This window comes from Nelumbo lutea, chromosome 6 (assembly GCF_056320005.1).
Source record: "Nelumbo lutea isolate HS-2025 chromosome 6, American lotus-T2T, whole genome shotgun sequence".
NCBI lineage: Eukaryota > Viridiplantae > Streptophyta > Magnoliopsida > Proteales > Nelumbonaceae > Nelumbo > Nelumbo lutea.
In genome coordinates, this window is record NC_142689.1 from 54,799,622 (window position 1) to 54,914,764 (window position 115,143).

Consider the following 115,143-nt stretch of genomic DNA (forward strand, 5'->3'; position numbering starts at 1 on the left):
CAAGGGGAAACCTAAGGTTGTTCAACAAGTATGAAGAAACCCATAACTAGAAAATTATATTATTTGAATGGAAAGATTATTGACCATGAAATTTTACTTGATTATGAAACTTTATTTTTATTTTATTATCCCGGTCAAACCCAAGCACCATTACCCAAGTTGCCTATGTACCCTTCGTGGGGGATCAGACCAAGTATAGTTTGGGTTATTTACAATTTTAAATACAAAGCAATAGAAAATGAATGCAAAATCAAAGGAATAAAACTTACGGTATGCCACTAAAGTAGAAAGGTTCCACTATCAATAAAATTCTACATTGTAAACTGGAGAAGAACACATTGATCAATAGGATGTCTTGACATTTTATGATAATTGCATAATGTACTTGATCTAGACCCTTGAGGAAGCACATTTGGAACTGGTTTTGGCTGAAGTGGAATTACATATCCTTCGTGTACCGGTCGAGGAAGTAACTGAGAGGGAGTAGCATGACACTTTGTGTACCAGTCGGATTGTAGTTTCTTGATAAAAAATTATGCTCAATTATCTTTCCAAAAGCGATTATGCCTTTTGAAATTCTTAAAATTTTGATACTTCATGAATGTATCTCCTCCAAAGAGATACTTCATCTCCTCCAAAGGGATGATACTTCATGAAATTTTGAATACTCTAAGTTCCTTAGAAACAAGTTGATCATCTCCTCCAAAGGGATGAGAGTCTTCAATGGAGTAGTAGTAGATTTCATCGATGTACATATTTAGCAAAAGATTCCTCTAATGCTTTCCACATGGCTTCTAATGTCCCTCTTGTTGGGTCCAGAACTATGCTATACTCAAACCTATATAGAAAAGTTGTGACCACTTGGTTCCAACTTCCAAGTCTTCTTCTTATCTACTTCGAGTTATGTAAACCATGCTAGTGCTTTATCCTCCAAACTCTATTGGAAAAGTTGAACAATAACATTCTCATATGCTTCAAGTTGAAACATCTCTCACAGTGTGTGCTCAAGTGCACCTTAGGACAACTTATTCCATTATACTTCTCAAAGTCTATAATTTTGACCCCCTTTTGGCAGCTCCACCCTTGGGTATATGCATAGCTTGTTAAAATCTTGCATAAGAGAGGTCTAAATGTGCCTTATCTCCTCTGAAAGGGGTATAATTCATCAGGGAAATTAAATATCTACGACAATTAAGTGAAAAATCATTTGAAGTGTGGCATAACTATCAATCAACCCAATTTGAACAAATTCAATTTTATCCCTCATTTGAAGATTGCCATAAGCACTCAAATTGATAAATCTTCACCTTCACTACCTTAAATTGAGCAACCATTTACTTTGTGAAACACCCTTTTGATTGATCTAAATTGGCGAAAACCTCCTTCCAACTAGTATTTATTGATGTGAATCTTTGATTAGTAGTTTTGTGTTTCTAATCTTCATGTCATAGAGTGGAGAAATATATACCAACTCTTCAGAAGCACTATCAAGAAAATCTATGTTAACACTTTAAGAAGTATAAAAAATGCACCAATGGCCCTAATCTTTGTCTAATTAAACCATTAACTAGAGGTTGTTGATATCATCAAATAGAATCAAAAGAGAGTTATTCTCATTATATTTGTTTTCTTACTACTAATTTCATATTGTAATTTATCTCCATATTTCATGTTAATTCAATGTAGTAATGGAAAAGAATAGTGTAATTGGGTAACTCATGAATTAGCCCAATAAAACTTATACAGGATCATTACAGTCACGTGTGTTAGCCTGCATATCATGCAGTATTGGTCGATACATCCAATATTCAAAGGCGTATTGAGGGCGTATCAAACAACACACTATAAAAATTAGAGGGTGATATGATTTGAACCTAAGACACCATTGCCCAACAATTAAACGTGTCATTAACCACTAAGCTAACACTCATTTAACAATAATAAATTAAATACATTAACTTGTATTCAATTTAATGTCCACAATCAATTCAAATAAATAACATATATTATATCCAACCACATTTATATCAAATAATTTATGAAATCCACATTTATATTTTATAAATTAATAAAACAAATAATCTATGAAATCCACATTTATATCAAAATATGATATTTAATTTCAAGAAATTTATACAAAATAATTGTAAAGTTGTATGATATCTATGCATCTTACTATAATAATTATAATGTATTTCTTAATATATATTTTCTATGTATTTATACACTATATATAGTTATTTTAACATTAAATTTAATGTCCGATACAATACCTAATACAAATACTTTAATCCTAGTATAATACTATTCTTTTTCATCATTCTTAATATTTGTATCATACTTTATTTCCTTTTATGTATTATAAAAAAATTCTTTTATATAAAAAAGAAATATTCTTAAGGTACATAGATCATGTATTGGAACGTGTTTGGAGGGATTTTTATTGTCCTCGGATTAGGTGGGGTTCATTCAATTTACTCCACACTAGTCATAAATGTAAGTGACGTGAATACGACAACAACTAAAAAAGAGTATAGATCGCCTGCAACAAAACATGTTCCAGCCCTCTACTAACAATATATCACGCCACACATCTCATACATGGTGAGTCCCAGTTTCGCGGTGAGATGTGCATCATTAGATCTATTATGTGTTTGGAATTGTGAGCATTTATTCACTAAACATTTGCAGTTGATTTGTTTGCAAAACCGAAAAAAACAATAATGAAGCCATTTATTTACACTTAGGCGCCACTAGATGCCATTAGGCACAACATTAGCAAAACAGTGAACAAATTGCCTACCTATTAGAGAAGCACTAAAATTAAGCTTCCCCCATCAGTAGGCGCACACATAAATCAAGGCCTACTTTTTCGAATCTCTATACGTATGGATCCACATAATGGGGGAAATACTGAAGTGGTGCCTACGTGGTAGCGTTTATTCAATAAACGCTCACGGTTCCAAACACATGCCTACTTGGGAGAGGGTTGGAACTTGTTCTGTTGGCAGAAGATCATATATAGGTCCCATTTGGCACATATTTTTGCATGGGTTGTCAGCTTTTTAGAAGCCTGACAACTCGTGTTTTCTTATTTTCCTGTTTGGTTGGGAAAAGATCTAGTCGCCGAAAGCTACAACCCCGAAAAGATGTGGAAATCCTAATTTGGTCTTTAAGCTGCTAAGATCTTAATGCAGAAGCTTAACTTGGCTTTTGACTATTAGATCTACTATAAGATCTTCTAAAAAAAGACTTGCCAAATGACCTCTAAAATAGCCACCAATGCACGGATACAAGTGCTGTGAACGAGACATCGAAGAGGATTCTATGAAGAGGAAATCCTAGAGGTGTAAAGTAGCCCGTGTTGGGCCATGCCGCCCTCCCCAGTGAAAATTTTGGGGGTCAGCCTAGCACGACCCACGGCCCAGGCTCGTAAGGGCCCGTGCTGTGCCATGGGCCGAATTGGCACGTGGGTTGAGCCTTGGGCCAAGTTGGGCCGTGCATCAGGCCAAAGCTATTTATTTAAAAAATTGACAAAAAACTTAAAATTTTAATTTTATATGAATTTTATGTAAACGATTGCTTATATATATAATAATTAAATAAATTAGTATAATAAAATTAAAAAAATATATATTTTATTAATATATTATATACTATATATTATTATAATTTATATAATATTATATAAATATATAAATAATATATATGGACCATGCTGCGGGCCATGGGTGACACAACCCACTTGGTCATGCCGTGCTGATTCAGCCCATGGACCTAAAACCCTAGGCCCAGCATAGTATGGACCATTGTGCCGGGCCATGGCATGCGGGCTGTCGTGTCGTATCGTGCCGTGCCTTGCTGGGCCTCTAAAATCCGGATTCGGCTGCAAGTTTTGTGAGGTGGGTGTGAAGAAGAATTGTGAGTAGGGATTTTCCATCGCAGAGGACGATACGAGATGGTGCGCAGCCATCAGGGCAGCGAGGTGTCGGGCTTACGGCGTTATTTAGGGAAAAAATAGGGGTAATAAATTAAAATTTTCGTTCTTCAGCCCCACAATTAAGAAAACAAACAGTGATTAATTCGCGATGACGTCTGCTAGTTTCTCTGTTTCTCTGGTGCTTCTCTAGCAGTGGAGAACAACGACGATGACGTCTAATTCTCCTTCGTTGGTTCGTCTTAATATAGGTAAATAACTTTGAATCTCTTTCTAATTTCGTGTTTTAAATTTCTTTGTATCTGTTCTTCTTGGTTTTCTTGTTCTTTTGGAAGCAAGATTAATCGGTATTGCAGTTAATTGTTGAGATGCCAACCCTAATTTGCAGTTCATCCAGAAGAAAAAGAATGAAATTATAATATTTTGTTGTTCTTATTTGGATTCTTTACTGAAGAATGTGTCAGTCTACTAAATCTTTGAAATTGTCTGAATTACTTGCGTCTTTAGTTCCCGTTTTGCTTTCATTACATTCGCGAGTAAAATGTAAGCTATTTTCATGGTTATGTTGTTGCTTGTTTTTTTTCGCCTTCTTTTTATCCTTTTAGTTGAGGTTGTTTTAAATGATTTCTTTATTTTAATATGGAGAATTCGTTCAACTTATAAATATTATCTGGTTACTAGGAGGGAAAAAATTTTGTACAACGATTGACACATTGACCCAAAGGGAGCCTGATTCCATGCTTGCGGCGATGTTCAGTGGCCGTCATACATTGTGTCAAGAAAAGGTACTTCCCTGCTATCGTTGTAGAACTTATATTTTATGATTCTGCTTTACCATCTCTGCTATTTAACCATGCCATCACGACTTTAACATTGAATTAAGGTGCCTTGACTTATGGACATAAAAGTAGCAATGTCAATAAAGCTACTTGGTGCTGGTGCAATGATGAAGTGTAAATGCCTCATTGATTAGGGCTTATTCTACGTTGTTCCATTAGGCTCAGTTTTGAAAGAGTATAAATACAAATATGTACAGTACAAAAACATACAAAATGCAAGGTTTTGCACTCTACATGTTTGTATTTGTATTCCTTCCGAACTGAGCCTTAGTAAAAACCCCATCCTCTAATCCCTGGAAAAATTTTCAAGGTCATTTTAATTACTAGAATCCTATAATCGCAAGTCAAACCCTAGGCAGATCTCAGTGAAGAAGACGGAGAGCTTTGTTCAAGTGACAAAATGGAGAAGAGTATTTCAGCTGGAGAAGAGGAAGATCCTTATGGAGGAGATAACAAACAAAGGGAAGAATAGTCTGAAAATAAGGGAAGACTGACGAGCAACGATCCTCATGGACTCAGAAGTGGTGGACTGGTTTAAAGGCTTCGTAGATGGTCTACTATTTGCAGAAAGAATACAAGATGGGGAAATGAAACGAGAAACAATGGGAAGAGATTAACAGTAGAAAATAGAAGGAATAGAAATGGAGGATTTATTTTATTAACAGAGTTCTATGGCAAAGGGAGGAAACAGATAGTATGCCTACCGGAGGGACAAGCTAAACAGGGGTGGATGACAGTCGCAGGTGCACTTGATGAGTTCAACCAGAAAAAAAGGGAGCTCCTAAATACTGAAGAGCAAACTTTGAGGGAAGAACAAAATTCGGTGGAGGTAAGTGAGAGCTTAATTGGGAAAACAAGCCAGTTAAAACAAAATAACAAGACTACTCTCATAACAGTATTTTCAACAGATAACAGTTTGAAAATATTATGGGGTGGAAGGAACGTGGACTGGGATAAGAGGAAGGTCGTGAAAGTAAAAACAGAGGTTGAGGATTGGAAAGAAGTATCACAAATCTTGATGGAGACACTTCAGCCAAAAGAGAAAATTACCCTTATCCCCTTTGAAAAGAGTAAAGCAATTCTTGACATGGCCGAACATCAGATTGAGAGTAGAATCCTAGAAACCAAACTTGGCCAGATTGTAGTGGAAAACTGGTCGCCCTCTTGTAATGAATTGAACATCTCTCAGAAGACCACAATTATCAAGATTCAGGGGTTACCTTTTAACCTTTGTCAAGATCACATCTTCCACAAAATAGCAGTGGTTTGTGGTGGTGAATTGGAAGGGTTTTGCGTGCAAAATCTTCAGGTGGCAAAACTCAAAGTGGCAGGAGTAAGATCCCGAAAAATACCAAGAAGTATGGACATCTTTGCTGTTGACTGTTGGAGAACGGTGTAGTTGGTGTCGGAAGTCGAAGCAAATCTCTGGAATAATTTAGAGGAAGAAGAAGATGCTGGCGTGGAATTTTGGAGGCCATGTGGTAAGAGCTAGGTGGACCGCTCGAAGGTCAAGTTGACCAGGAAATTATGGAAGTTGAAAAGTCGGGTAATAGTCTAAAGGACTCTTTTCCATTTAAGGGAGATTTTTCGAAAAAATTTGAATGGGATCCAACGACCCAAAGAAAGTCCTACTCTGAGGTGCTGCGATCGAGAAGCGGGCTATCTTGTGCCCATCTCACAAAGGAAAATGGGAAGTTTGAGCCAGAGCTACATAACCTGGCCCAAATGTTTAAACCGGTTCATAATATTAAAGTTGGGTCACGTGACCCTTTAAAACTCACGCACGAAGGTCCTATGCGCCTATGGGGGATGATAATTGTGGTCTATCATCGTCCCCATCGACCTCCCCTTTGACCTATCAGGCCCTATGCGCCTATGTGCCTACGGGAACGGCAAATAGAGTCATCCCCCCTCTCTTTCTTAGGCTGCAGGCGCCTTCTTTGCGCAAGGAAAGATTCTTCAATGGAGGACGACCTCCCCTTTGACCTATCAGGCCCTATGCGCCTATGTGCCTACGGGAACGGCAAACAGAGTCATCCCCCCTCTCTTTCTTAGGCTGCAGGCGCCTTCTTTGCGCAAGGAAAGATTCTTCAATGGAGGACGACTGCTGAAGAGAATTCCATGACGCTTGAAAAGCCAAGCCCTCGATACAGTAGGGGCTCGCAAGGGGATTCTGAAGATGACAGACTGGGAGGATTTGAGAGATTTGGAAGAGGAAGAAGTGGATCAGCCGTCGAGCATAGGCAGCCCCCGACTCAACAAAGGTCTGTAATTTTATAGATCTCTAGGTCTTTGGAACTGAACTCCTCTTTAATGAAGAATCTAGTACGGAAGTTTTGGAACTATAGGATTCAGGGGATGGTGACTCTTCTGTAGAGAGTGGGAGGCCTCCAGATGATTCTTAGAGAGAGGAGAAAGTAGAAACAAATCAGGAACAAAAGTAGGGTAGCGGGTTTGAGATGGATTTGCACTGCAAACCAAACGTGGAACCACTTGAGGAACAACTCCCCCCAGTTGCATAGGTGGCTACTGAACTTGAACTCGAACCATTATGGAGTGGTCAATGGAAACCAGACTCAAGATCAGGGAGTTTCTTCCCCCCTTTCCCTTACCCTAATTCTTTCTCCCTCCCCATTTTACATTCAAAATTCAACCGATATTGCTCTTTGTAGTAATCCTCAGCCTTTGGTTTTTGCGGTTCCAGCTATTGAAACTTCATAGGTGGCGGATAATGACCCTTGTGAGGCAGGAGAAGAAGACGGGAGAGGAGATAAAGACAGGGAGGAGGAAGTAATCCTAAAAGTGAATCAAGAGAAGGTGTCAGAGAAGGAAGAAGGGGAAAATGGAACAATTGTAGGCACAGAAGAAGAGGGGAAGGAACTTAGTGTGTTAGATGAGAAAAAAGATGAATGCAGAGAACCACCCAAACTAAAAGGCAGGAACAAAAAGAAGCTAGAGGAAAGTTCACCAAAGGGAAGGTCTGTCTTAGAAAGGAGATAGGAGATGACAAAAAAAAGAAAAAGGAGAATGAATGAGGTAGAAAAGCTAATCTATGGAGTATCCTATGAGAAATCTGTAAACAGGAAGAGGGGGTAAAAAAGAGGAGACTAGGACTTGGAAACATGGAGGGGTCTAGACAAAAAGTGGAATGAAGATTCTTTGTTGGAATGTAAGAGGGTTAAGGAGTCCAAAGAAAAGGAGAATCATTAGGAATGTGATAAGAACGGAGAGATCAGTAGTAGTCATGCTCCAGGAAAAAAAACTTTCGGATTTGGACGAAAGATGGACAAGAAGTATCTGGAGTAGTAGGGGTCTAAATTGGTTCTTTGCCCCATCTTGGGGTGCCTCGGGTGGTATCCTTACAATTTGGAAGAACAAGGAAGTCGATTGTCAGGAGGAATTGATAAGACAATACTTAGTATCAATAAAAGCCAAGAGGATGAGTGATGGAAGGATTTGGGTGTTGACTAATGTGTATGGCCCAAACTCATATAGAGAGAGGGATACATTCTGGGGGGAGTTAGTCGCAATTAGGGGCCTTTGGGATGGCCCATGGTGTTTGGGAGAGGATTTCAATGTGATATGAGTCCCTAGAATTGAGAGAACCTACCTTATTGCAAGGCTCTTTCACTTGGTCAAATCTTCAGGAAGGTCAAGTGTGTTCAAAACTGGATAGGTTCCTTTTCTCCATTGATTGGAAGGAGTCGTGGGGAAACTTAACACTTAAAGCCCTTCCTAGAGTAACCTCGGACCACTGCCCCCTAAGCCTCTACCAAGAAAACCTTATTGGAGGCCCCACACCCTTTACATTTGAGGATATGTGGCTGGAAGTTCCAAACTTTATGCAAAAGGTAAAAGATTGGTGGTCAGAAGGTGGAATAAGGGTTAGAGAGAAAGTGGTGAGATTCTCCAAGAAGTTGAAAAGATTGAAGGAAACGATCAAGGAATGGAACAAAGAGGAATTTGGAAAGCTTGAGGTCATAAAGGAGGAATTAGCTAGGTAAATAGAGGATTTAGACCAAAAGGAAGGCCGTAAAGAATGCGGGCCGGAGGATAGAGTTGAAAGATGGAACTTAACAGTGCAACTAGAGGAGATCCTAAGGAAGGAAGAAATTTCTTGGAGACAAAAACCAAGGTGTAATGGCTTCTAGAGGGGGATGGAAACACCAGATTTTTCCACTCCCTAGCAAATGGGAGAAGAAGGAAAAACCAAATATCCAGTATAAAGGTGGAGGGAAGAGTAGTAAACTCAAAGGAGGAAATTGAAAGGTGCTTTGTGGATCATTTCAAGTCAATCCTTGGATCCTTTGTTGAAAGCAATTTGGAATTGGGAGATTTACAATGGGATAGAGTGCCAGAAACCGAAGCTGCCCTCTTAGAAAGAGCCTCCAGTGTAGATGAGGTCCTTGAAGCAATTTTCTCGATGGATAGATCGAAAGCTCTGGGGCTGGATGGTTTTTCAATGGCTTTCTATCAAGATTGTTGGGAAATCTTGAAGGATGATTTAATGGATGTCTTTGTTGAATTCTATCAAAAGGGAAATTCTCTTCAGGAGCAAATGCAACCTTTATTGCTCTAGTGCCAAAAAGTAAGAGGCCAAAACCCCCAAGGATTACAGACCGATAAGTCTTGTGGGTAGCATGTACAAGATCATTGCTAAAGTTCTGGCTGGTCGGTTGAAGACAGTCTTGCCCTTTGTTATTTCTTAGAACCAAGGAGCTTTTGTAGAAGGGAGACAAATAGTGGATCAAATCTTAGTGGCAAATGAATGTGTGGCAGCTAAGAAAAAACAAGGTGGCAAAGGTTTGATTTGTAAATTGGACCAAAACAACTTATGATATGGTGGATTGGTCCTTCTTGTTGAATCTCATGGAAAAGATGGGTTTAGGTGAAAGATGGAGACTGTGGATCAAAGGATGTATTAGCTCGACACATTTCTTTATCCTCTTAAATGGGGTAGCAAAGGACTTCTTCCCTGCTAAAAGAGGATTGAGACAGGGTGATCCCTTATCCCCATTTTTATTTACTTTGGTGGCAGAGGTTCCGAGTAGACAAATCATCAAGGCTGACTAAGTAAATTAGTTTAAAGGCTGGAGGATTGGTAGTTCAGAAGTGGTGGTGTCTCACTTGCAATTTGCAGATGATACAGTCATTTTCTGTGAGAGTTGTGATGAATCCAGTTTGAGGAATCTGAAAAATTTGGTGGACAGTTTCAATGAGCCTCCAAACTAAAAGTGAACTGGGAAAAAGCTGTGTAGTTGGAATAAACATAGGGGAGGGGGACATCCAAGCTATGGCAAATTTGCTAGGCTGTGAAGTGAAAAGCTGGCCTCTAGAATACCTAGATATGCCCTTGGGAGGAAACCCGGAAGCTGAAAGCTTTTGGAAGCCAATTTTAGAGAGATTCACAAACAAGTTGGCAATGTGGAAGAGAAATTATATTTCCTTGGGGGGAACAATCACCTTGATAAAATCCACCCTAGCAAACCTGCCCACCTATTTCCTCTCCACCTTTAAGATCCCGTTGAAAGTAGCAAGGAAGTTGGAGAAGATAATGAGGGATTTTTTGTGGGAACTTGGTGATGAAAATAGAGATCATTTAGTGAAGTGGGAGCAAGTCTGTAAACCTAAGGTGCAAGGTGGCCTAGGTATTGGGAATATCTTACAAAAAAATAAGGCCCTCCTAGGGAAATGGCTGGGGAGATTCCCTTGTGAAGAAGATAGGCTGTGGCACAAGGTCATTAAAAGCATTCATGGTGAAGCAGAAAATGGATGGGATGCAAAACTAGCTTCCAATGCAGCTCCGAATTCCCCCTGTAAGGCATCTTTGAGGTACTACTAACCTTTCTTCAATTTATCCGTTTTGATGTTGGGTGTGGCAATAAAGTTTTATTCTGGGAAGACCTTTGGGTTGGGGATTTGCCTTTTAAGGTTAAATTCCCGGACCTCTACTCTTTATCAAACCTTAAAAACAAACTTGTTGCTAGGGTTGGCATACTTTCAGACTTGGGTATCTCTTGGGACTTTGGCTTTAGAAGGGGGCTAAGGGAAAATAAATGTGAGTCTTTATTGCTTTTGTTCTCAACCCTTGAGAAGGTCTATTTAGATCAAACTACAACTGACAGTAGAGTTTGGTCCCCAACTCCTGATGGTTTATTTTCTTATGCTTCTTTCTTCGGTTTGTTCACTCACTTTGATCCTTTGGGGGTGAACTTTCCAGTGAGAGAAATCTGGTGTAAACCGATCATTCCTAAAGTACAAGCCTTCTGTTGGGAAGTGTTCCTAAGGAAGGTAAACACTTGTAATGTGCTACAGAAAAGAAGGCCAAACAAATGCCTCTCTCCTCACGTGTGTGTCCTTTGTAAGGATTGTGGTGAAACCCTACTCCACTTACTCTTGCTCTTTTGTTTCTTGTATTTGGGAAATTGTTTGTTCTCTCTTTGGATGCAGATGGGCTCCCTCACAGGATGTGGTAAGTTTATTCAGCCTTTCCTTTCTGAGGCAACAGAAGAAAAGAGGAAAGTGCTTATAGAAGTCACCAAGAGCTGCTGTGGTATGGACTATATGGGAGTAAAGAAACCAAAGAACCTTCTCTGAAAAAAGTAAATCAAAGGAGGAAGTCATTGAAACCATAAAAATCGGAACTGCACATTGGGTGATGACCATGGAACTATTCAAAAACTTCTCCACGAATGAGATTCTAAGAAGCTGGACTGAAGTAGCACAAACAGATGTACCCAAAGAAGTTGTGAGAGCGGAGTGGAAGCCACCTGCACTGAACAAACTAAAACTAAACTTTGATGGGAGTTCCTTTGGTAACCCGGGAAGGGCAGGTATAGGGGGTGTGATTAAAATCATCTAGGTGAAGTTGTGGCACTCTTCTCAGGACCAATAGGTATTGGTGACTCAATACAGGCTGAACCTCTGGCTCTACTTCAAGGTTTAAAGATGGCTGAGCAGATTGGTACAACAGATTTAGAAATAGAAGGAGACTCACTACTGGTCATTTCTTAGGCTAAAAACATCACATCAGCAACTCGGAAGCTCAAATTTATATACAAAGAAATTGACATAATTGCAAGGAGGTTCAACTCTCAGTTTGGGTGGGCCAAAAGGACCGCAAATGGGTTGGCGGACACCCTAGAAAACAGGGGGCAAATAGATCTACCTTGTACTGGGCAGAACTGTAACTATTTTGTATGTGTTTGCAGATTGGATTAATGCATTTTGCAAACTATAACTATTGTAATTCAATATTCTGTTATCAATAAAAGTCTTTTAGCTGATTAAAAAAAATAATCGCAAGTCGAAATATTGGAACATTAAAAGCTGACAAAATAGAGTATCTAATAAATGTTGACTATTTAGAGATAGGCATTGAATGTATCTGCTTAAGTGTTAACGTCTATGATACCCAGATATGGCTAAACATATCTTGACAAGGTGTCTGACATGGAACTTACATTGACTATTGAAATGTTGGATATGGTGTAATACTAACATAGTGTCTGAGGTCAAATAACTTGAACAAAGTGAAAGGAAGATCACTTAAACACAACAAATAGAACTTGAGCTTGTCTTTCCAACTCCTATGTGGTCTTCTCATAGCATCTCCTGAACACAATAAACGATCCCAAATTTTTTGAGTTATAACTTCCAAACATTTTTTTTGAAGGAAAGCAAAAAGCTGGCAGGAGTATGGTACTGAGGAAGGCAAGAGGTACGTGGTTGAATGCAAGAGAAATGCCAAGGGATTCTACGTAGCATTGATTGAATTTTTTGGTAGGGGAAGGAAGCAATTAGTTTGTTTCTCAGAAGGAAGACAGAACTATGGCTGGGGGAAATTAATAAAATGCTCAATGAGTTCTGGTCATATAGAGTAACAGATGAAAAAGAAATCTCAAGGGAGGGGAAGATTGGTGTGGTAGGTGCTTCTGAAGCTGAAGTTAGAGTATTGGTGATTGGTCTGAGAATGGTTAAATATCTTCAGCTTAATTCTGTTCTCATCGAGGGGGATTCTGGGAATGTTATTAGTTGAGCCTCCCACTCAGATAAGGGCCCTTGGAGGCTAGGTCACTTTCTCAATGATATTTTTTTGATAAATAAAGTAAATCATTGTATTAATTTAAATTAATAAGTGAAAGCTGATACCAGCAGACTTGGAGAGGTGCGAGCTGCGTTTTCAAAGTGGGGAGAGAGAGAAGGGATTCTTTGTGAAACAGGGGAGAGCGGAGGTTGTGGGAGAGAGAGAGAGACCAGAGGGGGAAGGGGAGGTCTGAGAACATCAACGACAAGTACTGTATAGGAGGAGGTGGATCGGGGAGCGTTTTCAAAGTGGCATTGTCACGTTCTGGCCCCTCTCTCTTTCTCTCATTTGGACTTGGCAAACCGAACTTTGGCTTGCTAATGTCTCCAGAAATGGCTGAAACGGCTCGGTTCGTCTGTTTTGCTGCTCCACTTATACCGATCATTGCTGATGCTGATATGGGTGGTGGCAATGCTTTCAATGTTTAGAGGACTATCCAGGACTTATTTGCAGTGGGTGCTATTGGTTGTTTTCTTGAGGATCAAGCATGTCCAAAGAAGTGTGGCAAAGTAGTGAAGATCAATGTTTAGCGGGTGCTACTAGAGCAGGTTTTCTGAATGATGCCGGTGTTGAGATGAAGGGGACAAGGGTAATATTGGGTTTTAAAAAAAATTATAGGTCACATGGGGTCACATGTGCACAGATCGTGACAGAGCACTAATGGATGCTAACGGTAGGGGTAGAGCTAGTCAATTGTCAGAAACAGTACGGGTAGTGTTAGACAATAGTCAAACAGTAAGGGTACAGTTAGTCAATTTTGCAAATAGTAGGAGTAGTTTAAGGAAATTGCCCTTCTATAAATTCCTATTCCAATCTATCGTAAGCTTTCTACATATCAATTTTATAAGCCATGATGCCCTATCTGACCTTCTTTTTCCTCAATAGTGTGGGACATCTAATGAGCCAAAAGAATGTTATCGTTAACTTGTCTATTTGGCACAAAGGCACTTTGGAATGGGGATGTGACATTATCCCGAAGATGTTTGATCCTGTTTACTAGAATTTTGCTATTAGCTTGTAAATAACATTACAAAGGCTAATGGGTCTAAAATTGTTTACTGTTTCTGGGTTTTTGATCTTAGGCTAATAGGGTAACATTAGACTAACATTTTTCATTCATGTCTTTTTATTACAATTTACATGAATAATCCAAAGTATCTATGTCAAGAAAGTGTATTCTTATGTATTAAGGATTTTTGCAATATGCTTATCTTGGTACAAGATACTTAAATAGTTCCTGGTTGGAGGATTATCAAGAGGGTTTTGATAATTCGGATAGACTAGCACATATTTTGCTTCCCTTTATTGGGTGATGAATATTAAGTCACTAGTGGAGACACTGAAACAAATATGTGGGTGCTTGTTAGAGAACAGGTTTATTGAACTTGAGCCATTAATAAATAGCTACATGGAATCTTTTGTCAATAACTGATTCAATCATCACAGTTGTGTAGATGATCTTTAGACCTAAGGCATCATAGATACCTTGTGCATGGGCCTCCATAGTTTGATAGTGGATATAAGCATACACATGCCGGCTATGGTGGCTTGTACATGGAGGAATGTGAATGCACAAAATGGAATGTCACTCTCAATTAGGAGAGGGAATGTCCTATGCAACTAAGAATCATGTGACTCGACAAGTTCTTGGCAAAGGCAATATGATTTATGGAAAGAGTTCCAAGTTTCACCTTATGAGTCATCATCAATACAGTGAGACATATGATTGGGCCAGTAGGGTTTGACAAATTTACCATGACTGTTTGCTCTTTCAGGACATTGTGTGATAGAAGAATCCTATTGCATGCTAATTGTAGATAAAAAGGTTCAATCTGCCAAATTCAAACTTTTAGGGTGGTCATGACATACTGCCAAGTGTCACTCATGACCTATGGAGTTCCATTGGGATGCTAAAGGAGTTTGACATCATTTTCCACTGCCTAATAGTGTTGAACCTAAGAGGTCACACACATTAAGGGGCAAAATCTGGAAGTATGAGGGAAGGGTGTATTCATTGAGATGGATCTTAGTGGAGGGACCTTATTGCAATTATAGGAAACTTATGGGATAAGATTGAGCTCTATAAAAGGAGTGCATGGGGCGTCGTCCCTAGGGTTTTTTGAGAGTGTTTTCCCTGCTAAACTAAACCCCAATCATAGATAAGATTGCTAGCACATTCTTGGAGCCACCCCTTACTCTCCCTTTTCATCTTTCTCTCTTGGATCAAACTCTAGAAAAGATTTAGGAGCTTTGATTTGCTGCTGCTTTGTGTGCACTATCTTGGAGGCCAAACAATTGTGAGGCTGCAGAAAAAGTACCAAGGCAATTCTTTGCACACCTTTCATGGAAATCAATCTACATAGACTCATGGAGGTATGCAGTTTTTATTTATTTTTAATTAGGGTTTTATACACCACGATGGATGTGATCTTGGTTTAACCAAGATTCTTTAAAATTTAAATTTCCGCTGCTAAATAATTAAAGATGGCTGTGGTTGGTCACTTGGTTGGTACAAAGTATTCTCCAATAGGTTAAAGAAAACATTTAGATGTGTGATTTGGGTCTCACCCTAACAGTTGAAAGAAACTACTAACTGCCCAAGTTCACCATTGGCCAAGAATAGTTTAGTCAACATACTGAATATGTTTATCTCCATTATTTTTGTAATCAACATAATCCTAAAATGCAGGTCAAGGGCTATTCACAAAAAAAAAAAACACCAAATAACACATGCAATTGTTCATGAAACGATTCTTTTATTCAAAATAAAAGCAGTTTACATATCCTATTGGATCCTGAGAGCATACATTGTCTAACAGTCTCCCCATTTTAATGCTACTGTCCCATACATATTCGGGGCAGGACAATCATTTAAATGTATCCTATTTCAGTAAACATACATCTGGCTGCCGGAGGAAGAGATTGATTCTTTTCTCTCCTACCTTCTTTCTCTTCTTCTCTCTATCTTTTCTTTCTTTTTCATAGACTGAATAGTGAATACCATTTACAAGATGCAGTACTAGGTTGGTTTCAGATGCAATAGTTAAGAAGAGGGAGGGAGGGAGGCAAGTAGTGCTGTTGCCACTAAGAGAAAGAAAGAGGATGGCTCCTTAATGCACAAACTCCAAGTGTTGCAGAGAAAACAAGCTTCATTCAAACTTTATTTATTTAATACCTTTATAGAGACAGACTACATACAAGAATTCCTATCCCCACTACTATCTCATAAAATGACAAATAAAATAAAAAAATCAGAAAATATCTTCTAGCAAAAATTTGGAGGAAATTGCATTACCTAATACTGCCATCTTAAACATTGTACACTGTCATGGCAATTATATAATTATAAATTGAATAGCCTTTACAGAACAATGATAAGTTTGATAGGTTTAACATATTCTCTTGCATAACTAATTTATCTATTATGTTAATTCATTCGCCAAAGTTTATGCTTTTGCATTTTATATATTTGTTTAGCATGGTATATTCTCTTCTTTTAGGTATTTGAATCAACCTTTATTCTTTGATTATACTGAATTCTTGCAGGGGTTTGTCTTTGTTGATAGGGATGGGAAACATTTTCGGCATATACTAAACTGGTTGAGGGATGGTGTTGTTCCCACACTTGAAGACTCACAATATCCAGAGCTTCTCCGAGAAGCAGAATACTATCAGCTACTTGTAAACCCTAACTCCTTGTAGTTTGATAGAACAGATTTATTCTTCACTGTATAATTTTGGGTAATTTGTTAGAGTTCATTTATTGCTAACTAAATATTGCTTATTATTTTTTGCTTCTTGAAGAATCTGGATAGTCTAGAACAAGCTTACTTCCAGTTTTGAGACGTTGCTAGAAATTTTCTTTTGCAGTTGTTCTTCAGCATGTGAAAGTAAAGACCTAGTTTTTTTTTGAAGATGTTAAATCCTCTGCATCTAAAAACTGTACAAGAATGTCTTGAAGTATTAATTGAATATACTAGCAACATAAGAAATTTGTCTCAAGTTACAGGACTAGAGTAGAAGTAGTAGGAAATTATTTAAGTGCCAATAATTTGACAGTGGATATGGCGTTAAAAACAATGTAATGACGATACAGGATTCATGTTAGCCGACTCCATATAGTTGGAATAAGGCTTGGATGATGATGGTGAAGACTAGAAACTTAAGAAATTACTTCTGAAGAGTTAAGTCTATATTGGTTAATATTCTTGCAATGGCAAAAATCAATTGAAATCTGAACAATCACTCGCAGTTCTTGCAACAAAAGTTATTTATGCATAAGAGAGAAACTAATTTTGTTTAACAAAAAAGTATGTCCTAGCATTGCTTTGCTTGATCTTTTATATATTTGTTTAGACACTATGACTTCATTATCCTAATTCAGGAAAAAACTTGAATTTTAAAAACTCACCTAAAAAGAATCTTAAATAACTTTCTAATGTGAAATTCCATTATAGATTGACAGCCTATTTGTGCTTTGGTTGTAGTACTCCCGAAGTCCATTTTATTTGTCTAATAGTAGGCTGGTTAGGTAAGTGAATGGAAGCCTTCTGTAATGGCAATTTATTTCATGTTCTGTTTATTTTATGTCAAAGAGGAATTCCACTAAACACAAATCTGACAAAAATGAGTTAAACTGGTTTAATGTATTTATGTATTGTCATCTCTATTCAGAAATGTTTTGCATGCATAATTTCAGGGGTTAGTTGATGGGATCAATGCAGTCTTGAATAGGAGGAAGGATGATGATGACTTGAAAACTGAATTGACACGTACAGATATAATCAAATGCATACAGTCTAAGAGAGTCAGATTCCGAGGGGTGAATCTTTCAGGACTTGATCTTTCAAAGTTGGTATGATTTCACATCCCAGCTGTTTTGACATTTTTCAGTTACATGTCAAAATAATTAACCTGTTACTACTAAAATTTTGTTGCTAGTGCATGTATTTTCTGTAGCCATTAGCCAGTATGGAAAATATGCTATGCTATCTACCTATCTTGCAAAATTTGGGGTTATCTTCACACAACCCATACTTTTGTAGGATGGCAAACTGGATTGCAAGTGTTGCCTAGATTTGAGTGCATCTTCTTTACTTCTGTTTAAGATCATTGAAAATGATTTGTTCCCTTTTTCTTAGTAAATTACTATCATGATTTTTTGAAATCTTTATCTGAATGTTATCTACCAAGTTGATTTATTGTTTTATTATGAGAAAAAGCAGCGGAAAAGGAATGTAAAACTAAACTTCTGTGTTAATTGTTTTCTTCACATTTTCATCATGTTTGGTCTGCATGGCTTTTATCTACCAGACTTGTCGTAAAAAAAAATACATCCTGCTTTAATGCATGCTGTTTTGGAATTTGCAGGATCTGTCATTTGTTGATTTCAGCTATGCATGCCTTAAAAATACCTTCTTTTCTCGTGCAAACCTTCAATGTGCAAAATTCCGGGTATTACTCTTTGATCAGTTCAGTGTATTTTCTAGTGCACTTTATTAGTCCCTCATTTGAATGATCTTAAATCCCCATGATTTTATTGGTCGTAAAAATGAAAATATATTAATATAGAAAGAAGAGTACAATAAGGTGATAAGAAATCACCCAACAAGAAAAAAGAAATATCATCTCTAACCAATGTAAAACAAATCCAACATCCATCTCCACACCAAGACAAACCCCACATAAGTTTTCAAAGATATTTGTTTTCTATTTCATTTGAGGTTGAGCTAACTATAATAATACAAATGCTTGGGCAAAGGTTCATGTTTCAAGACTCAGACCAGACCGGACGGTTGGACTGTTCAACCTGGTAATCAGAAGGCAATTCAGTTTTTTAAAGCCCCGATTTTCTTTTTTTTTTGAAAAACTGGAAGAACCAGTCAAAACCTGGTGGAACTGTTTCAATGACCTGCCCGGGTCACTAAAGGCACATATATTTTAAAATGCAAATGGAAAGACTTGAACTTGAGATCTCACAGTTACATGTGTTAGCATCAAACCACTAAGTGATCATATATTTTGTGCTTATTTATTTATTTTGATCTGTAATCAGTGGAATTTCATTTCATTATACAGAAGAAAAGTAGTACAGATAAAGATCAATTTTAGACATATGAGAAGCAAAGCTTTTCAAAAGTTACAAGATTATCCCAACTCTGCCTAGAAAAGTTGATCCCTATGTACCCCTTGTTTTTTCAAAGTATCAGCCATCCCATTTGATGTTCTCTTGACCCACTTGAAGCTTGCATCGAGATCCTTCGCTAAGCTCTTTATTTATTTTGACCCACTTGACACCTGGATTGCTGTCATTCATCCAGAAAATTACTAATTTTGAATAATCTCCCATTTCCAAGTTCTTAAACCCCCCTTGTTTTGCTAGTTTCAGACCTTGAAGTGAGGCTGTTATTTCTGCTCTTGCCGAGTCCCCTATTCCTAATGGTCCTGAAAATAGGGTTATCACTGTGAAGAGTCCCAATGATGTGTTATATTACTGTAGTCCTTGTTGTATTATATCTCTTATTTTCTTCTTTAGCTCCATAAGGGCTTTTCGGTAAATACTCGTATTTCACCCCTGACTTCTGTGTTCGCTTGTATGAATTGCTCGTGTGACATGGTATCAGAATAGGTTGCTCTATAGAGTGTGTGTGCAACATGTTCACTTACTAACTTCTCAAAGTTTAGTGGTTTCTGGATTCATCGACTGAAGCTAGGGTTGTTTTGATCAACCCTAACTCTGGGTTACTCTGTTCTGTTATTTCAGCAAGAGAAGACCTAATAGAACTCTCTGGAAAGGCAGCTGTTTGAAGTGAAATTTTACTGGCTGTGTCACCCAGACCAAGTTTACGTATTCAGAAAGTTTCATTGAGATTGGACAAGTATTGGAGTTCTGATCTCCTCTCTAGGGCGGCAGTTTCTGAAAACCTGCACACACCAGGTTGGTGAATCACCTCTTTGTTTATTCAGCTGTCTTCTCTTCTTCTTGGACCTTAGATTTGATATCGCCCTAGGGTATTCCTACTCCTCAACTGCTTTGTTGAAGTTCTAAATCAGTTCTGGGGTGTTTTTAATCCTCTCTTCAATTTGACAGTCCTGGAACACTACTGATTTGGAGTGTCAGCACTAGGAACTATCAAGTTGGATCTGTTCTGGTACTTTCTTGGAGGATTTCAATTCCTCTATAGGGTGAAACATTTCTGTGGATTGTACAACTGAAGTTGGGTGATTATACATATCCTCTGGCCCAGTTTTTCTGCTGTTTCTCTGTAGTGCTTGCTTCGGCCTTGCTGTCAAGGGTTTTTCTTCTGAGAAATTCCCTTGTTTGGATGCTAGGATATTGATTTCAGCATTTACATTGTTTCTGGATCAAGTGTAGTGATTAACAAACTTGGCAATTAAATATCAGTGCTGTTATTTGTCTCTCTGGACTATATTTTTGGATTGAAATGGCTAAAAAAGTGGAAATTATTCCGATGAAGTTTGATGGAACCAATTGGGGAAGAGGGGGAGAGCAATCAAGAAGTTGAGTCTATTGGGGTCATAGGGGCAAAGGAAGTAAGAGAAGAGGAAGAGGTGAGAAGGGACAGAGGGAGGAAAGGGGATAATGGTTTAGTGGAGAAAAAGGAATAGGAGAGAGGAGAAGGGAATGAGGGAGGGGGAAGTTAGGGAATAGGAAACAAGAGTGGAGATGATGTAAGAACATATAATAGGAAAAGATACAGAACTTTTCCCTTAGAAGAAAACAGAGAGAGGGGATTGAAATTGGACTTGGGGGAGGAAAGTGAGGATGATCCGTTGATAGATGAGATGCATAAGGTGGAGATTACTTGTGACATTTGTTGAGTTTTGGGCTGATATAACATGTTTTTTATTTACATAGCATAGTTAGGGAGTTATTGGGTCTTAGGCCCATTAGTTTATGTTTTAAGTTAAGAGTGTTTTTTAAGTTCTTACAAGTAGCCGACTTACTAAGGGCATACTTGTCTTTGTACTCTCTTTTATTTATGAGTATATAATCTAATGAAAGGGGCGGCCAGACCTAATTCTGAACTTCTCCCATTCCCTTCTATCTCTCTTCTCTCTCTTTCTTAGCTAAAACCTTTTCTTCTCTTTCTTTTCTTCTTTCTTTTACAGTTTTTGTATCAAAACAGGTTGTCCAAATCTTTCTACTTGGTATCATAGCAAGTTAAAAGATTTCTTGAGCTGCTCCACCATGCAGCTCTAGATTGGTTGACTGCATGATAAGGTAAAGGGTTGATCGAAGACTTCAGGTAAGCCTAGTTTTTGGATTTTTTGGTGGAATTGCAAACCTTTGTAGCTGGTCTTGGGTTTTACACCAAAATTAGGAAGAACTAGAGAAAGGAGGAGAGTCCTGTTTTAGTAGGACTTTCACTTTTCACCTAGGAAGTGGCACTCTAGTTTTCTAGGGTTCCTTGAGGTTTTTTGAAGGGGGCGGTTCAAGTCCCAACCTTTTTGGAGGTCCTTGGAGGGAGCAACAACCTTTTCTCTTTATTTTCCTACTCCCACGGAAAAAGGAATCTTTAGAGGGAGGGGCTTTTAAGATTCCAAGAGGGTGCTTAAGGTTTCTAAAGAAGATAAATACCTTATTTTTCATCTCAAATTGATTTCCTAATCTATTCAGAGAGTTGAAAACAAATTTACAAGAGAAATGGGATTCTGGGGAGGAGGTGTTGGAGACCTTTTCGGGGCCAGAACCATCACTACAGTCAAGTTGGATGGTACAAACTACTTAGAATGGTCACAATCTGCTAAGATGGCCCTTGGTGCTTGTGGGATTGGGATATGTCACCAGTGAGGAAAAGAAACCTGAAACTAACCATTCCCGATGTGTACAGGAGAACTACATGGTGATGACCCGGCTGTGTAATTCCATGTTGCCCCGTATAAGTAAGAACTTTTTATGGGCTAACACAACTAAGGAGATTTGGGATGGAGTAGCAGAAACCTATTCATAGGATGAAAATGTTGCTAGAGCCTATCAGTTGAGAAACTAGGTAATTGTTACTAGGCAGGGAGATAAGTTTGTTGCTATTTATTTTTTAGCCCTCAAAACCTTATGGCAGGAGATAGATCATTTGGAGATTGTGGTTTGGGAAAGTAGCAAAGATGTAGCAACTCAAAGCTGGTAGAAAGGAATATGGTTTTTGAGTTTTTAGTTGGACTTAACCTTGAATATGATATTGCACGACAAAATATTCTTTCCCGAGACAACTTAACTCTCTCTCAAGCATATGCCTTTGTGTCTGGAGAGAGAGTAGGAGGAATGTGATGATAAGGAACCTAGACCTTAAGCAATCAACTATGGTTAGCACTTAGCACAATGAAGCCTAAGCCGAGTGGGGACAAGGGTGGAAATGAACCGAGGAAGGAGGACAAAAGGGATTTGATCTGTGACTATTGTAAGAAACCCAAACATACTAGAGATACTTGTTGGAAGCTTTACCCACACCTTGTATCGAGTCGGCTTAGAAATAAGAAGGGAAATGTGAATATGGCTGTGACTAGTGATTTATCAGGGCCACCTACTATAGCTTCTCTAGAGTTTGTTGCAACAGCTGTAGTGAGGGCCGAATTGGAGAGATATGGGCAGTTCCTAAATCAGAAGGATATAGCTAGTTCCAACTCATTATCAGGTGGACAACAAGGTGTAGGTGGATCAGTAGGTAGTCATTCTACTTCATTTGCACACACAGGTAGTTCACATGCCACTACAAATTATGTATCCACTATAGGTAAAGGGGGACCTCCCTGGATTATAGACTCAGGAGCCTCAGAACGTATGGCCAACATTTCCACCATTTTCACCTCATATCACCTTTGCTCTGGCAGAGGTAAAGTTTCCACAATTGATGGATCACATGTTCCCATTACTGGGAAAGGGTCTGTCAGGATAACTGATACCATTACCCTACCTTTTGTCCTTCATGTTCCTAGACTAAGCACTAATCTTTTATCCGTTAGTAGCTTGACAAAGAGTTTGAACTATTCTGTGATTTTTTCCCCTGGTCATTGTGTTTTGTAGGATTTGGAATCAAAGAGGACGATTGGGGGTTGTGAGGTGAATGGAATCTATCTTCTTGATGCACTTTTCAGTCATCAGAGTCATCATGCCAGCAGGAGTATTAAGTCAAAGTCAGTGGGTCAGATATGCTTTGGCATAATCGGTTAGGACATTTTTCTTTTGCTTTTTTGCATTTTTTGTTTCCCAAATTGTTTGAGTCTGTCAATTTGTCCAGTTTGGAGTGTGAGGGCTGTTAATTTGGAAAGCATTGTAGACAATCCTTTAAAGCAAGTGATAAAAGATGTTCTTTTGTTTTTGATATTGTTCATACTGATGTGTGGGGGCCATACCATGTTTCCTCTATGGGTAGCTATTGATATTTTCTTTTGTTTGTGGATGATTATTCTCGGTACTTTTGGATATATTTGATGAGATCCCGTGATGAGGTGCCATCTTTGGTTCAACAACTCCATCAGATGGTGTTGACATAGTTTGGGGTAAGAGTGAAAGTATTTAGATCAGACAATGCCAGGGAATACTTTGAAAAAAACCTGTCATCATACCTATTGGAGCATGGGGTTATCCATCAGAATAGTTGTACATACACTCTACAACAGAATGGTGTAGCAGAAAGGAAGGACAGACATATTGTGGAAGTAGCAAGAAGCATGATGTTGAGCTCTATAGTTCCAGTTTGTTTTTGGGGTGATGCAGTTCTTACAACAGTGTTCTTGATTAATCGGGTGCCTTCTCGTGTTCTTAGATATAGCACTTTGTTCAGCCTTCTTTTTCTTGAGGGAGAGAGATTCCATATTCCTCTAAGGGTGTTTGGATGTGTATGCTTTGTCCATGTTCTTGGTTGTCACTACTCAAAGCTAGATCCTAAGGCGAAGAAGTGTGTCTTCCTTGAGTATGTAGTAAATCAGAAGGGGTATTGCTGTTATGATTCATTCTCCAGGAGTTGGTATGTTACTATGGGTGTCACATTTTTTGAGTCCACACCTTTTTTCTCGAGGGGTTCTTCTCAGGGGGAGTGTTTTGGAGAAGGAAGTGAGCAATCTATACCACTTCCTGTTTTAGCTCCTTTGTCTACTCCAGTGTCTGACCTACCTATCTTACCCACTTTGCCACCTCTATTGCGTCCCGTTTCTTAGTGTTTTAACGACAACGCCTACGACAACACATGGAGGTTGATTCCATAGTAAAGGATGTTGGAAGATATCAGAGGTTAATGTGGCGGTTGCTATACATATGTATGACACGACCAGACATCTCTTATATAGTGAGTGTGGTGACTCAATACATCCATGCCCCACGAGTTTAGCATTAGGAGGCTATTGACGGGATGCTTTCCTATTTGAAGGGACACCCAGGTAGAGGCATATTGTTTGCTAACCATGGACAATTGAAGTTAGAGGCTTACACAGATGCTGATTGGGCAGGGTGGCCAGATGATAGGAGATCTACATCAGGAGTTTGTACTCTTGTTGGAGGTAATTTAGTTTCATGGAAGAGTAAGAAACAGACAGTTATGGCAAGGTCAAGTGTAGAAGTTGAATACAAAGCCATGACACATGGTGTTTCAGAAGCTGAATACAAAGCCATGACACATGGTGTTTCAGAGCTCCTCTAGATTTGTTCCTTGTTAGGGGAGATTGGAGTTGAGGCCGAAGAACCTATGATGCTATATTGTGACAATCAGGCAGCAATTAACATTGCCCACAACCTAGTTCAGCATGATAGGACGAAGCATATAGAAGTGGATAGATACTTAATAAGGGAAAAGGTGACATTTGAAGAAGTTTGCTTGCCATATGTTGTATTTGACTTGCAGCTTGAAAATGTTATTACAAAAGGAGTTGCAAGGAACAATTATCAAAAAAAAAAGGAGTTGCAAGGAACAAGTTGGAGCATGATCTATGCTAGTTGGGAATGTGTGACGTTTATTCCTAGCTTTAGGGGGAGTGTTAAGTTTTGGGCTGATATAACATGCTTTTTGTTTACATAGCATAGTTAGGGAGTTATTGGGCATTAGGCCCATTAGTTTATGTTTTAAGTTAAGAATGTTTTTTAAGTTCTCATAAGTAGCCAACTTACTAAGGGCATACTTGTCTTTGTACTCTCTTTTATTTATGAGTATATAATCTAATGAAAGGGGCAGCCAGACCTAATTCTGAACTTCTCCCATTCTCTTCTATCTCTTTTTTATCTCTTTCTTAGCTGAAACCTTTTCTTCTCTTTCTTTTCTTCTTTCTTTTACAGTTTTTATATCAAAACGGGTTGTCCAAATTCTAGTTGTGAATAATGAAGTGGAAGTGAGCAAAATTCTGGGTCTATTTTTCCTAGGAGCGGAGGAGTTTGTGAAGGAAGCTTTCAAGTCTGTGGAGGAAAGGAATGGGGAGAACGAAATTAAAATTGATACAGTGGTTGATGGCAAGTCAAGTAACTTCTCAAATCAAGGGTTGGAAAAGTTAGACGGAGGCAGTGAAAATAACAAGGAAAAGGGAGAGGTTTTGGAGGGGGAATTTGTTTCAGATAGGGGCAGGATTCTGAGGGGAAGATGGCAGAAGTCACTTGGACATTAAATACGGTGAGGAGATTCAAAACTTAGAAGATTAAGAGAAGTCAACAGTAGGTACTAGTGATAGAAACCAAACAGGCTCAATAGTCACATCTCAGGAAGTTCCTTTTCAGCTAGGCCCAACCCAGGAACAGCCTGCGAGACCACCCGTTTGATTTGTCTATATTAGGAGGCCACATGATGATCGTTAGAAAGGAGAGAGAGGGTCTTGTGTGTGATGATTGTAATCAGGCCAATACTATAAGGCCTATAGAGTTTGTTTTGTGTAGAGAGATATTTTCCCAGTTTTCTTCCTTCTTTATCTTGTTCAGGAGGTAGAGCTGCCTCGAAGTAGCAGGTCCGGTCCATCAAACCTGAGTCACAACCCATTAAGATTGAAAGAATGGTTCAAGAATTGTTGGAGAAACAACAGATCAAACCCAGTCATTACTCCTCACCCGTACTCTTGGTCAAAAAGAAAGATGGATCATGGCATTTCTGCATTGACTACCATGCACTCAATAATGTAACAGTCAAGGACCGATTTCCCATCCCTCTCATTGAAGAACTGTCGGATGAATTACAGCAGGCCGTTTACTTGTCTAAATTGGACTTTAGAGCCGGGTATCACCAAATCCGAGTACACCTAGATGACATTCACATTACCATCTTTTGTACCCATGATGGGCACTACGAGTTTCTAGTGATGCCCTTTGGGATAACCAATTCTCTGTCCACTTTCTAGAGCCTTATGAATACTATATTTCGGCCCTACCTACGGAAGTTTGTGTTGGTATTCTTCGATGATATCTTGGTTTACAGCCCTACCTGGGCCTCCCATTTGATCCACCTGAGAAGCACTCTAACAGTGCTAAGACAGCACCAGTTGTTTGCAAAGCAGTTTAAATGTGACTTCGGGAAGCGGAGGATCCACTACCTTGGTCATATTATAGAAGAGGGACAAGTGTATACAGACCCAGAGAAGGTCATAGCAGTGATATCTTGGTTTACAGCCCCACCTGGGCCTCCCATTTGATCCCCACCCGAGAAGTACTCTAGTAGTGTTAAGACAGCACCAGTTGTTTGCAAAACTGTCTAAATGTGACTTCGGGAAGCGGAGGATCCACTACCTTGGTCATATTATAGAAGGGGGACAAGTGTATAGAGACTCAGAAAAGGTCATAGCAATGAAGGAATGGACCAGGCCCACCACTGTATGCAGTTTGAGAGGCTTCTTGGGCCTGACCGGGTATTATCATACTCATAAAAGGATATTCTCACTTGGCCACTCCCCTTACCAGCTTATTGAAGAAAGACTCCTTCAAAATGGAACCCAGAAGCTAAAATGGCCTTTAAGTCCCTCAAAAATGCTGTTTCCACCCCACCCACATTGATCTTACCAGATTTATCCAAGGAGTTTGTTGTCGAGTGTGATGCCTCTGGGAGGGGAATAGGTGCGCTGTACACATGCAAGGAGGCCAGCCTGTAGCCTTCTACAGTAAGGTTCTATCACCGCAAGCCCAGTTGAAGTCCACCTATGAGAAGATATTAATGGCTGCTGTGCTCTCAGTGCAAAAATGGCACCCTTATTTATTGGGCTTCAAATTCACCATCCGCACTGATCAACGAAGTTTGAAGTTTCTGTGTGATCAGCGAGTATTGACTTTGGAACAGCAGAAATGGGCTTCCAAGCTCCTAGGCTATGACTTCACCATAGAATACAAGCCTGGTCCATCCAATGCGGTGGCTGATGCTCTATCAAGGAAGGAGGAGCTAACCCAAATAGCCATCTCAAGGCCCATGTACCCCTTGCTGGAACAGATTCAGTTGGAGGCCCAACAAGACCCTGATTTGAACCGGATCCGGACCCTCTACCAACAAAATCCCACCAATGTACCCGGGTATACCCTATCAGGTAGCACCCTCTTGTACAAGGGCCGAGTGGTCATTTCCTCAAACTTGGCCCATATTCAGTCCCTCCTGCAGCTATTCCATGACTAATGTGGGAGGCCATTCTGGTGTGCTCAAAACATATAAAGGCTTGCAGCCCATTATTACTAGAAGGGCATGAAGAAGGATGTTCAGGGGTATGTAGCTAGATGTACAGTTTGCCAACAACAAAAATACTCCACGCAAGCTCTAGCAGGGCTCCTACAACCTCTACCAATCCCAAAGCAGGTGTGGGATGATGTGATCATCAATTTTATAATGGGCTTGCCTAAATCCTTGGGAAAGTCAGTAACTTTGGTGGTTGTGGACAGGCTTAGCAAATATGCTCACTTCATAGGCCTGGCCCACTCATACACAACAGCCCAGGTGGCCCATGCTTATGTCCAACAAATGACTAAATTGCATGGTACTCTGGTCTCTATTGTAAATGACCATAACCCAGCCTTCGTGAGCAGGTTCTGTGAAGGGTATTTCAAGGCTCAAGGGGTCAACATCTACCATTCAACCAGCTACTACCCACAAACCGATGGACAGACTGAGGTGGTCAATCAGTGTCTTGAAACATATCTCCGGTGCTATGTGAACGAGAAGCCTACCCAGTTGATGAAATGGTTAGCCTGGGCTGAATATTGGTACAACACATCCTATCATGTAGCAGCTGGAACCACACCTTTCTAGTTCTATATGGGCGGGAACCCCCATCTCTTCGACCTTATGAGAAGGGCTCCACTCCAGTAGTAGAGGTAGAAGCACAACTGTTGGAACAAGATGATACCTGCAAACTCTCAAACTGCACCTCTAGGAAGCCTAACAGAAGATGAAAACATATTATAACAGGCATCACCGAGAGGTTGTTTACTAGGTAGGAGATTGGGTGTTCTTGAAATTGCAGCCTTACCGATAGACTACCATTGCCAAAAGAACTTGGAAGAAGCTGTCTCCTAGATACCATGGCCAGTGATTTAAAAGGCGCGCCTAGGCGCACAGGCGAGGCACATTTTAGGGTATGCACCTTGCCTAGGTCCTAGGCGCAGCCCTTTCAAAAGGCGTATGCCTGGTGCGCCTTGCACCTCAGCCTAGGCGTGTGTACCTTTCGAAAATTTGGCACTTTTTTGCTTTTTTTTTTTTAACATAACGGATGGGCTGGGGGCGGACCCCCATGCCACGCCCCTCGAGGCAAGCCCAAACAAGTCCATGTCAGGTCTTAAGTTCTTAGTTTTCACACAAAAAATAATGATTTTATAGTTTTATTTGCTTTTCAAGAAGACATTTTATTAGGATGAATGAATGAACAGCATTACTAAACAAGCCCAACTCCCAATTTGGTAATGTTGTTCATTCATTCATCCTAATAAAGTGTCTTCTTAAAAAGCAAATAAAACTATAAAATCATTATTTTTTGTGTAAAATCTAAGAATTTAAGACCTAAAGTGGACTTGTTTGGGCTTGCCTCGAGGGGTGTGGCACAAAACCGGCTCGTAGAATCAGGAATGTAATATGTTTTACATTACATTAGCTATGTGAAGTACTACAATTGAGTGAAAAAGGAAATTAGAGGTTTTACATGCTTGAAAATGTTTTATATGTTTGATTTTATTTTTAAATTCTCATTTTAATATGCTTTACATCTTATGTTTATGTATTTTAATTTTAGATAATAGGTTTTTTAAAATTTTAGTTTATATTTTTTTTATTAATATTATGTTTAATATTTTTTTTATTTTTTTTGAAAATTTTGGCATTTTTTTTGAAATATTGACAATTTTTTTATTTGTTAGCATTTTTTTTTTAAATTTTTGCGCCTTGCGCCTTAGGCGCAAATTGAAGGGGACTCCAAGGTGGTGGTAGGTTGGTTAAAGATCCAAACTCAATGATTTGATGTTATAGAAGTGAAATGAAGAAGTTTCAGTGCTTAACACAACAGATGAGTCTAAGTATACAGTGTGTGGGGAGAGAGGCTAATGCTTTGGTTGATTCATTAGCTAAGCAAGGGGTGATTAGGGATTCTTTGTATTGGGCACAATTGTAATTCTGTACTATCTCTGGTCTAACGGTGAGGCTGCATCTTATGCCTCCTTGTGGGGTGCTTGTAATGATGCCTATCTTTATGATTTTCAATGAATTTTAGTGATCTTTTACTTGTCAAAAAAGTACGGATTTCGTCTATTATTTCACGATTGGGGTACAAATATTTTGTATTGTTTATTGATGATTGTACCAAGTACACTTGGATATACTTTCTCAAACACAAGTCAGAAGTGTTTCCAACCTTTCGATTGTTTCATGCCATGGTTTGAGTTCGGTTTCAATCAAGTGTACGGATCTTACGTTCCGACTTAAGGGGAGAATACAGTGGTGGAGAATTTCTAGTTTATTTGAAACATCATGGACATCATGGCATATAAGTTCAATGGAGCTATCTAGATACTCAGCAAAATGGTGTGGTGGAACAGAAGAATGACCACGTTCTCAATGTTGTGAGGACTCTTTTGCATGAGTCACATGCGCCTCCCTCATTTTGGGTAGTGACTGCTAGTACAACTGTGTGTTTAATTAATTGTATTTCTTCATCAATTCTTGTTAACATGTCTAGTCATCAAAAAATGTTTGGTTTGCCTCTAGGTCATTCTCATCTTCATGTTTTTAGATGTCTTGTTTTGTACATCTTCCCTCTTGTGAATGTTCTAAGCTTTCAGCTCAATCTATTTTGGGTTCCTTTGTAGGATATAGTCCTAACCACAAGGGATTTGTTTATTATGATCCCTTTGCACGTCATATTTGTATTTCTTGGAATGTAGTTTTTCTTGAGAATCTCTTTCTTTTCAGGACTAGCCAAGTTATCTGCACCTTTTGTTTTTTTTTTGTGTGACTTTGATTCACAAATGCTTTATCTTCAAATACTATGAAGGATCTTCTTATCTTCTCTCGCAAGCGAGTTCGTTGTCCACTACCTGCGCTTACAACCCCCTTTTCTCACAGTCTAGATCCTTCGTTCGTCTCAAACAACCCTATAAGTGACACTCCTGTTTCAGATCCCTCTATTGTGTCTTTTGTTCCTTTGCGTTGTTCTACCTGTTTCTCTAGACCGCTTGATTACTATGGTTTTTCTTTAGACCATTGCTCCTTTTCTGCTATTTTGTCTTCTATAGATATTACTTGCTCTTACTACCAGGCCATTAGCAGTCCTCAGTGAAGAGATGCCATGGCTACAGAGGTTAAATCTTTGCATGAGAACGCCACTTGGGACCTCATTCTAGCTCCTTCAGATGGCTCTATTATTGGAAGCAAGTGGATCTATTCCATCAAGTTGAAATATGATGGCTCTCTAGATTGGAGTATGGCATTAATTATGAGGAGGCATTTGCTTCAATGGCCAAGATGACTCTAGTTCGTGTTCTTTTAGTCCTCTTTGCAGCACACTCTTGGACCATTTCTCAATTGGATGTGAAAAATGTTTTTCAAAAATGTTTTTCTACATGGGCATTTAAAGATGACAATATATATGAAACATTGGGTTATTGTAGTGATCCTTCCCTTGTCTGTTGCTTGAAGAAATCTCTCTGTGGGTTGAAGCAAGCTCCTCGGGCATGGTTTGAAATATTAAGGGATGTTGTGAATGGTACTTATACTCGGAGTGCTTTTGATTACTCTCTCTTTGTTCGGAAAAGGGCCCTGGGATTACAATTCTCTTTTAGAAATGATATAGAAGAAATTCAGGGCCTCAAGACTCTTCTTCACAGTTACTTTTACATGAAGGATTTGGGTCTTCTTACCTATTTCTTAGGACTTGAAGTCCAAAGGAGTCACTGGGGATATTTAATTTGTCAACAGAAATATGTCTATGATCTTGTCAAGTTGGCCATACCTTACTGATGATAAATAGGTTGATACTCCCTTAGAGATGATTGTTAAATTGTCCAAGTTAGAAGGTTCTTTACTTATTGATGCCTCCATCCATCGACTACTTGTGGGGTCTCATCTATCTCATTATGACTCATCCTAACATTTTAGATGCGGTTTAGGTTGTAAATCAGTTTGCCTCTACTCCTCGTTAACCCCATTTGACTACTGTACATCGGATTATTCACTATGTTTGGGGCACCTTTTCAGAGACTATTCTTCTCTTTATCCTATCCTATCCAATTGAGGGCCTATGCTGATCTAGATTGGGTAGGCTTCCCCGACACACACTTTTATACTATTGGGTGGTGTGTCTTCATGGATGATTCTCTACTCTCATCCCTCTATATGTAAACAATACTAGTGTTATAAAGGTTGATTCTAACACTGTAATTCATGAAAGAACGAAGCACATTGAGGTGGATTGCCACTTTATCTAAGACTCATTCCTTGCTAGCTCTATTTCTCTCCCTCATGTTGCCTCTGATATGCAAGTTGCTGGCATCTTCACAAAGGCCATGATGAGATCCAAACATTTATTCCTTGTGAGCAAACTGGTGCTAATGCCTTCGCATCAGTTTGAGGGGGAGTTTGAAGAGTCCCAATGATGTATCATATTGTTGTAGTCCTTGTTGTATTATCCATCTCTTATTTTCTTTTTTAGCCCTGTAAGGGCTTTTCTATAAACACTCATATTTCATATATATCGTAGTTGTCGAGGCGATGCCTAGGTGGGCACCTAGGTGACAAGGCGCCCTTGGAGGCTCGCCTCACCCAATCGCCAAACAGTTTTGTATATCGTCTTATAAAATATTTTTATATTATTATTTTTTTGAGATTATAATTATAAAACAAACATTATTAAACAAATATATTTATTTTTTGTGTTTATAAACTAATTTCTTTTCATTATTTTCTTATTTGTTAGGGTTTAATCAACACAAACATTGCTAACTACTTTATTGAACCCTCAAAGACTTCAAAATTTGAACCAATAAGTTAGGGAAGAACTTGGAATTTTGTCATATTAACACATTTCTTCTTCCACATATTCTTCTTTCAATTATTTTCTTCTTCTTCTTTCACTTTTGCTTTTCTTCTTTTCCTATAACAAAAATAGGGGTTCAGCCTCTATATTTTTTTTGAATTTTCTTTTCCTTCTTTTCTTCTCATAAATATGTTGATTTTCTAGACTTAAACATTAGGTTTGTAATTTTCCGATGAAAATTATGGGATTAGTTATTAAGGAAAGATGGTTATGGAACCTAGGGAACTACCGTAGAATATATGGCTTTTACTTAAAAAATCCATCACCTCAGCGGTTAGGCTGAAGGGATAGGATATCCATCACATGGACGCCCAAAGATTGTGGAATAAAGGGGCCAATTTCAAAAATTTTTTCTCTCCCTTCAACTGAGAATCAAATTCCCTATTTAGAAAATCATATTTTCAATGATCACTCTTGAACCATAAACTGAACCAGATCTGAACCAAAAGGAGTAGGGAGGGATTATACCTGATACGGAGAAACAATATCTCCCAATGGAGGTATTCACACCCAAGGAAGGATCCAAAATCTGCTTCCACTGAAGATGATGCAATGCAGGATGGAGCAGAATCAGCAGTGTTCTTCCAAAAGAACTTGACCCTTCGCAAGAATCAACTGGATGGCTTGTGAATACAGATCCAACCAATCTTTTCTCCAAAAGATTGGTATCAAGATCGAATTTTGATTACTCTTGTAGAGAGGAGGAGATCGAACTGCTGGAGGCGGCAGCTGCAGGAAGGAGGCGGCAAGAGAGTATTTGCAGGGAGTAGAATTCTCTTTTCTTGTGATTTCAGCTCTGAAGACAGGAGTTGTGTATTGCATGTCTAAAGGCTGCCGCCCCCTCCTCCTTTTATAATCTTAAAGGGATCAGCTCCTAATTCCATTAGGAGTTGCTAATCTAAATCATATTTGGATAAGAAGTCCCTTTAAGTAATAAGGGATAATCCTTATCTTATTTGCAGATTAGATCAGCCATCTCCTAATCTAATTAGGAGGCTTCCAGATCTAAATCTTATTTAGATCTTGGACTCTCTAAGTGGATAGGGTATGGGCCCAATCCTATCAGTTGATCCATCTCAGAATTCGCCCCTTTAAGTGACTAATCAAATCAGCCCAGTTCGAAATGGGCTTAAGGCCCATTTAAGGTTATGTATTCACTTAGCCTTCCAGACTGTTGCCCAGTTGGGCTTCCTTGTATGGCGTGGGACCCAAACATTGATCTACACATTAGCCACATGGGTTCGGCCCAACCTTTGTTACAAGGCCTGGCCGAATACACTGTTATGGACAGTGCACCCTTTGAAAACCCATCTCATGGGCTCTATGGGCCCAACACTTACCCTAAGTGGCCCCTGGGCCAAGCCACCTTGTAACACCCAGGGACTGTGGGCAGATGCAAGATTAACCCATCAGGTATTATCCTCAATGGTCTTACACTTAACCTCTCAGCCCATAATGATCATACACTGCCCGACAAGAGAGGACCTCTCCCTCGGCTGCACGGAACAGTGTTATGCTTATATGGATCCCGGGAATTAAAACCTTTTGCAAATCATTTCGAAACCATAATATATGTACTTTCATATCTCATATAAAATATATTTTGCAAAACAAATCTCAACGATTGAAATCCGCTGCCGGCAGTCTTGGTTTCCATCAGTGAGAGTGCATCCCCGATCATTACCTTTGTCCGACAAAGGGGCTGATCCTGTCACTATGATCACCCACTCAGATGAATTCTCAGATTGTCCCAACATACCCAGGTTTTGATCCCCGCTAAGGATCTCACTGATTGGTATATCAAAGACAATCTAATCCGACACCTAGTGCAGTATCATAATCGAGTCTAGGGGTCGGGTGTAACTTTCCAGTTTTGCCCATCAATCTCCAAGGTCCAGGGCAATACTAGAAATCTGGTCAAGTTCAAAGATTCAATTAATCCTACACTATATGTGCCTAAGGTCTCGCCCTGGCAGCTGAGACAGGCCACCCCAACCGACTTGGTGGAACCACAATGTCAGCCTTGTCAGGATAGGTCTCCCCAGACCGACCCACTAGCTGTGAACATTCTAAACTAACACGAGTCTCATTAAGTGTCCAGTTTAAGGGTATTACACAGAAACATACCAAGGGAACATGAATCAAATATGCACTTTTATTCATTTACAATAAACTCATAAAAGTGCATCATTCTGATTGAAGCTAAGGGCATACAAAACTGTCTAACATAGGTGCCCCCCTGCTGCTTAGCCTCGCCTTGGGGTGGGTTCAATTGATTTAGTTTTCACCTGACTTCTGTGTTCTCTTTTACGAACTTCTTGTGTGACAATTACTTTCCCTCCATCATCCCTGAACACTCCTATTCCTTAAAGAGCTTCCCTCAAAATTTAACTTTAGTCTTTTAGGCTGAGGAGGCTTCCAGTCCAAAACTACTTTGTCTTTCACCAGTGGCTGGATTTGCTACTCCATACCAGGCTCTAAGAACATAATCTACTGCCACCAGTATGAATGCTTCCAAAAGTTTTACCTAGTTTGCTGTTTTGATCTTTATGCTTTCAATAAGGTTATCTATGCTCCATGCCTTTACTTTGAAGAGTCTGCCATTTCTTTCGTCCCATAATGTCCAAATTGTTGTTGCCCTTGCTGTTTCCCGTAGCAATCTTCCTCTCTTTTTTCTCTTGCCTGAAAAAGGTTGGGCTGAATGGAGTTGTAAAGTCCTGTGGAGGGTTCCACCTGCAGCCAAAGAGTGAAGATATGCATGACCAAACATATTTTGTGCTTATTCATGTATCTTTAATATCTATATTGATTAAATATGTATATACTTTTATTAAAATACAAGTAATGAGACTTGAACCCTGGCCATTTATGCCAAAATTCAACGGCTTAACCATCTAGCCGTCACTAACATTTAGTTTATAGATGAAAAAATCTATTATGTTTTTTTTGCAACTTGCTGTCAAACTGTTTGACCCATGACCCGACAAGCATTCTGGTTTTGTGTCCGGTCTGAATCTTAAAACATTGGTAAAGAGTATTCACACCTAGTTCATTATTTTTAAGTGTTCTTTTTATGTGTCTCACATCAATGAACTATGTTGGAACCTCTGGTTTCATATTGCAGGATGTGGAGGCTGAGGGTGCCAATTTTCACAATGCAATTCTGCACGAGTAAGATGCTTAATAGAATTTTTATAATTCTTAGATGTCTTAGGTTTAGTTTCTCATTTCTGCGACTATCATAGAGAAGGATATTTCTGGACTTTTGGTTATTGCTATATTATAGAAGAATACTATCTTTATATTTGAATTTTTGATATGAATGCTTCACCATGGTCACCATTGATTGAAAAAATCCATGGTTCTTACAGGATTTATGTGTTGTTTCATTGACAAAAATATGTTGCTTTTAATATATAACCTTTACATCTAGCATTGCCGTGCCTTTTAAGTTCATATTGCATGGATTGTCTTAATGCTTTGTCTTTCCTAGGGAAGATGTGAATTTACTGTTGCAAATCTTCGTGGTGCTTTATTAGCTGGTGCTGGTCTTCGGAGTGCAAATCTACAAGGTACTCTCTTATTATCTTTTCTTGATATTACTGAATAATGTATTGATTACTCTTGCTGACCATAAAATACTTTTGATAATACTTTCTTCAGTTTATAATATTATATTCATCACTCTTTCTTTTTGAGTTGATTACAAATATTTCTTTCTTTTAAGGAAAGATTAAAGGCATGGTGGGTGTTAGAATTGTTAGAAGTAGTTAATAGGGGCAGTATTGTCTTTTTCATGTTATTCTTTCTCTCTTATATCTGCTGTAACTTTCCTAAGGGTATTGTAGTCATTTCAGCCTTAGTAGAATGCTAATACAACTTAGGTCGACAGTAAGGAGAACTGAACAGATTTCTCCTTTCTAGTCTTCCCTCTTTTCTTCTCTTTCCCTTCCCTTTCTCTTCCTATCTTCTTCTCTTTCTTTCTTTTATCATTTTCTTCATCTTTTCTTACTTTATTAAAGTTGGATCATGATAGCAGAGCCTTGAGGTCGACTATACTGTTCGCGACACTGTTGACGTCTCAACTTTTTGTGCCCTAGGAATAAAGAATATTCTCTATTCTTCGTTGGAAAGGAAAAGGACTTAAGAGGACTGGTCGCCCACTTTGAAAAGAGGCTTTAATGCCTCAAGTTGCAGTGTCGTTTGAGTTGGTGGTGTTTTTCTAAAAGCCCTCTATTTGACAGTTCGAAGAGGGCAGCTTTGTGATGTTTCGAGTTGTGAGGTAGGTGCTCCTCAATGTGTGGTGATTTTGTAGTGGTTTGTGTTGTGGTGACACCTTGTAGTAAGTATGCAATCTTTTCCAAGTGTTTCTAAAGTAGAGGGATGATGATTCTCGGTGTTTCTCCTAAAGAAAAAGTGTGTTGCTGTAGTTGCATACCAGTTGTTTGACAGTTGTGTAGGTGACAAATCAATGATCTCCGCTCACCCATGGCTTCATCAAATGGTACAATGAATGGGTACAAGAGAATTCCCAAATTAAGACATCACTTTGGAATAGTATGTAGAATCACATTAGTGTAAACCTTATGTTTCTAGACACGGCCAAGGAGATTTGGGACCATGCCAAGCAATTGTACTTTGGACAAGACAATGTCACAAGAATTTACCAGTTGTACCAAGACTATTTTTCTCTTCAACAAAGGGATAAAAGTGTTGAAGAATACTATGCTTTTCTAAAAAGTTAACCCCTATCCACATATTTGAAGACTCAACAAGAACAACGGGAATCTAGACGTAGCAAGATTTTTATCTGGGTTGAGGTCTGAATTTGAACCAGTGCGGGCCCAAATCTTAGGGAGTAGTGATCTTCCATCCTTGTCTGAGGTTTTCTCTCACACAAGGAGAGCCTCAAATCCACATAGTGATCATCCCCCACCTTTAGAGAGATCAGCCATGGTGGTTTCCAGAGGAGGTTTTACTAGTAGACATATGCGTGGTAGAGGTGGAGGAAATGTGAGGGGTTTTGGCCATAGGCCCAGAGGTGCACGAGGAGGTGGTAGAGAGTTTGGTGGTGCAAGGGGTGGTGGTGGTCGTAGTGGTAGTGGCCGTAGTTCAGCCCGTTAGTGCTCACATTGTGGACGAGAAGGTCGCATAGGCAACTTTTGTTATGATCTTTATGGCCCTCTAACTTCCTGAGCTAACCAAGCAATGGTGGGAGGTGATTTTGGGAGTCTTAATGTGATCAGAGATGCTCCTACTTCCAATGTTGGTAAGGATAAGGACACAATCTCTATCTCACGTGAGGAGTATGAAAAGCTTCGCCAGTCTACCTCTTCTAGTTTTGCCACTGCTACACTTGTGAAGTCAGATACTGCTTGTCTTGCTTCTAGTTCTTCACCTTCTTCACCTTGGGTAATTGATTCTAGAGCTTCAGACCACATGACTGGCACCTCAGATATGTTTCTATCCTTGTGACCACTTTCTACCTCTCAAACCGTTAACATAGCTGATGGTTCTTTTTCTGCTATTACTAGTACCGGTAATGTGTCTCTTGGTTTTGACCTTAGTTTATGCTTGTTTTTTTATGTACCTAAGTTTCCCTTTAGTCTCTTGTCTATAATTAAGCTTACTCAAACCCGTCATTGTTCAACAACATTTTATCCTTCATATTGTGTCTTTTAGGATCTCAAGATGGGGAAGACGATTGGTGGTGGTCGTGAAGTTGGAGGACTGTTCTACTTGGATGACCACGCTCTTTAGAAGGCTCTTCATTCCTCTCTTACACCACATTAGTGGCATTATCGTCCTTCTCTGCGTGTTTTGAAAAAGCTAGTCCCAACTTTGGTGTCTGTAACTCAACTAGATTGTGAGTCATGTCAGTTGAGTAAACATCATAGAGTGTCGTTTGTTCCTAGGGATGATAAGAGAGTCCTAAGTCCTTTTGCTTCAGTCCACTCGGACATTTGGGGTCCTAGTCGTGTGTCATCTTATTATGGATTCAGATATTTTGTAACGTTTATTGATGACTATTCAAGAATGACATGGATTTACTTAATGAAGGATCATTTAGAACTGTTCTCTATTTTTCTATCTTTTCATACCGAGATAAGGAATCCATTTGGTGTATGCATTGAAGTGTTTCATTCAGATAATGCCAAGGAATACTTTCATAATAATTTTTAGTCTTATTTTGACTCTCATGGTATATTATACATCAATCCTCATGTTTACACACTCCTCAGCAAAATGGTGTGGCTGAGAGAAAAAATTGCCTTGTGATTGAAACTGCTCGGCCCTTGTTGATTCAAATGTTAGTTCCTAAAATCTATTGGAGTGATGCAGTTCTCACCTCTTGTTTTCTTATAAACTGTATGCCTTTTCTGGTCCTAGATGGCGAGTCACCTTTCTCTATCTTGTTTCCTTCCACCTTGCCTTTCTCTCTTCGTCCTCGTGTGTTTGGTGTGTGTTTTGGTCACAAATTGGGTTTAGGCCATGATAAACTTGACTCCAGAGCTATTAGAGATTTTGTTGTTATGATCCTGTTTTACAATGCTATGATCCTGTTTTACAAAAAGATTTTGTTGCTCCGGATGTCGCCTTGTTTGAGAGTTTACCCAATTTCTTTGGATATGAACCTTCTCCTATTCCTCTTCCCTTTGAATTTTGTGATGTCTTTATTCCCTTGCCTACTATGGAGGAGCCTGTTCGACTATCTATTCATAGAGTGTACTCTAGATGTGATAGAAAACCAGAATGTTGCCAATAGTTGATCTAGCTCCAGCTTCTGACATGCCACCAGAGTCTTTGCCGTTGATAGATTCACCATCCTCGGATCATGATCTTCCTATTACCCTTTGAAAAGGTAAGCGTACTTGCACAGATCACCCCCTTTCTTGTTATGTCTCCTTTGCTCACTTGTCTCCTTCACATCAACGTTTCATTTCCCTTCTATCCTCTGTGTTAGAGTCAATTAGAGAAGGGCATTTTGGTCTTTTCCCTTTATGTATTGTGTTGGCTGTATGTCTCCTCATATGCAGGGGCATTTCAGTCTTTTGTATTTTATATTTCAAATGCTAAGTATATGGTCGACTAGGTTAGACGAATAGTCTAATTAGTTCGACACTTTCTCTTCTTTCTCTCTCTTCTCTGTTCAGTTGAAAACTTACATGGTATCAGAGCGCCATTATTATAAGTCGATTGCAACTTCCTTTCTTCTTCTTCTTTATTTCCTATCTTTTTCTTGGCGTGAGAAATCTGGGTTAGAGAAGAAACCCAAGTCTTTGTGACAACATCTAGAGGTTCATGACAATAGGGTTTCTACGGCAATACCTAAGGTTTCACAGCAGTAGGGGTTCTGCTGCAGTTTTTTATGGTGTGAGAAATCTGGGTTTGAGGACTGTGAAGTAACCTAGTTTTCTGGTTCTAGTGACAGTAGGCAATTACAGCAGTTCAAGTGAACAAGAAATCCATGTTTTTTGTTTGTGTGGACCGCTGTCACTATACGTGATAGCTGTGGTGGTCGAGTAGGTATAGTGGTTGTGGTCTGACCCTCGAATAAGCAGTTTCAAGAGGGATTCTTTGTGTTTTTAAATCTGCCTGTGCGCAGATCAGTGGTGTTCAAAGTGGCCGAATGCATGCTAGGGCAAGCTAGTGGTGATTTTAAGTGTGTTGGTGTGGAAGTTGAAGGACAGTAATGCAGTAGCTGAATTTTTTTTGTGTGTGACGGGCAGAACCAACTTTGTAGTGTGATATGGCGTTGGTGGGTGATTCGAGTGCTGGCCAGAAATCGAGTGTGATGATATCCTCTGATTTTTTAAGTGTCCAAATGACATCCATCAAACTCAATGATGAAAACTATGTTCCATGGGCCAAGTCGGTGGAAGTGTTTCTGAAGGCTAAGAAGAAAGTGAAACATGTACAAGAGGAGAAACCGAGTGCTGAATCCCCGGGTTTTAGTGATTGGGAGCAAGAGGATGCTCAGATCATGGCATGGCTGTGGAATAGTATGGAGCCTAAAATAAGTGTTAACTTCATGTTTTTAGATACAATGAGGGATATATGGGAACATGCCAAGAAACTCTATTCGGAACAAGACAACACTACAAGGGTTTATCAACTTTATCAAGAATACTTCAGTTTGCAATAGGGAGTTCAGTCTCTTGAAGAATATTATGCTAGCATGAAAAATCTTTGGAATGAACTTAATGTCTATCATCCCTTAACCTCGAATGTTAAAATTCAGCAACAACAAAAGGAACAACTTGATGTTACGCGGTTCTTGGTGGGACTAAAAGCATAGTATGAATCAGTCAGGGCACGGATATTGAGAGGATCTACTCTCCTGACTCTCGAAGAAGTGTTTGTTCGTCTCTGTAGGGTATCTCTTAGCCCCTCAGAGAGTAACATAACTTCCAAAAGATCAACACTGGTTAGTACTCGAGGTGGTTCTTATGGGCAAAGAGGAGGTGGCTATACAGTTAAGGGGGGCCATGGTAATCCTATGGGTGGTCGTACCAGTGGAGGAGGTCGTGATTCAGGGGGAGGCCATGGCAGAGGAAGGGGGAACACAACAAAGAAGTGCACACACTGTGGAAGAGAAGGACAATTAATTTTTGTTATGATTTACATGGCCCACCATCCACATGGGCTAATCATGCAGCTGTTGGTGGTAGTGAAGTTAGTTATACTCAACCAGTTGATCCAGTATATTCTACAGTCACAACTACTTCTGGGAGGGAGATGATGAGTATTCCCAGAGAGGAGTATGAGAGATTTCTTCAGACCACTGCACACTAGAACACTGCCATCCTTGCTCATTCAGGTATAGCTTGCCTAGCATCCAAACCTTCACCTTGGATAATTGACTCTAGAGCCTCCGATCACATGACTGGGACTCCAGATGTGTTTTCCTCCCTTTCTCCAACCTCTATATCAAATAATGTTACCCTTGCTAATGGATCCACTTCCCCCATCTATGGTGTTGGTAATGTTACCACTGCATCTCTATCTTTGTCTTTTGTCGTATATGTTCCCAAGTTTCCTTTTAATCTTATGTCTGTTAGTAAACTAACCAAATCTCTCAATTGTTCTATCACACTTTACCCTTCCTCTTGTGTTTTTTAGGATCTAACGACGAGGAAGAAGATTGCTGGAGGGCATGAAACTGGCGGATTGTATTATCTTGACGGTGGAGAATCTACAATTGTGCTTCAAACTTCCTTGAATCCTCTTCAGTGGCATTGTAGACTCGGCCATCCATCTCTTAAAGCTCCCAAGCTTCTTGTTCCATCATTGAGTAGTCTGTCATCTTTGCAGTGTGAGTTGTGTCAGTATGGGAAACACCACCGGGTTTCCTTCAGTCCTAGAGTTGATAGTGGTATGTTGAGTCATTCTTTTGGATGTTTGGGGTTTAATTAGAATTGAGTCATACAATGGTTATAGATATTTTATAATTTTTGTTGATGATTGTTTCAGAATGACATGGCTTTATTTAATGAAAGAAAGAAGTGAATTATTTTCCATTTTCCAAAAATTTCTTGCTGAAGTGCGTACACAATTTGGTGTTTCACTTAAAATTCTTCATTTTGACAATAGTAGAGAGTATTTTCTCTCTTCCTTTCAGCAATACCCGGTCCCATTGCAGGAGCGTCCTGAACGACCACCAATTCATCAAGTGTATACTCATCGACAGAGGCCAGCACCTCCACCACCTTCTACTTCGGCGGCAGATCTAGCCTCTTCCACAACTGACTTGGCTTCTGATCTTGACCTTCCTATTTAATTGTGGAAAGGTAAACGTAGTTGCACACTTCATCCCATATCCAATTATGTTTCTGTATCTCAACTTTTTGCTTCCCATCGCCATTTATTACTTTGTTGTCCTTTGTATCCATTCCTAAGGATATTTAGGAGACTCTTACATCGTCAAGGTGGTGAAAAGCTATGGAAGAGGAATTGTCTTCTCTTCATCACAATCAGACATGGGAACTTACCACTCTTCCTCCAGGTAAGCATGTTGTTGGTTGTAAATGGGTGTATGCTGTTAAGTATCTATCAGATGGAAGAGTGGAACGCCTGAAAACCCATTTAGTTGCAAAAGGGTATTCTCAACTTTATGGTGTAGACTATGTTGAAACCTTTTCTCCAGTTGCAAAGATTGGCTCCATACGTGTGTTAATTTCCTTACCTGTCATGCATGATTGGCCTCTATTTTAGCTTGATAATAAAAATGCCTTTCTTCATGGAGATCTTCTCTAGAGGAGGTGTACATGGAGCAACCACCAGAGTTTGTTGCTCAGGGGGAGGATGGTAAGGTGTGTAAGCTCAAGAAAGCAAATTATGGGCTTAAACAGTCTCCTTGTGCTTGGTTTGGAAAATTTAGTGAGATGGTGAAGGAGTTTGGAAGGAGACAATGCCAAGTTGATCATTCATTATTTAGCTATGATACTCTATGGCCGGGAAGATCTTGCTGGTAGTTTATGTTGGATGACATAGTCATAACTGGCAGTGATAAAGTTGGGATTGACAGATTGAAGACCTTCCTACAAGATCAGTTTCAGACAAAAGATCTTGGGAAGTTGAAGTATTTCCTGTGTATAGAAGTTGCTAGATCAAAGCAAGGCATAACCTCTGTCATCGGAAATATGTACTTGATCTGTTGGAAGAAATAGGGTTACTAGGTGCTAAGCCAATTGAAACCACCATGGAGCTGAATGTGAAGTTGGGAAGTGACACCGGTGAATTGTTTGATAATTCTGGAAGGTATATATTTCAGTCGAGAAGTCTCTAGCATCGTTTTCATCTTGTTATATATTTCTATCGAGTCTACTTCTTTATTAAGTCATTGTAATGATGTATGAGATTTATGCATAAGTGTCTAGGCCATCCAAAAGTATAATTGTTATTTAGTACTGGTGTAGGGAAGGAGGTGTGAAGGCAGTCTAAGCTTTGGAGACAATAAGTAGGATGCAAAGGTTAGACAAAATCTGGGATACTTCGAAAAAGGGTCCTTTTCTGTGTAAGGACTCTATCTATTTATAAGCAAAAGTGAGACCGCTTTTGGGCATAAGCGTGAATCAGGAATTCTAGGATATTCTTTGCACGGTTATGGGTTTGAATGCTAGGGTTAGTGAGATGTTGACCAGTGTTTTAAAAGGCATGAGAGGTGTACGCTTGGAGGCATGCCTCCATGCGAGGCACCCCCAAAACGCCTTGAGGCGTATGCTAGAGGTTCTGACACCTTTGAGGCGTATGCCTCATACGTTTTTTTTCATGAGGCGTGCTAGAGGCATACGCCTCATGCGCCTCGTGCACACCTCATGTAAAAAGATAGAAAAAAAAACAATGAAAGAAAAAAGGGAAAAAAAGGAAAGGAAAGGGAAGGGGAAGAAAAAGAAAGAAAGGGAAGAAAAAAAAAGAGAAAAAGAAAGAAAGAGAAGAAAAAAAAAGAGAAAAAGAAAGAAAAGAGAAGATAAGGAGAAAGATTTTTATTAAAAATAAAGAAAAATGAGATTTTTCTTCCTCTTTGTCCTCCTCATCCCCGCTCCTCTTAAGGAGGCTTACACCTCCTTGTGTTCGGGAGGCTTACACTTCTTATGTTCGGAACTACACCTCACGCCTCTAGGTAGTGGAATGCCTCGCGTCACACCTCCACATTTTAAAACATTGATGGTGACACATGTCGGGCTGCGATGCATGGAATTTGCTCTGATTCCTATGCTCGCATGTGCCCACTTCATGTCACTTTATGGAGGAAACGTACTCTGATTATATTTAGTTACTTATCAGTTGCTGTTTCCCTAAGTTTCACTTTTAACATTAGGTCTTTGCAGATGTTGTTATGTTCCTGGCGGTCTTACTGGGTGAGCCTTGGTGTTTCAGGGTCTGCGGAGCTTGTGATTCTTGCTGCAATTGCCGGTCCACAGCATTACTTTGCTATTATATAAGTCTATTCCTTTACAATTGGTTTAATAAAGAATAAGGTTTCTTCTTTTATGTATATTGATACTTCCTGCAGATCTTGTTATGGAAGTATCATACTTTACCATTTCCCAGTTTGTCCAAGCATGCCACTTCTCCTGAGGTCATACAAAATGATGTATGGACACCACTGTCATTTATGCATAAGTGTCGGTCATCTGAAAGTAAATTGTTATTTAGTACTGGTTTAATAAAGGATAAGATTTCTTCTTTTTTGTGTACTGATACTTCTTGCAGTTCTTGTGATGGAAGTATCATACTTTACCATTTCTTAGTTAGTCTAAGCATGCTACCTCTCCTCCTGAGATAATACCCAATGATGTATCAATGCCACTGTCATTTCTACATTGCGTTATGCAGCAATATTGGGCTGAATGGGCCTTAATTTATTTCTTGTTTATTCCTTTTTTATTTTATATTAATGAGCCTCCTCTTTATGGGCCTCTTATCATCCTTTTTTATCTGGTTTAAGTTGCCGCCCCCTATGGGTACTCTTGTAATTCTACCATGATTTCTCATCTCCTTCTCTACTTATTCTGATTTCTCTTTCTATATTTCTCTTTTCCTTGATCATTTCTGTTTATTCTACTGTTGTTTTGTTCTTGGTATGAGAATGGTACTACCTTTTTTCTCCTTTCCCTATATTCCCATACTCAATGTGTATGGAGAACTGAGTTGGTAATTGATTGAAGATACATGCAGCCTAGTTAGTAGAGGATTTCTTGAGAAAATAGGCATTCAGATTGGTGCCCAAGATTATTGTTGGACATTTTACCCAAAGCCCTAGCCAACTGGAGAAAACAAGTTGAAGGTCTTATAGTTGGTTCCAAGCTAGCGTTTAGGGTTTAAGGGAAGTTTTTTGTTTTTTACGATTGATCCAAGCTTTATTGATTTTTGGAGTATCTACAAGGAACAACTGTAGTTATCTTTTTTCTCCCATTTTGTAGGGTTTTGTGAATGCTAGTTTTTGGTCTTGTTCAGGTTAGTTATGGGTGCTCTCTCTTCCGGTTATCCCTATTTTCTAGAAACTTTTTCTTCAAGATTTGGATTAATGGAAAACTTTGAAGTAGAGATTTAGCAAAGCTCAGAGTCAGGACAGGGTTTAGGAGCATCTATAGGTTTTCTTTTAGTAGTGATAATTGTAAAACTTGATGGAACCAAATATTTAGCTTGATTGCCGTTAGCAAGAATACATGTATGTAGTAGCAGAAAGTGGGGTTATATTCCTGGTAGTAAGAAGTAGCATAGGAGGGTGATCCCTCCTATGAGAAGTGGATGTAGGAGAGTTTTGCTATCATAGATTAGCTAGTGAATTCCAAATATTTATCTTGACTGTCATTAGCAAGAATACATGTATGTAGTAGCAGGAAGTGGGGTTTATATTCCTGGTAGTAAGAAGTAGCCTGGGAGGATGATCCCTCCTATGAGAAGTGGATGTAGGAGAGTTTCGCTATCATAGATTGGCTAGTGAATTCCATGCAACCCCACATCACTCAACATTACTTATGGATGGACCCTATAAAGGAGATTTAGGTTAGTGTTGCAGTGACAAACTCCTAGAAAGTAAATGTGGCTAGGGTGTATCATTTGAAGAATGTTGTAAACAATCTACAATAGATGAAAAACCTTTAGCAATTTACTACTCTTTGCTGAAATCTCTTCGGCAATAGATTGATTTGATGGAGATAGTAGTTTGGGAAAGTACAACAAATATTGAAGCATATAGGAGACTGGATTAATGGAAAACTTCGAAGTAGAGATTTAGCAAAGCTCAGAGTCAGGACAGGGTTTAGGAGCATCTATAGGTTTTCTTTTAGTAGTGATAATTGTAAAACTTGATGGAACCAAATATAGCTTGATTTCCGTTAGCAAGAATACATGTATGTAGTAGCAGAAAGTGGGGTTATATTCCTGGTAGTAAGTAGTAGCATAGGAGGGTGATCCCTCCTATGAGAAGTGGATGTAGGAGAGTTTTGCTATCATAGATTAGCTAGTGAATTCCAAATATTTATCTTGACTGTCATTAGCAAGAATACATGTATGTAGTAGCAGGAAGTGGGGTTTATATTCCTGGTAGTAAGAAGTAGCCTGGGAGGATGATCCCTCCTATGAGAAGTGGATGTAGGAGAGTTTCGCTATCATAGATTGGCTAGTGAATTCCATGCAACCCCACATCACTCAACATTACTTATGGATGGACCCTACAAAGGAGATTTAGGTTAGTGTTGCAGTGACAAACTCCTAGAAAGTAAATGTGGCTAGGGTGTATCATTTGAAGAATGTTGTAAACAATCTACAATAGATGAAAAACCTTTAGCAATTTACTACTCTTTGCTGAAATCTCTTCGGCAATAGATTGATTTGATGGAGATAGTAGTTTGGGAAAGTACAACAAATATTGAAGCATATAGGAGACTGGTGGAGACAAACAAGGTGTTTTAGTTCTTGATAAGGCTGAATCTAGAGTATGACATTACTAGGCAAAATATCTTGGCAATGGATGATGTAACTTTGTCATAGGCATATGCTATGTTTGGTAGTGAGGAAAGTAGAAGGTAGGTACAAGTTTGGGGAATACTCTTGTTGACCTTTTTGCTAGTGTAGGACACTTGTTGGAAGTTACACCCACACCTTTTGCCAACTTGTTTTAGAAATCCAACAACAATAAGAAAGATGGGAATGGGAAGAGTTGAAATGTTAATGCGGTCATGGTTCTAGATAGTGACAAGGGTTCTAGTGATGAGAAGACTACTATTGAGCAATTGGCAGCAGTAAAGGCTGAATTTGAGAAGTATGGAAGGTTGATTAATCATCTTGAGGACATAGTTGCAACTTCTATCTCTTTAGGCAATTTGACTTCCTCTACTTTTGCACATTTAGTTATTCGAGATACTGGCAACCATGCAAATATCTTGGGTTGTTGATTTTGGAGATTCTGATCATATGACTAGTGTATCAATCCTTTTTACTACTTACAATTTCCTTTTTGGCCATGATAATCCTTGATGGTGGCTCTCTTGCCCCTATCTCTGGAAAGAGAGGCATCAAGACCTTAGATTTCCTTACTTCCACATTTTTCCTTCATGCCCCTAAGCTCAACACTAACCTTTTGTCTATTAGTAGCGTAATTAAATCTTTAAATTTTTGTATAATCTTTTTTCCTTATTGTATCTTTCAGGACCTGCAGTCCTGAAAGGTGATTAGGAGTGGCCATGAGGCAAATGGGATATAGCTACTGGATGTTGCTAAGTGAAGCCAAGAATAGCCTCTAAAAGTTGCTTTTTAGTATACCTCTTTAAAAGTCCATCAGTCCTAGTATGTTATATCACTTTCATTTGTAGGTCATTTGTCTTTTTCATCTTTGAGTTATTTCTTTGTAGTGTTGTTTAAATGAACATGTATGTCAAATCTTTATTGTGAGTCGTGTGAGTTCTCAAAACATTGTAGAACAAGTCTAGTGTGTACAAAAAGATCTACTTTTCCTTTCTATATTGTAAACTTTGATGTATGGTGGCCTTATCATTTACGTTTGTGGGTGGATTATTGATACTTTATTTTATTCATTGATGCTTTTTTCTGGCACACTTGGATATATTTGATGTGTTAATGTGATGAAGTCCCAAAGATTGTGAAACAATTTCTTGAATTTGTTCTTACCTAATTTGAAACTTGTATCAAAATATTCTGCTCCAACAATGTTAGGGAATATATTGAAAGAGCCTTGCTTCCTACCTTGATTATTTTGGGGTTATTCATTAGACTTCCTATGTTCACATTTCACAACAAAACAAAGTTGATGAGTGGAAAAACTGTCATATTGTTCAACTAGTAGTAGTATACCTTTTGCTTTACAAGTTCCTATAAAATTTTGGGGGTATGTTGTTGTTACAACAATATATCTCATCAATCATATGTCATTTAGAGTTTTGGGTTTTAAGTCTCCCTTTAAACTTCTTTTTCCCAACATAGATATTTTTTTCACTCTCCTTCATGTCTTTGATTGTATATGGTATATTTGTATCCCTAGCTCCCAAAGACACAAGTTTGAACCAAAGACTCACAAATGCATATTTCTTGGATATGCCTCCACACAGAAAGGTTACTATTTTTTTCATCCTATTAGTGGCACCTACTTTGTTATTATGGATGTCACCTTTGTATTCTTTTCTATATCCTTTCTTCTAAGGAGCAACAGTATTTTGAGGTATTCGATTTCCCTCTTACAGTCCCTATTGAGTCCACAGGTGGAGTTGCTCCTTGTGATTGTACTCCTATTTTGTCACTTCCTCTTACCACTTCAATTCCCTTTTCCTCTTCTTTCTCTTAATCCTCATTCCATTGTCATTCCTACTTTTATACAGAGGTGGTATCAACAACAAGGATACATAAATGAATAGGTTCCCATCTCCACAATTGAGCCTTCTACATTTCTTGGTAGTGAAGAGACAACAGGTACTAAAACCTACCTTTAGCTCCTCATTCTATCTTTCCTGACCTTGATGTCCCTATTGCGATAAGAAAATGTAAGAGAAAGTGCACTGCACGTTTTATTTTAACATACCTTTCTTACGGGTTGCTTTCATGATGTTATTCCTTCCTAGCCTTTGTTTCTTCTTAGCCTATTCTTAAGTTTGTATCAGAAACACTATCAAAACTATAATGGAGGGATGCTATACAAACTAAGATAGAAGCATCTATACCATCAAGTATCATGCAAATGGCTCCATTGAGAGGTTTAAAGCCCAATTGGTTGCTAAGGGGTATACATAGATGTACAGAGTAGACTACTTGGAAAAACTTGACCCAGCTACTTGTGAGGGTCTTGTTATCTTTGCCAGTTAATTTTATTGGCCCCTATATTAATTTGATGTAAAGAATGCTTTTTGAACGAGAAATTTCATTTAAGTATATATTTCTCTTCCTCTTGAGATGAATGGAAAGGATATGCAAGGAGAGGTTTGTAAACTGAAGAAGTCATTATATGGCCTTATGTAGTCACCTAGAGTGTGGTTTGAGAGGTTCAAGGCATCCCTTGTTAGCTTTAGTTATACCTATACACAGTCAGACCACTCCCTCTTTGTAGCCACTGGTGATGATGTGTATGAGTTTGATTTTCACATGAGGGTTCTCAATATTGAGTTTGAAGTTAAGGATTTGGGGGAACTATTGTACTTTGGGATTGATGTTGCTTAATCCAAAGATGGCATCTTCATCTCCCAGCATAAGTATGTACTTGATTTGCTTATTGAGACAAGTAAACTTGGGGTTAAGCTTATATCGATACCCATTGATTTGAATCATAAGATCTTAACTTTTATGGAGAGTTGTTGGATAATCAAGAGTGTTTCGGAGGTTGCTTGGGAAGTAGTTGTATCTCTGCGTAGCTCATCTTGATATTTCCTATGAGGTTAGTGTTATCAGTCAGTTCTTGCATGCTCCTATTGGCATTTTGCAGTAGAGAGAATTCTATGCTACTTGAATGTGACCATTTCTTGTACCTTGGTTCAATAGTTAAGTGAGAGAGGGAGGATGTCATCCATCCAAAGAATTAGAGTAGTGATAGGAAAATACCACATAGATTAAAAGGAAAATTCTACAAAACAATTGTAAGGCCAGCTATCCTTGTATGGAGTAGTGATGAGCCCAAAAAAAAAGAAATAAAAAGGAGAGAGAGAGAAATGTGAATTTATTCTCTATTTGTATGCTTTTTGTAGTAGGATCCCAAATTGTTGTGTGTGGGTAGCTTTGTTGAAAGTTTGGATCGAAGGGTATTTTTGTCATTTTATAATTCAAAATCTGGTTAGGCGAAGTTCAACACACATCTATTGGGTTTTGGTTTCTTGGGTCTTTTTGTAACAAAAGTTATCTTTTGGGGTTTTGTCTAAAGTTAGCTTTGTTCTTAAGGAGTTGTTTGTGAAGGGAGAACATTCTAGGGGCTTATGTGTAAATATTTTAGTTGGCTTCTCCAACAAGGCATTGAGTCTTACAAAAGAGATGGGAGATGTTTCATTAGGGGTCTTTTATGGTTCTTTCTCTATTGTTTGAGTTGTAGCTCAACTCCAACTAGGGTTTTCAAGTATTGAAGCTTAGGTTTTTAAGAGTCGATCCATTTTTGCACCTTCCAATTTCTCTATTGCTGTGTGTCCACACAAAAAGCAGCTTGATGCCATTGTTATTGTAGCAAAACTGTTCTAGGAGTTCTACTTCAAGTTCAGGTTTGAAATCCCTAAAAATCCAACTTGTTTTGTTGTTTTCAACTTGGTATTTTTTTTGTGCTTATTTCTGTGCACTTGAAGTGTTGCATATAACTTGTTCTTCTGTCCACATCAAGTGGTATCAGAGCAAGTTCTTCCCTTGGGTTTGCTTCAAAGTCCTCCTTGTTGTGTTTTGCAATATTATTATGGCTGTAAGGAGTGGATGTGGTAGGGGTGGTAAAAGACCATAACATGTCACCATAAAGGTTTTTCAAGAGGCTATAAGAGGGTTGCAAGAACGGATTAAATGTCTTGCTCAACTTGCAGTTCAAAATGCTACTAGGGATGGTGACATAGCAAGTAATTTGGGGCTTGGAAGAAGATCTAAAGTAGATAAATAGCCCACTGACATTATGAGTGAAGAATCAAGTAAGAAGACATTGAGCAACTTGAAGGTGATCAACACGAAAAGAATAACAAACCGCGAGGGGAACACCGAATCATGCAGGCTTTACAATCCAATCAAGGTGATGGTGTTCAACTTCATATTAACAAGTTTGGTGGTGAGTTAGAACTTGAAGAGTTTCTAGATTGGTCAGACAGAATTGAAAATTATTTTGATTGGAAGGAAATGAATGAAGAAAGGAAAGTGAAGCTTGTAACAACAAAGACGCGTGGAACAACCTTGGATTGGTGGATAAGTTATCAAAGTGATAGAGAAAGGAAGGGGAAAAGAAATGTTATTCTTTGGGTATGAATGAAAGAGAAGCTGAAATCAAATTCTTACCACTGGATTATAAGCAAAACAGAATTTAAGGCAACGGGAGAAGAGTGTAACGGAGTACACAAAAGAGTTTAATATATTAACTCTTCGAAGTGATAATACAGAGATTGAACAGCAAAAAGTTAGTAGATACATCAATGGTTTGAGGTTGCTAATACAAGATCATGTCAGCCTACATTGCCTGTTTAAGGTAAATGATGCATATTAGCTAGCTCTGAAGGTTGAAGCTCAATTGAGTTAGAGCTCAAGGCAGAAACTAAGTGTTGCCCAAGGTACATCTTCATCAGTAGGTTGAAGTGTTGGGGCAGGTAGGGGTTTTGTGGTCATCCAAATATGGCCTACAATCAAAAGAACCTCAAGTGCAACAAAGAGCAATCAAGGGCAGCCTACTATTAGATGTTTTAGGTGTATGGAGTAGGGACAATGTTCCAATGAATGTCTTGAGAGAAGGATTGAAGGGCAAACACATTTGGTTGATGAAGTCATTGATGAACAACAAGATGATATAGGTCATGTTGAGGATGGACAAGGTCTGGTTTGAGTCTGTATGATGTTTGGCAATTAGGTAAACCTCACAAATGGAAGAGTTTTGGAAGGTAAAGCATTGGAGAACCAAGGTTGCCATTGAAACGAAAGTGTTGTTGTTTGAACAAGGGAGGTTGGTAGGTAAGAATATTTTGAAGATCAGAGGAGGAAGATATATGATCGTTTTGGCAGAGGAGACAATACTCTGGCTTAAAAAGGTTTCGTAGATGTTGCGATCTTCTCCCAAAAGAAAGATGGGTTGAAGAACACCATGATAATTGACGGGAAAAAATATGAAGCAGAAATAAAAAGGAACTCGAAAGGTTGGTATATTGCTATTTTGGAATCTCTCGGTGTGAATAGAAAACAAAGGGTTTGCGTGCCAGAGGGAAAGAAGCAAATGGGATGAAGGACTTTAACCGAGAATCTACAACTATTCTTGATTGAGGCTGACAAGGTATGCCCTGTCACCTTCAATGGAGGACTTGGAGGGAGTAAAGTGCGGAAAGAGTCAAAGGTAAGAATGAAAACAAGGAGTGAGGAGGGGGTCAGAGTATTACAGTGTCAAGTGCAGAAACCTGAATTTATGCCATTACATTGGGAAAAATCAGTTTGAAAATTGTTGGTGCCAGCAGATAGGGGGGATTGGGAGAATCGATTGGTGGTAACAGCGGAGGAAGAAAACCCAAATTGGAGAAGAATTTGTGACCTGGTTGTGAAGAAACTTGGAGTGGAAGATCCCGCAACAATCATCCCGTTCGGAAATAGAAAAGCTATCTTTGATATTGGAAGTAGAAAGGTGGGATTCCCAACCATATCTTCAGGCAAGCGTTTAATCCAAATACAAAACTGGACCCCTCTGTGCAATGAGAAAATCGTCTTAGGAGGAAGCTTTTTTATTAAACTTGTGGGACTTCTGTTTCACCTCTGGAACAAAAAGTCCATTGGGCAAATAGTTCAACCGCTAGGAGGAGCAACGGTGGATTGCAATCTATCAATCTTATTTTCTGCAAAAATCAGAATTGCAGGACTGAAGCCTGATGAAGTACCGCGTTTGATCGATCCTATCAGATGGGGTGTGGAACAGAGCTTGGCTACTTTCAGAAGTCGAAGCGATTTGGTGGGAGGAAGGAACCAAGCTTGAAGATGTAGACATGGATGTGTGGAGTACATGTGGCGGACAGGGAGAGGGCAAAAAAATTAGGACGGGAGTTTTCCTCTCTATGACATCTCAGCAGTCAAAATTAAAAAATCAAGCACCTAAACCTGATTTGGTTTAAATTAAAGGAAGACAAAGGGGTGAAAGCCACTTATGCTGACGTGGCAAAGAGCATGGGAAGCAGCTGTCTTAATCTGAACCGGCCTAGATTACAAGTGCCTTATTGTTAGACCGACCCAGTACATTGGTTAGGCTGAGCCAAGAAAAAACTGAATCATGTGACTACTTAATTTCTCACATGGGTTGGGTTATGGGGAAGAAGACTACAAACAGATCCACAACGGTGCGCAGCCTCAGGTTCGTAGAAGGAGCCCTTACATTGGATTCCTCGAATGGAGATTCATGGTGTTGGTGTGACTTTTTTGTTCAATGAGGGGCAAAGACCTATGTTTGAAAGGCACCATACGGACCTAAGGTTGGGTGAAATGCGCAGAAGATGTGGAAGAGAGTGAGGACGAATCAGATGATGATTGTAGTCGAGGGAGTTCAGGGGAAGTAGAAGTCCAGAACCAAGAAGTTGAGGCATCGCTACTTCAGTTACTATTTCAGGAAGCTGATGACAGAGTAAGGGTTGTATCAGTTCCGGTAGCAGATGTCAAACCAGATTCAGAAGATGAGAATTTGCATTTTAAGATGGCAGGAAAGGCTAATCAAAATCTAAACACAGAAACACCTATACCAAATATTCAACAACAGGTTTTCAGTAAGAAATCAACTCAGGCCCACCAGTGGCAAGAAGAGAATGTAACAGGTCGGGATGAACAACAAGTCGTGGGAAGGGATCAAGGTGTTGACAAGTGGCCGGATTTATTCTCAACTAGGACTCAATCTAGGGGGATAGTTGAGCACCTTTCTTCTAAAGTTGGAAGGCTGCAAGAATGTTCCCATCGGTTACCAGATCCTCCTCAAAATCACAGCTCAAGTAACCCTATCAATTCGGTTTTTAGTACTGATGCGTGCTCTGTGTGTCCTTGGTGCTAGATTCCATCTCAGACCCAAAGCCGAGAGCCCATGAGAAACCTAGTGAGGAGTGTTTAAGGAGCAGGGTAGTGAAGGGAACTAAAAGAGGTGAAGTCTTAGAAGAACAAGGAGAGATAAAAAGCAGAAACAAACAGGGAGGAAAAAAAAGTTCTGACTCCAATTGAGAATGTTTTCGAAGGGGAACAAGAAAGAAATATGGAGGACTCGTTTGTGGGGAAACTAGGTTGTAAACTCAAGGATCCCAATGATCTGAAAGTCTTCTTACAGAAACAAAAGGAGGAAGGTAATGTGAGGAAGCGAAAGCTAATGGAAGTGGAGAGATTAAGGAGAGATGTTGAGGGTGATAAAACTCTAGGAGGAAGAGGGAAAAGGAGAAGAGGGCATAAGTAGGAAGGTCTAGTAGGGGTCTCCTAAGCGAGGTTGGAGTGAAAATAGTTAGCTGGAATGTAAGGGGTCTAGGAAGTGCGAGAAAAAGAGCAACAGTGAGAGAGGTCATTAGGAAGCTAAACCCAGATATAGTGCTGATTCAAGAGTCAAAAAGAGGATTTTGATAGAAGATGGGCTAGGAGCATATGGAAGGCTAGGGATATTAGCTAGGCAGCTGCTCCGTCATGGGGATCGTCGGGAGGAATAGTTACATTGTGGAAGAATGAGGTGCTAGAGGGGAGTGAGGAACTCATTGGAAATTTTATAGTCTCTATAAAGTTTAAACAAGTTGAGGATGGGTTTGAGTGGGTGCTCACGAATGTATATGGGCCAAATGATTACAGGGAAAGGAGGAAATTATGGGAAGAATTGGAGGAGATTTTAATGTAATTCGGTTCATGAACGTAACAAACAATCCCAGGCAAAGGGTGACAACTAGCACGAGGAGCTTTAATAGTTTGGTGGATTCCCCCCATCTCAAAGAGATGCATAGCAATTTCACTTGGTCCAACCTCCAAGCGAACCCAGTTTGTTTCAAATTAGACATTTTTGTTTTCTCTAGGTTGGGATTGTGGTGGATTGATGTCGAGAGCACTCCCAGGGGTAATGTCAGACAATTGGCCAATAGTGATTAGTGATGAAACACTAATGAGTGCAGGCCTTACTCCATTCCGGTTTGAAAACATGTGGATAACACACCCGGATTTTGTTCAGAAGGTTAAGGGATGGTGGAGGGAGAGTAACCCTCGAGTGGGGTGGAAAGGAATGAGATTTCATAAGAAGCTTCAATACTTGAAAGACAGACTGAAGGATTGGGATATGGTTGAGTTTGGGAGGATAAAGGAGAGGAACAAAGCTCTGGTGGACCAAATTGAGGAGATTGATCGAAAAGAAGAAGATGGGAGTCTTGAGGAAAGAGTTAGGGAACTAAGATGGAATTTAAGAAAACAAATGGAGGATATTTTGATCAAAGAGGAGATTAGCTAGAAGCAAAAATCAAAGTGTAAGTAGATCAAGGAGGGTGATAGGAACACAAAATATTTTCTTGCCCTGGCAAATGGGAGGAGAAAAAATTTTGCTTCCAAGTTAGAGGTGGAGGGTGTCACCTTAGTTCATCGAAATGAAATAGCATAGGCTTTTGCAAATTATTTTAGGTCAATGTTTAGGAAGCCTCTAAATCCGAGAGTGTGGATTGAAGGTGTAGAATGGCCTACATTGAATTTTGAGTTGAGAGATTGGTTAGAAAGAAAAATTGAGTTGGAAGAAATCCAAGAGGCAGTATTCTCTATGGATCGTTCAAAAGCTCCTGGTCTAGATGGGTTCACTCTAGCCTTGTACCAGGATTGTTGGGATATACTAAAGGAGGGCATCGTGGGAGTATTTGAGAAATTCTATAGAAGGGGAGTAATTAATCCTAGCTTGAACTCCACATCTGTGGCCTTAATTCCCAAGAAGAATGAAGCCATTCAACCAAGAGATTTTAGGCCGATCAGTTTGGTGGATAGTCTTTATAAGGTCATAACAAAGGTGATGGCATGTAGGATCATGAAAGTCCTCCCCAATAGTTTTTATAAGATCATAACAAAGGTGATGGCATGTAGGATCATGAAAGTCCTCCCCAATATCATTGAACCTAACCAAGGAGCCTTTGTCAAGGGGAGACAAATTATTGATCAAATTCTAGTAGCAAATGAAAGTGTGCAGGACTTCAAAAGATCGGGGAAGAAATGTGTGGTATGTAAATTGGACCTAGAAAAGGCGTATGATTTAGTGGATTGGTCATTTTTGCTTTAGGTAATGCTTAACTATGGGTTTGGAGGGAGGTGGTGTAAATGGGTTTTGAGGTGTGTTAGGACTTGCCATTATTCCATTTTGGTGAATGGGTCATTGGTGGTTTTTTCCCATACATAAGAGGATTAAGGCAAGGAGATCCCCTTTCTCTGTTTTTGTTTACTTTGGTAGCAGATGTTTTGGGAAGATTGGCTTCTAGAGTGGACTCGAGGAATCTAATAAAAGGTTGGAGAGTCGGGAAGGATGGGGTTCCCCTAACTCATCTGCAATTTGTGGATGATACAATCCTTTTTTGTGAAGCAGGTGATTGCAGATGGTTTAGGAATTTGAAACTTAGCATACAACTGTTTGAGCAAATGTCTAATTTAAAAGTGAACCTTGACAAAAGCTGCATAGTAGGGATAAATCTTGAGGAGAGAGAGTTGGAAGAGTGTGCAGATTTTTTAGGGTGTGTGGTGTTCATGTGGCCAGTGAAGTATTTGGGGCTGCCTCTTGGGGATAACCCAATGAGACAAAATTTTTGGAATTCGGTGGTAGAGAGGTTTGAGAAGCAGCTTGCCAACCTTCCAATATATTTCTTGTCAGTTTTTAAAATGCCTAGGAGGATTTCCAGAAGGTTGGAAAAATTAGCGAGGAATTTTCTATGGGACCCAAGCGAGGAGAAGGAGGATCATAGGGTTAGGTGGGATTTGGTGAGCAAAAGCAAAGAATGTGGAGGTCTAGGGTTAGGAAATATTCAGAAGAGGAACGTGGCTTTGTTGGGTGAATGGTTATGGAGGTATCCCCTAGAGAAAGAGAGGTTGTGGGTGAAGATAGTTGAGAGTATTCATGGGCTCGCGAGCAATGGATGGGATGCTGGAATCTCGGCTAGGTCTACAAGAGCTTCTCCTTGGAAAGCCATTCAAGCTGCCTTGCTTCTCTTCATTCCATGGACAAGGTATGATTTGCACTCCGGTAACCTCATTAAATTCTGGGAAGATGTCTGGATTGGGGATTCTCCTTTGAAGGATCAATTCCCTTCTCTGTTTGCCTTGTCTAATCTGAAAAATATACCTATTTCCAGTTTCTTGGTGCTCTCACAAGCTTCCTGAGGTTTCTGGTGGAACTTGGGTCTTAGAAGAGCAGTTAGGGAGTCAGAACTGAATAGTACTTTGTCTCTTCTCAATATCTTAGAAGGTGTCTTCTTAGATCCCTCTAAATCAGATAGAAGGATCTGGTCTTTAACAGCTTCTAGAACTTTTTCTTGTGCTTCTTTTTTCAAAGCCTTAGATCATCCAATGGGTCCGTTAGGGCAGCCTTTTCCAGTTAAGGAAGTCTGGTGCAAAGCGACTCCTTCGAAGGTTGGGAGCTTTTGTTGGGAAGCAGTCCTGGATAGAGTTAACATTTGCAGTCTCCTTCAGAGAAAGAGGCCTACGAGTTGTTTATCTCTCCACTGGTGTGTTCTATGCAAGGCTGAAGGTGAGACTAGTTGCCATTTACTGATTTCCTGCTCTGTTACAAATAACATTTGGGAATGGTGTTCATCTTTGTTTGGTCGCAGTTGGTCTCCTCCACCAGATGTACAAAGCCTCTTTGCTCCCTCCTTGTTTAGTTGGTCGAAAAAAAGAGAAAGAGTTATGTGGAGATGTCTCAGGGCTGCTGTTTGCTGGACCATTTGGGAAGAAAGAAACAGGAGAATTTTCTCAGATAGGGAAAGAAAACAGTCAAAAGTTCTGGAGCTGATTCAGATCAGAGCAGTTCATTGGCTGAAGCCTCTGGGTCTCTTTAAAGATTTTTCAGTGGATGATCTGCTCAGAAATTGGAAAGAAATTGCAAGTTTAGATCTGGTCAAAGACACTTCCTTTCCTGCTTGGAATCCTCCTCCTAGAGGGTTTGTTAAACTTAATTTGATGGAAGCAGCATGGGTAATCCGAGTCCTTCAGGTATTGGGGGTGTCTTAAGGAATGAGGCAGGAGTGATAATTGCTTTCTTTTCAGGACCAATCGGTTTGGGTGATTCTCTAAAAGCTGAGATTTCAGCTGTTATTGAAGGAACTCAAAGGGCAATCGATCTGAATATCACTAATTTAGTCATTGAGGGCGATTCTAAATTGGTAGTGGAGTGGCTGAGAAATGATTCTGCTAACTTTTGGAACTGCAGCAATGAGAAGAGGAAATTCAAATGGTTAACAAAAAACATTGAGCTGAAGGTAAATTGGGTTAAGAGAATGCTAACTCCTTTGCTGATGGGTTAGCTAAACAAGGGGTTTATAGGGACTCTTTGTTCTGTGCTATCTTGTAACTGTCTTCTTGTTTTGTTGTTCTGTATGGTGAGATAAGAGTGCTTATCTCCCTACTCTTGTACCTGTGTTTTTATCTCTATTTTTAATAAAATCTGCGAGTTATTGATAAAAAAAAAATGTTGAGGATGGACAAGTGGCTGAAACTACTGAAGCCAATGCTTTAGAGGAAGAATACTTAGAAGGGGACATCTAGTGATACAACACTATGGTTGCACCTCAAGAACCAGTACTTGAGGACTAGTTGAGAAAGAATATCTTTAGAACACGTTGTACAGCTAGTGGGAAGTTGTGTAACTTGATTATTGACAACAAGAGTAGTGAGAATCTTGTTTCCCAATGGATGGGGGATATAAATTACAGCTCAAGACTATCAACACCCCCAATCATATCGCATTTTGTGGTTCAAGAAAGGAAATGAGATAAAAGACTCTTCTAAATGGTTAGTTATTTCTCTATTGATAATACATTTGAAGAATCAGTTTGGTGTGATGTTCTCCCAATGGACACATGCTATGTTCTTTTGGGACAACCATGGCAATATGACCGTAAGATCATTCATTATGGGGACAAGAACATATACAACTTTGTGAAAGACAATAAGAAGATAACTCTTTAACCATTGCAACTTGATTCATTTCCAAAGAAGGAAACTAAACCAACCACTACCCTCTTCACCTCAATTAAATTGACTCAAGAAGATGGGAATTTGGATGTTGTTTATGTATTGGTTACAAAATAAGTTAGCAAATAAACACTTGTTCGAGAGATGGTGAATAAACTACTTTATGAGTATACTGATGTGATGCTTGAGGAATTACCTGATGGCCTTCCTCCCCTAAGGGATGTACAATAGATTTAATGTCGGGAACATCATTGCTTAACTTACCTCACTTTAGAATGAGTCCTAAGGAGCACGAGGAGCTCCAAAGACAAGTAACAGAGTTGTAGAAGAAGAGGCAGATCCATGAGAGCTCATTCCCATGTGATGTACCAACTTTGCTCATGTCAGAGAAAGATGGTAGTTGGCACGTGTGTGTTGACAATCATGCTATTAACAAGATTATAGTTAAATACATGTTTCCCATATCTCGCCTCGATGACATATTATACACATTGGCTGGCTCATAAGTCTTTTCAAAGATAGATTTGAAGAGTAGGTACTACTAGTCTTGGGACAAAATCAGCTATACATAAATTTGAAAAAGTGTAATTGTATGATAGACCGGTTGGTGTTTTTGGGGTATGTTGTTTCAGCCAAGGGGATTGAAGTGGATCAAGAAAAGGTTCAATCTATTCAAGAGTGGCCAACCCCAAAGACCTTAACTGAAATTCGTAGTTTCAATGGACCAGTAGTATTTTATCGTTGATTTATAAAGAATTTCGGCACTATTGTGTCATCCATTACTGAATGCTTAAAAGGAAGTGTTTACTTGGATTCCTATAATTGAGAAAAGCTTCCAAGAGCTAAAGATGAGGATCACCAAGGCTCTGGTTCTGACTTGACCTGTTTTTAACAAGCTCTTTTAAGTTAAATGTGATGCATCACATGTTGGGATTGGAGCTGTCCTTGGCCAAGAAGGCTGTCTTGTTGCTTACTTTAGTGAGAAACTCAATGATGCTAGAATGAGGTATATTGAAGTTTTGGAGGCCTTACCTTATCCAACTAAAGTTTGTGTTGTATTTAGACCATGAAGAATTGAAGCACCTTAACTTCCAACAAAAGAGGAAGGGAAGACATGCTAAATGGATTGATTTTCAACAATTATATAATTTTGTTTTGTAGCATTAGGTTGGACAGTCAAACTGTGCAGCTGATGCGCATAGTAGGAGAGTTCATTTGGTGAGTACAATGTCTATTAATGTTGTGGGATTCAACTCTAATAAAGACCAATACCAAGATGATCCTTATTTTGGCCCTATTTGTCGAAGCTATGCAGCTGGTGACAAAGTTATTCGAGCTATGTTTGTGTTGAATGATGGTTATTTATTCATGGACAATAGGTTATGTATTCTATCAAGGTCTTTGAGGGTGCTACTCATTGCTGATTTGCATTGCAAGGGACATTTTAGTCACAAGAAGACACTTGAAATGGTCTCCAGAAGATACTTTAGACCAAGGCTACACAAGTATGTCACAAGCTCCAAACATCTAAGTGGCAGCCTCAAAATTCATGTTTGTATCTTCCCTTACCCATACTAGAAGCACGATGAACTGATATAGCTATGGAATTTGTGTTGGTATTGCCAAGAAACGCTAGGGGTAATGACTCTATTTTTGTTGTGGTTGTTCATTTCTCTAAAATGGCTTACTTTATTCGTTGCCAAAAGACTTCTAATGCTTATCATGTAGCTAACTTGTTTTTTAAAGAAGTTGTTCAGTTGCATGGATTTCCAAGATCTATCGCATCAGATCATGACACATGATTCCCTAGCCACTTTTGGAGAACTTTATTGGAGCGTATGGTTATTACCCTACAATACTGCAATACATTTCATCCATAGATAGATGGACAAAATAAAGTAGTTAACCGAAGCTTGGGCAACTTGTTAAGGAGCTTAGTTGGAGATTAGTTGAAGCAGTGGGATCTTATCCAACCACAAGCTAAGTTTTCCTTCAATGATTCAATTAACTAATCTATAGAGACAATTCCTTTCAAGGTGTTGTATGGTCGATCATCTAAAGTTTTTTTTGGTCTAGTTCCTATAAGAGGCTTGTGGTGAGTGAGTGATGATGCCAAGGATTTAGCTGAATCCATTTAAGAGATTCAAGAAAATGTTTGACATAATCTGAAAGAAAATAACCAAAGGTATATAGAAGCTAAGGATAAGTATCATCAGATGAAAGGATTTCATGAGGGGATCTAGTCATGGTTTATTTGCGACTTGAGAGGTTTCCTGTTGGGACTTACCGCAAGTTGAAGTAGACAAAGATTGGGCCTTGTCAAGAGATGAAACAATTTGGGGACAATGCATGCGAAATTGAACTACTAGATGGTTTGTCCATTTCACCCATTTTTAATGTAGCAGACTTGTTTGATTACCATGGAGGTCTAGAACCAACAACAAAGGTTGAGCAAGGACAATCACAAAGGGCCAATAGTTCTAATAAGATTGAACCAGTAGAAGGTATAGAAGATGTTCGAGTTATTAGCACTCGAAATGGGGCTTATTTTAGGTTATTGGTCTAGTGGAAAGGGAAACCAACAATTGAGAAAACTTGGATTAGTGAAGAAGAGTTTATGAAGCTAGATGGAGACATGTGCAAGGCTGCTAAATTTGTTGCTGGCATTGGCTAAGCTCTTTTTAACTCGACGAGAATGATGAACCCAAGAAAAAAGAAAAAATGAAAAAAAAGATAAATGTGAATGCATTCTTTATTTGTATGATTTTGTAGTAGGATCTTAAATTCTTGTTTTTGGGTAGCTTTGTTGACAATTTCAGTTTAGGAGTATTATTGTCATTTTTAATTTAAATTTTGGTTAGGGGCAGTTGGATGCACATCTATTAGGTTTTGGTCTCTTGGGTCTTTGTAACTAAAATTATCTTTTGGGGGTTTGTTTGAAGTTTGTTTTTTTCTTAAGGAGTTGTTTGTAAAGGGGGAGCATTCTAGGGGCTATAAATATTTAGTTGGCTTCTGTATCAAGCCATTGAGTCTTATAAATGAGAAAGGGGTTGTTTCTATAGGGGTCGTTTTCAGTTCTTTCTCTCTTGTTTGAGTTGTAGCTCAGCCCTAGCTAGGGTTTTCATGTATTGGGAGCTTGGATTTTGAGGAGTCAACCCAATTTGTTACCTTCCAAATACCTCTATCACTTCGTGTTTGTGCGATATTCCAACTTGATGTCATTGTTTCTGTAGCAGTAACTATTCTAGGAGGAGTTTTGCTTCAGTTTTTGGATGGAACCAGTCTAAATTAAAACCAATTTGAACAGTTGAATGGTCCAAACATTGAATTTGGTTGGTCCAAAATGGTCTAGGACTCTAGGATATTCATTGGATTGGATTGGATTGGACTTGGTTTATTTGTAATTGACTCATATTGGACCACATCAGATTGGACCAAATCCGATCCAATTGACACTCGTACTTGCCACATCAATGCCCAAAAAATTCTTCACTGTGATCCCCTTCTTTAACCTATGCTACATCACTGTGAAAGCTAGAAGGTCCATTTACACCTCCTCTTGCAAGTCTTCGTTAAGAAAACCATTCTTCACATCAAGTTGGAAGAGTGGCCAAAGATAAGAGGATCCAAACTGGACTCATCTTGGTCACCGATGCAAAGGTCTTCAAGTAGTTTATCCCATAAATCTGAGTGTACCCTTTTGCAACCAGCCTCGCCTTGTACCTTTCTATGCTTCCATCAGCCTTGTACTTCATTGAATAAACCCATTTACATCTAAATGTCTCCTTGCTATCAAGTAAATCTACAACCTGCCATATCTGATTTTTAATTAGTGCTTCCATTTCTTCCTACATATTTGTCTTCCACTCATGTTTGGAGGGAGCCTTGCTAACGCTCCTTGGTATAGACATAGAGTCAAGGGAGGAAAGGAAGCCCTGGTAGGAGGGAGATAACTCAATGTAGGAAAGGTGATGTGAAATGCAATGAGCTATATACTTTCTCTTCCCCTTCTAGAGTGCAATAGGATGGTCTAGGTCATTTGCAATCGTATTAGGAACAAGGGTTGTAGTATCAACATGAATGGAACCATCAAAGGGAGCAAGAGGCATACCTGGTTTTGTGTTAGTCAAACATGGAATCTTCGATGAGCCGATAGGGAGTGGCGTGGGTTCCTCTACTATGGAATGAACCTCCTTATGGTGCCGTAAGCATTGTCGTGTAAAAAATTGAGAGGAAGGATGCAGAAAAGCTGACAAAGTGGGTGGAGTTGGTGGGTCAGACACTGAAGTAAACAAAGGAGCTAGAACAGGAAGTGGTTTAGATTGCTCACTTCCTTCCCCAAAACACATCCCTTGAGAAGAACTACTTGAGAAAAAGAGTGTGGACTTAAAGAAAGTGACATCCATAGTGACATGCCAACTCCCTAAGATTGGATCATAACAACAATAACTCTTTTGCTTTCCTACATACCCAAGGAAAACACACTTCGCCTTAGGGTCCAACTTCGAGCGGTGAGGACCAAGAATATAGACAAAGCATACACATACAAATACCATCTAAGGAACATGGAACATCCCCCCTCAAGAAAAAGAAGGTTGAACAGAATCGTGTATCCAAGAGCACAAGAGCATTCATCAAAAAAAGAGCACAAGAAGGTACCTGTAAGGATTGCATCACCCCAAAACCGAATTGGAACTACAGAGCTTACCATCATACTTCTTGCTACTTCCACATTATGAATGTTTTTCATTTTTACTACACCATTTTGTTGTTGAGTGCATGTATAACTACTCTAGTGAATTACTCCATGCTCCAATAAGTATGATGCAATTTTTTTCTCAAAGCATTCCCTAACATTATTTGATCTAAACACTTTTACTCGTACTCCAAACTGTGTTTTCACCATTTGATGACACTGTTGTACCAAAGGAGGTACATCACGGGATCTCATCAAGCATATCCAAGAGTGCCGAGAAAAATCATCCACAGACAGGAGAAAATAATGATAGCGACCAATTAGAAGGAATTTGATATGCTCCCCACACATTAGTATGAACAATACCAAAAATTGAAGAGCATCTTTTATTGCTTGCTTTAAAAGAAGGAATTTGTATGGACAATCTAATAGACTCAAACTTCTTTGGAAACAAAAAACGCAAAAAAGCAAAAGATAACTGCCCTAATCGATTATACCAAAGCATAATCTGACCCACTGGCTCTGACTCATTATCCCTGTTGACATGATGACTCTGATAACTGGGAAGCACATCAAGAAGATAGATTTCATTCACCTTACAACCACTCCGAATCGTCCTTTGATTCTAGATCCTACAAAACACAATGAGTAGGAGAAAAAATTACTGAATCATTCAATTTATTGGTCAAACTATTAACAGATAAAAGATTAGTGCTCAGTCTCAGGACATGGAGTACAGAAAGTAGGGTAATAGTATTGGCTATCTTGACAGACCCCTTTCCAGCAATGGGAATAGGGGATCCATCAGATGTGGAAACTCTATCTCTACAAAAGCAGTGGTGGTATGAGGAGAAAATGGTGAAACTACTGGTCATGTGTTCTGAGGCTCTTGAGTCTATAATCCAGGGAGGCCCCCCTTACTAGTGGAGGCATAATTTGTAGTGGCATGTGAACTACTTGTATGTGCAAACGAAGTAGAATGACTATCTACTGAGCCACCTGCACCTTAGTGTCCACTCGATGATGAGCTAGAACTAGCTATATCTCTCTAACTTAGAAATTGTCCATATCTCTCCAATTCGACCTTAATCGTAGTTGTTGCAATAAATTCTAGAGAAGTTGTAGTAGGTGGTCCTAATAAACCACCAGTTACAACCATTATTAACATTCCCCTTCTTGTTTCTAAGCTGACATGGTATAAGGTGTAGGTAGAGCTTTCACCTTGTATCTCTAATATGCTTGGGTTTCTTACAGTAGTCACAGATCAAGTCCTTGTCCTCCTTCCTAGGCTCATTGTCACCCTTGTCCCCACTCAGCTTAGGTTTCACTGTGTTGACCATAGCCAATTGCTCAAGGCTTGGGTTTCTCATCATCACATTCCTCCTAGTCTCCTTTCTAGACACAAAGGCATATGCTTGAGAGACAGTTACACTATCCCAGGAAAGAATATGCTATCGCGCAATGTCATACTCTAGGTTGAGTCCTACTTGAAACTCAAGCACTCTATTCGTCAGTAGTAGCTTCTGATAAGTGGTTGCATCTTTGCTACTCTCCCAAACACAGTCTCCAAATGATCTATCTCCTGCCATAAGGTTTTGAGGGCTGAAAAATAAATTACAACAAACTTATCTCCCTTAGTAGCAATCACCTAATTCCTCAATTGGTAAGCTCTTGCAACATTCTCACTCTGTGAATAAGTTTTTGCTACTTCATCCCAAATCTCCCTAGCTATGTTAGCTCATAGTAAGTTCTTACTTATATGAGATAACATAGAATTGCACAGCCAGGTCATCACCATGTAGTTCTCTTGTACCCACTGGGAGTAGTTAGTCTCAGGCTTCTTCTCTTCCGCAGTGACATACCCTAACTTCCCATGAGCTCTAATGGCCATCTTTGTTGATTGAGACCATTCTAAGTAGTTTGTACCACCCAACTTAACTGTAGTGATAGTCCCTACCCCCGAAAGGGTCATTAGCACCTGTTCCACCACCTAATCCCATTTTCACCAGTGGATTTGTATTCACCTCCATTACCCTCTATAACTCCCAGAACAACTTAGAAAATTAACTTGGAGATGAAAGAAAAAAGATTTATCCCTTTTAGATGCTGCAATAACCCTCTTTGTACCTAAAAATCTCTTCCCACTGAGATTCTCTTCTCCGTGGGATTAGGTAGAAGGAAGAGAAAGAGGCCGCTACTCCCTCTAGAAATCTCCAAAAAACTTGGGACTTGAACCACCCTCTTCAAAAAAAAAAAAAAGAAAAAGAAACCCAAGAAAGCTAGAGCACCCCTTCTTAGGTAAAAAAATGAAGAGTCCTATTGCAATCAGGATTCTTCCCCTTTCTCCAGTTCTTCCTGATTTTGGTGATAAACCCTAGATCTGCCACAAGGGATCGTAGATCCACAAAAAAAAATCCAAAAACCGGGCTCTCTTAAAATCCTCAATCAGTTCTTTGACTCACCATGTAGTCGGCTGATCTTGAGCTGCATGATGGAAGTCATAAAATCTCTAAAGATGCTCTAATACCGAGTAGAAAGTGCAAAACTCTGATCTGATTTGAAACATGTGATAGAAAAGAAAGAGAAAAGAAGATTCTACATAGAAGAGAAGAAGAGAGAAATTGAGAAGAACGGGAGAGCCAAAATCAGATCTGGCCGCCCCATTCATTATCTTATATACCCATAAAAAATCTGAATACAATGACATGTATACCCTTAGTAAGTCGGTTACTACTAAAGAACATTAGAAAGTTCTCTACACTTAAAAAAACATAAACTAATGGGCCTTGGGCCCAATAACTCTAATTAAACATTTAGTGCGGCTATGATATGGAAAAGATATGATATCTGAAAAACAACTGACCAATAAAGTTAGCTAACAGATTAGAGAAGTTAATGAAAGATTTCCTGTGGGAGCTGGGAGAAGAGAAGAGGGATCATAGAGTTAGTTGGGAAATAGTGTGCAGGAGTAAGTCGTGTGGTGGTTTGGGGCTTGGGAGTATTAGGAGAAGGAATATGACTTTGCTGGGGAAGTGGCTGTGGAGGTTTCCTATGGAGAAGGAGAAGTTATGGGCTAGAATAATGGCAAGTATTCATGGGCTGGAGCACAACGGATGGGACGCTGGAATCAGAGCTAGGATCACAAGCAACTCTCCTTGGAAAGCCATTCATGACCTGCTTCCAATTTTCATTCCTAATATCAGGTATGACTTGAATTCCGGTAACTCCATAAAATTTTGGGAACAAACCTGGGTGGGGAGCGCCCCTCTAAAGGATCAGTTTCCGTCTTTGTACGCTCTTTCTAATTTGAAAAATGAGCCGATCTCGTCTTTCACCACCCTGTCCTCTTCCACTTCTGGGATTGGGTGGAACTTGGGTCTAAGAAGGGATTTGAGGGATTCAGACTTCGACTGTATTTCGAGCCTTCTTGCACTTCTTGATAACGTTGTCTTAGACCCCACTAGGACAGATTCTAGAATTTGGACACCTAACCCCAATGGCATTTTCTCTTGTGCTTCGTTCTTCAAAGTCTTAAGTCAGTCCACCAGTCCTACCCTGTCCCCTTTTCCTATTGGTGAGGTTTGGTGCAGAGCTATACCTCCTAGGATTGGTAGTTTTTGCTGGGAAGCCTATCTGGAAAGAATCAACACTGGTGATCTACTCCAAAAGAAGAGACCCAATACTTTCTTGTCACCTCAGTGGTGTGTTCTGTGTAAAGCAGATGGGGAGACTGGTTTTCACCTAATGGTGTTGTGCCACTTCGCGAGGTCATTGTGGGATTGGGCTTTCTCCTTATTTGGATGCAGCCGGAATCCCCCATCAGACATGTAGGGCCTTTTCGCCCCCTCCTTCTTCAGGTGGCGATTAAAAAGGGGAAGGACAATGTGGAGAGGACTAAGGCGGCAGTATGTTGGACACTGTGGGAAGAAAAGAACTCCAGGATATTCTCAGAAACTCAGAGAGGGACAGCAGATTTGAGGGCTATCATACAGTTTAGGGCGGTACAGTGGCTGAAATCTTTGGAAATATTCACAGATTACACTGTGGATGACATGTTGAGGAAGTGGGGTGAAATTGCAAGTTGCACGCAGACCAAGTCAGTAATGAGTGTGGCTTGGACCCCCCCACCTAGTGGATTCTTGAAATTAAACTTTGATGGATGCAGTAGGGGAAACCCGGGACAATCAGGGATCAGGGATGTTTTTAGAGATGAAAATGGGGTCATCTCTGCTATGTTCTCAGACCCAATTGGAGTGGGTGACTCCCTTAGAGCTGAGATATGTGCAGTTATGGAAGGAGCCCGGAAAGCTAAGGAATTGAACATCAAGAAACTTATAATTGAAGGGGATTCAGAGGTGGTGATATGGGGCTGACCAAAGAACAAAATGATCTTTGGAAGTATAACAATGAGAAGAGGAAATTCAAATGGCTGGTGCAGGAGATGGAAATTAAGACATGGATTAAGAGATCATCTAATTCCCTAGCTGACGGTTTAGCAAAACAAGGGGCAGAAAGGGATTCCTTGTTTTGGGCTAAGTTGTAATGTTAGTGTCCTTGTATCTTTGTATTTTCTTCTTTCTTTTCTTGAAGTTCTTTGTGACTCTTGGAAGACAAATGTGTTTGTCTTCCACTTGTAAATTTTCTACTGATGAATTAATGAAAGTGTTATTGATAAAAAAAAAAATGGAATAAAAAACGTGGTAGCAAATAAGGTGTTATTTATCAAAATTCATGGGTGGGTTTTGATTGGTCAGAACTCTTTCCGTACCATATTTTTCCCGAATCATAGACTTACCCTTAAACATTATAAACAAAAACCAGTGTTATCAGCCTAATCTCAACATTTATAAATATATGTAAAAGGACAGTACTGACCCTGACACACTAAAAGTACATAAAAGGCACAGCATAAACATCTTCCATTGTCTATTCCTCTTTATGCTGGCAACACTATTTCTATAAAGATTGCATCTAATCCTGTTTTTTTATGAGAGAACTATATATATTGAGGTTGAATATCACTTCATCAGGGATTTCTTGTTGTCTCTGATTTGCAGCACTTTCACCAACTCTATGACTTAGACAAGACAATTATTTCTAGTGGACAAACTAATATTGATGCCTCTACATCAGTTTGAGGGGGTGTAGAGAGGAAGGTGTAAAATTGTAATTTTACCTTTGTATCTTATGTTGTAATATTTGACGTAATAGGCTATGTCTTTTTTTGCCTATAAGTGCGGTATTGTAATTTTTTTAATATAATATTATACTGGGACCTTTATGGGTGGAGATCAATCACTTTGGACACATCGTTAGTTTCTTCTCTTTTTCCTCTCCTTTCTTGTTTAAACTCAAACTGCTTGGGTGAAGGCTGATCTGATTGTCATACTCGTCTTTTCACATGCTAGACACTTGTCTTTTCACAAGTCGGGTGGGCTGGGCTGGGCTCTGGGGCTCTGGGCTGGGACGGATGTATACAGCCTTACCTCTGCACATATAGAGAGGCTGTTTCCGAGATTTGAACCCTGGTCACCCAGGTCGCAGTGGAGCAACCCAACTGTTGCTACAAAGATAACATCTTTCTAGAATAATCTGACTGTTGACATATGGTCCATTACTTTTAAGGCTCCAAGGTGAAGCTAGGCGATTCTGGAGTGCCTAGTCATGGGGCTGCAATTTGGGCGGGCATGCCTAATATAAGCCTGACCTGACCCAAACAATTTCATAGTAAATCATAGAAAATATCATGTTCTTGAGTATATAGATATTTCAAAATATTATTTGCAATATTTCAAGTATAATATTGCAATAATAATAATAATAATGAATCAATAAAGCAACTACATTAATATTAATAAACTAATGAATATTACAAGTACATCTGTTCCAAATGATATCAAGACAAGTTTTCACATAATTTTTCTTCAACTAAAATATTTACATAATCTGTTTACATGATCTTAATTTTGATTTTTGAGTTAGAATCCTGATAAGAGAAAGAAATTTAAGTATAAAATAGAGATAGTGACAGAAATTATAAGACTTAAAATTTGTTAATAATTTATTTAATGCGTCATGGTTAGCGTACCCATATTGCATATTTAGATGCCTAGGTGCTTATCTGTGTGCCTTAAGGGCTGAGAAAGTACCTCTTGAAGTACTTTGATGCACTGCCATTAGACAAGCCCCAAACTGCCTGTGTAGCAAGCGTCACCTTGACAACTATGATATGGTCATGGTTGGAAGGATGGGTTTAGTTAATTCATTTAAACCACAAAGCACATTTTGATTGATTATGTATTTTGACCAGACACTTGTCACAAATATGTTTGTGAATGCATACTTATTTATCTAGTGATTTTTCAGATGCCTGTTTGATTGATTGTAGCCTCTGTGGGGCAGACCTCCGGTCAGCACACCTACAGGTTGACATCTCTCTCTCCCTTCCTCCCCCCACCCCAACATTGTGTATATTTTGTTTTTCATTTTCTTAATTTTTGGAATTAAATGTCTTCTGTTTATCTGCTTGAGGACGTTTGTAATCTCATAATATTCTTTTTTGTGAAAAATAACCATCTTAATTTTTATAATGCTTTGCCCATTTGTTTGTTATATTAGTTATTCTGTATGCTTCTTTTTAGTCTTAGTTTATATATTTTAAAGATTTACTAATTTTCTTTACTAGCTCATTTTATATTTCAGACTGCAGATCTTACGAATGCAAACTTAGAAGGAGCTAACCTAGAAGGAGCCAATTTAAAGGTAAGGTCTGCATTTTGGCCGTATATCGATATCATCTATTCTTAGGAATCCAAGATCTTTTTGCATGGAGTTAAATAGGATATGGCAGGGCCTGGGAGGCTAGAGCAATTTAGTCATGAAGTGATATTAGCCTTGATGTAATAGTGTTTGATTTGAGAATATATATGGATTTTGTCCCTTACCATAATCATAACTTTTGTTCTCTGGGTATCTTACTCCATCCATATAAATGTCGAAAGAGAAATCTTGTTTGGAACGTATAAAGTTTTTATTTCATTGAAATTCTATTCCAATTTTCAAGATCTAAACTGTATGTTTTGTTGTCCCCTTTCTTGTTAATGAGTTTATTCATGGTCATTTACATTTACATTTTCATAATGCTACTTCCAATCTCTAATGTTTTAGGTCTTTGATTGGTTTTCTGCATCTAAAATACCTCATGAGATTTGGTGTGTCATGTGTGGTTGTAATAGATTTTGTTGGTGGTAAACATTGTGATGTAGGATAACTACTTGAAAAAATGGCTGTAAATATCAATGTTGTATGAGGTGGTTCAAAATATAACTAAAGCAAAATGGACATGTTATAATGATTGGCAAAAGACAAAATGTAGAAACTTGGAAGGATACAACCGAAAAAAGAAATCTAAATAAAATTCAAGGCATATGACAAACTCTATCATAAACTAAGCACCAACGAGGGTGAAAATGGAATATATAAACTCACAAAGATGAGAGAAAGGAAAAACAATGATTTACTGTTAGATGCATCAAAGAGGAAGATCAGAGTCAAGGAAAGATGGAGAATATTTAGAAGGTCTATTGGGGGAGAGTTAAATATTAGAAATTTAATAGTATTCTTGTAAAGTTAGAGTTTTTGAACTAAAGGAACTTTAATAAGATGAAATGAAAGGTGTTGGGACTGAATGGTATACTGATAGTAAGTTTGGAAAGGTATGGGAGAGGTAGGCAGGCCTATCATTGGCTACTATTTAATAAGATAATGAAAGTATAGAAGATTGTTAGATGAATGGAGAAAGAGCACTATGGTTCCTATGTTGAAAAATAAAGGCCATGAACAAAATTGTAATATGGTTGATCTAGAATTTAAGGAGTAGAGTTAATGACATGAAATGATTATATAAAAAAAACAATTTAGTTTTACACTAGGGAGATCAATAGAAAAATTTAAGGAGAAGAAGATAGGTCCTCGTTGATCTAGAAAAAGCAAATGATAGAGTTCCCAAAAAGATAATATGGTTGGTTTCGGAAAAGAAAGGAGTGTCTAATGGGTATATGGACTTAATTAGGGACATGTATGAGGGTGTAACAATCAATGTTAGGACAGTTGTAGGAGAGACGTTGGGAGTTTCTAATTACAATGGAACTTCACCAATGCTTAGTAATTAGCCCTTACATTAATCATGGTTGAATTGACTAAACATATTTGGATGGAGGTTCCATGATGTATGTTGTTTGCTAATGGCATAGTATTAATTGATATAACTAAAGAAGGATTAAATGAAAAATAAGATCTATGGACAAACACCAGGTTTTAAAATAAGATTAATACTTAGGACTAGAAATAAAGGATATTTCGAAGTGAACTCGGTTGAATGGGTGTGGGAAGAAGAAGAAAGGTTATGGGAGAAGAGGGTGTGTTATTGTTCACACCCAAAACATTTCATTTTATACTAAAGTTTGTAATTACATTTATGTCCCTATATGGGCACCCAAATTACAAATAAATGAAATGACAACAATACCCCTAAGCCAAATAAATATTCTCAACACACCCTCAAGCTGAGCATAGATATTTATCATGCTCATGCCCAACTTGCTTAGGTTTCTATCAAGTTTTGGCTTGTTAAGACCATTACTGAAGCAATTAGCAAGTTAATCTTCTTACTTGAGAAAAGGCACACATTTCTCCGTTGGCTATCTTTTCTATAATGAAGTGTCTGTCAACTTCAATATGCTTTGTGTGATCATGTTGAATAGGGTTATTGCATTGTTTATAGCATCTTGATTATCATAGTATAGTCTTATTGGGGTTTCAACTTGGATCCCAATCTCTAATAACATGGTCTTCAACCATAGCAATTTTGATACACCATAAGCCATAGCTCTATATTCGGCTTCAACACTAGATCTGGCAACAACATATTTTTTTGCCTTCTCCAAGACACAACGTTACCTCCTACCAAGGTGTAATAACCGGAGGTGGGTCTTCTATCATCCATAGAACCTGCCCAATAAGCATCAAGATAAGCCTTGACCTTGCGATGTCCTTGGTTGGAGTAAAACATTCCTTTGTGGCTTTACCCAGACATCCCTTTAGGTAGGCAAGAATCATGTTGACTACCTGCATGTGTGAAGTTCTAGGACTGCATATACTGACTCACCATGCTTACAACATAGGATAAGTCGAGTCAGCCAGTCAGGCACAGGTAAATAAGTCGACCAACAAGTCTCTAGTAGACACCCTTGTATAGAAGAATATCTCTATCATTGACACTTAGTTTATGATTGGGGTCAGTAGGAATTTCAACTGGGTTGCACCCTAGTTTCCCAACCTCATGAAGGAGATCAAGGACATGCTTCCAACGTAAAATGAATATCCCTCCCTTTTACCTTGCTACTTTGATTCCGAGAGAGTATATGGGATTCCCAAGATCTTTGGTCTCAAATTCAGAAACAAGGATTGACTTTAGTTGGCTTATCTCAAATTGATCATTTCTAGTGACAACTATATCATCAACATACACTATCAACAAGGTTACTAGGGCATTAACCCTTATGAACAAAGCATGGTATGCCTGTGATTGTGTGAATCCATTTTTGAGAACAATTTTAGTCAATCTATCAAACCAAGCTCTAAGGGATTGCTTAAACCCACTTGCAGCTCAATGGGACCTTGCCTTCGAGAAGAGGAACAAGCTCCCATGTGTGGTCTTTTAGGAGGGCCTCTATCTCTTGGTTCATAGTATCCTTCCATTGAGGTGACTACATTGCATTTAAAACATTACAAGGAACAAAAATAGAGGAGATAGCAGAAATATAGGCATAATAGGAAGGTGAAAGAGCATCATAAGATACATAGTGATGGGGTAGGTAGTGCATTTTCTTTTTCCTTTTCTAACTGCAATGAGGAGGTCAAGGTCAGATTGTGAGATATCAGACTCAATAAAAGTAGGAATAGGAAGTCCAGGGTTGCTTTCAAAATTACTTTGAGGCGGGTGATTAGATTGTTGTGGAATGTGGACATTAAGCCTTAGGACTATCCTTCCTTCTACGCCTTATGAATCATTGTTGCTAGGACCGCTGTAGTATCTTTCCTTCAGCATCAGGAGTTGGTTGTGGCATCACTCCCATAGTGGAGATATGGAATTTAACCCACATGACCGCAGTCTCTCAACAGTATGGCCTGTTAACCTCACATGCACCCTACCCCACTTATTTTAGAAAAGATCATTGATGGTCCAATTTTAGATCAATTTTAATTATAATGTCTATTTATGTACGTGTGTATGTTTTTATTTCTCTCTTTCTCTCTCTCTATCTCTCTCTCTCTCGATATATAGTTATGTGCTTAAAGTAAAAGTTCAACAATTTATATATTGATAGAGAAGTTAAAACACCTTTAATTTGTTCTAGATGTTCACTAGATATATCCACATGTATTTCCTGAAAAGAATTGTTAGTACCTATCTTGCTTGATAGGAAATTTGTTATTAGCTATTATAGGTTCCTAATTACAAATTGTTGGACCAGATTGAATAACTTGGTTCCTCCAATTATTCTGTAATATCAATAGTTATTCTTGTGCTAATCCACCGTACTGTATATAGAAACACTCTGAAACAATAACCTAAATAAGTAAAGCTCTATTTGGCAGAGGTGACACAAGAGCTGCTCTGTATGATCTACTTTTGTTAGTAGTTAATATTCACCCATGAGAAGCTCAAAATGAAGTCAAGTATCAAATGAGTCAAAACATGTATTCAAGTTATAATATACAGGAGATATGCATGTAAATTTAAACAAAAGGCAAGCAAGTTCTATTGTTTTCCACTGAAAAACTTGGTGACTTCTCTTTATTTCTAAAACTTAGTTTGCATTTGGTTGCAGTACAAATCTGAATCAGGCATAAAATTTTCACCCAGTTCAGTTTTGCATCTGTTTGTTTGTAACTATGATTTACACTTCTACCTGATACAAAATTTGTACTTTTTGTCTCACTAGCAGGGTAAATTTTGCATCTCAAAGATTGATGTGAAATTTGCACTACACTCCTACCTCAATTCTCTCTCATATGAAGTGCGGACCACATTATCTTGCTTCATACCCCGTTCTCAAACAAATAACCCGCCTACCGCCATTCTCTTGCATATAAGGTGGGGCGACACCATTTTACTTCCTATTTTACTATTCACAAACAAACAAGACCAGGTCAAATCTGAATCAAAATTTGACCAGAATTTACACTCAACCTATTTGCACTTCCATGCATTTACACAAGTTCAAATGAAAATATGCACCACAAGCAAACGCCACCTTGGTTCTCTTGGGTTCAAAGTTTGTGAACCATTTCGGCCTCTTGGGTTCAAAGAGATATGCATTGGGTTCTTCACTCTAGTTGTGGATAAATTTGAGTGGCCAAAATTGTTATGTAAGTAATTGAAATCTTCCTTAAAAGCGTTACTGAAAATGAGAAAAGAAGAAAAAGAAGTTAAGAAAGGTGTGCATTCAGAAGAGAAAGGAAGCTATAGGTGAACTAGAGAGAGCCCCTCCCCTCACTATCAACCCTTTGTTTCATTAAGCTCTAATGTTTGTAAAATTACAGCCCTTATAAATAACAGGAGACAAATCAAACATATAACAAGTGAGAAAAAGTCTAAAATGCCGCCATTGACTACACTTCAACACTCCCCCTCAATCTGGAGCATATATATCATAAAGATCCAGCTTGTTACAACATAAACCTTTGGTGAACAAATCAGCAAGTTTATCTTCTGACTGGCATATGGGTAACAATATCACCATTTGCCACCTTCTCCCTCACAAAATGGCAGTCAAGTTTTATATGTTTAGTCCTCTCATGGAAAACTGGATTAGATGCAATATGAGTTGTAGTGGTCTGTGAACAGAAATATTTATCTCCTAAAGGAAATTTCTCAACCAAATCAACTTCTATACTCAACTTTTGCACTACTACTAGGAACCACACTCTACTTCTTACTCTTCCAAGTGATAAGATTTCGACAGAAATGTACAATATCTTGTGGTAGATTTTCTATCCATTGACGACCATGCCTAGTTTGCATTTGAGTACCCTTCTAGAGACAAGTCTCTCCCTTTCTTATAGAAAACCCACGACCAGGGGCACCCTTTAGATACTTAAACACCCTTATAACACTGTTCCAATGAGCAGTTATAGGATTCAACATGAATTGGCTGAGGACGCCCATACTAAAGGAGATGATAATCCTAGTGATAGTGACATCAACTTGCCTATCAATCTCCAATATCTTGTAGGGTCTTCTAATGGCTCCCCTTGACTATCAATCATCCTTACAGTGGGATCCATAGGAGTTTCCACTGGTTTGGATTCCAACAACCCAATTTCATCTAATATGCCCAAAATGTACTTTTGTTGAGACAACGAGATTCCCCACTTCAATTGAGCTACTTCAATTCCAAGAAAGTACTTCAAGGTTCCCAAATCTTTAGTTTGGAAATGTTGCTATAGGAACATTTTCAACTCATTAATTCCATGAGTATCATTGCTAATAAGAACAATATCATCAACATAAATTGCCATAATGATTTTTTTAGATGAAGAATCTCTACTAAACATAGAATGATCAACACTACATTGTTTCAAACCAAAATCTTGCTCCACACTACTAAAGCGACCAAACCATGCTTGTGGTGATTGATTTAGCCCATAAATAGCCTTCCTTAGTCTGCATACCTTCCCTGCTTCCCCTTGAGCAACATACCCAGAAGATTGCTCCATATACACCTTTTCCTGAATATCACCACAAAGGAAGGCATTCTTCACATGAAACTGAAACAAGGCTCAGTCAAAGTTAGCAACTAAGGATATAATTACTTGTACAGAGCACATCTTAGCAACTCGAGAGATTTTTTGAGTAGTCAACACCATAGGTCTGTGTGTAACCTTTTTCCACCAATTGTGCTTTAAATCGTTCAATGCTACCATTTTGTCGATGCTCAACTATGTATACCCATCGACAACCAACTACTTGCTTCATTGGAGGCAAGCACGTGAGATCCCATGTATGGTTAGATTGGAGATCATGAAATTCTTTATCCATTGCCTTCTAGTCAGAAGAAGTAAGGGCATCCTAGACTGAACAAGGAATTGAAATAGAAGAAATGAGAGAAACAAACTTCTAATGGGAAGGAGATAAATGAGAAAAGGAAACATTATTAGGAATAGGATGATTAGTACAAGCACGATTATCCTTATGGAGGGCAATAAGAAGATCAAGATCTAATTATGGAGGATCTATCGAAGATAAAGCTGTTGGAGGGGTGTTAGAAGCCATAGGTGGAGAACTGCCTAGAAAAGTAGGAAGAGTGATAAACACATCACCTAAAGTAGAAGGAAGAGGAATAGAGGGAGAGAGTTCCTGTCTAGAAAAGTAAGGTAAACTCTCAAAGAATGTAACATTAGGAACAACAAAGGCCTTATGGAGAACTGGATCACCCTTTGTCTACGGGAATAACCAAGAACACATATGATGGCATAAAAGTCAAGTTTATCATGGTTAGGACACAACTTGTGGTCGCGATGTGAGAACGACATCACTCCAGTATGTCTTAGGCACATACATTTGAATCAACAAAGCACAAGTTGTTTCAATTACATGGCGATCGTAGTTGTCAAGGTGACAAGGTGCCCTTGGAGGCTCACCTCACCCAATTGCCAATTAGTTTTGTGCACTATGTTATAAAATACTTTTATATTTTTAATTTTTTTTATTATAATTATAAAATAGGAATTATTAAACTAGAATAATCATTTTATGTGTTTTTGTTAGGGTTTAATCAACACAAAAATTGCTAACTGTTGTATTGAACCCATGGTTCAAAGTATCGATACACCTCTGTGTATCGGTAGAGGTGTATCAATACTTATAACAATACTCCCCCTATTTTTTATTTCTTTGGCTTTCAATTTCATTTATATATATATATATATATATATATATATATATTATTTAAAAAAATAGGTTCCAAAAACACTTGTAAACATGTATATTGGGGCGTCAAAGATACAATACAATACACCCGATACGGGGCATATCGTATCGAAGTTTTGATCCTTGATTGAATCCTCAAAGATTTCATAACCTGAACTAATAAGCAAGGGAAGAACTTAAAATTTTGTCTAATCAACACATTTTCTTCTTACATATCCTCTTCTTCCACCTTTTCTTTTCTTCTTTTCCTATACCAAAAGTAGGGGTTCAACCCCCTATATTTTTTTTTTAATTTTCTTTCCTTTGTTCCTTTTCTTCTCATAAAATGTTGATTTTCTAAACTTAAAACATGAAATTTATACTTCTCTTATGAAAATTATGGATAATTATTAAGGAAAGATGGTTATGGAACCTAGGGAACTACCCTAGGATATATATAGTTTTATTTTAAATAAAATTCATTGCCTAGGCGTTGCCTAGGCGCCTAACTGGTATCTGAACAGAACACTTTGATACGCACACCAAATTGATTTCGTATTTTGGCATGAAAGGAATGAAATATAGAAAATAGTTCAGAATGGTTTTTAATTAAATAAATCCATGTTATTCTTGAATAATCATCAATGAAGGTTACAAAATATCTAAATCCATTATAAGATGACATTCAACTAGGACCCCAAACATCTGAGTGAACAAGTGCAAAAGGACTCAAAACTATTTTATCTTCCCTAGGAACAAAAAAAACACACTATGATGTTTATTCAATTGACATGACTCACACTCCAACTGAGATATTGACTCTAAAGTAGGAACTAATTTCTTCAAAATATGATGCGCGGGATGGCCTAAGCGACAATGCCACTGATGAGGAGTAAGTGATGAGTGGAGATCCTTCATTGGACCATTGCCATCCAAAAAGTACAATCCTCCAACTTCGTGACTGCCACCAGTCGTCTTCCCCATCTAGAGATCTTGAAAAACACAATAATAGGGATAAATGGAGTGACTGAATAAGATTATTTGCAGACAAAAGACAAAGGAAAATTTGGCACATAGAAAACAAAATTCAAATTGATGCCAGAACTAAGATACATTACTTGTACCAGTGATAGGGGAAGAAGTTTCATCAACTACGGTTACTGTTTGGGATATGGAGGGAGAAGACAAGGACATAAACATATCTGAAGATCCAACCATATGATCTGAAGATCCAAAGTCAATTATCCAAGAATTACATTTAGAATTGGAGACAAGACGGACTATACCCGATTGTGCAAGGGTGGCAGTAGTGCCGGAATAAGACAGGCGGAGTCTTTCATACTCTTCACAGGTGATTTTGTTACCACTATCGTCTCCCACAATGGCATGATTAGTCCAAGAAGATGGTGGGCCATGTAGGTCATAGCAAAAGTTAATAGAATGTCCCTCACGACCACAATGAGAACACTCTCATAATAGGCCCCGACGACTTCTACCATCACCCTTCATACTAGTTGACTCCCTTCCACCACTTCGGCCACCTCTAAGACAATGACTCATATTGAGAACACTCTCAGGACTCCTCTACCAGACATATTCCTACCTCCACTACCTCCTCTATGGTTGCCAAGTCAGACCTCTCTGGCATGGGAATATGGTCATTATGTGGGTTTGAGGCTCTCTAGATGCAAGAAAACACTTCAAAGTGAGATGGGAGGTCACTATTGCCTAAATTCTGAGCCCTCACTGGTTCAAATTCACTGAAGTCGGATAAGAACCTTGCAACATCCAGATGTTCCTGTCATTCTCGTTGAACCTTCTGGTCTACAGTTAGGGGTTAATAAACATTTAACTCATTTCTCAGATTCTTCAATGCAGCGTAATGTTCCTCCATACTCTTATCACCCTGTTGGAGAGTGGAATATTCCCTATACAATTGATATATCCTCGTCACATTATCTTGACCTGAATACAGTTGCTTAGCATGATCCCTTATCTCCTTAGCAGTGTCCAGAAACATAAGATCGACACTGATATGGTTCTCCATACTGTTTCACAATGAAGTCATGATCTGTGCGTTCTCTTTTACCCACTCATTGTACCCTTCGGGTCCACTCTTCAGCTGCCCTTCCTTAATATATTTTAGTTTTCCTCTTCTAATCAAGGATTCCTCAACCGGTTTAGCCTACGGTATATAGTTTGTAGCATTAAGCTTTACCGTAGTTAATTGTGTTTTAATAATGTCTGATTGGACCACCAAATCAGACTTAGAGCCATAGGCTAAAGATGCCATAGGTCACAACAAGGAAAATAGCTTGACAGAAAAGGGAAAAACTCGAGGGTGATGCTTCTGGACACTTACTGTACTATCTTCGAACACAAGGAAGAACACCGACAAGCTACCACACTCTAACCTAAACCATTTCTGGACTTTACATGACTCAAAACTGACCTTCCACACCACCACAGTCCATTCAATCACCGCAAACCAGTCTTCAACTGCTGCACCAAACGAAGCACTAACTACTGCTCCTCTTCAAACTGCCAAATACAGGACCTCTAGAAAACCATAGAAAACTCACCAGGTGTCATGGTTGGATGCATAGAGGCCTCCTCTCTCCTTGTTGAATAGAAGATTTTCTATACTCAATGAGAGCAAAAACATATCTTACAATATGACTAGGTAGATGTACCTGACTCTGATACCATGAAATCTTCCTTATAAGTGTTACTAAGAATGAGGAAAGAAGAAAAAGAAGTCAGGAAAGGTGTGTGTTCAGAAGAGAAAGAAAGCGGAAAAGGTGAAGAAGAAAGGATGAAGAAAAGAAGGGTTTTCTCAGTGAGAGAACTCGGGAGAGCCCCTCCTCTCATATCGACCCTGTGTTTCATTGACCTCTAATAATTATAAAATTACAATTCTGCCCTTCTAAATAACAAAAGACAAACCAAACATGTAACAGGAGAGAAAAGGACCAAAATACCCCCACTAACTAGACTTTAACAGTTATAATTGACACATAAATTTAGTAGGTAACAACCTATTTAGAAAACCAATGAATCTGGTTTTTTTTTAATCTTTTTGTGTTTTCTGAATTGGTATTCTTGTTTTTTTTTGTCATTTATTTTGGTATGTATTAGTTTTGGAAGTTGTTTGACTTCTTGGGGATTATGTGTCACATATCACATACTTAATCTATGAATATGGGAACATTCATTCTTGTTGATATCGTTGATTATTGATACTTTGATGAAGTTTTGCTTGTGATCTTCGACTGTGATTCTCACTTCATGCTCCTTGAGTTTTGTGTGACTTTATACTTGATTGAAGAGAAGACTTGTGACTCTTTCATATTATATCACAAGAGAAGACTTTTGACTTTATACTTGATTGAAGATAAAACTATACATTTTTCTCATTCTAGAATTATTTTCCGAGAGTCAATTATCAAAAGGCACTACATGAATACCTTTTATCTATGCCTTTTTTTTATTAACAATGTGAGACTCATTTATATAGTTTTTTATCTAGTTAGATCAATGAATCGATTTGTTTTTTATCATCAATTTACAGGGTGCAAAATTGGGTGGTGCTAATCTGCAAGGTGCAAATCTTCAACGGGCTTATTTACGAGATGTTAACCTACGAGAAACTGTAAGTAAATCAGTTGAAACTCAAATATTATTAATTTTATTTTAATAATTTTAATTATGCGGAGCAACTGATGAGGGTAGGAAACAATGAAGGTGGTAATTCATATATTTTTGGGCAAACTTGCATGCTTGGAATGTTACTATTTTACTATGTTAATCATTTAGTATGAAGATATTCTTGTAGGTAAATTACTAAGCACAATGAAACTCAGGGTCTCTTTGATAACAACTGAAGTGACTGAACTGAATAGCTATTGCTTTGTCTTTTACTGAATAAGTTTTAAGGAGGTTGTGGGCTCCTTAGTGGCTTCAGTAGATTACAATTCCATTAATTATTTTATCCACTAAAAGACAAAGCAATAAGTCTTTTAATTCAGCAATTTGAGTTGTTATCAAATGGCCCCTCAACTAAACAAAATTATCCCATTCATGTGGTGAATTACTTCATATTTTTCCTCACCACCTCAACCGATGCATTTCTATCTTTCCCTAGTTCTTCTAGAACCTGTACTCTCATTTGTCACCAATTGGAACTTCTCCTTTATTCCAGTGAATAAAGTGGTTTTATTTTATTTCCTTTCCATTCCATGTGTTTTTGACATCCTAATCTTTTCTATACTCTTTAAGGCGGACCTGTTCCCCTGTGATGGCTCTTGCATAATTGATTTTCTGCTTTCTTCACTTTGCACTAGAGAATATACTTGGCTCAATAAAAGTAAGCTATCTCAACGAAGAATCTTTGACATCCCCTGTGATGGCTCTTGCGTAATTGATTTGCCATCCTAATCTTTGCACTAGAGAATATACTTGGCTTCACTTTGCATTAAAAATATTCTATTTTGTTCAACTTGATCTTTGAATTTCTGCTCATCTTCCTTACATGTAGGTTTAAACATTTGGTAATAATGCAATCCCTTCCACAAAGCCTGAAGCGATGAGTAATAATCAGCCAACGATTTATCCCCCTATCATAAGCTTGATACCTCTAGCCTTATTTGATAGATTCCGGTACTGTTCTTCCATTTGAGAATGTCTTTGTAGATGCATCCCATATTTCCACAGAAGCTTTTAAGACCAAGAACCCTCTGCTAATGTTTGGTAACATTGAGTTCACTAACCAAAACATTACAACCAAATTTTCTGATTCTTATTTTTCGAACTCCAGGGAATCTTCTTCTGGTTCAAGAATCCTCTCATTGATATAACCCAACATGACTTCTAGTAAACATTCTCACCAACTTTGTGTTGGAGGGATTAGAATCCATCTCATGGATGGTCGAACCATGTTGGATGGTTGGGCGAAATTTTAAAAATTTTCTAACCCTTCTAGGAACCAATTTCTAGGTGTTTTGAAAAATTGCATTTTTCTGAATCGATCTTGCACTGAACTGGACCAGATTTGAAACCAAATTGAGAAAAGATTATACCTGATATGAAGACCACAAACACAACTCCCAAGGTGGAAGTTCACACCCAATAACAGTTCCAAAATTGGCCCCAACTGAAGATGGCGCAGTATACAAGAAAAACCGATTCAACAACACTTGTTTCAGCAAATCTGCTATCCAACTTGCTTGGATCGATTGGGTTGTGTGAGCCTAATATTCTTTGATGTTTTTCTTGCAAAAACTAGAAATACTGATAAAAATCAGTTCTTGCAATGGCTATGTTGTGATAGGGTTTCTCAGAGAGAAGAGAGAAGAGGAGAGAGCAAGAGAGTGAAGAGAACAAGTTCTATTTTCCCTCTTCCTCTTAACCCCTTTATATGGATCACTCTCCTAATCTAATTAGAAGATTTTCCAAATCTGATTTGGATCTAAACTCTTTTAATAGATAAGTATTATCCTCTTAAGAGGATAAGTGCTCTATACCCAGAACCATGCCCAGTTTTAACCCAAATCATATTACAACTTAAGTGTTGCATGGCCACTTTGGGCCTGATATTGTTTGGCGTAGGACCCCACAAAGGTCTCATACAAGTCCATAAGGGTTTGGCCCTACCCCTGAAGGAGACTAGGCCAAATTCACTGCTCAAGGCAGTGAACCACTGCCACAATAAGCATTGGTTCAGTTTGGGCCTAACATTTACGCCTAAATGATCCTTGGATTTACCCACCCTATTAAGACCCAAGGACAAAGCCCATCAGGTAATCATCCCTATAATGATCTCTTACACTTAACCTCTTGGCACATAATGGTCACAACATTGCCTGATAGGGAAGGACCTCTTCCCTAGCTGCAAGGTGTAGTGTCACACTTTCTATTGGGATGGATCTTGGGATTAAAACCTTTTTCATAAAATAGTAGTATAACATATAAATACATTTTGCAAAATCAGATTTCAAATATAGTTGCAATCCACTGCCAACATTTTAGGTTTCCATCAAAGAGAATGCAAACCCTGATATTCACTTTGTCCAACAAAGGGGCTGATCCTATCATTATGATCATCCATTGCATTTTCCTTTGTGTTTTACCCTTTTTTTTTCTGGCAAGCAAGGTCTCTGTCCTATTCTGTTTTTCCCTTTTATTTGTGAAAAAAACTCCCATTTTTTCCATCTTTTTCTGGCACAAAATAGGGGCTCTGCTCCTAATGTTTTATCACCCTATCCTTTAATGCAAAACTAAACTTATTACTGTTGTCAGTCGAATTTGGAAAAATCCCTCAGCCCAACCTAAGAATCGGTTTCTCGATATTTTGAAATCTGAACTTTTGGATCAATCTTGCACTAAACCGGACCATATTTGAAACCAGATTTTCAAATAGATCATACATGATACGGAGTCCACAGTACACAGCCCCCAAAGTGTTGATGCACACCCAATATTAGACCCAAATCGGCCTCTAACTCAGCAATGCTATTTTCTACAAAACCGAATTCCAAACTCCTTGGATGGATGCAGCTGTGTGAGCCTAAAGTTTTCTGATGTTTTTCTCCAAAAACACAGCAGAGGACTGATGAGAATCAGCCCTCGCTATGGTTGGTTCGAACTAGGGTTTTGGGATGCAAAGGGGGAAGAGAAAGCGAACAAGAGAGTGGAGAGTATGGGATGGTTCACCCTCCTCCCTCTAACCCCCTTTATATAGTCCAATTCAGATTTGAAATAGTACATTATCTTCTTAAGAGATTGGGTGTTCCATGCCCATATCTATACCCAAATTTGACCCATGTCACATGACAACTCTTGTAACCTCCTAAACTAATCTTATTAGTAATGGCCAATGGGCCTAAGTTCCATTTTCTTTAATGGATCACATATTTAGGTGTTGCATTGCCACTTGGGCCTGAATATTGTATGGCATGGGACCTACAAAGGTCTTACACAAGTTTACATTGGTTCAAACCATCAAGTTGGGCTCAATTTGTGCCCAACACTTAAACATAAGTGATCATTGGATTCAACCACCCTATGAAAGCCAAAGGATAATGGACTTATGTAAGATAAAACCCATTAGGTTATCAGCTCTCTAATGGTCTCTTGCCCTTAACCTCTTACTAAATAATCAAGACATTGCTTACAGGGAAGGGCCTCTTCCTGACTACAAAATGTAGTGTCATACCTCGAATAGATCTCGAAATCAACAACTTTTGCAAACCTTTTTCAAAAAAATAGCATATGTATATGTATATGTATATATATATTGCAAATCCAATTTCAAATACTGTTAAAATCCATTGCTAGGAGTTTTAAGTTTTCATTAGAGAGAGTGCAAACATCAATGTTCACTTTGTCTGATAAAGGGGCTGATCTTATCGTTATGTTCACCCACTCAATGATTTATTAAACTGCTTCAACATGCCCAAATATTTGACCCTTGATGGATTTCACTGGTTGGCATATCAAAAGCAATTCAGTAGTAGAAATGTGCTGAAATAAAAATCTGTAAAAGAAAAGAATATTTCTTATAGAAGAAGAGAAGAAAGGAGAAAAGGAAGAGAAGAGATTTGAGAGAGAAAAGAGAGCAATAATGTTGGTCACCCTCTTCACTGTAACTGCTCAAAAAGGATCCAACAAGAGTGTTGTGGTCCCCACATCCTATCTAAACAATAAATAATCAAAAACTACCACTATAGACTACACAATTTGTCTAAAACCTCAACACTCCCCCTCAAGTTGGAAGTAAATGTCACACATTCCCAGCTTGCATAGATTGTATTCAAGGTTATTCTTTGCAACCCCTTTAGTGAAGACATCAACCAATTGTAGTTTAGAGGAGACATAAAGCAAGTAGACTTCTCCAGTTGTCACCATTTCTCTTACGAAGTGCCTATCAACCTCAATGTGTTTAGTCCTGTCATGCTGAATTGGATTGTGGGCAATATTGATTGCAGCTTGGTTGTCACAATATAACATCATCCGCTTTTATTCCAATCTCACTCAATAGAGATCTCACCCAAAGCAATTCTGAAACACCATGAGCCATAAATCTATATTCAGCCTCTACACTTGATCTAGCCACAACTAACTATTTTTTACTCTTCCATGAGACCAAGTTTCTTCTTACAAAGGTGCATACCCCTGATGTAAATCTCCTCTCATCTAAACTATTTCCTTAGCAACCTCACTTGTAACATTGTACTCGGCTTCGGTCGTAAAGTTTGCTATGGACCCTTGTTTGCTATTTCTCTAACTGACAACATAGGATCCAATCATAAAGATATATTTAGACATAGACTTTCTATCACCTAGATCAAACTAGAAATCGACATCTATGTAACCAATCTTTAGTTCTTAGGTATTTTAGTGTGTTGTAGGAGTAGTCAATCAAGACTACAATCAGTCTTGAATCTAAAAGTAAAAAGGTTTCAGATGGAGAAAAGAAGAAGAAAAGGAGAAGCAGAACTACACAGGGGTTTTAGAAAAGAGAGAGGGACTAATTAATGAATCTGCCGCCCCACTCTTAATATTTATATATTTACTAATTGTAGAAAAGGCAGAATTTCCCTTAATGCTTTACATGGCAAATAAACTAATAATAAGCTGAAATAACAGGCTATCTGAAATAACTACCAACTAACACTGGCATAACTAATAGTACATGTGCTGTCATACAAACACCAGGGGCCCACATCAGTGTTCTCTACACTCCCCCTCAAGTTGGGAATAGATATTTGTCATTCCCAACTTGCATAGGTCTGCCTCTAACTTCTTCCTTGGAACAACCTTGGTGAGAAGATCTGTGAGCTGCATGCTGGAGGTGATATACGGGAGACACACTTCTTGAGATGAAACCCTTTCTCTGACAAAATGTCAATCAACTTCGATATGCTTAGTTATGTCATGCTGTACCGGATTGTGAGCTATAATAATAGCAGCCTGATTATCGCAATACAGCATCAAGGGCTTCTCATAATCAATACCCAACTCTTCAAGTAATGACTTCAGCCATAGGATTTTAGCCACTCCATTAGCCATCGATTTGTATTTAGCTTCAGCACTAGAGTGAGAAACAACACTTTATTTCTTACTCCTCCAAGAGACAAGGTTACCTCCTACAAAGGCACAATATCCAGAGGTAGACCTCCTGTCATCAGCACTCCCAGCCCAATCAGCATCTGTATAGACCTCTATCTTCATGTGATCATTATTCTTGAATAATATACCACTACCTGGACACCTCTTCAAGTATGTTAATATTCTCTCAACTGCAAGGAGGTGAGTAGTTCTAAGAGAATGCATGTACTGACTGATAACACTGACTGCATAACTGATGTCTGGTCGGGTGAGACAAAGATATAGGAGTTTTCCAACCAACCGTTGGAACATAGCTTTGTCTTCAAGAGGCTCTCCACCCTCTGCACTGATCTTGTGATTCTGTTCAATGGGTGTATCTGCAGGCTTGACACCCAACTTTCCATTTTCTACTAACAGATCTAGAACATACTTCCTTTGAGAAATAAAGATCCCATGTTTAGATCTAGCAACCTCAATACCCAAGAAGTATCGTAGTGCACCCAGATCTTTCACCTCAAACTCTTGATGAAGGAATTGTTTGAGGGACTCAATCTCACTATTATCATTCCCTGTCACCACAATATCATCCACATATACAGCAAGCAAGGTTAAAGAAGAGTCCACTCTTTTAATGAACAATGTATGGTCTGACTAGGCCTACACATAGCCGAATTTTCCAAGGGCTTGTCTGAATCTATCAAACCAAGCTCTGGGGGACTTCTTTAGTCCATACAAGGTATTATTCAGCCGGCTAACCTTCTTACCTGTCTCTGCATCATAAAATCCAGGGTGTAATTGCATGTAGACTTCTTCCTATAAGTCTCCATTTAGAAAGGCATTTTTAACATCCATCTGGAACAAAGGCCAAGAATAACTCGCTGCAAGGGCTAACAGAACTCGAATAGTGGTCATCTTTGCTACTGGGGCAAAAGTCTCCAAGTAGTCTATACCATAAGTCTGAGTAAATCCTTTTGCAACTAACCAGGCTTTATACGAACCATCAGCATTATGTTTCACGGTAAATAGCCATCTACATCCAACCGGTTTCTTTCCTTTGGGTTGGTCAACTAGCTCCCAAGTATTATTCCTCAGAAGGGCATCCATTTCAACCTTCATTGCATCTTTCCACTCAGGAGCTGACAAGGCTTCCTGCACTGTTCTGGGGATAGGAATATCAGCAATGGAAGTGGGAAATGACCTGTAAGAGGGTGACAGGCGATCATAGGACAGAAACTGGGAAGTGCAGTGAGCTGTGGATGTGGTGCAACGCCATTTCCCTTTACGGACTACAATAGGGAGGTCAAGGTCATCCGAAGAAAGTGAAGTAGCAACAGTGGAAGGTATCTCAGTGGGACCTGGATCTGGATCCATAGAAGGAACTGGGGCTGGCCTGGACTGCTGATGACCGAAATCAACCTGCCTCCACTGCCTGTGATAGACTTTAAACTCCTGACACCTTTGACAACCCTCCCCATTACAGCCCTCATCATTCAATGGAATGGGTAAAGGAACTTCAGATGAGTTAACTCCACTCTCACTACTCTCCCCCTAAGGAGAAACCCTAGGGTAATAGGGCACCTCCTCAAAGAAAGTAACATCCATCGAGACAAATCTCCTCCCGGAAGTAGGTTCATAGCAGCAATAACCCTTTTGAGTGTGTGCATAACCGAGAAAAATGCATTTGGAGGCCTTAGGGTCAAATTTGGAACGATGAGGTCCAAGAATCTGAACAAAGCAGGTGCAACCAAAGGTTTTAAGGGGAACAGTAAATAATTCTTCATCTGGGTATAGAAGGGCAAACGGAGGCTTCATGTCAAGAACCCGTGAAGGAACCCAATTAATGAGATACATTGCTGTTAGAATAGCATCACCCCAGAAACGGATAGGCACATTGGAGGTAAACATAATGCTTCTAGCCACCTCCAAAATGTGCCTATTCTTCCTCTCGGCAACCCCATTCTGATCTGGTGTATAAGGACATGCTCTGGTGAATAATCCCATGATCAAGTAGATAAGAGGCCAGTGGCTTGGTGAAGTATTCTTTCGCATTATCAGATCTGAGGATTTTGATTTTGACCCTGAACTAGGTTAAAATCATCTAATGAAAGGTCTGGGTCAGAGCAGGAACCTCATCTCGAGAACGCATAAGGTAAACCCAAGAAAAATGGGTATAGTCATCAACAAACAACAAGAAATAAGATGTTCTACAATGCTTTGCAAACTCACAACTCTCACACCTCAAATTTGACATCTGAACTAACTCAAACAAATTAGGAAACAGACTCTTCAAAGCAGAGAGATCTCATTCGTCTCACGGCCAGTCCCAATCACCTTCCTTGTCTCCAAGTCCTGAAAAACACATCGATCAGGGAAGAAAGTTACTGAACAGATCTGATGTTTTGTAATACTATTGACTAAAAGCAAATTAGTATCAAGCTTAGGGGCATGCAAGACTAAGGATAAGGAAATGGTATTAGACAATTTGATGTCTCCCTTGCCAGAAATGGGAACAAGGGAACCATCAGCAATGGACACTTTATCTCTAACAGAAGATAAGTGATAGGTAGTGAACAGTGATGGCAAGCTAGTCATATGGTCAGATGCACCCGAGTCTATTACCCAACAATGTTCAGTGTTACCTGGAGCTGAAGCATGGTAAGCTGAGGCCCGAGTACCTGAATGAGCAAAGGCTGATGTGGCAGGAGTTGATGATGACTGAGATGACTGAGTTGAATTCCCAACCTCCTTTTCCAGTTGTCTTAAGGCAACCCCAATAGCGGCTAGGGTGTCTAGGGGCGTGCCTTTGGTGTCCGATGAGGATGCAGAATCGGTATTGACAGCTATATGAGCATTACCCCTTTTGTTCCTCAATTTTGCTGGGACTAGATGAGGGTGCAGCTTCAAACATGTGTCTTTAGTATGCTTGGGTTTCTTGCAATGTTCACACACTAGATCCCGCTTATCTTCCTTCTTCATATCTCTTTCTGTATCACCCCCAGACTTAGGTTTAACCGCTGCCAGGGCTGGTGGGAAGGGCCGATGTTGCATCATAACCTTTCTCCTAGTCTCTTCACTATTCACCAAGGAGTAGGCTTGAGATAAGGTCACACTGTCCCTTGTTAGTATTTGTTGTCTCACAATATCATAATCAGAATTCAGACCAGCCGGGAATTCAAACACCCCATTAGTCTCAACTTGCTTTCTCTGAGTCTGTGCATCTTTCTGACTTTCCCACTCAAATGTTTCCAAATGGTTAATTTCATGCCACAGAGATTTCAAAGTAGAGAAGTAAACGGAGATTGGTTTCTCTCCTTGCTTGAAGTTATTAACCTCACACTTCAATTCATAGGCTCTAGCAACATTAAGGGGTTGGGAGTAGGTCTCTTTCATCACATCCTAGATCTCCTTGGCTGTTTTTGCCCACAAATAGTTTCGACTGATATGTGGCTGCATAGAGTTGCACAGCCATGTCATAACCAAGTAGTTCTCCTGAACCCACTTGGTATACATTTGGTCCTCCTTGGATGGTTCTTTCACATCTCCCAATAAGTAGCTAAGTTTTCCTCTTCCCCCAATAGCTATCATGGCTGATTGGGCCCATTCTAAGTAGTTGGATCCATCAAACCTCACAATTGTAATCTGAAATGCAGTCTCAGACATATTACCAGAATTGCTAGTCCCAAAAACACCTTCCCCCTGATTCTTGAACTCCATTCTTGGTTAAGAATCAGTAATCAAAAACTGTTAGAGCTACTGTAATAGAAAACAGCACTTAAACAACCGATCACAGTCAGCCTAGGTCTTCCACAAACAAGGGAAACAGAATTCTATATGAACTCAGTTCGGATCTGATCTGAAACCAATCAACAGTTCAGAATATAAGCAATCCAATTCTTGATAAAGGTTCTCACCCCCCAAAACAGGCTTTGAAGCTGAAACAAGTCTAGAACTCACTTGGAAAACAATTTGGAATGCTGAAACAGATTTAGGGTTTGATCGTAGGGTTAAGGAAATCTTTGTGAGAATAGAAACAATGCTCAGCCGCACCTTCCAAATAGGTTCACAGTCAAATCTGGTCGTAGGGTTAAGGACAAACCCTAAAAAAAAAAGAGAACTTTGATCGCCTCTGAGAAAAATAAAGGAGAGCTCAGCCACTCCTAGATAAGTCCAACCTATCTTTGACTGATGACGATCTCAAGGAAAGATAAAAACTTACCCAGAAAACTCTGATCGCCACCTTCAATCTTGGCCTGAACCCTAATATTGATCCTTTTAACCTTCTCTAATTCTTCCTGATTACCAAAACACTCTCCAAGCCTCTACAAGCCTTCGGACAGCTGCTAAACCCTTCTGGTAACCTCTAAGAATCAGCCAACGAACAGTTCTTTCTAAGCTTCCAGCCCTAGGCAATTCTCATGTGGTCGGCTGGACTAGACACACATGAGAAACCCTAGATTGGCTCTGATACCAAGTAGTCGATCAAGACTACAATCAGTCTTGAATCTAAAAGTAAAAAGGTTTCAGATGGAGAAAAGAAGAAAGAAGAAAAGAAGGAGAAGCAGAAGTACACAAGGGTTTTAGAAAAGAGAGAGAGGGACCGATTAATGAATCTGTCGCCCCACTCTTAATATTTATATGTTTACTAATTGTAGAAAAGGCAGAATTGCCCTTAATGCTTTACATGGCAAATAAACTAATAATAAGCTGAAATAACAAGTTGTCTGAAATAACTAACAACTAACACTGACATAAATAACAAAGAGTACATGTTGTGCTGTCATACGAACACAGTGGGGCCCACATCAGTGTTCTCTACAGTAGGGATGGCAACTTCTACCTACCTCGTAGGTACCCACCCCGATGGGGCAGGTTGTTTTTGCTTAAAGGACAGGTTTTGGGATTCTACAACTTGTACAGGTACAGGTAGGTTACAATATTAAATGTTGAATTTAATAATATTTTGAATTTTATGTGAAGGATCATTGATAGTTTGGTGTTTTTAAATGTCGTAATCAAATAGCTAAAAATTTTGTTGTTTGTTTATGTTATTTTACTTATTTATTGTTTATATATAATAAGAAATAATAGGAAATTAGATGCGGTTTGGATTTTCAAAATCCAACCCTATATGGGTTTTGGGGTGGGTATGGGTAAGGAGGTTTAGAGAGGTGGGAGGTTTACAAAAGCTTCCCCAAACCTGCCTCGTTGCCATCCTTCTATGTTGTTCACAGTTGTTCAATGCTTTTATTCATGGGTTGGATTGAAATCTGCTTACAACACTAACGGCTTGAGATATGTTAAGTCAAGTGCACAACATAGCATACATTATGCTCTCTTCTTGGAATCTTGCATGTTGAATTTCTTGACTATCTTGTCAATGTAAATAGACTGAAACAATCCAATCAACCGCATTGATCTATCTCTATAGAGGCAAAGTCCCAAGATATAAGAAGCTTCTCCAACAAGATCTTTCATGGAAAATTGTTGTAAGAGCAATATTTTCACTGTTATTAACATTCCTGCGTCATTCTCAATGAGCAAAATGTCATCTACATATAGAACTAAGAATGCAACCTTGTCTCCCACTATCTTTCTATAAACATAGGGTTCATCTAGATTTTTTTCAAAGTCAAATTCTTTGACAATTGAGTCAATCTGGACATTCCAACTTCTTGAATATTGCTTTAATCCATATATGGGTGTGTTGAGCTTACACACCATGTGTTCTTGACCTTTGGTAACAAATCCTTCTGGCTGTTGTTGACATCCATTTACCAAATTCCATTATCATAGGGTGCAGCTATAGCCAACATCTCGGTTGGGTTATCTGTTACCTATGTTATTAATTGTATGCCTTCTCGGTTGTTGAATCATAAGAACCCACATCAACTCCTCTTCCTTAAAGCTTTGTTGTTTCAGTTCCTATGCATATGTTTGGATGTCAGTGTTTTGTCCATGACTTGTCTACCACTCAGGGTAAATTTGATCCTAAAGCCATTCCCTACATCTCCCTTGGTTATTACCTTTTCTTGTAAGGGCTACAAGTGTTTTTACCCTGTGTCTCGCAAGTACTTTATCTCCATGGACGTCTCCTTTGAGTTTGACCCCTTCTTTTCTGTTTCTCCTCAAGGGGAGTATAGGGTTGAGAAGAAACTAGTTCAGGTTCTGTTTCCTCCTCCCAATATTCTTTCTCCCTATTGTGTCTTCCTTTATCATTGCAAGCTCAACTAAGTTCAAGAGTCGTGGATTAACTTGAAGCCATGCAGCCGATATCATCAGGTTCTTCGAAGGAAGATCCTCCTCAGCTAGGTACTCCCATCCCTATTGATGTCCTTGATCCTATTGATATTGTTGTCCTTGCTGCTAGTGATCTAGACTTTCCTATTGCTAAAAGGAAGGGTGTCAGATCTTGTTCCACCAATCATCCCATTTAGCATTATGTTTCCTATGAAAATGTCCCTCCCTCCTGTGCTTTCCTTTCTTCCATTGATAGTGTCCCCATCCCCAAAACTGTTGCAGAGATTTTATCTATTCCTAAATGGACTGATGCAGTAAAGGAAGAAACCAGTGCTCTATATAAGAATGGTACATGGGAACTGGTGGAAAAGAAGATAGAGGAGGATGAGTTACATCATTATCCCTCTTAAGTGATAATTAAGGAATGAGTACGCTTACTATTCTTTTAGATATCTCAAAAATACTTATTGATAAAAAAAATGATATCTCAAAAATTCTATACCACCTTCTTCATGCAAAATGCATCACTTAAAAACATAGAAGAAACATGGGACCACACACTAACTAAACATATAGAACGCTTAACCATCTTAAGAGCATGGAGTCAGTATCATACCATAAAATTATAATAAACAATTCGGCTTTCATTACCATGAGAATCTTGAGAAGTTTTGATTGGGATTGAATCTTCTGCATATTATATTGGGTCCACCTGAGTCAGCAACCAACGTTCTGGGCTTGCTTAAGTGGGATCAATTTTGAGGCACTTGGGTTCAACTCAATGATTTACTAGGCTTGGGTTTGTTCATGAATATTTGTTGGCCCGTGGAACTGAGTTGGGATCTCATTGATACCTGATCGTCAGACCATCATGAGAGCCATTCAAGGTCTATAATGACCTAGAGGAAAATTGGGTTCAACTTACCCTACCCTTTTGCCCTGCATCATATGTAAAGTTGTATTCTTATAACAAAACCCTCTTTTTTTTTAATTGTACGTCTTTCAGAGTTAAAACAGGAACAGGACTTATTTTTTGTACTGCAAACTCTACCCACTGCTTCATAAACTTAGAAAATACGTACTCTAGATGTTGAACCTTGATAGTTTCAGAGATCGAGTACACATTACATTGTCGTCTCATAAAATGCAACATGTGATTGTTTTTCATATAATGACAAGGAATTTGTGAATTATTTACATTTGCTCTTTCTGTTTCTTGATAAACTAAGTTTTATGGGCTCTTACTGTACTTTGCATCTGAAACCTCTCAGCACCTGGAGGGTGCAAAACTCGATGGTGCAAATTTGCTTGGAGCAATCAGGTGAAAGGAAAATTCTTTACATTCAATATCAGATAAGTTTACTCCTGTACGTGTATCCAGAAATCTACTACAATGTCTTTCCTTGTGTATCCTGGACTCTAATGTGGAAACGAAGATCTGTCAAGTTCTGGTTGCCAAATCATGTGTGTGTATACTCCAGTGTTTTGCCAAAGGTACTATTATAACATGATCTTGTTGTATAATATAGAGATACCAACAGGCTGGATTGGGTTGGTGGAAATGCTAAAGGTGAACGTAGTCTAATTTTAAGGTTCTCTAATACAAGATCACTCTGATTGGTTTTATAAACATTTACATGATATTTGCTTTCTCATTAACCAAACATTGCAATTTTGGGAAGGATGTATCCCAACATTGTGAAATTTAGTGTCATGTTCTCTACTATGGAGTGTGTGGAAAAGTATTTTGCAAACCATCTCCAAAAGTAAACTATTTATTAGTATAAAAGCATTGGCAAATCGATTTTAAACTTATTCGAAATCTACTGCCAAGAAATTTAGATATCCATCTGCTATAGTCCCATCTTTGATTGCACCAACATACCTAGGTACAATCCCAAAGGGATCCACTAGTTAGCAAATCAAAAGCAAAAAATCTGATTGATCTAGTTCAATGTTTCACAATCAAACTCCTCTTTTGATGATCCGCCATATGATGTGACAATATCACTTGATATGCTTTGATTTTGAGTGGGCTCTAGTCTCCTTCACTTGAGCTATGGGTCTAATATTGTCGTATATCAATGGAATGGAGACATAATGGAACGACCCCAGCTCCTAGACCAACTTTTTTATGCACATGGCTTCCTTGGTAGCTTCATTAGTAGTTTTGTATTTGATTCCAATTCGGGATCTACTGTAGAACCCTATTTACTACTATTACAACCCATAACACCTGATCCCAGATGGGTAATAGCACGCAAAGGATGTTGCAGGCCTATCTCGCAAGATTGTATCACAACTTTGATGTTGCAATTTTCATCATAGTAAAACATTATGGTATCGCATTGCATTGATATCCCTTATCGCAATGAGGCCATCATGATTCTACAACGTAATTATATCCTATGATTTCATATTTCTATTTACCACTGCTTTTTATTATTCAATCATTGTACATGGATCAACACATAACATTCTTACACTAAATCTCCCATCACGAGTCTACCCAAGGATTCAAAAAGAGGGACTAGCAACACTTGTGCTCACATGCTCACATCCAAGGTAACCCCGCATGGACACGTGACAAGGCCCAACTAGTCCAGATGTCACCAACCTAACAACTTTGTAACAAACTCTGAAGGAACTTCACGAAAGAGGAAAGTTTCCTAGAAAATACATAAATAGGGTTTCCTAAAGAGATCCATCACGCATTTATATTCTCACTGTAAGCTCTACTATTCCTAGTTGAGGACTCTCTTCCTGCCTAAAGCTTCCCTCCTAGATCTCAAATTCAAGATCTGAGAATTCCTACACCTCTCCTCAGCTTCCCAGTGACCCTTATTGTATAGCCATTTGTCATCTTTCGGGCAGGCCTCTATAGTGCCTTTCACAGAGACTTACATTTAGAATATCTAGTTGTGTTCTTAATCAAGGAGATGGTATCCAAGAAGGTGAAGACCTCAAAAATAGTCTGGTCTCGGAGGCTCAATTCAAGTATGAATAAGGCAAGGAGATCAAGTTCCTTGCCAACAAAGTCTATAGCCTTGGGGATTGGATTGCTAGTATTGAAGGCTGCCTAGAAAACATAGCCACCAACCTCCAAAAGGTCAACTGAATCGACCGACAGGAGGAGAACATAATGAGATGAAAGAAATGATCCTACAACTTCTTCAGTGACATCAACAATAACTGCAGCCACATGTGAGATTACCACAGATGTCACAACCAGTAGCTTTAAAGATATCGGATCTCGCGCTTATGTTCTTGGTGAAGAAAGGAACCCAAGTTGTGCTTTTACAACTACTGGCACCAACCATCATGTGAGGTCACCACACGCTGTTCTTACAACACATAATAGAAAATATTAGGTGGAGACAGAGAGTACTAACTTAGGTAGTCCCATGAGCCAATTGCTCCCAGGCCTTCTTCAGATGGACCTTGTCTCCCTTAGCACTCAGGCCACCTCTGGACCCTTTACCATAATAGTTTAACAGAAATGCTATTTGTGAGTTTCATCATGTACCAAGTCACTGAACCAACAAATGTCATGTGCTAAATAATGTCATATAGGACCCAATAGACAAGAAATAGATCACTATCCCAAGTTCAAGCAATCAATAGTAGCCAAACATCACTACAAACCCATTACCTAGGCATCAGGTCGGCACTTTGCAGGCCAAGATGGATAGTCCAACCATTTATCCAAAAAAGTTCATTAGACCAATCCAACCGGTAAATCTTATACCGACAGTCTCAACAGTATCAGAGGTGTTAGACCTCACATCATTGATCAGTTCAATCAAGGAGGCAATGAAATCAATGGAATTGGGAACTATGGCTACAGTTCATTGGTGGGCTAAATTGACCTTCGACCTGACATAATTCATCACCAAGATATAGTTAGAAGAGAATGTGAATATGGTCCTTCCCAGTTGTCAATGAAGAAATCTTCTATGTTCCAGGACCTGTTACGTTTGACAAGCTAGTTGGAGGCACAAAATATGAAGAAGTTGGACTCACATTTCCTACCAGAATGCTCTAGAGGAGTCAATGAAACACCCATCTCGACTTGTGACTCTTGAAGAGGTAATCCAAATAGGTCAGCAAAGCCAGAATGGTCAACCAAAAGTCAACATCCTATGTTCCTAGAGGACATGATCAAGATGGGACAACAAAACAAGGCTCTAAGAATCAGCTACCCTGTGTTGTCAGAAGAGATCTTCTAAGAAGGACAAATGAACCAATCATCTAAAGACAACAAGGACTAGCTGACGTGACATGTAGGATTGGAAGTGACAGGCATTTTAAACCTCCTAAACTAAAATGGCACCCGACTAGACAAGGGGTAGGCGAAGCCTCCACATCCATGACACCTCTAGTTGTGTCACCAATAGTACAAGAGCATGTACAAAACAAAAGTCAGGAACACATCCCCAACTAGCATTTTGGTTTGGGGATTATTAATGACCTCTCTTGGCTATAGAAAGGTAGTGATGGACCTTCTTAGCCAAGCACACATCCCAAATGATATATAAGGCCTTGACACTTGGCTCACACCATTGCAAGCTTGGGCCAAACCCACACATACTTTCATAGACCAAAATTTGCTAAAGGAAGGGATCAACAATACAAAGGTCCTTAATATAACTTTAGATTGCATGAATCCAAGGGCCCCCCTCTACTTGTTAGACAATGAGGTATGGTTGAATGTATATCCACTCTATGTCACACAGTATTTGGGTCTAGAAGACAATCTCCATCCTTGTAGGTTATAGTCAAAGCCTTTGACAATCATGAAATAGAAGTAGAAGGGGTGGTCACCCTCGACTTTACAATAGGGATGGTCTAATTCCAAGTTACTTTTGTTGTCATTGATACACTTGCAAATTTTAACCTTTTGTTCAGGAGGCCATGGTTGCATTCAACAGGGACAATACCCTCAATCCTCCACTAAAAGATTAAGTTCTACCATGCTAACAACAGTGTTAGCATCCATGGAGATCCAAAATTACACTCTAGAATCCATGTCACTACAAAGTGAGTTGGCACTATTAGAAGAGTACAATTAAAAAAAAAACCGATGATGAGAACATTACCCTTATGTCAGGGTCTTCTAATATCATGATAGTGTGGACCTTGAGATCCATAGGATATGTGTCTAAGGCTGGGTAAAAACCAACAAGGCATTATTGAACTAATCTCAATACCACAACCAAAGGGAAAGTCTTGGCTAGGGCACATACCAACACAGGTAGAGTTTAAGGCAGCTTGATTAAGGGAACTCATTCCAATTGTACCTTAAACATTGAACTTACATTACTATTTCATTAAGGCAAGAAAAAAAAAACAGACTTGCCAACCCCTAAGTTAGACGCAAGGACCATAAACACTAGGTGGGAGGAGGAAAGATTTCCTGAAGTTTGACTATTACAAGTGTGAAATCCAGTTGCTTGAGTTTGAAATGTTAAATAGTGTATGCCCTTAGCTCCAATCAAATTGATGTACAATTGACTTTTATTGTAAATGAATAAGTACATAATTAATTCATGTTATATTTGGTATGTTTCTGTGTAATTACTCTTAAATTCGAAACTTGTGAGACTTGTGTTAGTTTAGAATGTTCATAGCCATTGGATAGACCTAGGAGAGTTTATCCTGCCAAGGTCGACACTAATATGCTGCCAAGCCGGTTGGGGCAGTTTGTCTCAGCTACCAGGGTTAGACATGAAGTACATGTATTGTGGGTATGCTTGAAACTCTAAAACGGATCATTTTCCAGATATGCCCTAAACCTTGGAGACAGATGGGTAAAACTGAAAAGTTACACCTAACCCCTAGACTCGATTATGGTACTGAACTAGGTGTTGGATTGGGCTATCTTTGATATGCCAATCAGTGAAATCCTTAGCAGGGGTCAAAACCTAGGTATGTTGGGGCAATTTGAGAATTCACCAGAGTGGATGGTCATAGTGACAGAATCAGCCCCTTTGTCGGACAAAGTGAATGATCGGGGACATCACTCTCTCTGATGGAAACCTAAACTACCGGTAGTTGATTTCAAACTTATTTGAGATTTGTTCAGCAAAATTTATTTATACAGATATATATATATATATGTTTTACGAAAAATGTTTTCAAAGGTTTTAATTCTCGAGATCCATCCTGAGCAGAGAGTGTGATATTGTACCTTATAGCCGAGGGAGAGGTCCTCTCTTGTCGGGTAGTGTTTGATCATTATGGGTTGAGAGGTTAAGTATAAGACCATTTAGGGCTTTTATATCTAATGGGTTAATCTCACTTAACACCATAGTCCTTGGGCTTTTATAAGGTGGCTGGACTCAAGGACCATTTAGTGTAAATGTTGGGCCTGTTAAGAGCCCATACTGATGGACTCATGGGTTCATTGTGTTCAACAGTGAATTCGGCCAGGCCTTATAACAGAGGCTAGGCTGAACTCATATGGATTTTGTAAATATCAATGTTAGGGTCCCCACGCCATACAAAAAGAGCCAAGTTAACTAGCAATTAAAAGGGAAAGTGAGCATACTTACTTAATGGACCTAGGGCCCAAGATTAATATGATTAATCAATATGGGAAAATTTGGGTTTAAATATGGGTTTGGATCAGCAGATAAGGATAAGAGGATAAGTCTTATCCACTTAAAGAGCCTAGATCCAAATAGAGATTTGGACTAGGCAACTCCTAATCAGATTAGGAGTTAAACTCTTTAAGATCTATTTAAATAGAGGAGGGTGAACTACTAAAAGGTTACACACTACTTTCAGTTCTCCCAATCCTTCTGCTCTTGCCGCCATATACCCTATTCGATCTCCATTCTTGGACTGATCAATATTGGATGTTGATTCTGTTTTTTTCAAGAAAAATAAGATCTGAATTCGTGCTCACCTTCCTTGCTTGATCCTTGCTGAAGAATTGCAGTTCTTGCTAAAGGACTGCATTGTTGATCCTGCTTCATCTCAAGTTGTGCCATCTTCAATGGAGGCAGGATTTGGTACCCTCTTTGGGCATGAACACCTACTTTGGGAGCTACATTTGTGGACTCCGTATTAGGTATAGCCCTCCCTTTATTTTGGTTTCGGATCTAGTTCTTGTTTCAAGAACAATCATTGAAAACTGCAGTTTTTTTTTCTAAAACTAGGAATACGATTCCCAGAAGAAAAAAGAAATTTTTGAAATTTCGCCCAGCCACCCTACATGGTTCGGCCATCCATATGATGGATCACCCTTCCCTTCAATGGTATCAGAGCCAGGTTCAAGTCTTGAACCAAATTTAGACTAGATCTGAAGTAGCACAAATTGGCAGAAATTATTCTACCCGATTTGCACAAAATTGTAGTTTTTCTGAGAATTTAGTTCACAGATTTTGGGCATTTGATCTAAAATTAATTCTTTATTATTCTACAATAATTATGGAATGGTTCTATGATTATTTCTTGAATATTTGGGTTGTTTGTGTGATGGAGATCGAATTCTTTTATGGCACCAAGATTTGCGCATCCTGCAGTTTATTCTATTCAATTTTGGTCTGTAAATATTTTTTTTATTTTTAGACAAAATGTATAGGATTCGATCTGATGTAATTAATAGAAAATTAGGTTTTTCTATTTTTTTTACATTGGAAGATTTGTTGGAATGCGCGGAGGAGAAGAAGAAATTTTGTAGAAAAGAAATCTGCAATCTACGATTTGTAGAAAGCAGTTCTGCTATCTATGATTAACCTTTTTCTTGCAGGTTAGCAGTCTATCTGGAGCATCACATTTACAGCCCCTTGATTATGTTTTCTTGTTGTTCTTGATTGTCAATTTTGGCTGTATTTAATTTCATATCATAATCTTGATTATTGGATCATGTATTGGACACCAAACCCTAGGCCAAATTTGACCTAGTTTGGTCCAAATTGGTTGGACCAAACCCATGGTTCGATGGGGTCCATTCTCAACCCATGGGTCACATTTTAGGTGACCCAAATTTGGTTATGGGCCAAGGGTTTGATGGCCCATCACATGATGCGGTTCGGCCCACCCCTGTAAAACCCTGATTTGCTAAGTTAAAGAAAAATCAGCTCATTTACAACATAACAACTATATGGGCCGAACTTCTTTTTTCAGTTTAGCCCATGTACCTAGATGGTATTATTTGATATTACATGGCCCTTAATGGGCTAATAATGTGGTAACTTTAATTATTTAGGGTTTTAGAGATTATTTAATTAATTGGATCAATTTATGCATGTGGATGTGATTGTATGTGATGTGTTGAATGTGATTCGTACATGAGCCATAAGTATTTGGTCCATGTTTAATCATTAGTGGCTCTCTTCGAACACCATGGCTGAACGTACATCATTGCCATGGTGCCCTAAAGATCATCGGATAATCTCCCTTCTCAATGGGCCTCAAATCAGCTTCCTCCCAAGAGGAACCATGCGGAACCCTAGCCCATTTTGGGCCGATTTGAATCTAACTTTATGAAAGTCAGTGGGGAGCCACTTTGGTTTGACCTAAATCAGATCTAGGGACGTTTCAACTTGTTCCCTCCAGTTATATAAGTGCATGCGATAGGGAAATTCATATAATGAATTCTCTAAAGGCCATCTGCCATTAGCATGAAGATGGGTTATATTGGCAATGAGGAGATGCACCATAAAATTGGGTTGTCCATTTGCTAGTCCAGTTTGTTGGATTGCTTCATAAGATGATAAGATTGCCATAGACCGATGTGGGAGGCCTATCCTAAAATGGAAGACTCTCTCACGGTACCTTGGGGTCCACGATATGACGGGTTAGTACTTATTGGACAAAAAGGTTTAACCTAAAATGGCAATGAACCTTGTCTGACAGAGGCCAAAGGGAAAGCTCATAAGATGAGTGGATATGATCCCTCATAGAAAGTGGTAGGATTTTGTAGCTGAAATATTGGCTCCATGCACTTATGTGATTTCCCACATTTCTAGAGACATAATCATGTCTCCGTCACTGAGATGGTAGGAAAATCTTAGAGATGAATAAATGGAGATGGAATATAGATAAAAGACCTTTCTATGTAAATAAAATGAACCAATTTTGGTCATTGACTAATTTATGTTGCCTTTTATCAGAAATGGAAAACGGACAATTCACCAAATTGTTGGATGGTAACAAGTTTAAGGGACGTTGACTGGTTTTGTAACCTTATGCTGGTTCTAATGTCCGAGAAATTGGACAAGGTAGCCAAAAACCCTACACCAAAACATCCGGGTGATAGGGCTTCTGAGGCCCATAAGAAGAAATATCAAGAATAAGAGGAGAACTCTCTTGCTCGGTGTTACATCATAGCCTCCTTAGACAATCTAATACAAATATAGTTCGATAAAATTGAAGTGTCCAAGGATATCATGGATAGTCTGAGGACAATGTATAGAATCATTCTACTAGATAAAATGTCCTAAAATTGTTTATTACCACATAAATGTCTAAGAACCAATAGGTTCATGACCATTGTCTTAAGATGACGGGCTACATTAACGAACTGGAGGTTCTCGGCTCTGGGCTAGATGATGACACTAAAATTGATGTCATCTTAAACTCTTTGCCTCCCTCCTTCAATTAGTTCATCATGAACTATAACATGAATAAGCTAAAGGTTATCCTTCAAGAACTCAGTAATATGTTGCAGAGGGCTGAAGAACTGATAAAGAAGGATAGGCCGATGGCCATGCTTGTTAAAGGTGGAAAAATAGGTAAGAAAAAGAGGAAGGCCAAGAAGAAGCCTCGAAAGAAAGCTAGCAAGCCTAAAAGCAGAGAAAGGACAAGGCATCGGATGCGTGTCATTTCTGCAAATAGACCTAACACTAGAAGAGGAACTATCCTCAATATCTGGAGACCAAGAAGAAAGAAGGTAATTTCAAATCTTTTGTCATAGAGACCAATATGTTGGTCACTTCTACATCCTGGTGTATTGACTATGGGGCTTCTACTCATGCATATAACACATTGCAGGGGTTCAAGATAAGTAGAAGGCTGAGTGACGGAGAAGTGACGTTTTACTTGAGGACTTCTGCAATAGTTGCAGTTACAGCTATAGAAACTATAGATTTATTTTTCAAAGAAGGAATTGTTACACTTAAAGATTGTCTTTATGTACCTACTTTGAGAAGAAATCTAATTTTTGTTTCAAAATTGTGTAATGATGGTTATTCTATTTTCTTTAGTAATACGATTACTATTAAACTGAATAACAAATTCTATGCTTACGGAGAATGTGAGAATGGTCTCTATGTCCTCCATCCTTTTTTGGAAACAAACATAACCGAAACTACATAAAAAATCATCTCTAAGAAAAGATCATATGATATGGTTAATCCCACGTGCCTGTGGCATTACTGACTTGAACACACTAATATAGATCCTATCACACGGTTGGTAAAGGATTGTCCTTTGGATTTTCTAACTGTTGAAGATCTTCCAACTTGTGAACCTTGCCTTCAAGGTAAGATAAAGAAATGACCATTTACGAGAAAGCCTGAAAGGTCTACATGCACACTTGACCTGATGCATACTAATGTATGTGGTCCCATGAATGTTAGGACACATAACCAGCATGTTTATTTTATAACATTTACCGATTATTTCTCTTGGTATGGCTACGCGTACCTAATCAGACATAAGTCTGAATCCTTTGAAAAAGAGTTCAGACAAGAGGTCGAGAAACAGTTGGGGAGATGAATCAAGGTCCTTCGATCAAATCGATGAAGCGAATATCTCTTTGACAAATTCAGGGGCTACTTAAAGGACAATGGGATTGTATCATGTTTGTTCTGTAGCTACAGTATTTCGAACCAAGAGAAGAGAAGAAGAATAAAAAGAAGAAGATGAAGAGAATAGTCGAACTTGATAGACTAAACCCTATCAATCGACCCTTAATATGGATTAGCCTCTAATTAGTAGTACAAAGAATAAACTACCCCCACTTAAGTATGGAACAGGAAGTCTCTATTAAAACTGCCACATAAGCACATAGGGCGGCCATGGCTCCTTAGGGTCCCCTTGTTTCTAACCCTAGGTTGGGATTTAACTTTGTCATAGGCCATGTTAGGCTTTGCTTTTTATATCAATAGATCATATTTAGGCCCAAGCTTGAGCATGACCAGACCGTTGGGCCTAGATCTTGAGCCCAAGCCTAACCCTCATATAAAGCCCAAGGCCTGACTAGGAAATTGAGAAAAAGATTTGTATTCTTTACTTGACAACAAAATTGATATATTTATATTAAATTGACTTCAAAACTAAAAATTTTATTTATTTATTATTTTATTTATTAAATTAAATATATTATTATCCATAAAATATTTTAATTAAAAAAATTACCTTTTGCAAATTCATTTTTTCTATACAATAATTTAACTTTTGCAAGCACTACAACGTAGGCAAGGTTCAAAGTATCGGAAATGCCAAGTGTATTGGATAGGCAATTTTAAGAGACGCATCATCAGGATACGCCTTGGATACGCATGTGTATCGGAGAAAAACTAAGATATGCATAGATACGCTTGGAAACACTATAAATACTTAAATAAATCATAAAAATATAACAACAACACTAAATATAAGACCCCAACGAGGTGTATATACATTAAATTAATATATTTTAATGGTTTTATAAAGAAATATATTATAGTTAATTATAATTTCATTAAAATCCTAGGGTTAACTATAATTTATAAAATATAATTCTTAAGTTTTAATGTTTTATGGGATGGAAAAAACCCATCTCTCCTATCCAACCATAAAACATGCATTGCACAACTTCTAAGTGAAAATATAATTAATAATTAGTTATCATTTATTTCCAAAAATTATAAAAAATAAATAAGCATTATATAATACATACAAAAAATAGTTATTAAAGAAGAAATTTCAATTGCTTTGTGGATATGATAGATCATCCATAGAATTATAATATATTCAATCATTATTATCAAATGATAAAATATAATTAATTAATTATTTATTTTTTAATTCTAAAAATATAAAAATTTTGTTAAAGAATAATTTCAATTAGCCTGTGGATATGATAGATAAATCCATAGATCTAAAACATATTTAGACTTTAAAGCTAAAGAAAAAATTACATTTTCAAATTCTTTGTTAATTTATATTTCCCCAAATATCTTCATGAAATTTCCATAAATGTACTAATAACACAAAAAAACTGTGATTTTGAATATAAGAAATGTAGATCAACATAAATTTATACATTCAATATAAAATGAAATCACAAGAAATTATAAAAAAAATTGAAAATTTTTACCTACTTTTACCATATTTTTTCAAATTTTGAAAAATGTTCAAAAAAATCAATGATTCACACTTGTTTCTTGCAAATTTTTGCAAATCTAGCATTGTAGGAATGAGGTTTGGAGTTTTAGAATTATTTTGGGGTAAAAGAAAGCTTATTTCAGGGAAAAGAAGCTTGCTTTCCCCTCTTATTTTTTTTTCTCTGTTTTTTGTCATATCTTTTTTGTCAATACGCTATTGATACGCCCTGATACACCCCGGTACGGGTTTGATATGCATGAAAAAAGATGAGACGCCCAATTTTCATGCATATCCCATATTTATTTTTCAAATATACGATACAATATGCCCTGTATCAGGCGTATCATATTGAAATTTTAAACCTTGAACATAGGGTCCCTTTGCTAGTAAAACATTAAGAAGAAAACCATAAAAGGGGGGAGGCTGTAAAAATAACCTGCTTTATATATTCATGTGAAGAGGACGATAAAAAATGGGTTCGTTGACTCAATTTCGATAAAATAGGTAATGGGTTGACGACGACCTATTTTTTATCCAGTATTTTATTTACCATGTCATACACGGTTGTTAGATTTACCATGTAAAACACGATTACATAATGATTAATATTATTTGTTTAACTAATATTATTTTTTGTTTAATAATAATAATAATAAACAGTTACATAATGTTTATTGTTTATTGTTCATTATATTATTTGTTTAATATAGGACGGAAGTTAATAATTACTAGTATTAACTTATCAAAAACATATAAAAATTTGTCATAAAGTACCAATATTTCCAAAAATAATATGATAATTTGTAGAAGTCAATAGAAAAAATAAAAATATACTTTAAGAAATTGTCATAAATTAGTATAAAATAAGATAAATTAACCAAGACATAATACCAATATTATATTTAAGAAAAATATCATAATTACTAAAAATGAATTAATAATATTTCCAACAAATATGATAAATTACCATAAACTAAATTATTATAAGAGATGAACAAAAATTAATCAAGAAAATAACCAAATATGGGCTACCAATATTTCAAAAACAATGATAATTCCTATGAATTAATAAAAACAATAGAAAGTTATGATAAATTACCAAAGATCAACATAGATAATTATTAGTAATCTTCAAAAATTATAGTAATTATGAAAAATTACTACACATAGCAAAAACTTACTACCATTAATTGTCATAAATTATTATAGATGAACAAAAATTAACCAATAAAACAACCAAAGTTAGGTTACCAATATTTCAAAAAATCCTATCAAAACCGGATTTGACCCTATATAAATATTTTAAATTTTTTTACATCATAACTATTTTAACAAAATTACATTTAATTAGTAAAAACTTACATTACTTTACCAATATTTCTGAAAATATATTATCAATTGATTGTGTTGGTAATTGATTTTATTGTGGTTACATAGCATCTCTCTCTCTACATAGCATTTGTCTTCCATGTGTTCATTATTGATTTTAATGTGATTATATACTATATGATATGACTTGCATACATTGGTATTGATTTTGTTGTGATTCCATACAAAATTTGTATACATTTTTCAAATTACCAAATTCAAAAAAAAAAAATTTGATTAATATTATTTTCAATAAACTGTCATAAATAGAAATTTACAAAAATCAGATTACCAATATTTCAAAAAATAATATGATAATTTGTAGAAGTCAATAGGAAAAAAATAAAAAAAAATTACCAATATATAGTAATAATTTAAGAAATTGTCATAAATTAGCATAAAATAAGATAAATTAACCAAGAACATAATAAAATATTTATTAGTATTATAAGAAAATATGCTAATTTCCATAAACATTTACCAATATTTAAGAAAAATATCATAATTACCAATAATGAATTAATAATATTTCCAAAAAAATGATAAATTACCAAAATACACAAAATAATTATCAATAAGTACATAATTACATATATTATCAGAATTTTTGATAAATTACCAAAAGTTATCAATAATAGTAATTACCATAAATGAATAATTTATCAAAGATTACCATAAATTGTTATAAATTATTATTAGAGATGAACAAAACTTAACCAAGAAAATAACCAAATATGGGCTACCAATATTTAAAAAAAAAAAAAAAGATAATTCCTATGAATTAATAGAAACAATAGAAAATTATCAGAATTTAAAAAAAAAATTGTAAAACAGATCAACTTGGGTTGAGTTGATTAGTTTCATCAATTTGATGAAAAAAACTTAATTGAAATAAATTATTGTTATTTTTGTTTTATAACATTTATTAAAAATAATATATAAAATATAAATAATTATTAATGATATAAAAATTAAAACATAAAACAATTGTATATTCTTATATATTTTTATTATTTAGCTTTGGCTTAATAAATCCCGCGCACGCATCCTTGGCTCCCCACTAGTAGATAATATATAATATATAAACTAGCGGGGACCCGTGCAATGCACGTGAATTGTTAAGGAAAGCTAACCAATAAAACACATAAGAGTATACAATTGTTTTATATTTCTAACTTTTTAAATAATGATTTATTATTTATATTTTATAATACTTTCAATAACTTCTTACAATACAAAAATAACAATAATTTATTTCAGCTAAGCTTGTTCATCGAACTGATGAACCCAACCAACCTGACCAACTCGACCCATATCACTCAGTTTTTAATATTTTTGGTTGAAATTGGGATCAGTTTCATTGTGGCCATTTGTAAATTGACCAAAATTGAATGACCCAATTGCATATATTAATTAATATTTTTTATATTTTAAATATAATTTTTAATACGAGAAAGTGGGGAAATTCCCATATTTCATAGTGTCAAATATTTTATATTATAAATTTATTTTTTAATAATGTTAATGTAATTTTTAAAGTTTAAAATAAGTTTTCAACCCATACCAATACACCCCGATTTAGTTGGTTTCCACAAATGGTCAGTAGATTTCGGGTGACCAACTCCCCAACCTGACCAAGTCGATTTGATTGGCCAAATAGCCTACAATCGAACTAAACTAGGTTGTGATCAACATTCTAATCTCATCCAAATTAATATTTTAATCTCATAAAAGTAGTTTAATATCCAATAATTATTAAAAATTTATAGTGAAAATGCACAATAATTCAAAATATATTGATAATGAAAATAAAATAAATAACTAATAAAATAAAATAATTACAAAAATAATAAAAATACTAAAAAATAAATTAAGTTAGTCAATAAATAGTGTAATCTAAAAAAATACAATAAACACAATAAGTATAATAAATTAAATTTAAAAAGTTAAATAACAGTAGTTTAATATCTAATAATTATTCAAAATTTTATATTAAATAACAAAACAAAAATAGATTTATACATAATTATTGAAAATATATTTATAAAAAATTATAAATAATTTCTGAAAATACAATAAATATTAATTTTAATATATTAAATATATAATAACATAGACTAAAATTTAAAAATCATTATTAATGAATATTAATTTTATGAAAGTTATTTTTCTAGAATTATTAATGGATATAAGTAAAATCGGTTATTTAAAATATTATTTAATTATTTAAATAATATCCTTATTTAAATTTTATATTTTTAATTATTAATTGAATTCAATAATCTATAAAATTATAATTTATTCTAATATTACGCAATTTCATTATTAATTTCGTAAAAATTTTAAATTATTATTAATTTTAATATTATGTATAATTTTTTTATTGTAATCTTTTTAATTTATTGCATAATTTCGTTATTTTAACTATTTAAAATATAGTTATGTTAAATATTTCTTTATTTAAAATATTTATTTCTTTGAATATTTAAATAGTATATAAGATATTTAAAAATACTCATTATTTGAATGTAAGATATTTAGTTATTGAATTATTTAAATAATATTTTATTTTCTTAATGTTAAATTTCTATTATTTGAATAACATTTAATTTGAATAATCTAAAAAATCATATTTTATATTGTTAGTACGTAATTTCGTGATGAATTTTGTAATTTTGTAAAAATATTAAATTATTATTAATTTGAATATTATGTGATATTTTTTATTCTATTGCATAATTTTGTTATTTTAACTATTTAAAATATAGTTATGTTAAATATTTCGTTATTTAAAATATTTAGTTATTTAAATAGTTAAATAATATATAAATATTTTAAAATAATCATTATTTGAATTTAAGATATTTAGTTATTGAAATATTTAAATAATTTTTTACATAATTATTTAGCTATTTTTAGTATTTTATTATTTAAGATATTTAGTTATTGAATATTGAAATAATATTTTATTTTTTAATGTCGCATTTTTATTATCTGAATAATCTGGAAAATCATAATTTATATTGTTAGTACATAATTTCGTGATGAAATTTGTAAAAATATAAAACTATTAATAATATGAATATTATTAAATCTATTATAATTATTTTTTGTATTTTTATTAAATAGTTTAAAGTTATTATATAATTTTTTAAAATATTTAAATAATTTTTAAAATTTTAATTTAAACTTTCTTTAAATAGAAATATATAAAAAGTGGCAAAGAGGATGATAAATAGGAATTAAATGTAATTTCGAGAGAAATTCTATAGTAAATTAGATATAAGTTAGGAGATAAATATGAATTGAAGATGATTTAGGAGAAAGTGGGGGAGGTAGTTTAGGATAAATTTTAGGAGAAAAGATTGTTGGGGAAGGAGAGCATCTCATTGGTTCTTTAAAAAATAACATGGAATAAAAAATAAAAAATTCAAAAAATGAGAAGATTTCTTCACTCATGTTTTAATATATACTAGCGGGGACCCGTGTGATGCACGAGATTATAAGCGAAAGATAAATAATAGAAAGGGTCATATACTAAAATACTCTTATAGTTTCATGGATTTACTAAAATATACCCTATAGTTAGCATTTTACTAAAACACCACTTATAATTTGAAGTAGATTTAATCAATCTTCCATTAGATGATAGTGGAAAATGACAGTGTTGACCCTAATGTTCATTTAAATAAATTTAATCAAAAGAAAATATAAATAAAAATACCATTCTTTCCCTTAATAAGACATGAGCAACAACTTTATTGACTATATTTGGCCAATTTTGTTTTCCGTATAAAAAGTTTTAAGGGTATTTTTGGAATAAAAAATCATGGGTCTAATGGCAAAACAAACACTCATTAATGAAAGGTTGATTAAGTAAATAACTTGTAAAAAATATGGGATGTTTCAGTAAGATGAGAAGTATAAGGTAGCTTTAAGTAAATATGTAAAACTATAAGGTGTGTTCTAGTAAATGGCCCTAATATAAACACATAAGAGTATACAATTGTTTTATATTTTTTACTTTTTAAATAATTAATAATTATTCATATTTTATATATTACTTCTAATAATTTTTTTATAATACAAAAATAACAATAATTAATTTCAGTTAGGTTTATTCATCAAACTTATGAAACCGACCAACCCGATCAACTTGACCTGAGTTGGTCAATTTTCTAGTATTTGATGTCGACTTTGGTTCAAAGTTTTCCCAATTCAACCAGGTTGGATCATTTCACTTTGGCCATTTGTAAACTGACCAAAATCGAACAACTTAACCATGGATATATATATATAATATTTTATATTTTAAATATATTTTTTAATATGAAAAAGTGAGAAATTTCCCATATTTCTTAGTCTAAAATGTTTTATTTCATAAATCTAATTTTTAAATTTATTTTTTAATAATTGCACAATAATCTTTAAAATTAAATTTAACTTTTAAATTTTAATCTTTTGAACTAACTGAACTTTTATGAAAATCGACCCAAATCGATACAACTTGAGTGGGTCGGTTTTCACAAAAGGTCGGTTTGGTTGGCCAAATTGCCTATGGCCGGACTGAACCAACTCATGAACATTCAGAATTTTAGCTAAATTAATAGTCTTACCTCTCATAAATAACAATAGTTTAATCTCCAACAATTATTGAAATTTTATAGCGGAAATACACAATTATTGAAAATATATTGATAATGAAAAATATACAATAATTACAAACATTCAATAAGTACTAAAAATATATTAACTTAGCCAATAAATAGTATAATCTCAAATAATAGTTTAAGCTCTAATAAATATTCATCAATCAATAAGTTATAACAAAAAATACAATAAATACAATAAGTACAATGTATTAAATTTTAAAAAATAAATAATAGTAGTTTAATCTTCAATAATTATTCAACGTATTCTGTTAAAATAACAAAACAAAATAAATTTATACATAATCATTGAAAATACATCTATCACAAAAAATATTAATTTTAGTATATATAATTATATAATAAATACAGATTAAGAGTTTAAAATTATTATTAATAAATATTATTTTTTTGAAAGTTATTTTCTTGAATTATTACTTGATATAAGTGAAATTAGTTATTTACAATATTATGTACAAATATTAAATTATTACTAATTTCAACATTATGTTATAATTATTTTTCTAATTTTCATAATTATTTTTTAAACTTATTACACTAATTTCTTTATTTTAACTATTTAAAATCTAGTTATGTTAAATATTTTTTATTTAAATATTTAGTTATTTAAATACTTAAATAATATGTAAAATATTAATTATAATGATCTAATAATTATTAAACATGATTAATTAATTAAAATGATTGTTCCAAAAAAAAAAGAATATGATTGAATAAAATGGTTAAATAATTGGATTAATTAGCTTCATTAAGTTGCCTTAGATTTATTAACCAAATAAAGCTAATAATTTAATTTAAGTTAATTAAAATGTGATAGAAAATTAAAAACAATATTTAAGTACAAATTAATTGGATATGTATTACATGTATAAAATGTAATTGCCTATGTTAGCACTTCCTCTCCATCCTTCTACACTATTTATCTAAACTTACATCTTTTTTTTTTTTTAACATTAACTATAATTCTTTACTCTCATAAAATACTCAATTATCTAATGCTTCTACCTAAGATATCTCCACCTTCCTAAAATACTCATATCAAACTTATCATACAAGTATTGAATCTCAAACAAAATAATAGTTGCCCTGTAGTTAGGATTTTGCCGCACCTACTAATCCATAGGTTATTAAAAAGAAGAAAAAAACATAAATTGTTAATTACAAATTAAACATGATTTAATTTTCTAAATTGAATAAGAAACGAAAATCAAATTTATCATATAAGCATAAGTTGTAAATCTCAAATGAAATAATAAATGATGTGGACCATTCCTCTAGATAAAATATGGTGTCTCTTAAATCAAATAATAATCTATAAAAATGAAATAAAAAACTAAACTAAAATTCTAATATAGATGATTTAAAAGATTGAAATAGTTCAGATTATGACCCGTACTTAGCATGGGGTCATGCCTAACCTGTGTCATGACCCCGTAAATGATTATAGCCGAATTAATAATTAATTTATACATTAAATGATAATTAATAACAATATTAATTATTATAATTATTATTTCGGATACGAGCAATGAATATTTATATTAAAACTTATATTTAATTACATATTGATAATTAATTAATGATAAATATTGATGATTATTACTAATAATTAACATTAATTAAATCAGTTTGATTTTAAAACAAACCTAGTTAAATTAAATACGGATAATTAATAACATTATTAATAATAGTTATTTTATTTTCATATGAATTAATAATAATTAATTTATAATTATACAATTAATGTTAATTATAATTAACATTAATTAATTTAGTTTGTTTTTAAAACTAACCCGGTTTAATTAAATACTGATAATTAATAAAGATGTTAATAATTAATATTATTATTCTTAGTTAATAATTATTAAAATATTATTAAGTACATACATAATAAGAATAAATTAATTATTAATTCGGCTATAATCATTTAATATTTATATTAATTCATAAATATATAAGTAATGTTAATTATTAATATTGTTATTATCAATAATAATAATGAATAATAGTGTTATTATCCATTAATTAATTGATTTATAGTGAAAGTTAAATTATAAAACTTTCAATTATTCAACATTGTTAACTAAATTAATTATAAAAGCAATTATTATTTCATTAATTAACTATAACAAATTTATTACTTAATATGCACAAATTAAGTGCTTACATAATAAGAATATATTATTACTTAATAATAATAATATTATTATTATTATTGATTTTATAATTTTTAATATATTATTAATATATTAATAATATTGATTATTAATAAAATTGATGAGGGTGGATTTGGCCCTCCAATGATATTGTGACACATGGCACCTCAGAACAACTAGGTGACACCCGGAACCACTTTGGCAACAACTTGCCTTAGCCAAGTTGATGGTATCCCACCTGGTGGCCCAGGCGCAGCCTCGTGGCCTGGCCTTGGCGCGACCTGGCAGCTTGGCAGCTTAGCGCGACTTGGCCCTGGCGCAAGCTGGCAGCCTAGCACAGGCACGAACTGGCAGCCTGGCACAGGCATCGACCTGGTGACTTGCAAGATGTGCTCACCAACGAATTCGGCATGCATATCCAAACACTCCCACGTTCCTTGGAAGTTGGCCCACGTGTCGAACGATTCGAAGGGTGGTCAACGTGCATGGCGGTTACCTCCAGGAATCTCAACCACTTAGACGACCTCGCAGAAATCTCGAATATGGTGCATGAAGCCCACGCCAAAAATGCCTATATAAGGGCATCGACCCCAATGGCAAGTAGGCGAGTAAAAAAGTAAGCAAGTAGGCAAATTCTAGCTCTCATACTTCGTGATTTTTAGCTTGTAGTCTACTATGAGAGTATTGACTTAAGCATCAGAGCGACCTTGCCGGGTTAGCCACCCCGAGTCCTTTGACATTTGGTTCCTTGCAGGTCTCTAAAGAGCAATGAAGCTTATCAATCCAGCTCGTCATCAGGCAGTTCGGCACCTCACTGGCAGCTTGGTGCCTCACAAGCAGCTCGCCACCTGGTCAGCCCTGCACCTAGTCAGCCCGGCGCCTCACAAGCAGCTCGCCACCTGGTCAGCCCAGCACCTCATAGGCAGCTCGGCACCTGGTCATCCCGGCACCTCACAAGCAATTCGGCCTGGTCAACTTGACATCCAGGTCCTCATCCAGCAAAAGTTCTCCACTTCGGCCTCTGAGTCATCAACCACTTGGAAGCAGACCAAATGACAAGGTACTTAGCCAAAAATTGGCCATCACCAAAAATCGATTCATAAAAAATGTTGGTAATAGCAAACTTTATTTACTTAAAATTATTTGTTGAAATTACCCATTTTACTTCGAACTGATAATTAAATATTAATTTTAATTACTTAAAATTATTATTTACTGATAATAATGATACTTATTAACTCAGAATGATAATTAATAGCAAGTTTAATTATTATATTTATTAATTCAGATACAAGCATTGAATATTTATATTAATTAATGATAAATACTGATAATTATTACTAATAATTAACATTAATTAATTGAGTTTGGTTTTAAACCAAACCTGGTTAAATTAAATACTATAATTAATAGCACTATTAATAATAATATTCTTATGTTCATATTAATTAATAACAATTATTTTATAA

At 37.4% G+C, this 115,143-nt stretch overlaps 1 protein-coding gene across 1 annotated transcript; it reads left to right on the forward strand.

The window, feature by feature from the left end:
• Positions 1–4,034: 4,034 nt before the first annotated feature.
• Positions 4,035–94,791, forward strand: FIP2 (potassium channel tetramerization domain-containing protein / pentapeptide repeat-containing protein). Its single transcript, XM_088950658.1, has 11 exons — positions 4,035–4,188; positions 4,619–4,722; positions 16,409–16,543; positions 17,562–17,717; positions 18,233–18,316; positions 35,466–35,512; positions 35,840–35,913; positions 70,206–70,264; positions 70,542–70,601; positions 81,386–81,466; positions 94,431–94,791. Exons 1-11 carry the CDS (start codon positions 4,149–4,151, stop codon positions 94,482–94,484), a joined length of 894 nt encoding a protein of 297 aa, XP_088806784.1. The 5' UTR covers positions 4,035–4,148; the 3' UTR covers positions 94,485–94,791.
• Positions 94,792–115,143: the final 20,352 nt, after the last annotated feature.

What these genes read in the sequence shown, in the direction of transcription:
- FIP2 (XM_088950658.1), top strand. Translation starts at nt 4,149, where the DNA reads ATGACGTCTAATTCTCCTTCGTTGGTTCGTCTTAATATAG. An exon ending in GACTTGATCTTTCAAAGTTG is followed by an intron (nt 17,718 to 18,232) that starts GTATGATTTCAC and finishes TGGAATTTGCAG; the next exon opens with GATCTGTCATTTGTTGATTT. An exon ending in TCGGAGTGCAAATCTACAAG is followed by an intron (nt 35,914 to 70,205) that starts GTACTCTCTTAT and finishes GTGATTTTTCAG; the next exon opens with ATGCCTGTTTGATTGATTGT.